General features: G+C 43.9%; 4 protein-coding genes across 5 annotated transcripts; 3 read left to right on the plus strand and 1 right to left on the minus strand.

Moving 5' to 3' along the window:
* The first annotated feature begins 10,314 nt into the window (after positions 1-10,314).
* On the plus strand, positions 10,315-15,981 carry RAD51AP1 (RAD51 associated protein 1). The gene is made up of 7 exons (XM_026701815.2): positions 10,315-10,406; positions 10,525-10,580; positions 10,678-10,726; positions 11,844-11,944; positions 13,273-13,368; positions 13,987-14,103; positions 15,164-15,981. Exons 1-7 carry the CDS (start codon positions 10,396-10,398, stop codon positions 15,289-15,291), a joined length of 558 nt encoding a protein of 185 aa, XP_026557600.1. The 5' UTR covers positions 10,315-10,395; the 3' UTR covers positions 15,292-15,981.
* Positions 15,982-21,373: 5,392 nt separating this feature from the next.
* On the plus strand, positions 21,374-68,874 carry DYRK4 (dual specificity tyrosine phosphorylation regulated kinase 4). Its single transcript, XM_087935514.1, has 18 exons — positions 21,374-21,645; positions 24,717-24,819; positions 28,577-28,661; positions 31,058-31,149; positions 33,008-33,130; positions 35,014-35,088; positions 37,055-37,204; positions 39,261-39,384; positions 43,237-43,400; positions 45,333-45,469; positions 45,920-46,060; positions 46,706-46,844; positions 48,587-48,674; positions 57,780-57,952; positions 59,866-59,926; positions 62,438-62,567; positions 64,937-65,118; positions 68,585-68,874. Exons 1-18 carry the CDS (start codon positions 21,374-21,376, stop codon positions 68,842-68,844), a joined length of 2,499 nt encoding a protein of 832 aa, XP_087791640.1. The 3' UTR covers positions 68,845-68,874.
* Positions 68,875-73,317: 4,443 nt separating this feature from the next.
* Positions 73,318-80,620, minus strand: AKAP3 (A-kinase anchoring protein 3). The gene is made up of 4 exons (XM_087934306.1): positions 80,583-80,620; positions 80,290-80,397; positions 74,798-76,885; positions 73,318-73,599 (listed from the first exon to the last, which is right to left on the minus strand). The coding sequence occupies exons 2-4, from the start codon at positions 80,395-80,397 to the stop codon at positions 73,444-73,446; spliced, it is 2,352 nt and encodes a 783-aa protein (XP_087790432.1). The 5' UTR covers positions 80,583-80,620; the 3' UTR covers positions 73,318-73,443.
* Positions 80,621-87,294: 6,674 nt separating this feature from the next.
* Positions 87,295-112,481, plus strand: NDUFA9 (NADH:ubiquinone oxidoreductase subunit A9). 2 transcript variants are annotated; one of them, XM_087934289.1, is made up of 11 exons: positions 87,295-88,231; positions 89,555-89,719; positions 91,406-91,503; positions 92,591-92,682; positions 94,351-94,492; positions 95,289-95,391; positions 96,210-96,277; positions 97,594-97,670; positions 105,341-105,436; positions 110,324-110,390; positions 112,213-112,481. In XM_087934289.1, the coding sequence occupies exons 2-11, from the start codon at positions 89,620-89,622 to the stop codon at positions 112,384-112,386; spliced, it is 1,017 nt and encodes a 338-aa protein (XP_087790415.1). In that variant the 5' UTR covers positions 87,295-88,231; positions 89,555-89,619; the 3' UTR covers positions 112,387-112,481. The 2 variants fall into 2 exon arrangements, with proteins under 2 accessions (XP_087790415.1, XP_026557578.2); XM_026701793.2 differs by having other exon boundaries at positions 87,295-87,382.
* The last annotated feature ends 6,403 nt before the right edge of the window (positions 112,482-118,884 follow it).

Consider the following 118,884-nt stretch of genomic DNA (forward strand, 5'->3'; position numbering starts at 1 on the left):
TGTTGCAAACAATGTTCCAGAAAGGCAGCAGATCTTGGCTGAACAAGTGGCTTGCAAATTTATTTAATTAGTTATTTCTTTCCCGTTTTTATTCTATTTATAAATAACTCAGGGTGGTGTACATAACTAATATTCTTTGTGCCCCCCCCCCCCCAATAACTCCCCTGTGAGTTGGGCTGGATTGAGAGAGATTGACTGGCTCAAAGGCACCCAACTTCCTGTCCTGCCTAAAGTGGGACTAGAATTTCTCTAGGACCTGGTGATTGGCCTATAGTCACCCAGTTAGCTTTCATGCCTAAGGGAGAACTAGAACTCGCCATCTCCTGGAGATTGGGCCAAAATCACCCAGTCAGCTTTCATGCCTAAGGCGGCCCTAGAACTCACCGTCTCCTGGTGATTGGTCCAAAGTCACCTAATTGGCTTTCATGCCCACAGAGGGACTAGAACTTGCGATCTTCTGGTGATTGGCCCAAAATCACCCAGTCAATTTCATGCCTAAGGGAGAACTAGAATTTGCCATCTCCTGGTGATTGGCCCTCTCTTTCTCTCCCCTTCTCTTTCTCTCCCTCTCTTTTTCCCCCTTCTTTTCCCCTCCACCCTCTCTCTCTTTCTCTCTCTTTCTCTCTCCCCCTCTTTCTCTCTCTCTTTCCCCCTTCTCGCTTTCTCCCTCTTTCTTTCCCCCCTTTCTTTCCACCCTCTCTCTTTCTCTTTCCCTCTTTCTCACTCCGTTTCTCTCTCTCTCTTTCCCTTTCCCGCTCTTTCTCTCTTCCCCTCTCTCGTTCCTTCCGCCTCTTTCTTTCTTTCCCCCCTCTTTCTCTCTATTTCCCTCCATCCTCTCTCTTTCTTTCCCTCTCTCTCTCTTTCTCTCTTTCCCCACTTTCTCTCTCTTTCCTGCCTCTCTCTTCCCCCACCCTCTCTCTCTCTTTCTCTTTCCCTCTCCCTCTATTTCTCTCTCTCTCTTCCCCCTCTCTTCCCCCTGCTCTCTCTCTCTTTCTCTTTCCCTCTTTCTCTCTCTCTCTTTCCCCTCTCTTTCCCTCCACCCTCTCTCTCTTTCTTTCTCTTTCACATGCACACACAAAATGTAGTCACCGAACTGGTAGTAATATCGGTTGAATCCCATCCCTGCTTATGACGGTGTTTCACACTAATGACCGTTGCAGCCTCGCCATGGTCACGTAATCAAAATTCAAACACTTGGCAACTGGTTCACATTTATGACCGTTGCTGTATCCTGAGGTCATGGGATCTCCTTTTGCAACCTTCTGACAAGCAAAGTCAACAGGGAAGCCAGATTCACTTAACAACCGTACGACCAACTTAACAACTGCAACATTTGGGGCTCAATTGCAGTTGTTAGTTGAGGACTTTGTAGTGCAATTTTAACAGATGTAAGATTTCAGAAGATATACCAGACTCTCGAAACTGGAGCATTTGGGAGATGAAGGATAGAAGGAAAGAGAAAACAGTGGGCAAAATTAGGATAAACGCAGAGGTGGGATTCAGCCGGTTTGGGCCGGTTCATGTTAAATTTGCATCTGGTTTGCTGAACTGGTATTTGAACTTACTGGCTGGCCCCGCCCATCCAACCCCACCCCTCCCAGGAGTCTCCACACGGCCCATTTTCGGTGCAGGGTCTGCGTGGAGGCTCTGGGAGGAGGAAAAACAGGCCTTCCGGAAGTCCAGAAGCAGGCTTGTTTCCGGCTTCCAGAAGGCGTCCAGATCCCAGGGGTGGCTGTTTTCGCCCTCCCAGAGGTTCAAGGGAAGCCCCCAGACCCTGGGGAAGGCACAAAAACAGCTCTCCCAGAATTTCCGGTAGGCCACACTGACCATGGCCACGCCCACCCAGCAACTGGGCAGCGAACCGGTTGCTGGGATTTTTGAATCCCACCCCTGCATCTGACTAACTTAACAATATTGCAACACTTGGGGCTCAATTACAGTTGTTAGTTGAGGACTTTGTAGTGCAGTTTTAGCAGATAAGGTAAGATTTCAGAAGATATACCAGTCTCTCAAAACTGGAGCATTTAGGAGATGAAGGGTAGAGGAAGAGAAAACAGCGGGCAAAATTAGGATAAATGCAATTCTGACGCCAACCCCAAATTCTTGCTTTGAGCTCCATGCTCAGAAGACTATGAAACAGGAAGAAGAAGCAGAATATTATCAAACGTGGAATCTATTTGATCAGTGGTTAGAAAATAGGGGTGGTGATTAAGAATGGGATATGTATTGTTAAGCAATTTAAATATCCAGGCAATACGATGTTTATTAAGCACTAAGATATGTAATTAATTTTTAAAAATTAATACTAAAAGAAAAAAAAAGAAACCTAACCTCTCCTAACAATCTACTTCAATAATTCCAGGTTTGTCCCGAACTTTATCCTTATTCTTTTTTTTATAAAGTTTTTTATTTTTTTCAAAGACAAACACTAACAAACATAAACATAAAACATCAACATAAAACCATCTTCCAAAATACAGGTTGGTATATTTCTTTCGTGCAATGTCACAATATCAACAGTCTTACCCTTCCAAACATACATTCATATTACATAAGTCAACTATACATATTATATTATGTTGTGTTATTATTGCATCATTATTAGACCCAACTAAAAATGTATATATTTCTCATCGAGCAAATCTCTATTTTAACAAACCTGGGATCATACAATTCAGTTCCTTATGTTCAATTATATAACATAATTGCATCATATTATCTTACATATTATACTATTCCTTTCCATAACATAGTTTACTTCTCTATTTTCTTGTCTAGCCATTGATAAAATAAATCCCAAATTTTATAACATTCTTTATCTTCTTGCTCTCTGATTGCTAATGTCAATTTACTCATTTCTGCACATTCCATCATTTTCTTAATCACTTCTTCCTCTATTGGAATTTCTTCACTCTTCCAATTTCTAGCAAATACAATTCTAGCCGCTGTTAACACATTTATAATCAAATACGTCAATTCTCTATTGTATCCTTCAGACAAGATACCCAATAAAAATATATCTGGTTTCAAGTCTATATGCTGTTTTATCATTTCTTCAAGCCATGTATGAATCTTAGTCCAGTAACTCTTTGCTTCCACACACGTCCACCACATATGATAATATGATCCAGGTATCTGATGATACTTCCAACATCTCTCTGATTTGTTTTTGGACATCCTTCCTATTCGTGCTGGGGGTAAGTGCCACCTGTAAAGCATCCTATACAAATTCTCTTTATATGCTACCGACATTGTCAATTTATAATTTCGAGACCATAGTTTTTGTCATTTATCTAAATCTATCCCATGTCCAAAATTCCTCCCCCAGGCAATCATTGCTTGTTTAACTTGTTCTTCCTCCAATTTAATTCCGAGTAAGTAACCATAAAACTTTTAAATCAATTTCTCATCAGTACCTGTTAAGATTTCATCCAGTTCTGTAAGTTCATTATAAAATCCCTCTGTTTTACAATCTTTGTCATACCTAGAATGTATTTGCATATATGTATACCAACTCATCTTAATTTCTTGCTCCTCTAGTTCTTGTTTAGATTTCAGTTCACCCTTTTCATTTAAAATTTCACCATATCTAACCATGTGTTCCATTTTATAAACAACTGGGTATGCAAATGCTTCTGTAGTTGACAGCCAGACTGGAATTTTCATATAATGTTGTTTTCTTATTTTTTCCCATATCAACAATAAAGAATCTCGTATATAATGTCTCTTGCAATAACCATGAGTTTTACTTTCTTTATATCATAAAAAGCATGCCATCCCAGTAATATAGATCATGAACTTTATCCTTATTCTGAAGGATCTACTTGTTCAAACAAGACCGGAAGTTAAAACAAACAGAAACGAGCTGAATTCCAAATCTGACCAACCCGGAAATGGTGACTATTCATGAAAGCTGCTAACGACATGTTCTAAAAATATAAAAAGATAAGCAGAACTGTTTCGTACACCAATGGACCGCAGGTTAATATATTTGCCGGGGGAAGGATGGCAAATATTTCCTGAGGTTCCCCTTTGACAGAATGTGCTATCCAAACAAACACTATCTGTACACTTTCTTTTTAGCATGGACGTAAACAGAGGATCTAGGAAGTCCGTGTGTTAGTAAGTGAAGATGTGAAGGTGGGCCCTTTCTATAGCTGGTATATTCTAGGCATAATTACATGTGGGAGTCAACCGCATGTACTCTGGGGTGATTGTTCCCTAGCCCAAGAGTTGTTAAATCTCACATCCTGGAGTGACTGTATTTGGGGAGTTTGTCTCTGTCACACAACCCACACACAGCAGACTTCCTGGTTCTGCTAACCAACATGAAACAGATGAAGCCATCACTGAATATCAGCCTGCAATACAGGTGTTGCCAAATTCACAGTCTGACTGTATGTGGATCTTCGACATTATGGTTACCTTAAAATTCCTGGAATACTCATTGCTCCTCTTTTTTGTGGGGGGAGGAAAACCCCAAACACGGACAATAACTCAGTGGGATAGTATAACAAATGAGTGAATCTCTGTCTGAGACATTTTAGAACAAGCACCATACACCACAAGCCACCTATTTTCCTAATTGTAATTTCAATTGAACAACCACAGGTGCAGAGTTTGGGCTATACTACAGGAATCTCCCCAGTCCACTAGCCTTCCCTTGGCACCAATTAGATCCAAGGGAATTGTGTCACCTCTTGCCCTTTGTGCAGTTACGCATTGACTCCAGGCTAGCTTTGCTCCTGATCCCTCTACCCTGCCAGGCTGGGTGCTTCCCAACAGATATTTTAACTTGCCTTCTTTGCCTTATTCCCTCCGCACAACCCCTATTTTCTGGGGGCCGCTCCTGCTAAAACACGTTAGAAGCTTCCCGAAGGTGCTTTTTTGAGAGGCAATTGGACTTGCTGATTTTTCTTCAAAGACGTTTCACTTCTCATCCAAGAAGTTTCTTCGGCTCTGACTGGATGACCTCAATCTGTTGTGGTTAGCCGGCAGCAGGTGTGGATGGCTGAGGAGAGCGAGGACTCAGATGAGGGGCCAGGACCATTAGGGAGTAGACTGCTGCCTTCAGAGATTGTGGGGGCTGGCAGCAGTGATGAGGAGGTTCCCAAGAAGCCTGTGCCAAATGTGCATGCGTGCAGGGTTGCTTGGAGGAAAGAGCAGCTACAACAGCACGGGCGACTCGGGAGTAAGGCTGCAAGGTAATGGCCCCTCCTTCAAGAAGATAAAAGCTAGCTGTGAACGAACGTACTTTGCAGGAGGCAAAGACATTTTGAAACTCCAACCTCGTGGACATTCCAGTATCCCAAGTTTGTATTTGAAAATTCTTGTATTGCACATTAATTCTTGTCTGTTATTTTTTGGCAAGTTTTGCACAGTTTGGCAAGGCTTGTACTTATCACAGCTAATTATTTTGCAAAAGCATTACAAGGTTTCTGTTTTATGTAGATGGTGTTTGATTTGTTGGAAAAGGGCGTGGGTCAAAACATGATACTTCTATTCCCCACCATCTAGTCAGAGCTGAAGAAGCTTCTTGAATGAGAAGTGAAACATCTTCAATGAAAAACACAGAAAGTCCAGTTGCCTTTCGAAAAAGCACTTTTGGGACAACCATGACCTGGATGATCGAGAATCTCTATAGTGTTAATGTAATGTTAACAAGAATTGTTGAGAATGTGTTAACTAAAACACATACATTAGAAGTAATGGTGCTCATTAAATGGAAATGGCCTACTTCAGCCCAAAGCTGAAAGTCTGTCAAAATAGGTTGAAAGGTTGAAAAATATTTAATTTATCACTGCAATCACTACCAGAGCCTAAAACCTTAATCCACCAACAGAAGGAGGTGCCAACTCTAATTTCCTAAGAAAATACATCTCTAAGTCACAAATTCAAGAAAGGAATCAGGGCTGTCAAATTCTAAGGTGAGAATTGAGATTAAACTACCTTCCTATTCTCTCCATAGACATTTACTATACAGAAGCTAGTACATATTAATTCAGCCATTTTATTTTCAGATAGACACATTCCCGATCAGTGGTGGAAGATGCATGTCATTAGCCTTAGCACCAAGACATTGGAGTCTGACTGACCCAGAATGTTAAGATTTCAAGGGAAGGCTTTTGGGGTACAACTTCTGCAGAAGCTCATCCCGTCTGTTGAAAATAATTTATTTTCCAGCTCTCCCAATTCTCATTTTATGCAACTGGATGAAAAAAGTAGATATAAAATTCACAAAATGTTTATTTCACATTGGGAGTATATTTGGAATATATGGAATATAAAGAGAGGAGGGGGTCAACTTATTTTCCAAAGCACCGGGAGGCCAGACAAGGAATAATGGATGGAAACTGAACAAGGAAGAGATTCAACCTAGAAATAAGGAGAAATTTTCTGACAGTGAGAACAATCAACACATGGAACAGAAGTTGCCTTTGGGAGTTGTGGGAGTTTCATCACTGGAAACTTTCAAGAAAAGACTGGACTGCCATATGTCAGAAATGGTATAGGGTCTCCTGCTTGGGAAGGGGATTGGATTAGATGTCCTACAAGGTCCCTTCCAACTCTGTTATGTTCTTTATCCCATTTGAGACAAATGGTTGTCCAGTCTCATTTTAAAAACCTCCAGAAATGGAGCACACAGAACTTCTGAAGGCAAATCATTCCAATTGCTTAATTGTTCTAACAGTCGGGGAATTTCTCCTTATTCCCAGGTTGAATCTCTCCCTGATCATTTCCATCCATTATTCCTTGTCTGGTGCTTTGGAAAACAGCTTGACCCTTCCTCTCTTTGCATTTGATATAAAGATGGGCTAGATGACCTACAAGTTCCCTTCAAACTCTGTTACTCTGCTCTGTTCTGTCTCTTCTACCCATGTTTAACCAGGGCGATTTATTGTTTGGCTACGGCAGGACAAACAAGTTTAGCAACCATTAAAATCTCTCCCTTCTGTGGATTAAGCGAATTAGTAGCAGTGAATCGGTATGAAAGATCAAACCGCAAAACATCTTGTAAGCTGGAAACATTTAAAAGCAATTTTCTCGTGATGCAAATCCTCAGTGTCTATTTACTTTTACCCTGAGGTTTGGACATCGTATGAATCAGACCGAAGAAAGCTAGACAGCCCAATACAGACGTAGTATTTTTTTTTCTTCTTCCAGACTCAGCGGAAGAAATGTGGGATTTCCATTATAATTTACCTGCCTACATGTCCTCTGGCTCACATGTTAAGTGGGTGTTTCAATCTGCGAGTAGCCAAAAGGAAACACACTCTCTTTCTCCCTCAAAAAAAGGAAGATCCTGATGGTTGAAGAACAAGACATTTTGCAATCAGGGAGATCAACAGCCAATGCCATAAAAGGACTTTCTGGACGTAAGAGGATGCAGCACCTGGACAACCGAGTTTGCGGGATATTCTTGGCTACGTCATAAATAAAAATAACCCTCTTTGACAAATGACAGCAGACAGAACATAAACCTCCAGAGGTAATCCGGGGAGGAAAATATATATATAATCTTTTGGAACATTTACATTTTAAAATATTGACAGAGGTATCATAACAGGAAATGGATTTTTCCCCCCCTTAAGTTGACTTACATAAGAATGTTGAGAGAAAGTTTTGTTTCTTGCCCATTGAATTATACAGAGGAGAGAATGGAATGATATCTAAGAACAATTTAATGGGCTTAAACCACATTCCAGCCACTTCTAACGTCATGGTGCTGGCTGTGAAGAGAATGCTAGACACTCTTGGCTCAAATGGCCTCTCAAGTGGATACAGGTGGACATGAGGCTGAACCAGTGAAGGGTTAGGGTTAGGGTCAGAAATACCCTGAAGGCCTTTTTTTTTTTGGCCCCAACCATTTAAATAAAGAAGCACTAACCTCTTTGCAAGGAGGGAGATTGTCCATTTTAGTCCAGAGAAAAAGACTTGAGGGAAGCAGGAATGGAGAACTCCCATTGCTGATTAGGATATAGCAGAACAGTATAACAAAGCTGGAAGGGACCTTTGAGGTCTTCTAATCCAACCCCCTGCTCAAGTAGGAGACCCTATACCATTTGAAACAAGTGGATGTCTGGTCTCTTCTTTAAACCCACCGGTGATGGAATACCTACACCTTCTGAAGTCAAGTCATTCCATTGATTGATTGATTGTTCTGACAGGAAATTTTTCCTTAGTTCTAGGTTGCTTCTCTCCTTGATTAGTTTCCATCCATTGTTTCTTGTCCTGCCTTCAGGTGCTTTGGAGAATAGCTTGACTCCCTCTTCTTTGTGGCAGCCCTCAAATACTGGAACACTGCTATCATGTCACCCCTAGTCCTTCTTTTCACTAGACTAGCCATACTCAATTCCTACAACTGATCATCATATGTTTTAGTTTCCAAGCTCTTAATAATCTTTGTTGCTCTTCTCAGCCCTCTTTCCAGAGTCTCAACATCTTTTATTTACAATCTGGTGACCTAAACTGGATGCAGTATTCCAGGTGTGGTCTTGTTTGCTAATTACTATATGCAGCTTGTTCTGCCTTCTGGGTCCCTGTACCTCAAATATGAGAATGCTCAAAAAATGTTTGATATGTAGGAGCCAAACTACATCAGCCCTATAAATCTCTGCAAGATGAAGGGAAGTGGGCAGGATTCCAGCTGGCCCACCTCCAGATGTTTCCTCTCTCTGGAGCATCATGAAAACCCTGAGATAATTGATGAACAACAATTTGCAGACAGTTGGAGTTGCACTCTCTTCTCTAAAAAGAAGAGGCAGAAGATCCTCATGAATCAAACTCCTTACTGTTGATCTCAGAACTCTGAGAGAGAATTTGTGGCATCTCCAGTTTTCCTAAACTAGATTTCAAGTTTCCATCCATCATTTCTTGTCCTGCCTTATGATGCTTTGGACACTAGTAATTGTTACTAGCTAGTAACAATTACTACCAACCTGCCACAATTACTACCAACTTGCCTTCCATCGAGGACCTGTATACTGCATGAGTCAAAAAGAGAGCTGTGAAAATATCTACAGATCTCTCACATCCCGGACATAAACTGTTTCAATTTCTTCCCTCAAAATGACGCTATAGAGCCCTGCACATCAGAACAACTAGACACAAGGACAGATTTTTCCCTAATGCCATCACTCTGCTAAACAAATAATTCCCTCAACAGTGTCCAACTATTTACAAAGTCTGCACTACTTATACTATTAATCTTCTCATCACTCCTTATCACCCATCCCCTCCCACTTGTGACTGTATGACTGTAACTTTGTCACTTGTATCCTTACAATCTATATTGACTGTTTCCTAGTATGATTTGATTGCTTATTTGTACATTATGACTATCATTAAGTGTCGTACCTTATGATTCTTGACGAATGTACACTAAGAGCATTTGCACCCAGACAAATTCCTTGTGTGTCCAATCACACTTGGCCAACAAAAAATTCTATTTTAGCTTGACTCCCCTCTTCTTTGTGACAGCCCCTTAGATATTGGAACAGTGCTATCATGTCCCCTTATTCCTTTTCTCCAGACTGATCATACTGCAACTGTTTTTCATGTTTTAGCCTCTAGTTCCCTAATCATCTTTATTGATCTTTTCTGCATTTTTCCAGTGTCTCAATATATTCTTAATAATACGGCGACCAAAACTAGAAGACAGCTGTCATGTCACCTCTAGTCCTTCTTTTCACTACTGTTAGACGCACCCAATTCCTGAAAATGGAGTATGAACTCGGAAGTCCCATCTTTTAAAAACCAAGGTTCACATAGACCTTGGAGTGAAAGAGCCACCACCCGCCTCAAAAAAACCCTTCCCCAACCTGAATTGGTAATAATAATTTATTTATTTTTCTTTATGTATTGGATTTGTCAATCGCACAAGATAATAGGTATAAGTATAAACATGAGTAAGAATACAGGAAATAGGTACAAATGGGGACAATAGGACAGGGATAATAGGCACGATGGTGCACTTATGCATGCCCCTTAATAATAATAATTATTATTATTTATTATTTATTTTATTATTTATTAATATTATTATTTGTAATTAATTATATAATATTTATATATTTATATAATTAATTAATATTATTTATAATTAATCAATTAATAACATTATTTAATAATAACAATAATAAACCACATCTAATTCTATTTATTGTTATTGTTATTATTCTCCATGTTTAATGAATAAAGCATAGAATTAGAATTAAGATGTGAAGGTTTCCCCCAGGAGATTCTGGAGCCAGAAAAAACAAGAGGGAAAAGGGGCGGGGCCGAGGGGAGTGACGTAACCAGAAACGGCGCCCGGTGGAGTCTCCCGCCACTTTCCATAGCCGGAAGTCCCCGCGGAGGTCCGTTCCCCCACTTCCGTTTCCGCCGGCGGTGGCTATGGCGCGAAGGTGGGCTCCGGGGAAACCTGGGGTGGGGGGTGGGGGAATGGTGGGGCAGGTGGGATCGGGAAAGGAAGGGAAGCGGGCGGCCGAGGCCTCCCCTGTGACCGCTGCGCTTCCCCGACAGGAGCGGCCGGAGCGGGAGGGCGGCCCCTGCAGACCTGTTCCAGGAGAGCGACGGGGGTGAGTCGGGGAGCGAGGAAGGAGGGGAGCGGTGGGGGGAGGGCGGGGGTCTCGGCGACGGCCTGACGAGCCCCCCCACCTCTCTCCCCGCCCGCAGACGAGGACTTCGCCGCGCCGCCGAAGAAGGCTCGCCCCGCCGGGAAGAGGTGAGGCAGAGAGAGAATGTGAAGAAGGCTGTGTGAAGTTTAGGGAGAGGTTTCTATATTGTATATGATTTTATATGTGTGTGTGTCTGTTAAGTGTGTTCATCTAGGTATAGATAGATGCATATATGTGTGTGTGTGTGTGTGTGTTTACATATATGTATGTTCATATATATATAGATATAGGTTTGATATATACATATATATGTATATATAGATATGTGAGTATTGTATATAAGTATTGAATATACATATATGTGTATATATATGTGTGTGTGTGTATGTGGGTGTATATACATATATGTGTATATTGTATGTGAATATGTGTATGAATATACGTATATTGTGTGCATATTATATTTGTATATTGTATATGAACACACACACACGCATACATGAATATGTATGAATATAAAGCGATATACAACCAAGTGCTATTGGTAATATACATATGTATGTGTGTGTATTGTATATGAATGTGTGTGTGTGAATTTATAGTGTGTGATTATATGTATGTATTGTATATGAAAATATGTGTGTGTGTGTATATATGTGAAAATATGTGTGAAAATATGTGTGAATATACATATGTGCATTATATATGTATATATATATATATATGTAAATGAATATAGATAGATAGATATAGGTAGGTATAGATAGAGGGGGGAGAGGTAGGTGTGTGTGTATGTGTGTATTTATATCTACATTATTTATGATATTTGATGGAGTTGATTGCAAACAGCTGTTGAAAAGGAATTGCAGCATTAGGATCCATCAGTCGAAATGTGGTTTCTAAATCATAAGAAATTGTGATGTTGTCTTCCCTTCAAAAGTGTGAAAAATACTGCAAAATTCTAATTGTAGCAGTAATCCCTTTATTACCAGCTACTCTACAAGATCGCTCATTATGTTATCAAAGAATAGCGAAGATGTGCTGTTTACTTTATTGGGCCAGCTGGTTTAGCAAAAGCTATTCTGTTGTTGTGACTGAACTTGAATGACATCATTTGTTTCCAATATCTGTAGAATTTTGGGATGGGCAATGGCTGAACATTGGAATGTCCTTTGTCCAACTGTAAAAAGAAATAAAAAAATTCTGCCTTGTTTTTTGTTTTAGAGTTCCCCTTGGTGAGAAACTTTTCCAGAGAGACTTGGAAGTTACCTTAGCTCTATCTTTGAATGAATATTTGGGAAACAAAGATAAAGTTCAGAAAAAAGGTGATTCTTAAACTCTCGAGATAAAAATACCATTTTTATTTACATCTTTTGGAGTAGCAATATGTTATTTCTTGAAATAGTTTATTTCTTGCCTTACTTTGAGCTAATAGAATAGTCAAGTTATACAGAAAGTAGCACGTTTCAGGATTGCTACTTCTGCCAGTCAGGGGCAGCATCCCTTGAAGTGAAGGTGCCAGGAACTCAAATCTGATACTTTACAGGTAATCCTCAACTTATGACCCCAGTTGAACCCAAAATTTCTGTTGCTAAGTGAGATGATCAAATGAGTTTTGTCCCATTGTATGACTTTTCTTGCTACAGTTGTTAAGTGAATCACTGCAGTTAAATTAGTTACACAGTTGTTAAGGGAATCTGGCTTCCCCATTTTCTGAAAGTCTCAAAAGGGGATCACATGACCCCAGGAAAAAAATCCTGATGATAATAAGCCTGAGTGAGAAGTCATGGTTTACTTGCAAGCAGCTGTGGTATATTATGGAAATGAATATATGTATGTGCAAATACCTCTTATTTGCAAGTGCCTAAGACATCCAGCATTCTTCATTATCTTCTTTCCACATTGACAATAACTTTTATATGAGATAAATTCATTTTGAGTGGCCCACAACTCTAATCTAGTGATGGCAAAACTTTCTGTTGTGTTGTGCTGAAATGCAATGCGCATCCCCTCCCTGCACATGCGCGCGCAACACCCCCGCCCTGTCCCCTTACCTGCACTGCACATGCGTGCGTCTCCCAGCTGATTTTTGGCCCGTTTGATGCCGTTTTCGCCCTTCTGGAGCCGTGAGGGAAGCCTTTGCAGACTCAGGAGGCTGACAAACAGGCCCGTTTTGGCACTTCCGGTATTTCCCTCGAGCCTCCAGGAGGGCAAAAGCGGCCTCAAACGGGCTGAAAATCAGCTGGGAGGCCCGTGTATGCGCAGTGCAGATAAGTTTGGCTGGGGCTTGCGTGCCCACACAAATGGCTCTACGTGCCACCTGTGGCACGCGAGCCATATGTTCGCCATCATAGCTCTAGTCTCTGGGCCCATGAGCATGATGGTTTATTTCCTTCATCTAAATTCTCAATGTTGTTTAGCGAAAACATGTCCAGTTTGGTTTACTGTCCGAGTGGTAGTGATTTCTCAGTGAATGGAAGGTGGGTTAGACCCTTTGAGCCCTTGTTGTTGCAGGGGGTGTAGGGTTCTCTGTTTAGAACGAGGGCAAGGAAAGCTCAATAGAAGCCACCGAGTCTTCTTTGTCGGAGGACGTAGCCTTTGACTCTCTCTTTTATTCTGAAGCATCGTCTTCACCGTTTGTTTTCAATTCTAGATGATCGTGCTGAAACTAAGGCAGCCGTAGAGGATTTCAAACAAGAAACTGTGTTATGCACACCAGAGACGGACAACGATGAAAATCTATGTGCCAGTAAGATTGACCTGAGGGTAGCATGCAGCATTCTTTCCCTAATATTGTGCCCGAAGTTTGCTCCTTGGGGTTTTCTCCCTTTTTTAAGTTGCATTTTATACCTAGAAGCTTGATTGTAACTATGCATGTGACCCTTTTATTTCACCACATTTTTAAACCCAGTAATTTCATACGGACGCACACAATATCTTCCTCCGAAAATTTTTAAGCTGGCACAGTGAATAGAACTATATTCTAGAAAAGGATTTCGTTGCAAACAGAATAAAACAAGTGTAGCATTAAAATATTTAGTGTGTTACAATGAAGCTGTGTATTAAAATAATCTCTTCTCAGTTCCTTATTGTCAATATAACAAACAGAAGTGCAACCTGGGCAAATCCCAAGGTGGGTTTTTTTTTTTCCAGAAGGCAATTGGGCTTTGTTGTTATTTTCTTTGAAAATGTTTTGCTTCTCATCCAAGAAGCTTCTTCTGTTCTGGGGAAATGTTGCATGCAATTAATCTGCATTACTTTTTGTTTTTTAAATTATTTTTTAAATTTCTTAAAGGTGAGAGTTATTTGGTAACCATCCGTATGTTTATCAAATTTCATCTTTTTCATCTTTCAATCTCACAATTAGATCAGGAAAACTCTCAGCCACTTTTAGAAATTGAATTAGGTTCTTCAGAATCAGTTGGGAAGCCTTTGAAGACCTCAAGCCCTTCGGTGCCCAAGAAGCCCAGCTGGACACCCCCAGGTATGTTCCCACTGGTTCAGGATGACCCTGTCTCTTGTCTGCCCGGGCGTTTGGGTTCAGAAAGAAAACATCTCAGGGACATAGCGATGAGGCATTTCTCATTGCAGACGATGTAGCACAGCTGGAAACCAAGGCTGTTGGCCGTGTCCCCTCTACCTTTGAATCGGGAAGCTCTGGGAACTTGGGGTATTTGGGGGAGAAAAAATAGGTAAACTCTGTGGGCTTTGAGGAATTAATCCTGAAAATGAGCTTATTTATTTTTGTTTGTTTGTGTCTCACTTTTATTATTTTTACAAATAACATGGTGAACATATCCAACACACTTTCCTCCTCTTTTTTTCTCCACAACCACCACCCTGGGAGGTGGACTGGGCTGAGAGAGAAAGAGAGCCTGGCTCAAAGTCACCCAGCTGGCTTTTATGGCTAAGTCAGGATTAGAACTCACCATTTCCCACTTTCTAGCCTGGTGCCTTAGCCACTGGACCAAACTGGCCCATATTGTTGGGGTTGTTGTGTTTTTTTTGCTAGGAACTGGTGTTTCCTTGTGGTTTCTGGCAAAAAAAAGGCATCCACAACAGACAACAGTGGTGTTTGCTTGACCACTGTGGTGTGTGCTTTTTGATTCTCACGTTTGATTAACAGCGGCTACAAAACAACAGGGTGAGGTCACGTGATGGCTCCACTTAATGACCCGCATGATTTGTGACCCTAATTACAGACTCAATTTCAGTTGTGAGTCAAGGACTACCTGTAAAGTATGGCAGCAAGTGTGTGTGTGTGTCTATGAAAGTACCCCAGAATCTGTTGTGATGTACAGTTAGTCCTCGACGTACTACCACAGTTGACTCCAACATTTCCGTTGGTAAGCGAGACCTTTGTTGAGTGAGTTTCGCCCCATATTATGACATTTCTTGCCACAGTTGTTAAGTGAATCACTGCAGTCATTTTGTTATTCAGTACTGTTGTAACTTTAAATGGTTACTAAATGAACTGTTTTAAGTTGAGGATTACCTGTAGTGTTTTGTGGGGTTGTTTGTTTGTTTTTTTGCATTTGTTTCAGGTGCATCTGGAAGCAAAACCAGCCTGATGGGGAGAACTCCTGTTAGATCACCAGTTCACAGCCTCCGGCTTGGCCTCTCCAGACTCGCCAGAGTGAAACCTTTGCACCCACCTTGTGCTGGTACCTAAGAAGGTCTTAGGCTGACACGAGAAGGCTGCAGATTGAAGTGGAAGAGGAGAAACCCGTTTTTTAAAAAATATAAAGGCATCCCAATTTGGAAAAAAAAAAAGCTTTGCCTTTTAAAAATGAGTCCTGTGAAATGGGACTATTGTCCCTTAAAATACCCAGCAATATTGTCCCTCAACATATCGAAGTGATAACGCCCTGGGTTCCATCTTCTTTCCCTCAATGAGTTGGCCAACAACGCAACCCATTCAGTCTAGTTTTATCCCAGTTTTGGCCAATTCTGGCTTTTGAGGATTGCCTAACCAGCAACAGTGGTTCAGACTGTCGAATTTCTCAACCTTGGCAACTTTTAAGAAGTGTGGACTCCAACTCCCAGAGTTCCCCAGCCAAACCTTGGGGAATTCTGGGAGTTCTAACTCCACACATGTTAAGGTTGCCATGGTTGGGAATGTGTTTTAAAACCACTGTGAAGACAGCATGTCAGGAGTTAGCTAGTTGCTCCCTCCTTGATTTTACTTCTAATAGAAAACACAGTCATTGCCATCAGTTTACAACTGTTGTTTTCCTGACCAATCAAATGCGTGTTCAGATTTTAGTCCTTGCAAGCATTACTTGCTCTTTGAATGAGATACTGTAGTGATCAAATATTGTGACTTTAGACAATGAAATAAATTTGTTTTTAGAAAAAATAAGCTGCTTGTGCTAGGTGGTTTCTATTTGTGTTTACAGTCAACTGTACTATAAGTTACAAAGAGAGAGAAAAATAAACATTGGGATGGGGAGGGATTCAAAAATGGGGAAAGGTTATGTGACGGGAAAAAGAAATGGATGGATGACAGAGATGATAGATGACAGATAGAAATACATATATATTTCTAGGTGCTCACTAAGAAAGAATTTCTCAAAATGACCATCAGCATTAGTATTTCCTATCATATTATTATTATTATTATTACGCTCTGATGCTAAGGAGTTCTACTGTCCCTCCCCACCTGAAAAGAAATCTGTTCCAAATGCAAAACACAAGCAGAGGAGAGGAGTGTCAGTTTCAGTTTCAGAGCACCAAGCAGCCTTAGTACAGAACAGTTGAGCTAAGCCGTGCCCAGGCTCTTTGCTGTCTCCTCCTTGCTCACACAGCAAATACTGTTTCAATTGCCAAACAGCCCTCAACTCTCACACACTGACAGGACGCTAGCCAGATGAATACCAAAGGATGCTGGTCAGCAGAGGCCAAATCCCCCCCCCATTATTTTCCTCCCCCAAAACTAAGACCGATCACATAGTTTCGTAGCGAAGGATGGGTATTGAGCTAGTATACTATAAAACCCAATTTGCAAAAAATACACGTGTCCCAACAGACCACAAGATGGAGACAGTGCTCTGCTGTACTGTAATCTTTACAAATTGGATTTCAGTTCAGAACTTAACTGAAGAAAAAAATCTTTGGCAAATAGTCTGCGTGGGCAAAGAAAGGTTAGAGGTAGTAAGTCTTCATGAGAGACAGTATGTTTAGTTTCTTATTATGGCATGTGCTGTATGTGATGTTGACATAGTGAAGACGCTGGACCAGGATCACAGCCCCCAACTCCTGTTCTGACCCAAACCTTGTTCCAAGGAAACACACGAAAGGGAGGTAACAGCAAAACCTTTTAATGATTCTTTATGAATTCCGTTCCTTCACGGTTAAAAGGCTGTTTCAAACTAATTGTCTCTGATAAGAACAAGGTTGTGCAAGGCTGCCAAGAACACGAGATAAAGTTGCCAAGAAATATTTCAAACACAAAGAGTTTCCAAACACAAACTAAGAGAGTCCGAATGTTCACAAGACTTGAGTGCAAAAACTTTGCTTCCTGCAAAGAACTCCGGTTTCTCAGCTAGCTTTTATCTCTTAAGGGAGGGGCTATTACTTTGCAGCTTTACTCCTGAGTTGCCCGTGCTGCTGCAGCTGCTCTTTCCTTCGGGTAGCCCTGCGCGGACTGGGCACAGGCTCCTCAGGGACCTCTTCATCACTGCTGCCAGCCTCCACAATCTCCAAAGGCAGCGCTCCACTCCCTGATGGTCCCGGCCCCATCCCTGCATCACACGCAGGCCCCTCATCTGAGTCCTCACTTTCTGAGACCTCAGCCGTCCACAGGCTGGCAAACCACAACACCCCCCACCCCTACCATGGAAGCACCTTAGAGGTTTTGGCTCAGACCCTCATTCTCTGCCTGGCTCACCACTCAGGCATCTACTTCTCAACCTCCCTGTATCAAAGAGGACTAGAAACCTAGTTAAAAAATAAACAAATAGTGTGTGTGGGAAAATAGTCCCTGCTTAAAGGCAAACTCCTGAATAAAAGAACTTCCTTCTTAGGGATGCCCTGACTTCTGAAGTAAAGTCCCTGCTGTGGGAATTCCAGCGATTTTTCATGGATAGCCCTGCCACTTTTTCTTCTCTGACACAACATTTCTGCAGTGAGGTTCTCCCTCTGCCTTTGTTTTTCCTTCTTCTGAGGGCTGGCCTGGCCCAGGACCGATTGTTCTGACCCGCACCCTTTTCTGACAAATCAAACACAATTCAAAAAGAACAGAAACCTTGTAATGCTTTTACAAAATAATTAGCTGTGATAAGTACAAGCCTTGCCAAACTGTGCGAGACTTGCCAAAAGATAACAGACAAGAAATAATTTGCAAAACAAGAATCTTCAAATACAAACTTAGGATACTGGAATGTCCACGAGGCTGGAGTTTCAAAATGTCTTTGCCTTCTGCAAAGAAGGTTAGTTTCACAGCTGGCTTTTATCTTCTTGAAGGAGGGGCCATTACCTTGCAACCTTACTCCTGAGTTGCCCGTGCTTTTGTAAGTGCTCTCTCCTACAAGGAATCCTGCGCGCACACTCACTTGGCACAGGCTCCTCAGGAACCTCCTCATTGCTGCTGCCAGCCCCCGCAATCTCTGAAGGCAGCAGTCCACTCCCTAATGGTCCTGGCCCCTCATCTGAGTCCTCGCTCTCCTCAGCCCTCCGCACCTGCTGCTGGCTAACCACAACACTGATTCCCCAAGTCGGAGAAAGTGAAAAATCAAATTTAAGCTCTACTACTGGTACACCTATGGGCCTCTCAGAGTTGCTTTGAACCGTGAAAGGGATGGCAAATAAATTTGATAAAAAGTTAGTAACAATTGTAACAGGCACCTCCAGAAGCCTCCGGAACACCATTTGAACATCATTCGGCATTGACAAATTCACCAGCAGTCAATTGCAAAAGGCAGCTTTCCTCAGAACAGCTTACATCTTGAGATGGTGTTTTTTAAGACCATCCAAAATCTGCTTATCCTAGGTCCTTTGGAAGGACTCAACAGGAAGTTAAAAATGCCAAGCCCAGTTTGAACACCTGGCTGACTGTGTGACAAACCACAATAATAAAAGTCTAGCTTCACAAGCGCTTCCCTTCTTTCCTTCCACCAGACCAAAACTGCAATTCATTCTGTCTGATTCATTTTCAATAGCAAACAAAAACCCCCAATATGGTGGTGGTGTTGTGGGATGGTAAGATTTTTTTTGGTGTAGATGACCACATTTATTTCTGCCAGGATGTCTTCCTGCACCAGAAAAGGGCATGTCAGATAGGCAAGATCATTTGCAAAGATCCTGCCGACTCCATTAGCTGAGTCCTCGCAACCTTTTCCTTCAAAAGCCCTACAGCCCTTAGAATAAATTATTCCTTTCCTCCAAGTTCAAGGAAGGCTGCAGCATCCAGATTGCCAGCAGATGGCACCAAACCCTGATACTTTCTCTCTTTGCTGCCATCTAGTGGTTGTTCGGTGCTCTGCATCCCAGAAAGGTAGCCTTCATTCAGAGAATTCTCTCTCTCTTTTCTATTGTGAGATCATATGTTCGCTTAGAGAACAAAGCTTCTCCAATTCTTTCAATCCACATATTTAAAGAAAGGAGTGCTAGACAAATCACCTTTGCTCCACCTCCCTCCTCCTCCCCTCGGCTTCCATAACCCTGGCCTATCTGATCAGGTGATTTTTATTTCTTTTAAAGGGAGCAAACATAGGAAGAATTCTTCAGACAGGACATGCTGTCTAAATATAATTCTTTCCATCAGCTTAGTCGACAGATTTGCCTGGCTAGACAAGCTGCTAAGCTAGAAAAGAGATTCCCGGTCAGGTGTAAAGAATACAGAATAACAGAGAAGGAAGGGACTTTGGAGGTCTTCTAGTCCAGCCCCTGCTCAAGCAGGAGACCCTATACCATTTCAGAAAAGTGGCTATCGAGTCTCTTCTTAAAATCCTCCAGTGTTTGCAGTGCCCACAATTTCTGGAGGCAAGCTGTTGATCAACCCCGTGTTAATTCTTCTCATTGCCATGAAATTTCGCCTTCATTCTTGGTTGGATTTCTCCTTAATAAGTTTCCACCTGTTACTTCTTGTCTTGCTTTGGTGAATAGGTCAACCCTCTCTTCTCTGTGACAGCCCCTCAAATATTGGCTATCTTTTCATCCTAGTCCTTCTCTTCATTAGACAAGACATTCCCAGTTCTTGCAGCCTTCATCGTGAGGTTTATCTTCCAAGAGTCCTAATTAACTTGGTTGCTCTTCTCTGCCCTCTTTCCAGACTCGTCATCTTTTTTTATATCGTGTTGACCGAAACCAGACAGAGTAGTGGCCTTACTCCTGCAACATAAAATGGTGCTAAAACTTTACATGATCTTGATACTATCGCACTGAATCACACTGCAGCTTTGTCCCTTTGTCCATTACGGGGGCTGGATCCCTCTGGGAAAGGCCTACAGCTTAGGCAAGAAAGAAAATAGAATAACAGAATTGGGACCTTGGAGGTCTTCTAGTCCAACCCCATGCTCAGGCAGGAAACCCTACATCACTTCAGACAAATGCTTATTCAATGTCTTCTTTAAAACTTCCAGTGTTGGAGCATTCACAACCTCTGGAGGCAAATTGTTCCACTGATTAATTGTTCTAATTATCAGGAAATTTATCCTTAGTTCTAAATTGCTTCTCTCTGTGATTAGTTTCCACCCATTGCTTCTTGTCCTGCCTTCAGGTGCTTTGGAGAATAGATTGACTCCCTCTTCTTTGGGGCAGCCCCAGAGATATTGGAACATTGCTTTCATGTCACCCCATGTCATTATTTTCATTAAACTAGACATACCCAATTCCAGCAACTGTTATTTATATGTTTTAGCTTCCAGTCCCCTAATCATCTTACTTGCTCTTCTCAGCATTCTTTCTAGAGTCTCAACATCTTTTTTTACATCGTGGCGACCAAAATTGGATGCAGTATTCCAAGCGTGGCCTTCCCAAGGCATTATAAAGTGGCATTAACACTTCACGTGATCTTGAAATTTAGAAAACGTGGCTCTTCCGAATAGCAGATGGAAAAGAGCTCAGCAGGGCCCTTCAAGCAATGGTGGGATTCAAAAAAATTTTACTACTGGTTCTGTGGGCATGGTTTGGTGGGCATGGTTTGGCTTGGTGGGCGTGGCTTGGTGGGCATGGCAGGGGAAGGATACTATAAAATCTCCATTCCTTCCCCACTCCAGGGGAAAGGATACTGCAAAATCCTCATTCCCTCCCCACCCCACTAACCTGCTTTCCAGCTCCGTTCTCCTGTGCAGGGCAACCAAAGAAGACCCAGCCAATCAGCTGGGACTCAATGGGAGGCAGAAAATAGATGGGGGCGGGGCCAGTCAGAGGTGGTGTTTGCCGGTTCTCCGAATGACTCAAAATTTCCACTTACCGGTTCTCCAGAACTGGTCAGAAACTTCTGAATACCAACCTCTGGCTTTCGAGGCTGTGTGACAACACAGCCTTTTAAGGCAGCTGCATCGTCCGCAACCAGGCATTCCTATCCTACCCTGGAGGGTTACATCACAGACCCTGCCATCTACAAAACTCCATTGGCCACCTCCCATTGTCTCCCATTGTTATCTCAGAATGCAGCCAATATTAGGGGGGTGGGGGCAGTTTCACAACCGGGAAAGGCTGCAATGGGAGGCCACCGTTTTGATTGGTGTCTGTGGTAGCTGAGCTACGTCTGCTTCTGGTGGAGCCGGATGCCTCTGTGAATACCCGAGCCCATGGGAAAGCCCCCCAAAAAGAAATTGCCAGCCCCCGAGCAAAAGATCCAGAGATCCGCTGTGGAGCACAAGTTGGAAACCGGGGACTATCAGGAGCCGAGTGCCGTGGCTTGCCCTAATCCTTCTGGGGCTCCCCCTGTGGAAGTTGGTGATCCCGTTGAGATCTCATGGAAGACTTTACTCTCGGTCCTGAGGTCCATGGAAGAATGCTCAGAAAATATGAGGAACTCGTTGGTGCCGCAGTTCATCCCTTCTCAGCCAGTCCTGCCCAGGTGGGTGGACTGTCTTCCAACTCTGTAGATTTCAACTACAGTCCACGAATAACCGAGGGGACCTTTCCCCCCACTTTACCTGAGCAATAAGTTCACAGTGGTTGGCCGTGTGGTGGGTTGTAGCCCTCTTCAAGGGCGATTAAGCCTTGGTGGCGCAGTGGTTAGAATGCACTACTGCAGGGCTACTTCTGCTGCCTGCTGGCTGCCTGCAATTTGGCAGTTCGAATTTCACCAGGGTCAAGGTTGGCTCAGCCTTCCATCCTTCCGAGGTGGGTAAAATAAGGACCCAAATTGTTGGGGGCAATAAGTTGACTCCAGTGGTGGGATTCAAAATATTTTACTACCGGTTCTGTGGGTGTGGCTTGGTGGGCATGGCGGAGGAAGGTTACTGCAAAATCCCCATTCCCTCCCCACCCCACTAACCTGCTTTGCAGCTCCGTTCTCCTGTGCAGGGCAACCAAAGGAGACCCAGCTGATCAGCTGCAACTCAATGGGAGGCAGAGAATAGATGGTTCTCCAGAACTGGTCAGAACCTGCTGAAGACCACCTCTGACTGACTCAGTAAATCTCTTAGAGAGGGCTGTTAAAGCATTGTAAAGCAGTATATAAGTCTAAGTACTATTGCTATTGCTAAGAGCTTACCATTGGAGGTTTGCTTTCATTGTTTGTTTGTTTTCTTATGAGATGCATCCCACAGCTGGCGAGGTTTAGGAGTAGGACAGTTGGTTTCCTTATAAGGCAGGAGTAGAATTCAAACTCCTTACAGGGCAGGAGTAGCATTCAAACATAGTTTGGAGAAATGGACTGAAATAACAGGACGGAATGGAAAAGAAGTGAGTTGAAAAATGCTTTTCAGAAAACCAAGGCACAGGTCGATAGTGGATAGACTGGGTGCTGCCTGCCTTGGTAATGGTATGTTTGAAAGACAGAGAAATAGTAGCATGCAAATTGTTTATGAGCCAATTGTTTGTTGGGGTTGCAGAAATGGTAACTATAATGTATTTTATTTTATTTTTAATTAGAATGTATTTTATTTATTTTTCTTTATGTACATTGAGAGCATACGCACCAAAGACAATCCATTTCACGAATTCATCCACAAATTCCAATCACACTTGGCCAATAAAGAATTCTATTCTGTTCTGTTCTGTTCTGTTCTGTTCTGTTCTATTCTTTTTCTATTTTCTGTTTTCTGTTTTCTATTCTATTTCTATTTTCTATTCTATTCCATTTCTATTCTATTCTATTCTATTTCTGATTCTATTTCTATTTTTGATTCTATTCTATTCTATTTTTATTTTTTATTCTATTTCTACTTTCGATTCTTTCTATTTTCTATTCTATTCTATTTCTATTCTATTCTATTCTATTTCTATTCTATTACTATTTTCTATTCTATTCTATTTCTATTTTCTATTCTATTTTCTATTCTATTTCTATTTCTATTCTATTCTATTCTATTCTATTCTATTCTTTAAAGCAGGTTTTGTAGGTGCTCCATCAACTGGAGGTTGGACTGGACAGCCATTTGTCTGCAATGGTATAGACCAGAGGTGGTATTCAGCAGGTTCTGACCAGTTCTGGAGAACCGGTAACAGAAATTTTGAGTAGTTTGGAGAACCAGCAAATATCACCTCTGCCTAGAGATTTTACAGTATCCTTCCCCTGCCACGCCCACCAAGCCACGCCCATAGAACTGGTGGTAAAAAAAATTTGAATCCCACCACTGGTATAGACTCTCCTGCTTCAGCAAGGGGCTGGACTAGAAGACCTCCAAGCTCCCTTCCAACCCCCCTTGTTCTGTGTTCTAAAAGGAAACACAATCAGGCGGCCTTGGGAGAAATCACATTTCCGAATAATTCGATGGGATCATTTCTCTTTGTTCTATTTTTGCCTGACCCATGTTGAGGCATCCTGGATGTTCTCTGAGCTTGCTCGTTTTCTTGCAGGCGTTTCATGACCCAAACTAGGTAACGTCATCAGTGCACCCATGTATTGGAATGCAAGTGGGCAGACCTGAGCTATGACCCCAAAAAAACAGTGGTAAAGCTTAGTATTCATTTATTTGATTTATTGCCAGCCTTTTCAAAATTATGCAAAATTCAAGGCAGCTCACAGCAATTCACACGACGGGTCAGAACGCTTTTATATCATCCCGCTACGAAGCACTCTACCTGTCGTCCTGCTAGAAAGTCCAGCCTCTTCAGAACTTCAGACGCATTCTGGAATTCTTGATCTTCGCAGCAGAATCTTGGGATCACCTGGGATGTCATAGTCTAATGGTGGCTAACCTTTTTGGGCTCCTGTGCCAAAAATTGCACACACACCAGTGCGCATGCACTAGCACGCCATCACCCAGAATGCAATGTGTGCCCCCCACCCCACGCCCCCAAGCATGCATGCGCAATCCCCCCCTCCCTCCACCCCCTTACCTGCACTGTGCCTCACAGGTGATTTTTCGGCTGGTTTGAAGCCTTTTTTGGCCTCCCAGAAGCTTGGGAAAAGCCTCTGTAAGCTTTTCAGGATGAATTATAGGCCCGTTTTGTCACTTCCGGTATTACAGGAAGTGACAAAATGGGCCTATAATTTTTCCTGAAAAGCCTTGCAGAGGCTTTTTCCAAGCCTCTGGGAGGCCAAAAAGGCCTCAAACCAACTGAAAAAAATCACCTGTGAGGCATGCGCATGCGCAGTGAAGTAAGTTTGCATGCGCCTCGCGTGCCAGCACAAATGGCTCTGCATGCCACTTGTGGCACACATGCTATAGGTTCACCATCAAAAGCCAGTCTGAGACTCAGCATGTCTGTGGCTTTTCAGAGATTCTTCAAATTATTTTTAATGTGTTTCTGTGGAGAGCACATCTCACAGTACCCAAGCCCTCATTCAATTTTATTTTATAAATGATGTTTTAATGTTGCTCCTTGATGCGTTAAATTTTTTTTTTAACATGACAAGACATCTCATCTGCTACAGCCAAAGGAAATAATACCCTAACACTGTATTTTGAAAAATAAGATTTTCTTCAATGTTTGTAATCCAATTACGTTTCCTTCTCTACTGTGGTTTTTCTCCAGAAAGAAGATTACTGCCAAGTCTGAAAAAATTAGGAAAGGACGATCAAGTGCTCTCCCAGTTATACTGAAATCTGGTGAAAAACCCAACCTTCTAATCCAAAAGGTGAGCAAAGGTAGTTTTAAACAGCTGTGTTGTGGCCTGTTGGCCGCCAGCCCCTGCAGCAGCCTGGGAACTCCAAGGGGGAAGAGGGAATGGAGCTGGGAGATAGAGGTGGGGGGAGGGAGGGGAGGGAGGGAGGGAGGGAGAGAGAGAGAGAGAGGGTGCCTGGGCCGTCTATCAGCCCTCACAGGGACAGTCAACAGCCCCCAGGTCTGGAGGTGGCTGATGAGGAAGAGGAGGAACAGCTGGGTCCAGTGCCTGACATGTGGATGTGCAGAAGGCAGAGGAGAGGAGAGGAGAGCAGTGGAAATCTATGAGCCAGTCTTTGGGATGGAATAGCTACCGCTGCTAGCGAAGCCCCACTCTACCTCTGGAAATAAAAGGCAGGGAGTGGAGATGAATGGATGTGGCAGACAACTATTCATCTCCCTGCTGGACAGATTTGTTAGCCTGCTGTGTGTGTGTGTGTGTGTGTGTGTGTGTGTGTGTGTGTGTGTCAGAGAGAGAGAGAGAGAGAGAGAGAGAGACTTTTTGTCGGTGCTGCTGGTGCTCCTAATAAAGGGAATATTTGTTTAACTACAGTGAGTTTGTCATTTTTGGGAGCTGGGTCAGAACAAGCTATGTCTCTAGAATGACCCATTGATGGGACAGGATGGTAATGGCTACAGGTAGTCCTCAACTTGCTACCATAACCGGGGGCAGAATTTCCATTGCTAAGCAAGGCCGTTACTAAGTGAGTCACGCCTGGAATTTTTTGTTTTTTGTTTTTGCTATGCTTATGAAAAGAATCTCTGCAATTGTTCAATGAGTCTTTAAGCAAATCCAGCTTCCTCCATTGACTTTGCTTGTTGAAAGCTGGCTGGGACATCACAAATGACCCCGGGATGTAGCACATGTTATAAAAACACTCCGGCCTGTTTGCCGAGTATCTGAAGTTTGATTGTGGGAATGTTGCAAGGGTAGTTAAGTGTAAGGGTCAGTCATTAGTCCCTTTTTTCGGGGTCATTGTTAACTTTGAGCAGTTACTAAACTCAAGGATCACCTGTAATTGGTGCAACGATGGACTTGTTTCTTCTGGGAAGTCTTTAAACCAGTGTTTGTCAATCTTGAGAACTTTAAGGTGTGTGGACTTCAACTCCCAGAATTCCTGAGCCAGCCATGGGAATTCTGAGAGTTGAAGTCCACATGTCGTAAAAGAGGCCATAATTCCCCACCTCTGGACTAGAAGGATGGAGGATTTGAATTGGAATGAGATGCGGGGAAAGGTGGGGAAAGCAGAATAGATATGAAGATACAGGATACAGGTAAGAAAATTTATAAATACTTAATCAATTGACAATTATAATGTGTTTAAAAATCCATGGTGTATGTTGACACTTTTGGAGGCAGCCTGAAACTTCTTGATGTATACCTGTAGTCGTATCACATTAGCATCTTCATTAAAAAGAAATGCATGTGATCTAATACTGAAAATTGCTCACACAACCGAGGTTCCTGCCTCCCCTACTTGATTTTGCCAAACCTTTACACCTACCTTCCCCAGGCAGGAACTCTTACCTGTTCAGGGCCTTATAGTTGCTGAAGAGATCATCAGCACCTTGGACAGTTCAAGGCAGGAAATGCAGGCTAGTTGGCTTCTTGGGTGCTCTCTGAGGTTGGTGATTTTCTTGCAGATGTTTCATTACTCATACTAGGTAACATCATCAGACCAGCACTGATGATGTTACCTAGTTTGGGAAATGAAACATCTGCAAGGAAACTACCAAGCTCAGGCAGCACTAAGGACTTATCATTTCAACCCTGAGCTACAAATATCCTCCTTGACTGGATGGCTTCATCAGAGAGGAGATCTGTGGTTGTTTGAGAAGGTTGGTAGGACTTGACTTGATTTCCTGGTGGTGGGATCATGCTTGCTCCTCTTTTCCTGTTACATTTCAGTCAGATATGTATTTGATAAGTCTTTTCTAAGCAAGCTCTTTGGTATAAGAGTGTCATGTGGGCTCAGTGGTTGGAATGCAGTATTGCAGGCTAATTCTGCCAACTGCCAACAGTTTGATTCTCACCAGCTCAAGGTTGACTCAGCTTTCCATCCTTCCGAGGTTGGTAAAATGAGGACCCAGATTGTTGGGGGCAAGAGGCTGGTTCTGTAAACTGCTTAGAGTGGGCTGTAAAGCATTGTAAAGCAGTATAGCTTTACAGCTATTGCAATAGCTATTGCTATTGTCTACATGTCTATTAAGAGCCATGGTGGCTCAGGAGTTAGAATGCAGCACTGCAGGCTACTTCTTCTGACTTCCAGCTGCCAGCAGTTTGGCAGTTTGATCCTGACTTGCTCAGGGTTGACTCAGCCTTCCATCCTTCTGAGGTCAGTAAAATGAGGACCCAGATTGTTGAGGACAATATGCTTAGAGAGACTTGCTTAGAGAGGGCTGGAAAGCACTGTGAAGCGGTATACAAGTTATGTGCTATTGCTATTGTATCCTATGTATTCTGCCCTCAACTATCTGATGTACTTGAAGTCTACAAGTATCTCTCAACCTACAACCATTCGTATAATGCTCTTTGAAGTTACAACAACACTGAAAAAGTAGCTTATAACCGATCCTCACACTTATGACCATCATAGCATCCCCACAGTCCTGAGATCAAAATTCGGGGGCTTGACAATTTGCATTTTACAACCTTGTTCAGAGAATTGCTACATTTGTGAGCTATTTTTCCCCCAGTGCCATTGTAGCATACAGACTAACCCAGTGGTTGCCAACCAGTGGGTCGGGGACCACTGGTGGTCCGTGAGAAAATTTTGGTGGTCCGCAGAGAAATGTCACCCCCAAAAGCAATTAATCCAGGCTGTGCGGGAACACAAGGCTGCACCCCCCACATGGCCCACGGGAACACAAGGCTTGCATCGCTTGCATTGCAAACAACACAAGGTAGTGAAGGGAGGAGGGAAAGGGCAGAGGGGGGAACTTGCCCCACTCGCCCCACATGCCTGGCCTGGCTACCGGGCTGCTTCTTTCCGCTTCTTTCTTCTGTTTTTGGCTGCACACAAGGAAAGCAGTCTTTCTTTCTCTTCCCCAAACTCTGCCAGAAATGAGTCTTTGGGACCCTGAAAGGCATCCTGCTCCAAGAGGCTGCACCGGCATGACAAGTCTCACAAAGACTCTTTTCTGGTGGAGTTTGGGGGGAGAGAAAGAAAGACTTCTGCTGCTTCTGCTGCTTTCCTTGCATGAAGCCAAAACTTTCTCTCTCTCTCTCTTTCTCCTCCTGGAGAGGGTATCCTGCAATCCCAAATAAAGAATGATTGATCGGTAGGAAAACAGGTTGGGGAATTTTCTGCAGACTTTTTTGGGGATTTCCCCAGGGTCTCTGGTCTGCAGGATTTAAAATTATGAGTTTGGTGGTCCCTGAGGTCCAAAAGGTTGGCGACCTCTGGACTAACCAACATAGAAACATGGCCTTCTTAATTCAGGGCAGCACATGGCCAGCATGCTTGACAGGTCTACATATTTCTTTGCCAGATTTGGCCAAGGAATTCTTGGTTCAAACTTCCAAAGGAAGAGAACAAAATGGTGGCACATTCTCATGAGGTAGGAAGGAAAAATGAAGGAAGACACGATGAAGTCCCATGGAAAGTTTGTAACGGAAAGACACCTCAAAGTAGGCAAGGAGACAACACAACACAACAGTTCCTTTGAACAAACTTTTGAAAATGTTATGGGTCAGTCGTTTTGATGCACTGCACTGTCCCTTCTTCTAGGAAAGGGAGCTAAGTGCCACTGTTCACAATCCCAATCAAGATGGAGGAAAAAGTAGAATCGGATCAGGACACGTTGAGCCCTGCGGTGAGGCAATTTTGAATCCCAAACGCATCGAGATGACATGGTTTCATTTTCAACCTTCCCTAAACATTTTGAATCACTGAAGGCTTTGGGTCCCACCAGTGTTTATTTTTTGTTCCATGGGGAACAAAATGGGGATCCCACAGGTGGCATCAGTTCTAAGCATAATTAGTATTTGCCTTTGGCTCTGTATGATATCCCTGAGGCCTTTTGTCTTAGTAATGCCTCAGGACATTGCATAGAGCCAGAATCTCCTTTTCTGTCAAGGCAAGAGAGATAATTCCTTAACTGAACACCAAAAGTTAATATATTAGTAGAGCACCAATTCATTCATTCATTCATTTGTTCATTCAGTCATTCATTTGTTCACCCATACTGGTTAAAGCACCAGAATAGAAAGCAGGAGGCCATGAGGTCTCATCCTAAGCCATGAAAGCCAACTGAGTGACTTTGGACCGGTCATCCTCTCTCAGCCCAACCCACCTCACAGGGTTGTTATTGTGGGGAAAACAGGAGGAGGAAGGTAGGTTCGATATGTTCACTACTTTGAGTTATAATAAATAATAAAGGCAGGAAAAAGATGATAGATAGATAGAGATATAGATAGATAGATAGATAGATAGATAGATAGATAGATAGATAGATAGATATAGATAGAGAGAGAGAGATAGCGAGTTAGATAGATACAGAGACACAGAGAAACAGAAAGGCAGATAGATAAATGATATAAATAGATGATATAGATAGACAGACAGACAGAAATAAATTATATAGATAGATGATATAGATAGATGGATGGATAGAGAAAGAGCGGGGGAGGGAGAAAGAGAGATTCAGAGGTGGGATTCAGCCGGTTTGGGTGAGCTGGATGTTAAATTTATATCTAGTTTGCCCAACTGGTAGTTGAACTGACTGTCTGGCCCTGCTCACCCCACCCCTCGCCTCCCAGGAGTCCCCATGTGGCCCATTTTGGATGCAGGGCCCGTTTGGGGTCTGTGCGAAGGCTCTGGGAGGGCAAAAAATGCCCCTCCCAGAAATTCCGGAAGTCCAGAAACAGGCCTTTTTTCCAGCTTCTGGAGGGCCTCTGGAGCCTGGGGGAGGCTGTTTTGGCAGACCCAGCGGCCGAAGGGAATCCTCTGGATTCTGGGGAAGACAAAAAATGGCCCTCCTGGAAGTTCAGGTAGGCCACGCTCACCATGGCCATACCCACGCCACCCAGCAACCGGGCTGAGAACCGGTTGTTGGGATTTTTGAATCCCACCCCTGGATGGATAGATAGATGGATGGATGGATGGATGGATAGATAGATAGATGATAGAGATGAGAAAGAGCACCACTTGCAAATGCCAGCCTACCTTAACCTTAACCTTAACCTTAGCCTTAGCCTTAGCCTTAGCCCTAACCCTAACCCTAACCCTAACCGTAACCTTAATCTACCAAAATAAAATAATGAGTGGCTGCAGCCTAAACTTTATTCAACTTTATTCAAAGATGTCTTCAGTTACTGAAAAAAACAGGGTTAGAAAGAAGAGGTCAAGCAGCTTGCCCTATGGGGTTCTCCTTTTTTGTCAAGGCAAAAGTCATTTCCTTAACTGCACCCCAAAAGTTAATATATTAGTAGAACCCCGATTCATTCATTCAGACATTCATTTGTTCATTCATTCATTCATTCAGAAAAACAAGTGTCTTTTTTTAATATGTCACAAAAGGACAATATCTTAGGTAAGAAATATTAAAATAACATCTGGAACTCCCTGGTGTATAACATTTAAACCTCACAGAATTATGAAGCTTGGTCTGAGTTTGAAATAGGACTTGAGTTTGGAAAAATCCATAACTTGGTCCAGCAAAGTGGAAGATTTTTTTAAAAAAAAAATCTAATCTTGAAAAAATATTTAATGTACATGTAAAAAAAAAAAAAAGAACGTTGTCTGGATTTGCAATGTAGAAAATATCAAATATCTATTCATTTGAATTTCAACATAGATGCTTGTAATACGTTTCAACAGGGGTCCCCAAACTTGGCAACTTTAAGACTTTTGGACTTCAACTCCCAGAATTCTGGGAGTGCTGTCTGGAGAATTCTGGGAGTTGAAGTCCACAAGTCTTAAAGTTGCCAAGTTTGGAGACCTCTGCCTTCCAATTTTGAGAAAAAATTAAAAAATTAAGGGTGTTTTGAAGGGCTTCCAGCTACATAAAAATAATAATCTTGAATTAGATTGAAATCTTCAGCAGAGAAACAATGATGAAATATTTCAGGGCTTTTTTTTTAATGGGGGCAATAAAAATTAATCAGTTCAGATGGCAGTCCTATCCAAATGTATGGAATTTATTTTCAAACAAACCTGTGTAACATTTAATGAAGCAGCTACCGGTTCTCTTTCTCTCTTTAAAAACAGGAAAGACTCCTAAAGGAGACACGTGTTATACAGCAAGCAAAACCAAGTTAGAATCAACAGCATGCGAGACAAATTACACCCAAATAGGTCTGGTAAGCAGTTAGATTTATCAGTTACGTACTTGACCAACTTTAAGTGCTTTTTAAACACTTAATTTTACAAATTAAGCACTTAATTTTACAAATTACACTTTACAAATTTTCATGAAGACAAAATAATGCAAACTGCAAAGAACAGGGGTCTTCAAACTTGACTTTAAGACTTGTGGACTTCAACTCCCAGAATTCCTCCTCCGGTCCTGTTAGCTCAGGAATTCTGGGAGTTGAAGTCCACAAGTCTTAAAGCTATCAAGTTTGAAAGACCCCTCTCCCTCTTCCTATCTATCTATCTATCTATCTATCTATCTATCTATCTATCTATCTATCTATCTATCTATCTATCTATCTATCTATCATCTAAAGGTTCTTCAAACTTGGCAAGTTTAAGACTTGTGAACTTTTTATTAACCAAGCCCACATTGCTTTTCCACCAAATCCAGCTTTCAAGAAACGTGTATTTGTAAATGTATTAATGTAATCTCAAAAGGTGCATTTTCAAGAGGCAACTGGACTTTTTGGTTTTTCTCTCAAGATGTTTCACTTCTCATCCAAGAAGTTTCTTCAGAAGGATGGATTTAGAGCTGAAGAAGCTTTGTCAGGCCTCCGGTAGTTACCCCCATTTAAATCATGACTCTCTAGCTGGATTTTCAAAGCTTAAAGAAGATTTATTAGGAGTAGACATGCCGGCGCTGCCTGGGTGTAGCCAACTCTGAGACACATCATTCATTGTCACCCTTGACCCTGGTTTTCTTCCACCCCTCTGGGTGGATATTCATATTCTCCAATGGGACACATTCATAGCCAAGAGTCATTCATACTCTCCAGTTATAATTTTGCACGGCAGAAACTTCGCTCACCTGGAAACTATCTATGAAAACATTTATGGATATGCAGTTTTGGTTTGCAAGTTGCTGCACTGCTCCCCCTTCCTTTTCTGTTGGCAACTCTAAAAGAACAGAGAAATATTTTATGAGTTGACAAGCTTCTTGGATGAAAAGTGAAATGTCTTCAAAAGAAAAAACAAGAAGGTCCAGTTGTGTCATGCCCTTGGTAGAGTTGGACTCTGAGGGAGAGGAGGAACAGCCAACAGGGAGTGGAAGTGTGGCTCTGGAGGTTGTGGAGAAGGCTGGGGAAGGGCAGGGGCTATCTGGGTAGTCAGAGGAAGAACCAGGCCCATCCCCTCTGCATCCTAGGGCACACAAGGAGGAACGGAGAAGGAAACAACTTGGCTTACGAGAGAGGAAGTGGCCATGATCCTTCTTATTAGTTGCAGCTGGGGAGAATAGTATATAAGAGTGATGATTACAACACAGTGTTGCCAGAAGCAAAGTGTGTTTTATTTTGGGCTGAAGTTATCTTGGTTGGCGTCCTTCCAACAGACTGTGCCTTGTTATCTCCTTGAAGTTGGTAATTACTTATCCTGGTCCGTTGTGGAATTTCCTTCATTGTAGTTTGCTTTGGGCTTTTTATTTCACCTCTATCTGCTCATTAAGTTCGGACTGTATTGTTTTCTTTTAAAGACTATTTTCGAGTAAGTTTTACCTCCAGCTGAGAATTATTGAACAGTGGGGCCACGTTGGAGGCATTAAAGGACATTTATGTACGTTTTGGATTTTGTTACGTTTGTTATACTCCAGGTCATTACAAGTTGCTTCTTGAAAAAGCACCTTTGGGACAACCATGACCTGGATAACTGAGAATCTCCATAATGTTAATGTAATATTAATAAGTATTGTTTAGAATGTATTAATTAAAACATATATTAGAAGTAATGGTGTTCATAAAATTGGTCTACTTCAGCCAAAAGCTGAAAGTCTATAACGGTTGAAATATATTTGGTTTATCACTGCAGTCTCTACCAGAGCCTAAAACCTTAGTCCAAAAACAGAGGGAGGTGCCAACTGTAATTTCTCAAGAAAATACATCTCTGACTCACAAATTCAAGAAAGGAAACATAGGACTGCCAAATTCTAAGGTGAGAATTCAGATTAAACTATCCTCCTATTCTTTAAATGAGAAATATTCAGGAAACCGGTAGTTTTCATGTGATGGTTTTCTTTTTCTCCATAAATACAATATTTCAATTTAGAGAAATCTGTATCATTGTCAGAACAAGAGCCTCTCTTCTGCATACAAAAATTACTTTTGTTTAGATACAGGTAGTTCTTAGATACAGGTAGTTTGTACAGGTTGTATTCGTTGCTGTTCATTTAGCGACCATTTGAAATTACAGCAGCACTGAAAAAGGCGATTTTATGACTTTTCTTGCCTCTGTTATTAATTGAATCACTGCAGCGGACAAGTTGACCTCCTAGTTGTTAAGTGAATCTGGCTTACCCATTGACTTCACTTGTCAGAAGGTCACAAAAAGGGATCAGATGACGAGGGGGACGCTGTCACCGTCATAAACATGAGTCAGTTGCCAAGCGTCTGAATTTTGATTAGGTGACCAGGGGTATGTTGTAACGGTTGTAAGTGTGGAAAAAATGGTCATACATTACTTTTTTCAGTGCTGTTGTAATTTCCCAATGGTCAATCAATGGATGTTGTAAGTCAGAGTGTAATAGATTCCTGTAATAGATTTGAGATACAATAATCCAGGGTTACATCCAGGGGTGGGCTTCAAAAATTTTAGCAATAGGTTCTCTGCCCAGTTGCTGAGTGGGCATAGCCATGGTGGGCGTGGCCTAATCGGCCTCCTACATCACAGTGGGGAGTATGTTTTTGCCCTCCCCGGGCTCCGGAGGCTTTCCTCTAGCTTCTAGGAGGGCAAAAATGGCCTCCCCGGACTCCGGAGGCTCTCTGGAAGCTAGAAACGGGTCCATTTCCAGCCTTCCCGAACTTCTGGGAGGCCCGTTTTTCATCCTCCCCGAGCCTTGGCATGTGCACTCACTTACCTGCATCCAAAACGGACTCCTGGGAGGGGAGAGGAAGGGAGGGGTGGGCGGGGCCAGCCAGGAGTGGTATTTGGGGGTTCTCCAAACTGCACAGAATCTTAGCTAGGGGCTCTCCCAAACCCCTGCAAACCCCAGCAGCCCACTTCTGGTTATATCCTTTGCATGTGGAATCCAACAAGCCTTCCAGTGAGCCGCTTCAAGAATAATTTTGGGCCTGAGGTAACTTTCCCTGTTTTCTTTCTCTTCTTTTGCAAATTTGGATGACAACTCCTTAGTTGGTTCCTTCCATTTTTTAGTATTTATTTGATTTGTCAATCGTTTACAAGATACAGGTATAAGAATAAATATAGTTTTGAATACATGAAATGGATACATGTAAGAAAAATAAAAAGAAACAATAGGACAGGGACGGTAGGCACATTGATACACTTATGCACGCCCCCTGCAGACCTCTTAGAAAAGGGGTAACATCAATAGTAGACAGTCTGAGGTTAAAGTTTTTGGGGTTTGGGGAAGAAACCACAGAGTCAAGTAGAGTATTCCAAACATTGACCGCTCTGTTGCTGAAGTCGTATTTTCTGCAGTCAAGTTTGGTGCGGTTAACCTTGAGTTTGTATCTATTGTTTGCTCTTGTATTGTTATGGTTGAAGCTGAAGTATTCATTTGCAGGTAGGACATTGCAATGCATGATTTTATATACTATCTTGACACTTTTGAACAGCAAACATCCCGCCTCCTGTTGGGATAGGAATTTCGATCCCTCCCTTCAGACCTACGTCGAAGCTCTTACGCAAGAAACGTTGAATTGGATTTCTTAGGAGTATTTTTTTTTTAAATCATAAAACACAAAAAATCTATTACTAATTTGGGTGCCTCTCATGAGCATAACTGTACTAGGCGCCGAAGTCATGAGGGTATAATTTTCCGTGCTAACTTTGCCGTTGTTCTCCATTTTTCCTAGATAGAAGCACTGACTCGGCCTAAATTGCCATCTCAAGAGAGTAGCCGCCGTGGAGCCAATAGAATTTTCCGACAGGTATTCTTTGCAGGAAGGAGTGTGTTGGCAACAGAAGCCTCCCTGTGACGGCTTCCAATGAAGATCATCTTAATGGGGTATTTCAAGCAGAGTGTCTTCAAACTTGGCCCCCTTGAGGACTTGTGGACTTCAGCTCCCAGAATCCCTCAGCCAGCTGGCTGAGGGATTCTGGGAGTTGAAGTCCACAAGTCTTCAAGGGCTCAGGTTAGCAGACATCCTGCTTTAAAGCCAGTGGTGGGATTCAAAAATGTTTATTACCGATTCTGTGGGCGTGGCTTGGTGGGCGTGGTGTGGCTTGTGGGCATGGTGTTTCTTGGTGGGTGTGGCTTGGTGGGCGTGGCAGAAGAAGGATACTGCACAATCCCCATTCCCTCCCCATTCCTGGGGGAAGGTTACTGCAAAATCCCCATTCCCTTCCCACCCCACTAACCTGCTTTCCAGCTCCGTTCTTCTGTGCAGGGCAACCAAAGAAAATCCAGCCCGTCAGCTGGGACTCAATGGGAGGCAGAGAATAGATGGGGGCAGGGCCAGTCAGAGGTGGGATTTTTCGGTTCTCCGAACTACTCAGAATTTACCGGTTCTCCAGAACTGATCAGAACCTTCTGAATACCACAGTGTTTAAAGCAGTTTTAGTTTGGAGACGCCTGCTTTAAAGCAATAGTTTGAAGCTTCTCAACTATTAAGCTGTATGGACTTCAATTCCCAGAATTCACCTTTTGCCCATCTCACCGATAAAGCGAGATGGCTGTCAGGACTCCAACATGCACCCCCATTCAAATCATAAGTCTCTAGCCACATCTCTCAGAGTAAAAAAGTTTGATTTATTAGGAGTTGATATGTCGGCATTTCCCGGTTGCAGCCAACTCTGACACATCATTCATTTCACCCTTGACCCTGGTCTTCCCCCCACCCTCTGGATGTATGTTCTCCAATGAGACACATCCGTAGCCAAGAGTCATCAATCATGCTCTCCAGTAATAATTTTGTGCGCCAGAAGCTTCGGCTGCCAAGGCAATTATCTGAAGCATTTAAGGAATGCACTGCTTTCCCCCCTTCGTTTCTGCTGGCAACTAAAAAGACCAAAGAAGTATTTTTTAGTTGACAATGATTTTTTCTCAACCTTATGGAAAATCCAAGAGATGAAAGGCCATTGCTTCTTTTCCACCTCCAGCCTTGCTTGGCCATTTACAGGTAAGTCCTTGACTTCTAACCACAAAGGAGCCCAACATTCATGTGGTTGAGTGAAATGGTTGCTATAAGTGAGTTTTGCCTCCATTTTATGACCTTTCTTGCCACGGTTGCTAAGTGAATCACTGCAGTTTTTGAGTTAGTAACTCAGTTGTTAAATGGATCTGGATTCCCCGTTGACTTTGCTTGTCAGAAGGTCCCCAAAATGGATCCCATGACTCCGGGATATTGCAAGGGTCATAAACATGAGTCTGTGGCCCAACGTCTGAATTTTGATCACGTGACCACTGAGATGTTGCAAGTGTGAGAAACGGTCACACGTCACTTTTTTCAAGTTGCCGTTGTAACTTTGGTCACTAAATGAACTGTTGTAAATCGAGGACTATCTGCATAGGAGTCCAAAGAGATGGCCAACTGCTGGGACCATAGAAAACTGGCTGGTCTCTTGACCAGAGAACCTTTTGTGTGGTTTTCTAAACCTTCTACAAAAATGTGCATATAATATATTATGAAAGCCAACTGCTGGGATTAACTCTTTTAATGACCCCATAATCCCTCTGAGCAACTGAATGGAGCTAGCAGAGTGTTTTAATGGCCGGATATCCTTCCTGTCACCAATGCGGAGTTATATTCAGCAGATATATTCTCAGCGTGCCCAGAGAGAGAAATATCAGCCTCTACTTAGGATCGAACTCACAGCCTCCTGATTGTGAGACGAGAGCTGTACCTCTCTAGGCCATCGCACCACTCTGGAATTAACTCTGTATTTCTTCCTCAGAAATTAAATAGCAACATCAATGCCCTCCCTCATCTGGACTGTCCAGCCAAACCAAATTTGATGACAACTGCTTTGAAGTCTCTTCAGCAAAACGCACTTTTCCCACAAATAGCCACCAAGAACTTTCAGTCTGTGACAAATCTGCATTCGGTAAGTTTTTTCTGTGGTGAACCAAGGCCCTAAAAGTAAGGGAATAAAAATATCAAGCTCAGGAAAACAGGAGTCTGGGCAGTTGAAATGTACACAGGTTTATTGTTTTTTAATGCTCTCAATAATAATCTAAACCACTAACTGTCAACGCGAATCAAGGGTAGATAAAAGTCAATGGAATTCATGGTAGGCTGGACTTAGTTCTCTGGTGGGTGTGAAGGGATTTAAGACCAATTACATAATAAGAGGAAATTGGCATTGTCGAAAGCATGGGTTTAAAGGGATGTGGTGGCTCAGGGGCTAAGACTCTGAGCTTGTCCATCAGAAAGGTTGGCAATTCAGCGGTCTGAATCCCTAGTGCCACGTTATGGAATGAGCTCCCATTACTTGTCCCAGCTTCTGCCAACCTAGCAGTTTGAAAGCATGTAAAAAAAATGCAAGTAGAAAAATAGGGACCCCTTTGGTGGGAAAGTAACAGCGTTCTGTACGCCTTTGGTGTTTTGTTATGCCAGCCACCTGATCACGGAGACATCTTTAGACAGCGCTGGCTCTTCGGCTTTGTAACGGAGATGAGCAGCGCCCCCTAGAGCCAGAAATGACTAGCATGCATGTACGAGGGGAACTTTTACTTTTACCTTTAAAGCACGGGTGTCAAACTCATGGTGTCACATAGCCATCATGTGACATTTTGTGATGTTTTTCCCCTTCGCGGAGCTGTGGTGGACGTGGCCTGCATTATGACACATCCAGCCCGCAGGCCGCCAGTTTGACATCCCTGGTCTAAAGGGACAATATTTTGGCCATATCATAGGGAGGGGGGAATTCACTGGAGAAAGCCATTAAGCGGTAAAAGGCCACCAGAGAATATGGTGGCTGGATACCATCAAAGCGGATGCCAGCCAGATCATGGAGCAACTTGAAGATGTTGTACAAGATTGGAAGATGCGAAGAGATCTGGCCCACAGAATCGCCCAGAATCGGACACGACTGAATGGATAACATCATCATCATCATCTTCCTCATCATCGAAGGGACAAGTTGTGGTATGAGAAAGGAAGGTGAGCTGAGCTGATTCCCAGCATGGAAACTTGCACCCCTCCTTTTCTATTTCTATTAATGAACCCGATTATTGGTTAGCTTTGTTACAGAGAGTAACCTGGCCCAGCAGGAGAAAGGGGTTGCACTGGGGGGGGGGGCACCACACAACCATGGAGGTCTGGTCCCTTCTGGGCCATTTAGAAGATCTAAAGATAGCGCAGTTGGGAGGGTGAAGGAGAAACAGGGCATAAACTCTAAAACTTTAATGGTGAACCTATGGCACATGTGCCACAGGTGGCACGCAGAGCTATTTGTGCAGACACGTGAGCCCCAGTCAAACTTACCTGCACTGCGCATGCACACGCCTCCCAGCTGATTGTCACCCCATTTGAGACCTTTTTCACCCTCCCGGAGGCTCGAGGAAAGTGCTAGAAGTGCCGAAACAGGCCCATTTTCAGCCTCCTGAGGCTCCAAAGGCTTCCCTTGAGCCTTCAGGAGGGCGAAAACGGTCTCCCCTGGGCTCCAGAGACCCTCCAGAGGCTGAAAACAGGCACTTCTGGTATTTCTAGAAGGGCCGTTTTTTTGGCCTCCCGAGGCTGCACAGGCTTCCTTCGAGCCTCCAGAAGAGCGAAAACAGCCTCAAACGGGCCAAAAATCAGCTGGGAGGCGCATGCATGCACAGTTCAGGTAAGGGGGCAGGGGTGTTACACATACATGCGCGGGGGCCCCGGGGCGCATTGCATTATGCTTTTGGCACACCGCAACAAAAAGGTTCACCATCACTGCTCTAAAATGATAAAAGTACATTTTTAAAACTCCTGATTCTTGTCCAACTTTAATTTTGCAACAAAACAGGGAAGGCCCAGCAAATGCACCCTTTATTGATTTTGATGCTACGCTTTTTAATCCTGGCAATATTGTCCCCCTGAAAGTTGGTTTTGAGCAGAGTAATGAATAAATCACAGAAATCATGAAGGGGCTTTAAGGAAAAAGAAACAAACCTCTTGCAACTTTGCAGGATAACCGATCTCAAGTCCAACCGTTTCCTCCCACCGACTCTGAAAACATCCCCAGAGGGCTGAGCAGTAAATCTGGAGACACCGAGAAGACTCACAACCTCAAGTTCCCACTAACTTCAGCAGGTACGGTCCTGGTATAAATGCTAAAGGAAAAACAGCAGAGAAATCATCCAATTTCTGTACAACGCCACCTTTCTGTCCAAGTGGGATGATTATAATATTATCGTGGAAAACCAAGAAAATATCATTTAAAAGCAACTGGCTGTAGAGGGGAATCATATCTCCTTTCCTAAAAGCCCAGTTGGAGGTTTCCTTCAGTGCCCCTATAGAACCATCTTTCAAGTTTATTTAAGGCCTAAAAATACAGATTTTAAAGTTCAGAAAACTAACCTGAGAAACAGAAGTTTTGATAAGCAGGGTATTTAGGATTTCGAAGGCTAGAACCAACCACTTTAAATGCTGAAGGTCAGAACTAACAACTTTAAATCCTGAAGGTCAGAACCAACCACTTTAAATCTTGAAGGCTAGAACTAACCACTTTAAATAGCAATAGCACTTAGACTTATATACCCCTTCACAGTGCTTTACAGCCTTCTCAAAGCAGTTTACAGAGTCAGCCTCTTGCCCCCAACAATCTGGGTCCTCATTTGACCCACCTCGAAAGGATGGAAGGCTGAGTCAACCTTGAGCCTGGTGGGATTTGAAGTGCCAAATTGTAGGCAGCCAATAGTCAGCAGAAGTAGCCTGCAGTACTGCACTCTAACCACTGTGCCACAGAGGCTCATTACTTATTTATATAATTATTTATATTATTTATACCTTCAGTATAAATCCTGAAGGTCAGAACCAACCACTTTAAATCCTGAAGATCAGAACTGAAGGTCAGAACCAACCACTTTATAAACCCTGAAGGTCAGAACCAACCACTTTAAACCTCTGCAAAGTTCAAGCAGCATTAGTCTAAAACTGAGCAGAGACTCCATGACCATGAGGGTGGGGAACCATGGTCCTCCACTCTCAGAACACCCTTTTTATTCTAGCAGAGAACCAAATTAAAATGCGTTCTTCTGCAATATCTGGGGACGAAGATGAAATTAGGTAACTTCAGGGTTGCCAAGATACGTGCTGGAATCTCCAACCAATGACTTAGCAAACTCCTCAGGACGAGCTCTCCTCCCACCACAACCTTCCTAGAGTGACCCAACCCAACCTTATTCTGCCAATGGCAGATATAGGAATAGGAATAGGAACAAGAATAGGAGTAGAGTAGAGTAGGAGTAGGCGTAGGAATAGGAGTAGAGTAGAGTAGAGTAGGAATAGGAATAGGAATAGGAATATGAGTAGGGTAGGGTAGGGTAGAATAGAATAGAATAGAACAGAACAGAACAGAACAGAACAGAACAGAACAGAACAGCAGAGTTGGAAGGGACCTTGGAGATCTTCTAGTCCAACCCCCTGCTCAGGCAGGAAATCCTACACCACTTCAAACAAAGGGTTGTCCAATCTCTTCTTAAAAACTTCCAGTGTTGGAGGATTCACCACTTCTGGAGGCAAGACATTCCACTGGTTAATTGTTCTCACTGTCAGAAAATTTCTCCTTAGTTCCAGGTTGCTTCTCTCCTTGATTAGTTTCCATCCATGGTTTCTGGTTTCCATGTGTCAGGTTTCCAAGTGATGAAATCCATTTAAAAAGAAAAAAAAGTCCATCTTCCATATCAGTTTCTTTTATTTAGGAAAGCATCAAATTGGCAAAGTTTGTTGGAATTCCCAATCTGACACAACCCGAAATTACACCACATAATATTGGAAATTAGAAACAGCCCCCAAAAGTCACATTCTCCAACAGAAGTAAGTCAATGTTGCCTGGTGTCATCAATCTCCACCTCCAGGTCTGAGCAGGGTCAGCTTTTGTTCCCACGGGAAGGAGAGCCACCTAGCCTAAACAACACTCTCTATCTCCACTCCTCCCAGTTTAGGAATGTGGCAAGCCCGAAACCCTTCCCCCCATAACCAGCAAAGAAAAAGAAAGAAAAGGAATATATAATAAGGCTAAATAAAATAGCTATGCATATGTCAATTTCAGGCTTGACAGTCCTGCCCTCAGGTGTTTTGGAGAATAGCTTGACTCCCTCTTCTTTGGGGCATCCCCTGAGATATTGGAACACTGCTCTCATGTCACCCTGGTCCTTCTTTTCATCAGATTAGACATACTCAATTCCTGTAACCATTCTCCATATGTTTTATCCTCCAGTCCCCTAATCATCTTTGTTGCTCTTCTCTGCACTTTTTCTAGAATCTTGTGATGACCCGGGGCATGGCACAAAAGCAACCAAGTCACAAAAGTAGGTAAAGTTCCTTTAATTCCTCCAACTTGGCTCCCAATGTCCAGTTATCATCGGCTGGAGAAAAGAAAACTCTCCCAAGAACAGTCTTTAAAGGGAAGAAATTCAGTCCGAAACCAACGTACATATAAATTATAAATAAAAAAACAAAACAAACCACGCTGCAGCAATTAACCAGACAGGGCAGGATAAGGAATTGCAGAACTCAAAAGATAACAAAAACACACAGTTGGGAGGACACCAGAACCCAAATAAGACTTGTCAAACAAAGATAATTCACGCTTTGCTTCCAGCAAGGTGCTGTACACAAACACCCTTTTAAAATCCTGTGCTAATGAAGGGAATCAGGGCCCTTTTCTCCCGCATAACCCCTGTAACTCACATTGCTCCCTTCTCCATTCTTCCCTGCATGCCCTAGGATGAAGAGGAAGTGGGCCTGGATCTTCCTCCAAATTCCCTCTCTCTTGTGCTACCTCTCCATTGCTCTGCCCAGCCGGACTGTGCCCTTCCCCAGTTTCTTCCACAGCCACTCTACTGTTGTAAGTCAAGGACTACCTGTACAAGCTACGAAAAATACATAAAAGAACAAAAAGTGTGGGGGAATCTACATGTAGAATCTACATGTAGAAATTACTTCCTCTTCATCGAGACTAGTACAAACAATTTTAGTCATTTATCACATTCTCTCATATTTCAACTAAAAATCCCCTTATCCTAGGTCTCATCCCCATTTGTTATATAGGAAGCATCATTAACAGAATAATTCTGGAGTTATCCTGGAGATGGAAGGGAGTTCCAACCGAGTTGGACGGGACCTTAGAGGTCTTCTAGTCCAACCTCCTGCTCCAGGAGGAAACCTTAAACCATTTCAGAAACTGTGGTGATACGTTTGAGGGCAGGGGATGGGAAACAGGAACAGTTTACATGTTAAATATTATGTTATGCCCCTGTCGGAATCTAATTCTGAGGGGGAGGACAAGCAGCTGACAGGGAGGGGGAGTGTGGCTCCATTGGCTGTGGAGGAAACTGGGGAAGGGCAAAGTCCGGCTGGGCAGAGCAAGGGAGAGGTAGAGCAAGGGAGAGGGAATTCAGAGGAAGATCCAGGCCCACTCGCCTTCATCCTAGGGCACACAGGAAGGAATGGAGAAGGGAGCAACGTGGGTTGCATGGCTTATGGGGGAGGAAAGGGCCCTGATTCCCTGCAGCTGGAAACACAGGGTATAAAAAAGGAAGCTGCGCGCAGCAAACATGAATTTATCTTGTATCATTGTGGCTTATCTGTGTTCCCTTCCCAACTGTGTGAGTTTTGCCATGCTTTCAAGTCTGAAATTCCTGCTCCTGCCCTGTCAAGCTAATTACTTCAGTTTGGTTTGTTTGGATTTTAAGTTACAGTTTGTGCATACCTTGTTTTGGACTGAATTTTCTACAGTTAAAAGCTCTTCCTAGGAGAGTTTTTCTCCAGCTGAAGGTAACCTGGACATTGGGAGTAAAGTTAGAGATAATAAAGGGACTCTTCTTGCTTATTTGACTGTGTTGCCTTTCTGCCATTCCCTGGGTCATCACATATTGATTTAGATAAACTATGATGTCTTCTGGGTCTTTTAATATCCCTTTGACTTCCTTCACAAACCAGAAGCCTTGAAACATTTTAAAAACCAACTCACCCTCTATGAACAACGAGAAATCAAGGACTATAAAGAGCTGTGGTTTCTTGGCCTGGGCGCAAAGAAGATTGAGGGCTACATCGATGCACAGAACAGCAGCACTTACGATGATGACCACGGTTCCTATAAAAAGGTAAGAAGAGGCTGACGGGGCCAAATCTCTGCAGCTAGAATTGGGCAGGAGATGCCCAAGGAGGTCTGTGTGGTCTTAAGCCTCACAGGAACTGGGTATGTCTAGTTGCAATGTCTGTCTCCCATGGATGGTTTTCCAGATACCTCCTTAGAGGTCAGCTGGGAGGAGGAGGAGCCAATTCCTGGCATGTCAGGAATTGAGTTGATTGATGGCTCTGAATGGCCATCTGGAAGGGAGGCTGCACCTTGTTGTGATCTGCCAGCAGCCAGCAGAGCTGGCAGCAGATTTGGACACTTGAGGAGGTTGGAGTCTGGGGAAGGCTGTAATGGATGCTCTGCGTCGGAGGCAGAGATGGGGCCAGGGCTGTCTGACAGTTATCAGCTGCCTTCACAGTTGGAGATCAGTGAGGCAGAAGAACAGCTGGGGCCTGTTCCCAATGTGCACATGCACAGAGCTGCCAGGAGAAGGGAACAGTTAAGGAACAAGGGTCAACTCAGGGATAAAGGCACAAGTGGACGGTGAATGGCCTCTTCCATAGAGAATAAAGAGGAGGGAAAGGGGATTGGTGTTTGCAGGAGACAATTAGTTTGTTTAATTAGGGTGAAGATTTGTTCCTGACTTCTTGCCAAGTATTTTCTGCTACAGCTTTGTGCTTGGAAGCTATCGGCCTGGCAACTCTCCAAGCCTGATGTGATTGTAAATCACCCTTGAAAGACTGTTTGCCAGGACTTTTCTGGATGTGAATGAGAGAAATTCACATTAGCCTAAATAAAAGGGTTTTGTCAGGATGAGGAGTCTGCTTTATGGTTTTGTGAAGCCTAGGTCAGAACACGCCTGGGGAAAGCTTGAGTGGCAGACAGCCACCGAAGAGGTAGAGGAGCTGCCTTCTGTACTGATCTGAGAACATATAGGGCAGAGAAAAGGGAGCAGCAGAGAAGGTCAGCTAGACTACCCTAGAAGAGAAAGTCCCACTGATCTTGATGGGCTGCACCAGAAGCTGGCTATTTATCAAAGCAGAAGATGGAGACACAACGTGTTTGTTTTCTAGATGTGTGTTTTCCGGTTGTCACAATTCCTGCTTCACTCTGGATTGACCCTGTGTTTGGAATTGAATCGTGTGCTTTGAAAAGCTTCTGGACTTTTCTTGCCTGGTGGATTTAAGTTTTGTCTGGTGGACTTATTTTATCTGAGCAACTTTCAACATTTTTGTGGACTATTGGGCCCTTTTCTGTGGACTAACCTAGGTCTGCTTATGGCTGGACTTAATTGGGACAGTTCTGGGTTTTAGTGAAGGGAATTGCTGGGGATTATTAATAAATTCACTAAACCAGAGTTAGTGGGCAGTACACTAGTCTAACCAAGAAAAGAACTAGGGGTGACACGATAGCTGTCTTCCAATACAGTGGTACCTCGGTACTTAGTTGACTCTGGGAGGCATGATGAGCACCAAAAATGATGAATAGCAAACAATTTTCCCCCCACAAGGAATAATATAGTGAGTCCCAAGGCAGCCAACATTAACTTGTGCATTGAGTACTGAACAAACGGTGAGTAGTTCAGCGTCAAATGCGATAAGTACCAAATTCGGTGTGTTTCAAAACAATTGAGTACCAAGGTAGCACCTTGTCTGAGGGGCTGTCGCCAAGAGGAGTTCCACCTATTCCCCAAAGCACCTGTGGGCAGGATAAGAACTAACAGGTGGAAGATCATTAAAGAAGGCTGGCTCCAACTTAAAACTAAGGAGAAACTTCCTAACTGTGAGAACAATTAACCAGTGGGACAGTTTGCTTTTAAAAGTCGGGGTGCGGCTCCATCCTTGGGACCTAGAATGCCAAATGTAATTTTGCTTTGTGCTTGTTTTGTGAATATGGCATAAGAAGTAGCGGAAACCTATACGATGTTTACTTTGTACGTTGTTGTCACTCTGTGTAGGTTCTAAGCGATCATATTGCATATAGATACGAAATCCTGGCTGTAATTGGGAAAGGGTCCTTTGGGCATGTTGTGAAGTGTTTGGACCACAAGACCGGTGAAAAAGTAGCAGTGAAAATAATAAGGAACAAAAAGAGGTAGGGTTGTCTGTATTCTTTTTGTTTCATTTTACATTTTGTTAAATAAAATAAATATAATACCAGAAACTACTTGAATAGAGGATTGAGTCCTAATTTATTTTTATTTATTTTATTTGGTTTGTCAATTGCATACAAGATAATAGGTATAAGTAAAAACATAATTAGGAACCATAACTATGTTCAATTATGATTGATTATCTGTGGTGGGAGCATTAATTTATAACCAGAAGATTTTTTTTAAAAAAAAAATTGGCAGCAAACAAACCATGCGATGCTGCGACAGTTGTGAGTAGGAGAACCCCAGCTGCAAGTCATTTTTTTCAGTGCCGTTGTCATTTCAGAGTCACTAAACAAATGGTTGTAAGTCAAGGACTACCTGTATGTTAAGTAGGTTAAGGGGTCCAGATCAAAATCACAGTTGGTGTAATTTTCCCCTTTTATAATCAGGTTCCACAGTCAGGCTTTGGTTGAAGTTGACATCTTAAATTCGCTACGGGAAAAGGACCAAGATAACACATATAACGTCGTCCACATGAAAGAGCATTTTTGCTTCCGTAATCATTTCTGCATCTCCTTTGAATTATTAGGGTAAGGTACTGCTCTGCATCTCCAGTTAATACTTTATACAGGGATTAAATGTGAATTTGCTTGATCTTATTTTCTCAATCTTAGCAGTCCTTAATCTTAACAGGTAGGTACCCGTTTTTCCCCCAAAATATGGCCTAACCTGAAAGTAAGTCCTAGCTTGATTTTTACACATGTGCCCAATGTAAGCCCTACTCCCCCCAAAAGTTAGTTGCTTATTTGGAGTTTCTGATTGCTCTTTACTTATGAAATAGAGAGGCCCAATCTTTCTGAATGGATACAAAATCCCCATTCGTATGGACTATCCCCTTCATGCTTCTGTTTGAAGCTGTTTTCCTATGGCAAAAAGATTGGGGCTGATTTCTCCTTTAAGAAAATATCTTTCCTCTTCTCCTTTCAGGGGAAGTATTTTATACTGCCTCTTTTTAATATGAAGAATAAAGAATATTTTATTCTGCAGGGTGTGTGTGTGTGTGTGTGTGTGTGGCTGTGAGTGTGGCTGTGTGGCTTCCAACAATACGCTGAATGATCTCAGAGCCTTCGAACTGAATCACAGTTTTAAAATTCCAAATAATTGAATTTCAGCTGTTTTAGTGCAGGAGTCTCTCCATGTGCGTCTTGGTAAAACTGCTATTTCTCATCCCGCAGTTTAAATTTATACGAATTAATCAAGAAAAACAACTTCCAAGGTTTTACTTTGGGTTTGATTCGCCGTTTCACCCATTGCATCTTAAGATGTCTGCAACTCTTATACACGGAAAAAATTATCCACTGTGATCTGAAGCCTGTAAGTACCATCTTTTCAGTACCCGTGACGTTTTCAATCATTTTATGATTTTTATTTATTTTATTTTATTTATTTATTTGCTTTGTCAAAAGCTTACAATACAATAGAAATAAGAATAAATGTAAGTTTAAATACAAGAAATAGGAACTAATAATTGGGGACAATAGGACAGGGACGGTAGGCGTGATTGTGCGCTTATGCACGCCCCTTACAGACCTCTTAGGTATGGGGTGAGGTCAGTAGTGGATAGTTTTAGAAATTTAAAACATTTCCGTGTAAGGAAGCACTTTTCAAAACAGATAGGGACTCTAATTTTGTTAGGCATTGTCAATGCTTTGGATATGCATAATGAATTTAAAGCTCAAGATAAATGACTTTTTTTCCTAGTGCCGGTGCTTTGTATGTGTTATTTGTGTTGTGCTTTGTTGTTGTGTTGTGTTTTTGTGCATTGTTGTTACTTAGTTTATTAATGAAAGGTCTGTAGGAAACTACCAAGCTCAGAGAACACCAAGCACCCCACAATTTACAAAATTGTGTTCCTCTTGCTTATCTGAGTTATTCTATTGCTTTATACAAAAAATAACTCCCTAACTACGGTAATGTACTGCACAATTAATTTAATTCTTCCTTTAGGTCGTCCTATGTCCTAGAGCAGTGGCCCCTAATGTTTTGGGCACCAGGGATGATTCCATGGAGAGAGGTTTTTCCATGGACCGGAGAGGACGTGGTGTCACACGCTGTCTTGCATCCCACGGATGGGGCTTTGCTTGTTTGCGTGGCTTGGTTTCTAACATGCCACAGATTGGTGCCAGGCAACAAACCAGGGATTGGGGACCCCTCTCCTAGAGTTTTCTATTGTAGCTTATCAATCTTTGACCCTAGAAAGAGAGCATACATACCAGGGGTGGGCTTCAAAAATTTTAGCAAAAGGTTCTCTGCCCGGTGGCTGGGTGGGTGTGGCCATAGTGGCGTGGTCTAGTCAGCCTCCTGCACCATGGTGGGGAGGTGTTTTTGCCCTCCCCTGGGCTCCAGAGGCCCCTCAAGCTTCCGGGAGGACAAAAACGGCCTCCCCAGGCTCCGGAGCTTCTCTGGAAAATGGAAACAGGCCCATTTCTGGCCTTCCCGAACTTCCAGGAGGCCCGTTTTTCACCCCCCCCAAGCCTCTACGTGCACCCTGCACTTACCTGCATCCAACCAGGCGGTGTGGAGACTCCTGAAGGGGACGGGTGGGCAGAGCCAGCCAGGAGTGGGATTTGGGGGTTCTCCGAACTGCGAGCCCCCAGTAGCCCACCCCAGTACATACCCACAACTGCTTAGGGATGTAATATTTAGTACATATTTTAATTTAAAATGCTAGCGAATTCCCGGAAGCCTGGCACTCCGACAAATCGGCCATCGACAGACACATAGACATAAACGACATCTACCTACTGTGCAAAAGAGACCATCGACAAGCCCAAAAGTGAACAAAGAGGCCAAAACACTTCCCCAACAGCAATCAATACTCAGATGAGTGTAGATTAAGACCAAGATTAGCACCAAAACAACAATCAAGAAGGGGTTGGGGTCGGCGGCTCCAGAACCCAGAGATATGACCATGAGTCATACAGATCCTGTTCCCAGTTACAGTTTGGTGACCTGAACAGGAAAAAAAAAAGGAAAATCTCAACAGCTTGCTAACCTGATAGATGAAACATACTGATATTTTCTCCCTTTGTCTTATTTTTTTTTTAATTCTTTAGGAGAACATATTAATAAGCCAGTCTTCAGCTGGACAAATTGCATTCAAAGTTATTGATTTTGGATCCAGCTGCTACGAACATCAAAGAGGTTTGTGGAGTCAAGTAGATACAATTTTATTTAGTGATTTTTTTTTAAAATACATTGAATTGCATTTTTTTAATTCTATAGATATCAATGAGATGTCTCACAAAATGCTCACAGGACAATCTTGTAGCATTTCCCTCTCTGGGCCATTGTCTTGGAGCGTGTACAAGGGAGTCCACGCCCAAGTAGCTATTTTTTCTCACAAGTACAGGTAGTCCTTGACCTACGACCACAATTGAGCCCCAAATTTACGTTGTTAAGTGAAACATTTGTTAAGCAGGTTTTGCCCCATTTTACGACCTATCTTATTAAGTGAATCATTGCAGTTGTTCAGTTAATAACACGGTCGTTAAGTGAATCTGGCTTCCCCATTGACTTTGCTCGTCAGAATGGTTGCAAAAGGGAATCATATGACACCCCCCCGTGGACACAGCGACCGTCATAAATATGAATCCGTTGCCAAGCATCCAAATTTTGATCATGTGACTACGGAGAAGGCTGCAACTGTCGTAAGGGTGAAAAGCAGTCCTAAGACACTTTTTTCCAGGGCTGTTGTAACTTTGAATGGTCGCAATAGGAACTGTTGTAAGTCGAGGAGCAGCTGTATATGGATGAAGGAAAAATAAGTGTCTATCCTGGGTTTTTTTTTTAGTGTCTCAGAATCTACATCCTAGATCCTATCTCAGTTGATACGTAACCTTTTCAGTACCGGCTACCCAAATTGGAATGCGCGTGTATGCCTGTCTTTTGGGCATTTGGGGTGTCATTTTCAGACTGTTTTTCGGGCTGTTTTCAGGCCAAAAAACAGTCTGAAAATGGCCCGAAAAACAGCCTGAAAACAATCCAGAAAATAGCCTGGAAAACAGCCAGAAAATGGCCCAGAAAGCAGCCTGAAAATGGCCCCCAAAATGGCCTGAAAATGCCTGAAAAATGGCTTGGTTTTTTGTGGTCTCTCGGGCCTTTTTCGGGCACTCCATTGCCCACAAAGACCAGCTGGCGAGCGTGACAGATACCAGAAGAGCAGCTGGCAATGGCACGTGCCCACAGAGAGGGCTGTGTGTGCCACCTCTGGCACGCGGGCTATAGACTCGACATCATGGTCCTATCTAAATCTTAGCAGATCTTATCAGAGCTCACTCAGTACATTCCAGATAGGTATAGGTAGTCCTCAACTTACAACCGTTCCTTTAGTGACCGTTCAATGTTACGACCATCGCAGCATCCCCAAGATCAAAATTCAGACGCTTGGCAACCGGCTCATATTTATGATGGCTGCAGTATCCTGGGGTCACGTGTTCCCCTTTTGCGACCTTCTGACAAGCAAAGTCAATGGGGAAACAAGATTCACTTAACAACTGGGTTACTCACTTATCAACTGCAGGGATTCACAACCACTGTGGCAAGAAAAGCCATAAGATGAAGCAAAACTCAGTTAGCAACAGAAATGTGGGGCCCAGTTGTGGTTGTAAGTACTCTGGGATTGAGTACTTGTGAATTCTGAATCCAAGGCCTCCTGGATCCGTTTCTGTGTTCAGACGGGTGTTTGGGGGAAGACGGCTGTTAAGTTTGAGCAATGAGAGGCTGAACCAGAGCATGAGTGCAACAGTACTTTATTTTACAAATAAAGGGCTGACCGTGCTTGCCAAGCCTGGAACTGGCTCGCAGCAATCAGCAGCCAGTTGGACCCCGCAGCCTGCTTTTATAGCTGGCTGCTGGGGAGAACCGACCAATGGGAATGGGGGAATAACGCCCACACAAAGTGAGTGGACCTGAGTGAGAACTCCTTGAGTCCTCAGGACATAACACCCCTTCCCCCAGATGCGAACACGCATAGTCCTTGAGGTAGATGGGGGTTTGTGTTGGCGCCGGAGCGGCGCAACTCGGGAACATTGTCTGACTGTTCGGTATCAGTCTGTGACGGTTGAGCTGGCATAGTGTCGCCAACACTCTCTCTGGACTGGGCATCCTCGGAAACCACCGGGTTGGTTTCTGGAGTCAAACTCTCGTGGGTTGGATCCGGTTGATCAACTCTCTGGGCGCTGTTGTCCGAGTTTGGGCTGACCGGGCGACCGCTGGCGCAGACTGGTCACTGGGTGCGATGTGGCTGGGTGGCGGATGGGACGGTTCCCCTTCGACTGGAGACTCTGGATTCTTGTTTGCAAGGTTGCTGAGGCGCCTTCTGAGTTGGTCTATGTGTCTCCTCCAGGCGCGACCATCCTCCAGCCTGACTCTATATGATCTCGGCCCGGTGACGGCGATGACCTCGCCCGGAATCCAAAGTGGGTCCCCAGCGAAATTCCTTGCGAATATCGGCTCCTGTAACATAAAATGTCTAACCCCCGAAGTGGAAGCGAGGGAGAGTCAAGGCAGTATTGTGGGTGCAGTCTATCTAATACAGTCCTCAGGCGCCGGCCCATCAGAAGTTCCGCTGGGGACTTATTGGTGACTGCACAGGGGTTGAGTGCTGGCTCATCAGGAACCGTGAGAGTTTGTGGTGCCAGTCATCTCTGCCAAACCTAGCGAGGGCCTCTTTGGTGGTCCTGACGGCCCTTTCAGCCAACCCATTACTCGCAGGGTGAAATGGGGCTGTGAAAATGTGGCGAATGCCTAGGTTGGCTGCAAAACGGCTGAATTCTACTGATGCGAACTGTGGGCCATTATCAGAGACCAAGGAGTCGGGTAGTCCATGGGTAGCGAACAGGCGCGTTAACACGTTGGTGATTGCTAGTGTGGTGGTGTCGTGGATAGCTGCGCCACGTCTATCCACTTGGAATAAGCGTCCACGACCACTAGGAACATCTTTCCATGCACGGGCCGGCCAGATCGATATGGATTCTAGACCAAGGGCGCTGGTGCTCTCCCATCTGGTAGGGGTGGCGATGGGGGGAGCAGGACGGGATTCCTGGCAAATGCTGCAGGAACTTACCCAATTGACAATGTCCTCGTCTAGACCCGGCCACCACACGTAGCTGCGTGCCAGCGCCTTCATTCTCACAATGCCGGGGTGTCCCTGGTGCACGCTTCCAGGACTCGGGTGCAGCGAGGTCGGGATGACCACTCGAGTGCCCCACAGTAGACAACCCTGCAAACTGGACAGCTCCTGCATGCGCGTGTTAAAGGGTGCGAATTTGTTATCAACATTGCCTCCCGGCCACCCCCTCCTCACCCAGTCGAGCACCTGGGCGAGTGTTTGGTCTGCCTTGGTTTTGGCGGCGATGTCAAGGGCGGTGATGGGCAGGTCCAACTGGGTGATTTCAAAAATGGCATTGACAGGAGCTGGGTCTTCAGCCGGAGCGGGTAAGGGGCAGCGACTGAGTGCGTCAGCGTGGGATAGAGTTTTGCCCGGGCGGTGGATAAGTTTGTATGAGTAGGCCGCTAGGAAAAGCGTCCACCTTGTCATCCGAGGGGAGAGGACTTGAGGTGTCTGTTTGTCGCCGGCCAGTAGGCCCAGGAGGGGCTTATGGTCGGTGACCAGTTCGAAGAAGTGGCCAAAAAGGAATTCGTGAAACTTTTTCACGGCTGCAACAGCTGCTAGGGCTTCCTTGTCTATTTGGCTGTAATTTCGCTCCGTGGCCGAGAGCGTCCTGGAAAAAAGCGATGGGGGCCTCGGCGCCATTGGCGAGTCGGTGACTAAGGACCGCCCCAATTCCAAAAGGGGATGCGTCTGCTGCCAGTACTAAAGGAAGGTTGGGGTCGAATTGGATGAGCACTGCCTCTGACGTAAGTAGTGATTTGACAGCGTTAAACGCCTGGTCTTCTTTGTGCCCCCAGTGCCACGGTGACTTTTTGTCTAGTAATCTGTGTAGGGGTTCGGCTACTGAGGCTTTATGGGGCAAAAAGGATGCATAAAAGTTTAGGAGTCCCAAGAAAGCTTGTAGCTCCGTTTTGGAGGTCGGTGTGGGAGCTTCGTGGATCGCCCTGACCTTGGACTCCAGGGGATGAATGCCAGAGGCGTCAATTTTATAACCCAGAAAGTCCACCTGTCTAGTGGCAATGGCGCATTTTTCTTTTTTTAACTTGAGGCCATGCTGTCTGAACCTCTCTAACACTGCTCGCACTCTCTGGAAGAGTTGGGGTCTGTCCCTGGCCGAGACCAAGATGTCGTCGAAGTAGGGTACTACACCAGGGAGGCCCTGTAAAAATCCGCTCCATGAGGGATTGAAAAATACCCGGGGCAACACTTACGCCAAATTGGAGACGCTTGCATCGGAAGGCACCCTGTGAGTGACAATGGTCTGAAGTTCCGCTGTTTGGTTATCAACAGGGAACTGTTGATATGCTTGAGACATGTCCAATTTAGCAAAAATACTGCCCGGTTCGAATGTGTGCAATAAGTGCTGAATGACAGGCACGGGGTAGGCGCTAACTTGTAAATATTTATTGATTGTTGTCTTGTAGTCCGAGCAAATTCTCAGGCTACCATCTTTTTGAGGGTGTGACAATGGGCGTCTCCCACTTGGCGAAATCTGTTGGCTCAATGACCCCTTGTTTTAGTAGTTTATCCAATTCAGCGTCTAGTTTTGGTCGAATAGCAAATGGAACTCTACGTGGTTTTAATCTGATTGGGACTGCCTGGGGGTCAACGGTGAGCGAGATGGGGGTTCCATTATAACACCCCAGCTCCTCGCTGAACACATCTGCGTAGTCAGCGAATAAGGAGTCAGTGTCTGAGGTTGAGACAGCATGGACTCCTGTTAACCCTAGGCCGAGGTGGGGAAACCAATCGAGCCCCAATAAGGTGGGTAGATTGCCGTTAACTACCACTAGAGGTAGGTGGCCTTTAAAAGCTCTAAAACTGACAAAGAACTTGCCTCTGCCGATCACGGGAATGGCCTTCCCCTGGTAGTCCTTCAGACCGAACTGGCATCTCTGAAGCCGGGTAGTAGATAGGCTGGGGTGGAGTCTCTTGAGGGTGTTCCACGAGATTATTGAGAGCGCTGACCCTGTGTCAACCTCCATGTGGCACAGTTTACCTTCTAGGGAAACGGAGAGAGAAATTTTACTAACAGAGTGGCAAGTCGCCTGGCAAGGCGGTGCGTGCGACAGTTTAATACTTGCCTCTGTGGTCCCGAGTGCGAGGACGGGGGTCTTTGTGCAGCGCTTTGGGGGCTTGGCAGACTCTCGCAATGTGCCCCCTCTTATGGCAGTTGTTGCAAGCGGCTCCTTTAAACTTGCAGGTGGCCCTTTGATGTGATCCCCACAGGCTAGGCACAGGGTGATGTGCTTGGGTGGACGGTGTATTCTTGTTTGGCCCCTACCTGCGACCGTCTGTCATTGGTGAGGCGATGGACATCGTTCTCATCGTTGTGGCCTTCCTCCGCTTCCACCTCTTCGGAATGGACTGGGAACGCTGCTAGCTTGGCACTTGGGCCCTGAATTTCGGTGGCTGAGTTTGTTGCTAGCTCGGCTGCTAGGGCCTCCTCTACCGCTTGCGCGAGATTGAGGTCTTTTTAGCTAGCAGTCGCCTCTGTAGGTTGAGATCCTTGACCCCACAAACCAATTGATCGAGGAGCATGTCCTCCAGGTATGTTCCAAACCCGCAGTGCAGGGCTGCTGTTCTGAGGCGGCCATATATTGGTTGATGGTCTCCTTACTTGATTGCTTCCTCATTCGGAGCGTGAACCTCCTGGCGATTTGTGAAGGCCTGGGGCGTAGTGGTTTGTGAGGATCTCAAGCAACTCCGGACCACGGGCGTTTTTAATTCTCTCGGCGCCACGAGTGCTGCAGCGGTATCGTAAGCGGTGGCTCCGCAGTAGATTAGGAAATAGGATTTTTCGATGCTCTCCCGCATCCGACAGGCCGACCGCATCGATGTAATGATTGAAAGCGGTTCTTATACGATTCCCACTTCTCTTCGTCTGGTTTAAACGCCGGGAATACTGGATTGGAACCCATGGTGCTGGAACGGCTGGGCTACCTGCGGGAGAAATCTCTCTGGGACTACGAGCGCTCGTGAGTTACTAGTGATATCAGCTCTGGAGAGGTTTTTGCTACCCTCTCTTTCTCTCTCTCTGGGTTACCACGTTGGCTGCTAGCCGTTGGAGGTGTCTTGATTCGCGCCAAAAAAGTGGGCGTTAGTGACTCTCTACAGCGCTGTGCTGTGATTCCTACTGGCTCGAAATTCAAATGACACCCGTTTGAATTTCGCGCCAAATGCAGAGCGGCTGCGGCTCGCAGCGCTTCACTTTCCCCGTAGCGAGGCTAACAAGCGGCTACAGGCGCTTCTAACTATTTGACTCAGACCGCTTTCTCTGGCTGCGGATCTGCGTTTGCTCTTTTGATCGCTCGTTTCGTTAGCTGACCGCTCTCTCTGGCTGTGGATCAGCGTTTCCCTTGTTGCCAGCCGATCGCTCTCTCTGGGCTGTAGATCGGTGGCTAGTGACTCAGCGGTTGCAAGGTGCTTCTGGTAGCCATCCCATCCTCGTCGCCAGTGTTAAGTTTGAGCAATGAGAGGCTGAACCAGAGCATGAGTGCAACAGTACTTTATTTTACAAATAAAGGGCTGACCGTGCTTGCCAAGCCTGGAACTGGCTCGCAGCAATCAGCAGCCAGTTGGACCCCGCAGCCTGCTTTTATAGCTGGCTGCTGGGGAGAACCGACCAATGGGAATGGGGGAATAACGCCCACACAAAGTGAGTGGACCTGAGTGAGAACTCCTTGAGTCCTCAGGACATAACAACGGCTGTATCTTGGGATGGAGTTCAGACAAGGATTCCTATTCAAGGAGGACATTCTCCTTAGCAGACGGTTGCTGCAGGATAGGGCTTCTGGAATTCACTTGGATTTACTACTGGCGGGGTATTTGAAAGATCTCTTCAGGTTCTTTCACCCAGAAAGACAATGTAGAAGAGCCAGCAGAGCTGAGAGACAGAGTTAAGTGCACCATCAGTTTAGAATTGTTATGTTGCCACAAACGGTCCATGTGCGATTCCTTCTGAATTTAGCATTGAACATTAATTGATTATTCTCATTTTATAGGCTTGAGCAATAAATCCACTGAACTGCAACTTGATGCAGGGTCCGATCCTTTGTGCCTGACGTTAATTTAGCCAGTTGCAATTTAGAAGATGTATTGCTCAGGCCTCTACACAAGAATCTAGTCAACTAAAGATCAGCACTAAACTATTACCGGACAAGGATCAATGGAATTCAAGAAGGGATGGATTTGGACCATTTGTGGTGACATAGATTCTAAGTTGATGACACACTTAACTCCACCCCCAGCTCTGCCTTCCCTTCTCCTACAGATACGGGCTCATAGTCTGTGGCTTAGATCAGAGTTCCCCAAACTTTTCAGCTTCGAGAACTGCAGGGATGGGAGATGGGGTTGTTCCGAGTAAGCATGTGCAGTTTCATTTGCACAAGTGGCAGGCATGTGTGCCCGCTGTTAGGGATACACCCTAGCAGAATGTGCACGGAAGTCAGGCAGGCAGGCAAAATATGTGAGATAAACGTTTTTGTAGCTTACACTCAGTAAAACAGATACACTGTGCTAGTTAAATAGTTTATTCCAGTAAGAGTTTTAGCATAGTCAAACAGTCCATATATCATTCACTAGTTCAGTCCGTCCGGGGATTATTCAGTTGCAAAGTCCGGTGTCGAAAAAGAGGTCAGTAAACTTACAAATATCGGTCCAGTGATATATCTCCTCGCAGTAGAGATATGAATAAGTCAAAACTCCTTTCTTCCTTCGACGTTCAAAAATTCAGCAGCAGGGAACACGCAGTTAGCAAACCATCAATCCAGCAATCCAGCAGGTTCTCTTGCTCCCTCTTATGGCGGTTTCACAACTGCACCCAAAATTACATGCTTTGCAGTTTAAAGTGATACACACTTAAACTTAACTATCATAGTTTATATATATTATTTTACCCAAACTATGTTAGGTAACCTTGTTATTTCTAACACCCGCTGCTTGCACAAATGGAGCATATACGTACACACTCACATGCTGTTCATGCAAGTGGGGATGTGCGCACGCATTCATCTGCCACTTCTGCAGCCCGGTTCTGAAGGCTCAATGCCCAGAAGTAGATTGCGGCCTGGGGGAGTTAAGGATCTTTGGCTTCGATCAGCAGTTTGGGGCTCATAGGAAGGACTGGCTATTTGTAACAAGGTCAGGGATCTTTGTCAAGCGTCCTCCAAAGCAGTGGTCGCCAACCAGTGGGCTGGGGACCACTGGTAGTCTGTGAGAAAATTTTGGTGGTCCGCAAAGAAATGTTACCCCCAAAGCAATTAATCCAGGCTGCACAGGAACACAAGGCTGCATCACCCACATGGCCTGCAGAAACACAAGGCTTGCATCACTTGCATTGCGAACAACATGAGGTAGTTATGGGAGTGGGGAAAGGGTGAAGGGGAGAAACTTGCCCCACTCGCCCCACACAGCTCACCTGGCCACCTTCTGCCTGCTTCTTTCTGCTTCTTTCTTCTGCTTTTGGCTGCACTCAAGGAAAGCACAAAAGTCTTTCTTTTTCTCCCCCAAACTCCACCAGAAATGAGTCTTTGGGACCCTGCAAGGCATCCTGCTCCAAGAGGTTGCACTGGTTTGACAAGTCTCACAAAGACTCATTTTTGGCAGAATTTGGGGGAAAGAAAGAAAGACTTCTGCTGCTTCTGCTGTTTTCCTTGCATGAAGCCCAAAGTCTCTCTCTCTTTCTTTCTCCCCCCCTGAGAACGGAGCTGGAGATGGTATTCTGCGGTCCCAAATAAAGAATGATCGATCGGTAGGAAAACGGGGTGGGGAATTTTCCTGCAGACTTTTTGGGGGGATTTTCCCAGGGTCTCTGGTCAGCGGGATTTAAAATGATGAGTTTGGTGGTCTCTGAGGTCCTATTCCAGGGCAAATGAGGAGGTTTGCGAACCAGTTGAGACAGAGGTACAAGCACAGGTGGAGGATGGGGTGGAGGTTTGCACGATAGGAATAAGCCATGGAAGCAACTGCTTCAAAATAGCAAGCAGAACATTCGATCTATTGGCTTACTGAGTAAAGACTGTCAGGTGGCAGAGAAAATCAGAGAAATGGGAAGCATTTTTGGTGGGGACTGAGCTACCCTCTCTCACAATTTTTTCCTCCAATGTCCATCCTCCCTTTTTTGTTTGCTTTAGTGTACACCTATGTCCAAAGCCGGTTTTATCGTTCTCCAGAAGTCATTCTGGGCCACCCGTACACAACCTCAATCGATATGTGGAGCTTGGGTTGCATCATAGTTGAGCTCTACACGGGGTGCCCCCTTTTCCCAGGGGAAAATGAAGTGGAGCAGCTTGCCTGCATTATGGAGGTACCTTTTGTTACATCCCTAAAGTGGTCGGTAAAATGAGGAGCCAGATTGATGGGAGAAGTCTACCAACTCTTTGAACCGCTTAGAGAGGGCTGCAAAGTAGTAAGGTATGTAGTGGCATATAAGTCTAAGACAGTGCTACTGCTATTTAAGCCGTGAAGGCGAAGTACTTAGACTGCAGTATTGCAGGCTGACTCTGCCCACTGCCAGGAGTTCGATTCTGACCAGCTCAGCGTTGACTCAGCCTTCCATCTTTACAAGGTCAGTAAAATGAGGACCCGGTGTGATGACCCCGGGTGGGATACAAAATAAACACAGTCACAAAAAAACAGATGAAGCCCCTTTTATTCCTTCACTTTGCTTCCAAGCTCCAAATATCCTTGACTGGAGACAAAAAACGGAGTCAGTGCATAACTTTCAGATGGCTCTGGCCGAGTGGTGGTATTTTACCAGTTCGGTCCGGTTCTGCCAAGCCGGTAGCACTGATGAGCAGCGAAGACTGAACCAGTTCTCTCCAATGCTCTGCTGTTGGGCCCACCTGCTCGCCCGGTTTCCCATACTAACTTTTATTCCTGGCTTTTGAAGTGCAGCTGCTTTGCGCGGCAGCTGCTGAAATGAGAGGGAGAGCGCAGGATTGCAGGAGGTGAGTCAGAATGCTCAAAGTGCACATTTGGTGCGTGTGTGTAGGCAAAGTATGTGTGCGCACGTGCAAAGCTCACCCACCAAGCCACGCCTACCGAACCAGTGGCAAAAATATTTGAAGCGCACCACTGCCTTGGCCCCATCTCTGTTTCAGATGCAGATCCCTCGTCCGAGCCCTCCCCCACACTCCAGGACTGGCCCATGTTCTTCCCCACTGTCTGACTCTGCTGCCAGCTCTGCAGGCCGCCGGTGGACCATAACAGTAGCATTTGCTGATTTTCCCATCCTTGTTTGGGATGGTGTTTCTCCATCAAGCCTCTGGGTCTTTCAAAGAATGGTAGGGAGAAGCAATTAGGCCTTTCTTTTTCCACAGCCAGGACTGAAAGCTTCGGGAAGAATTTTCCGCTCTGAACTGGGACTCAGGACCTTTGCCCAAAGGCCCTGAGAGAATTGGAGGGCATAGTTGGCAGTAACACCCTGCATATAGGAAATGAGCGGGATGAGCCCGAGGGCAGGGTCAAATGCATCATCAGTATGGAATCATTGCATTCCCACAAAAGACTGAAGTCTAGCCACCTGTGAATTCCATTGACTCTTACCTAGTGTCAATGTAGCTTTGACCATTAATAGATCAGATTCTTGGTATATAGGTAGCATGGAATCAGTGCTTTGCATTAAACTCCTGTTCCTGGTTACTTGTGCCTGACAGGTGTCCTTGTACATCTTCCAGGGCTGTTCTCCTCAACCACGTAGTTTCACCTGGATTTATAGTAGTGCAATATCCCTTGTCACAACCTAGTGCAGAGTTAAACGGAGCAGGCTTAAATCCAGTCACTCACACTGAGCCAAGTCATGAAACGGTCACTCAATCCATGGCTCAGCTTTGGACTTCAACTGAATTAACTACTGGTTGCTTTACAGAGAAACTGTAAACTTTGTTTTCTCTCTCTCTCTCTCTCTCTCTCTCTCTCTCTCTCTCTCTCTCTCCCTCCCTCCCTCCCTCCCTCCCTCTCCCTCCCTCTCCCTCTCCCCCTCCGTCTCCGTCTCTGTCTCTGTCTCTCTCCCTCTTATCTCTCATCTCTCTGTCTCTCTCATCTCTCTCATCTCTGTCTCTCTCTGTCTCTCTGTCTCTGTCTCTCTGTCTGTCTCTCTCTCATCTCTCTGTCTCTGTCTCTCTCTGTGTATGTCTCTCTCTCTGTGTGTATGTGTGTCTGCCTCTCTATCTCTCTGTCTGTCTCTCATCTCTTGTTTTTTTTTCTTTCATTTTAAAGATCTTAGGACTTCCACCATCTGATTTCATTCAAACTGCATCAAGAAAACGAACGTTCTTTGGTAAGCATTGATCGTTACTGAACAATTCAATTAAGTGGCTATAATTATGATGGAAAAGTCTGTATTTTGAGGACTGCTTAAAGCAGAGAGAATGTGGCTCTGATTTAAGCATTTATCCACCTATCATTTAATAGGAGGATGAAATATACCCCTCCACACACACACACTTCATCATGGCCAAACCCGTGGTGATGAAGTAGTTGGAATGCAGTATTGCAGACTTCATTCTGCCCTCTGCCAGGAGTTTGATCCTGCCTGGCTCAAGGTTGACTCAGCCTTCTGTCCTTCTGAGGTTGGTAAAATGAGGAACCAGATTGTTGGGGGCAATAGGCTGATTCTGTAAATCGCTTAGAGCAGTAGTGGGATTCAAATTTTTTTACAATTGGTTCTGTGGGCGTGGTTTGGTGGGTGTGGCTTGGTGGGTGTGGCTTGGTGGGCGTGGCAGGGGAAAGATACTGCAAAATCTCCATTCCCACCCCACTCCTAGGGGAAGGATACTGCAAAATCCCCTCCCCACCCCACTAACCTGCTTTCCAGCTCCATTCTCCTGTGCAGGGCAACCAAAAGACCCAGCCAATCTGTGGAGACTCAATGGGAGGCAGAGACTAGATGGGGGCAGGGCCAGTCAGAGGTGGTAGTTGCTGGTTCTCTGAACTACTCAAAATTTCCACTACCGGTTCTTCAGAACTGGTCAGAACCTGCTGAATCCCACCTCTGGCTTAGAGAGGGCTGTAAATCATTATGAAGCGATATACTGTATAAGTCTAAGTCCTATTGCTATAAACATAATATAAAATATATAAAGTGTAAGAGCTATGGCGGCACAGTGATTAGAATGCACTACTGCAGACTAAGTTTTCCAACTGCCAGCAGTTCTATCCTAACCAGCTCAAGGTTGACTCAGCCTTCCATCCTTCCAAGGACAGTAAAATGAGGACCCAGATTGTTGGGGTCAATAGGCTGACGTTGTAAACTGCTTAGAGAGGGCTATGAAACATTGTGAAGTGGTATATCAGTTTAAGTGCTATTGCTATTGCTATGCTATCTAAGCCGTGCAGGTGCTGGGCTTAGAACGCAGTATTGCAGGCTCACTCTGCCCACTGCCAGGAGTTCGATTCTCACTGGCTCAAAGTTGACTCAACTTCCTTCCTTCCGAGGTTGGTAAAATGAGAACCCTGTTTGTTGGGGGCAATAGGCTGACTCTGTAAACTGCTTAGAGGGGGTTGTAAAGCATTATGAAGCAGTATATAAGTCTAAATGCTGGTGCTATTTTACACAGATGGGCTATTTTGAATCCTACATGTTCACCTATCACTGTCACACCGTGAAGTGCAACGGATGCACTGAACAACTGGCACAAGCCAGAAAGTCCTACTTTGGGCCTGAGGCAGAAAAATATGGGTGGATGCTGCCACAAGGGACATTGTGTTTGTAGAAAAAAATCTGATGCCCCTTTCAAATTTAGCATGCGCTGTGTAAAAATTGGTACCCACCCCTATGCCTACAACAAATTAATTTTGTAATTAAGAATTCCTACTTGGTTGCCTGGCCATCTAGCTGTACAGGCAATTTCAGACAAACAAGTAAGGTTTAAGACTACAACATTTGCCCTCTCTGAATATGTGTATTTTCTTCTGTAAAGACTGACAGTTTGTGCAAATGGCTCCCAGTTTCACAATCTCAGCTGAATGTGGAAATGTACCCACATACATAAGATCCAGGGGTGGGATTCAAATTTCTTAACAACTGGTTCTGTGGGCATGGCCTAATTTGTGGGTGTGGCTTGGTGGTCATGTGACTGGCTGGGCATGGCTTATATGTAAATATTGTAAATATTGAATTTTTTTATTAAAAAAGAGCAACTTTTACCCAAAATCAGGCAAAGTAGGCAGGCAGATTGAGTTGCTCACAGAATCATAGATTCACCCAGAGATCTATCTTTCTGCAATCTGCTACCTGAGTCTGTTACATAAAATTTGCTTGCAAGCAAACTCACAAAATTAACTCACAACACACCATGTATGTAAATATTGATTTTTTTTTGTATAAAAAGAGCAACTTGTACCCCAAATCAGGCAAATCAGGCAGGCAGATTGAGTTACTCACAGAATCACAGATTCATTCAGAGTTCTACCTTTCTGCAATCTGCTACCTGAGTCTGCACTGAAAAATAGAAGCTTCAGTCCTAAGGAAGGTTCAGCTCTGCTTTTAGATTAGCTAGAAAGCAAGAAATCTAACAATTTCCTGCTTTCTAGCTAATCTAAATCTCCAAGGCACAGCAGAACAGTTGATGGTTGGCGGGGGGGAGGAAAAATAGCAACTTAGCAGGCAAGTTTGATGGTGCACATGCCAGGTAAGGAGAAAGTGGGCAGGGTGGGGTGGGGCAGGTCTAGCCAGTGGCACAATTTGCCAGTTCTCCAAACTGCACAGAATCGGAACAACTGGTTCTATAGAACCGGTCCAACCAGGCAGAATCTCACCCCTGATAAAATCCGTTTTCCTCTTTTGTAGATTCCAACGGTGTTCCGAAAAGTGTCACAAACACAAGAGGGAAAATAAGGAACCCAAATTCTAAAGATCTGAGTGCCGTCTTGAAAACATACAATGGCACCTTTCTGGATTTTCTCAAGAAGTGCCTCGTGTGAGATTTTTTTTGAAAAAAGATTATTTTGCTAAATCCTGCTTTTATTTTCCCTTTTATGCTTTTAAAAAAAGAAATAACTGTAGAGAAACGGATCGTTGTAGAGGAGTTATTTTTGGATAGCTTAATTCCCCATTTGGTCAATTATCTTTGGAAATGGTTTGATAGGAAAATGCTATGGCAGTGATTTCCACGTTGCATTTGATGAGTGATTGGAAATTATATTAAATAGTCTTTCCTCTTTTGTAATAAAGCTACCCTGCTTGTCTTCCTGTGGATTTTGAAGAATTTTCTTGGAATATTCCATGTTCTTATATGGTCATATTGCTATTCCTTCCTTCCTTCCTTCCTTCCTTCCTTCCTTCCTTCCTTCCTTCCTTCCTTCCTTCCTTCCTTCCTTCCTTCCTTCCTTTATCTTTCCCATTCTTCTTCTCCAGTGGCCACAGTTATGACAAAAAAAGCAAAGAGGTCTGGCTAGGACTTTGCTTAAAGCAAAGTGTGTCCTTAAAAGGTAACGGTAAAGCTTCCCCTCGCACATACATACTAGTCGTTTCCAGCTCTAGGGGACGGTTCTCATCTCTGTTACAAAGCCAAAGAGCCAGCGCTGTCCGACGACGTCTCCCTGGTCATGGGACTGGCAGGATTAAATGCCGAAGGCGCATGGAACGCTGTTCCCTTCCCACCAAAGGGGTCCCTATTTTTCTACTTGCATTTTTTACATGCTTTCGAACTGCTATATTGGTCCAAGTTGGGACAAATGAGCGCTCACTCCATTGTGCAGTGCTAGGGATTCGAACAGCCGAATTGCCGACTTTTCTGATCGACAAGCTCAGCGTCTTAAGCCACTGAGCCACTGCGTCCCTATTAAGTTTGTCCTTAATTTTTAAATTATGAAATGTGTAATTAGATGCTTCCAAATGTTATGCAGGGTCGTTGCTGTTACGATTAAACATCTGTTAGCCACCACTGCAACTTCATTTGTGAGTCAAGCTCACGAAAGAGTTGTAAAATTTGGAAGGTGAAATCGAACTGACCAGAACAGAGAAATGGCACAAGGTTTCTTGCCTTAGAATTCCTTGTCACTTGAAATCAATAAAGTTTTTTTTTTTAAAAAAAAGAATTCCTTGTCACTTGAGGCTCTACTCTACCTTTTAGTAGGGATAGTTCTTGATTTACAACCATTCATTTAGTGACCGTTTGAAGTTATGACACTGAAAAATGTGACTGTGGATTGTACTTAATGACTATTGCAGCATTCCCCACAGTCTCATGATAGAAATTTGGGTGCTTAGTAACTAACATGGGCCAATGTAGCTTTAGGTCTAGTTTAATGAAACCTTCTTTTCATTAAACTAGACCTACCCAGTTCCAGCAACCGTTCTTCATATGTTTTAGCCTCCAGTCCCCTAATAATCCTGGTTGCTCTTCTCTGCACTCTTTCTAGAGTCTCAACATATTTTTTACATCATGGTGGCCAAAACTGGATGCAGTATTCCAAGTGTGGCCTTACCGAGGCATTAGAAAGTGGTATTAACACTTCATGTGATCCTGATTTTATTCCTCCGTTTATGCAGCCTAGAACTGTGTTGGCTTTTTTGACAGCTGCAGCACATGGCTGGCTCATATTTAAGTGATTGTCCACTAGGACTGCAAGATATGAGCTGCGGTGGCACAGTGGTCAGAGTGCAGTACTGCAGGCGACTTCTGCTGACTGCCGGCTGACTGCAATTTGGCAGTTCGAATCTCACTGGGTTCAAGGTTGGCTCAGCCTTCCATCCTTCCGAGGTGGGTAAAATGCGGACACAGATAGTCAAGGGAAAGAGGCTGACTCTGTAAACCACTTAGAGAGGGCTGTGAAGCACTGTAAAGTAGTATTTAAGTCTAAGTGCTATTGCTACCCTTCCTTCCTTCCTTCCTTCCTTCCTTCCTTCCTTCCTTCCTTCCTTCCTTCCTTCCTTCCTTCCTTTTCTTTCCCATTCTCCTTCCTGGTGGCACCATGGTTGGAATACCGTATTACAGGCTGACTCCGCTCAAGGCCAGGAATTCAATCCTGACTGGCTCAAGGTTGACTCAGCCTTCGTGAGGTGGGTAAAATGAGGACCCAGATTATTGGGGGAAACATGCTGACTCTGTTAACCACTTAGAGAGGGGCTGTAAAGCACTGTAAAGTGGTATATAAGTCTAAGTGCTATTGCTACTGCTATCTCTCTCACAGTTACTACTGTTCAGCAAGGGTAACATCTACATTCTACCTGAGCATTTGGTTTTTCTTGCCTAAATGTTTTTCTTGCCTAAATGAATTGCCCACGCCATGAATGATCAGCCTAGCCTTAATCTATTTTTTATATTTATCCTCTCTTTGTCTCAAGATGGAAACCTTCTTTGCGCATGATTCCGGAAGAAGCCATCCACCATGCATGGATGGAGGAGCCGTGGCCGCCCAGACTGAAACAGAAGCCCAAGATGGCGACGAAGCTGAGTGAGGCAACTTTCTACACCACGGAGAAGAAAAAGGAAAACACTCATAAAAATACACAGTTAGAAAAAGGAGGTTGTTTAGTTTTAATTCTTGCTTTCCTTTTAAAATGATAATGATAATGATAGTAATAATAATAATAGTAATTATAGTAAATGATAATAGAATAATAGTAAAAAAATAATAGTAAATGCAGACTCTGCAAAGAAGTGCATGAAACCATCGATCAGATACTGAGCTGTCGCAAGACAATTGCTCAGACTGACTACAAACAACGTCACAACACAGTCACTCAGATGGTCCACTGGAACTTGTGTCACAACTACCATCTGCCTTTAGCAAAGAACTGGTGGGATCATAAGCCTGAAAAAGTGGTCGAAAATGAGCATGCAAAACTACTGTGGGACTTCCGAATACAGACTGACAAAGTTTTGGAACACAATAGCCTAGATATCACGATTGTGGAGAAGAAAAAAGTGTGGATCATTGACATTGCCATACCTGGTGACAGCAGAATCGATGAGAAACAACTTGAAAAAGTTACCAGATATCAAGACTTGAGAATCGAACTGCAGAGACTCTGGCCTACACCAGTGCACGTGGTTCCAGTGGTACTCGGCACACTGGGTGCTGTGCCTAAAGACCTAGGCAAGCACTTGAAAACAATTGGTGCTGACAAGATCACCATTGGTCAGCTGCAGAAGGCCACCTTACTGGGATCTGCTCGCATAATCCGCTGATAAATCACGCAGTCCTAAACACTTGGGAAGTGTTCAACTAGTGATTTGTGATACGAAACTCACCATAGTTATCTCATTTGCTGTGTACACTGTCATTTTTGGTATATAATAATAGTAATAATAATAATAGTAATCAAGCTCTATATGTACTCCTCAACTTACAACTGTTCATTCAGGGACCGTACAAAGCTAGGACAGTGCTAAAAAAACCACCAAAAAAAGGTGACTGAGGGCTGGTCCTCACACTTACAACTGCCCCCAGGGTCATCTGGTCAAAATTTGGGCACTTGGCAACTACCTGTGTATTTTACAACAGATATATTCTCCCAGGGAGATCTCATAATCGCCATTTCCCAGGGGACTTCTGACAAGCTAAATCAATAGAGGGAAGCTGGATTTGCTTAAAGTCTGTGTGATTCATTGAACGACTGTGGCCAAAGACACAAAAGTCTGGCATGACTCGCTTAGGAGCTGTGACTTGGCATTGGTTAGAATGTAGCACAGGTAGCCTTCGGCTTGCAACAGTTCATTTTGCAGCCATTCGAAGTTACGACGCCACTGAAAAAAAGGGACTGATTATCTTGTTTCACACTTAATGACCTTTGCAGGCTCCCCGTGATCATGTATGATCCAAATTCAGAGGCTTGAACAAACGGTTCATATTTATGACTGTTGCTGCATCCCGCAAACCCGTCTTGCAACCTTCTCACAAACCAAATCAACGGGGAAGCCAGATTCTAGTAACACAAACCGGCTTGCTAACTTATCCCCGGCAGTCATTCGCTTAACAACGGTGGCGAGAAAGGTCATAAAGTGAGGCCAAACTCCCTTTAAAATGGTCTCGCTTAACAACAGACCTTTGGGGTTTGATTGTGGCCATAAGTTGAGGACTAGCTGTATAAAGAAAAAAAAATTCTACTGATGTGTACACAGCAGTGGGCACAATCGGTTAGTTTTTAAGAAGCAGCTGTCAACTAAAAAAAATACTTTTTTGGTCTTTTTAGTTGTCAGCAGAAAAGGGAGTGGGGAAAAGCAGTGCATTCCTTAAATGCTTCAGATAATTGCGAGGCGGCCGAAGCTGTTGGCACGCAAGATTATTACTGGAGAGCATGATTGATGACTCTTGACTATGGATGTGTCCCATTGGAGAATATACATTCAGGGGGTGGAGGGAAGACCAAGCTGAAGGGTGAAATGAATGATGTGTCTTAGTGTCAGCTGCACCCAGGTAACGCCGATATGGTCACTCCTAATAAATCATTTTTTTTTTACTCTGAGAGATGTGGCTAGAGATTTATGATTTGAATGGGGGTGTATTGTTGGAGCCCTGACAGCCAGCTGACACTAAGACACATCACTTTGGGGTGTGGTTTAATTGATTTTTTTTTTTGCACATTGCAGAGGGCTGGACTAGATGATCCCTTTGGTTCCTTCCAGCTCCACAGTTCTATGATTCTATGGCTTCTCTCTGTCAAGCTGAGTGGCAGGAAGCATAGCAGGTAGCCTTCATTAGATTTAAAAACAAAACAAAATAAACCAAAGGGGCCCACATTCCCTCTACACTCAAAGAAAAGAGAAAAGAAAAATGAATTCAAAAACAGTTCTCACAGGTTGGCTATAGACTGGAGTTTGTCACAATTCATTCCTGCTGCCTTCTTTTCATCGTCTTTCGATGGGCAGGCTAGTTGCCAGTAAAATAATATTACAGGTAGTCCTCGACTTACGACCGTTCAAAATTACAACGGCACTGAAAAAAAAGTGACTTAGGGCCATTTTTCACACATACGGCCATTGCTACCTCCCCAATGCCTTAAAGAACCTTGTGGTTCTCTCAACAACTGGGATGGTTCACTTAACAACCGTGGCAAAAAATATATATCATAAAATCAGGCCCTGCTCACTTAACAACTGCTTTGCTTAACAGTAGAAGTCATCCTCCCAATTGTAGTCATAACTTAGAGGATTACCTGTATCTGAAAATTTGTGACTGTATGATTGTAACTTTGTCACTTGTATCCTTGGCCAATAAATAATTCTGTTCTATTCTATTCTATTCTATTCTGTTCTGTTCTGTTCTGTTCTGTTCTGTTCTGTTCTGTTCTGTTCTGTTCTGTTCTATTCTATTCTATTTCTATTTCTATTTCCATTCCATTCTATTCTTCCTTATTTTATTCTATTCTTCCTTACTCCATCCCATTCCATTCCATTCCAATCCATTCCATTCCATTCCATTCCATTTCATTCCATTCCATTCCATTCCATTCCATTCCATTCCATTCCATTCTATTCTATTCTATTCTATTCTATTCTATTCTATTCTATTCTATTCTTATTTCTATTTCTGTTCCATTCCATTCTATTGTTCCTTATTCTATTCTATTCCATTCCATTCTATTCTTCCCTATTCTATTCTATTTCATTTCATTCCATTCCATTCCATTCCTCCTTATTCTATTCTATTCTATTCTATTCTATTCTATTCTATTCTATTCTATTCTTCCTTACTTTATTCTATTCTTCCTTATTCCATTCCATTCCTCCCTATTCTATTCTATTCTATTCTATTCTATTCTATTCTATTCTAATTCTAATTCTAACTCTATTCTATTCTATTCTTCCTTATTTTATTCTATTGTTCCTTATTCTCTTCTATTCTATTCTATTCTATTCTATTCTATTCTATTCTATTCTATTCTATTCTATTCTATTCAGATAGCGGCTGATAAACATGTCCATTTGCTGCTCTCTGGTTTTAGTGTCCAAACACAACAATAATATTTTATGTTTTTCCTCTTCCGCAGATGAAATCGCTCGGCAGCAGTCCGGCACAGAAGTAAAAACCGACTCACCTGAAAAATTACCTCTTTCGCATCAAAAACTTTCACCCGTTGCGTTGTCCGAAGAAATAAATAAAGAGGAAAACCAGAGCTCAGTTCAACAGGAAACTCCCACAAAGGAAGCAGAACCTCCAGTGGATAAAGTGACTAAAAGAGAACTCAGGCCTGGGAAGGTATTGCGGAAAAATACAAGCGTCTTACCACCCATCAAGTTCAAGCAGTGATTGGTTCTCTCTCTCTCTCTCTCCGTACAGTTCCTAGATAAATATTTTGCTGTAACGTGTTCAAGAACAGAAATTTAATGCATCTCTCTCTCTCTCTCTCTGTCTAACCGTGGTCTGTGCGCTTTTATTGGCAGTATTGGGATTTAGGTGGAACTAGATCTCACGGTCTCATGGTTTCAAGTAAACTGAATTCACACGTGCCAGATGTTGAATCATGGACTCGTAAGGAACTTGTCAGGCTTCAAAAAAAAAAAAAAGAAAGAAAGAAAGAAAGAAAAAGAAAAAAGAGATCATGCTATGAAATATAGTAATTTGTGTATTCAAGCAATAAATCGTGGTTTGTTCATTAAAGCGAACTGAAAATTTATCAGGGCACGAAAACGACATATTAAAGGCACGAATAGATTTGTAGATGAGTAGAATAAAGTTTAATAAACGTGAAGTAGAAATAATGCTACAGATTCAAGATAAATATCATCTGTAAGATGGTTTAACTAGAAAAACCAAATAACATTTCAAGCAAAATAATGTGTCTGGCTGTGTTTTTTTTTTGCAAAGGAGTCCCATATAAAGTTAAGGATTAGGACATATTTAAAGAAGTGGTGCGGTGGCCTAAAGGTGGAGTTCTCGCCTCATAATCAGAAGGCTGTGAGTTCAAACCTAGGTAGAGGAAGCTATTTCTCTCTCTCTGGACACGGTGAGAATATATCTGCTGAACAAAACTCCACAGTGGTGACAGGAAGGGTGACACCAGAAAAAGTTATCAAAGAGGCTAATTGATTTATGAGCATTCAGAAGAAACAGGAAAAGGAGTACAGTGGCTCAAGTGGTTGGGATCCTGGGCAGGAGGTTAGCAAGCCTGCATTCGAGATTTGAGATCTGCCGTTGGGTGGGGTTGAGCCAGTGGTGCAATTCAACCGATGTAACAGAGGTGGTATCCAGCAGATTCTGACTAATTCTGAAGAACTGGTAGCAGAAATTTTGAGTAGTTTGGAGAATTGGCAAATACCACCTCTGACTGGCCCTGCCCCCATCTATTCTCTACCTCCTGAATCCCAGATGATCGGCTGGGTCATTTTTTGTTGCCCTGCGCAAGAGAACGGTGCTGGAAAGCAGGTTTAGTGGCGTGCGGAGGGAATGGGGATTTTGCAGTATCCTTCCCCTGCCACGCCCACCAAGCCACACCCACAGAATTGGTAATAAACATTTATGAATCCCACCACTGGCTTTAAAGTTGAGAAGCTTCAAACTATTGCTTTAAAACAGGGGTCTTCAAAGAAACACTGCTTTAAACAGAGGCGGCATTCAACAGGATCTGACCAGTTCTGGAGAACCAGTAGCGGCCATTTTGAGTAGTTCAGCAAACTAGCAAATCCCACCTCTGTCTGGCTCTGCCCCCATCTCTTCTCGGCCTCCCATTGAGTCCCAGCTGATTGGCTGGGTCTTCTTTTGTTGCCCTGCAGAGAACGGAGCTGGAAAGCAGGTTAGTGAGGTGGGGAGGCCACGCCGACTAAGCCACACCCACAGAACCAGTAGTAAAAAAAATAAATGAATCCCACCACAGCGATGTAGCAACCAGTTCGGTGAGCATGCATGCACAGCATTTAGAAAGACCATTTTTAGCTCTAATACTAACCTTCTGCTGCAGCCCCGGTGAGTAAAACAGCTGCCACATGAATCAGCTGTGCTCAAAAACAAAGAAATAAAACACAGGAAAAGGGCAGGGATGGGTGGATGGAGGCCAGATGATCACCGCAACTCCCGGTTCGCCTGAACCAGTCCAAACCTGCAGAATCCCACCCCTGGGTTGAGTTCTCATCCTTCACTCCAGCTCCTGCCATGGACAAAGAAACCCCCAAGTGGGCATCATCATCCCCCAAACAATGGCTCATCCCTTCAACCCAGTAGCGCTTCGGTGCTTCTGTCATGAGCGCACAAGAAGAAATAGGAGCTGGTTGAGGGTTGAGGGCTATGGTGGAAGATAGCTTCTTCTGAAGAATGGAGGTGCACCATGTGAACTCATAAATTATTTCTATGGTCTTTTTTAGACTTACCAACAGAAAGGGAGGGGGGAGCAGTGCAGCCGCTTGCAAACTGAAACTGCATTCCATAAATGTTTTCCAAGATAGGAACTAGGTGACCGAAGTTTCTGCTGTGCAAAATTCTAACTGGAGAGCATGATTGATGACTCTTGGCTATGGATGTGTCCCATTGGAGAATATGAATTATGGTACACCCAGAGGGGTGGGAGAAAACCAGGGTCAAGGGGGACAATGAATGGTGTGTCTCAGAGTTGGCTACACCCAGGCAGCGCTGGCATGTCTACTCCTAATAAATCTTCTTTAAGCTTTGAAAATCCAGCTAGAGACTCATGATTTAAATGAGGGTTACTACCAGAGCCCTGACAAAGCTTCTTCAGCTCTTTATCCAGTCAGAGCTGAAGAAGCTTCTTGGATGAGAAGCGAAACATCTTCAGAGAAAAACCATGATGTGTCTCAGAGTTAGCTACACCCAGGCAGTGCCGGACATGTTAACTCCCAATAAATCCTGTTAAAGTTTTGGACGTTTGGCTCGAGACTCATGATTTAAATGGGGGTAACTGACGGAATCCTGACACACCAAGCCACAATCATCCTGAGGCAAAATATCTTAAAATGAAGATGGATTTATCTCCCTTCCTGATAGTTTATCAGCTCTGGATTTGGGGACATGGGTAGTCTGTTAAAATAATTCCCTAGTGAAAAAAAAATACCTGTGTTTGGGACATTCTGGCTGCTTGTTCTCTCAGACATATCACTATCTTTGGAGCTTCACAATGCAGACTATTAGTACACTTCTTATACCGTCTGTATGGCCACAAGTGAGCCCAACATTTGTGTTGTTAGGTGAGACATTCTTAAGTGCATTTTACCCCATTTTGTGACCTTTCTTGCCACAGTTATTAAGTGAATCTCTGCAGTTGTTCAGAGAGGCCCTGTCATGCCCCTGTTAGAATCTGACTCCAAGGGAGAGGAGGAACAGCTGACAGGGAGTGGGAGTTTGGCTCCGGAGGTTGTGGAGGAAACTGGGGAAGGGAAGAGCCTGGCTGGGCATTCAGAGGAAGACCCAGGCCCATCCCCTCTCCATCCTAGGGCACGCAGGGAGGAGTGGATAAGGGAGAAACGTGAATGGCGTGGTCTCCGGGGGAGGAAGGGGCCCTGATCCCCTTCATGGACTGCAGTTTTGAGGGTTGTTTAAAAGGACAAACTGCACATGGCCCAGTGCTGGAAGCAAAGTGTGAAATAATTCTAGTTTTTCAGTTCTTATCTGAGTTTTGGCATCCTTCCCAGTGTGTATATTTCAATATCTGTGGACAACTTCAAGCCCTTATCCTGCCTTGTCTCATTAATCGCTTCAGTTTGGTTTGTGTTGTTTTTTTTCCTATTTATAATTTATATGTATTTGGAGTTTCAAGGGCATTTCTTCCTTTTCACAACTGTTTGTGGGCGAGTTTTTTCTCCAGTCAATGATAATTGGACCTTTGAAGCCAAGTTGAAGGAATTAAAGGGACTTCACCTGTTTTTGTGACTTAGTTGCTTTTGTATTCCACCCTGTTTATAATTTATATGTATTTGGAGTTTCAAGGGCGTTTCTTCCTTTTCACAACTGTTTGTGGGGGAGTTTTTTCTCCAGTCAATGATAATTGGACCTTTGAAGCCAAGTTGAAGGAATTAAAGGGACTTCACCTGTTTTTGTGACTTAGTTGCTTTTGTATTCCACCCTGGGTCGGCACAGGCCCCTGGTATGTTCAAAACTGGTTTTAGCTAGAATTTGCCGACATGGGGATTGACTTAAGAGACAACCCCCAGAAACAAATAGTTATTATAGATAAATTGTAAATAAGGGGCAGGGAATAATGCAAAGCTGGGCTGCTGGGGTTCACAGGGGTTCAAGAGAGCCCCTCGCTAAGATTCTGTGCAGTTTGGAGAACCCCCCCCAAATCCCACTCAAGGCTGACCCCTCCCTGCCCGTCCCTGGAGTCCCCACATGGCCCATTTTGGAGGCAAATAAGTGCAGGGGGCACGCGGAGGCTCATGGAGGGCGAAAAACGTGCCTCCTAGATGTTCTGGAAGGCTGGAAATGGGCCCGTTTTCAGCTTCCAGAGAGCCTCCAGAGCCCAGGGAGGCCTTTTTCACAATCCCAGAGACTTGAGGAAAGCCTCCAGAGCATTGACAATACCCATCAGTCAATTGCAAAAGGCAACTCTGCTCAGAACAGCTTACATCCTACGACGATCTCTTCGACACGGTCAAATATCCACCTCTGCGTATCTCAGGTCCCTGGGAAGGACTTGATAAATGGACAAAAATGTCAAAATCACTTCTAAACATCTGGATGATTGCGTGATGAACCGCAATAATAATAACAATAACAATACGCCTGGAAATAATACTTCGCACTGACAGTAAGTATTTCCTTCCTTTATTCATTTCACTGCTCAGCAGGGGTTGGGGGAATCAGTAAAACTCATATCATCTTTGACCAATGAGTGCTGTATCAAGGAAAACTAATGGGGCAAGGAGAGGCCTGTGGTCCCGAAGAACCCGAGACATGCTGGGCTTACAGGTTCTGAAGCAGCCAATCCAGGACTGGCAACCGCACAAAATTGCCCAAGGCTTCTCCCAACTGCCTTTCCTTCTCATACTTCAGCACGGATTGCATGACGTCTCCCACGCTGTAGTTTCTCTCCACAGCCACCGTGGAGAGTTGCTGGAGCTGCAGGAGAAGACGAGGAGGTTGGAGGAAAAGGGAAATTGTCAAACAGATGCAGGTAGTCCTTGACTTACAACCACAACTGAGCCCAATATTTCTGTTGTTAATTGAGGCATTTGTTAAATGCTCTGGTGCCGTGCCAGTGCCGGAAGAAGTGGGCCGGTGGCCATGCAGGGTTTTGCTCGATGGGGCTGTTGAAGCTGCCGCCAGGAGGCGAGGCAGTTGTCAGGGTGTGGATGGCCTGGCTGTGGGAGCTCTGAGGTAAACTGGGCACATGGGACAGCTCAAAAAAAAAAAAGACACCCACCAAAAATAAGGCCTAGTGCCTATTTTGGAGCCCAAAAGAAAATAAGACCAGGTCTTATTTTCAGGGAAACACGATACTTGAGAGTGATTTCCACTTTCATCTACATTTAGCCTTCCCTCGCAGGTTGACAATAATACGGAGGGGGGTAGATTGAAAGCAGGGGCCGGGAGAATGGTATTCAACCATCCGTCGACTTCCATGAGACATTGCTGGCATCTTAAGGACACCCTGAGCAGACGTCACGGCATGTATGGTTGTTTCCCATAACAAAATAAATGGAAGAGATTTGTGGACATTTTGGACTGTGGGTGGCCAGTAGGGAAAAGGGGGGACTAACTATGCTTGCTTTTGTGTGGGAAACCCAGAGCTGGTTCCGCTTCTTCTATGCCAATGTGGTTTATTCAATAAAGTTTTATACTCTTGGTAAAATAATACACTGCGGTGCAGTGGCCTAGAGATGGAGCTCTCACCTCAAAATCAGGCTGTGAGTTCAATCCTAGGTAGAGGCAGATATTTCTCTCTCTGGGCACACTGAGAATGTATCTGCTGAACAAAACTCCACATTGGCAACATGAAAGGCATCCGGCCATGAAAACGCTCTACTAGCTCCATTCAGTTGCCCAGACTCCACCCCGCAAAGGATTATGGGATTGTTAAATGAAGGTGATGAGATGACTCCTGGTAAAATAATGTCCCAGGAGTTCCTTTTTCTGGATTCGCCAACTGGACAGTTGATGTATTTGCATACTTTCTTGGACTACCTGTCTACAATTATAAACAGGATCAGAAAAAGTATTCCTGCTCCTTCAAATAATGAGCAGAACCCCAATGCCATCCTAGCTTTATCTTCTCCTTGCACACTTCCCCACGCCCTCCCAGCATTTCCAATTGTACCTTGTTCAGGGTTTCTTCATCATCATCCATGAAGTACAACATTGGGACGTTCAACTGAGAGGCTGCCACCCATTGAAGAATGGCTTGGAGTTGCTTGTTGTGCATGTTTTCCGGAGCGCTCTGGTTAGCCACAACCACTTTATGTCCGGTAGGTGTGTCTTCTCCGGACTCTGGTCTGCTTTCCGCATTTCCTGAGCTCTTTGAATAGAAACCTCCACTCATCTCCTCTCCATCTCCAAGTTCTCCCAGTCCTGACTCAGGATTGCTGTATTTGGCAATCATCAGACACAACTTGGTCACAGTATCGACCAGTTTGTCAATGAAGGGTCCACTACTTCCTTCCTTCTTGTTGACATCGCACTGGTCCAGAATCATTTTGGTCAGTCCGGATATAGCATCTTCATAAGAATGGTCTGCATCGCAAGGTCCCAAAGGACCTAGGCCTGGGCCTTCAGGAGCCTTGAAAGCACCCTGGATTGCTTCGTCACCCATCAATGTCCCTGAATTTCCTCCTAATTTGTTGACGGTCTCATTGATGAGCTTCTGGATCAGCATTACGACCACGCTTGACATATCGTTTTCCGTGTTCGTCCCAAGCTGCTCATCCTCACATTGCTTCAAAGTGTCGGACAGTTTTAAAGAGCCGAGGCCTTTATCTTGGCCCATGAAGCCCAGGCTGCCACCTGCCTTGCTGGATCGGCCCCCATCCACTGCATCCTTCATGGCGTTCTCCTGCTGCACCAGATGATACTGTATCAGCAACAACGCTGTCACAATCAGATCTCTCGCCCAAGAATCGGTGGTAAGATTAGAAAGGTCTGGCATTTCTTGGGTTGGCATAGGCTTGGCGGGCATTGGGACTGTCCCTGTATTGTCCTGATGTTGCTTCTGATGCCACATGTTGAGACCTTCTTTGATGATGTGATTGCCAACCGTTTCCGCGCAAGTCATTTCCTTATCTTTCATGGTTTCCGTTTTCGCCGCCGAGAACCTCATGTTCTGAGTCTTGGTGTCGGTGCCCTGGCCGGTTTTGATGGTAGCAAAGGCCATACTCTGAGATTTGGCTTTCTCGCTGACCTGCTTTTGCACAATCAGAGCATTGTGCAGGCGGTTCAGCATGGCTTGCACGATCTCAGAGGCCTTTTGGCTGCCTTGCGTGAAGAGGCTTCGCTTCACGGCAGACACAAAGTCAGAATCGGTCATGAGGGTCCCGGTGACGTCATGTAAGTTCTTCATGCAGGAGTCAATCAGGTCGGACACCACCTCCTTGGAGTGCTTCAGCAGAACCTTCTTCAACACGGCGCACGCGATGTTGGAATCGTTGACTTTGACTTTCATCGTCTTCATCACGGAAACCATCATGTCCGAAACCACATTATTGGCATAAACTAGGATCCCTTTGCTCAGCTTGTTGTTGTTGTATTCATCAGGCCCAAAGCGCTTCCGGTGGTGGCAGCCTCTGACCTCGTCCCTTTGGGGCTCGCTTTTATTGGGCACTTCCGTGTTTTCCTCTTTGTAATAAATGGTGGTTTTCTTCTTAGTGGTGGGGCTTTCTTCGAATTTGCACTCGCACATCCTGGTAGGGATGTGTTTGCTATCCTCGGTCCCCACTCCAATGGACCGGTGGCTGTGGTCTCCAGCAGCGGCAAACAGTGTGTTGTGTATGCAGGTGGGGGTGCTTTCCGAGCGGTCGTTCATCTCCTTGCGTGCCATCGCGATGGCGAGGTTGGAAAGCCTGTTGCAATAAAAAGAGACTTCATCCGGGTCAGGATTGGGGTTCGGGGAAGAGGAACCCTCGCTCTCTTCATCCTTGGATTCCTTCTGACAACCGGCCTTCATGCTTAAGTGGAAGTTGGGAGACCCCCGGTTGGAGCTGACATTCAGACTGAATTCTTCATCGCAAGCATTGTAGGGGGCCGGAGAACGGACGTTGCGCTTGGGCATGGTTTGACGTCCCTCGGACGGGTCTCTTGGCCTTGCCCTTCTGGCATTGTTACTGGCATTCAAAGCATCCTGGGCACCAACATCGGACTTCTCCAGATCTTGCCGGAGTCTGCTCAGGACCTTGAGGGGATCAGAGGAAGTTTGCTGGAAAAGCTTAACACAGTCAGTTTAAGAAATGGAACAAAGGACATTTTTCATAACAAATCCCTCCCTGTCATCTCCTCATATGGAACTGGCACCCATAGGTGATTGGTAGGTGGGAAGTCATTCACTGTCTACCCTGGATAAAGTTTCAATGGCTGTCACTTTGGCCAGGAAAATGAGCAGCTATCTTAAACGGCTGTCCTAAGTAGACACAGAATTGAATATACTGTGCAACCAGCAGTACTAGGGAGCACAATTGTTCCTTGACTTTGGACAGTGGGCAAGAAATGACGTCTTGCATGCCTCCTATCAACAACGGGCCAAGAAAGCTAGCAACTTGGAAAGAAGAAGGAAGGAAGGAGGAGCAATTAATGCAATTAACCAGTGGTATTCTACTGGTTCGGGCGAACTGGTTGTAAAAAATGCTACCGTTTGGCCAAACTGGTAGTAAAAAAACAGCTACTGGTTTGGCCAAACTGTTTTTTTCTCTTTTTTTCCCAACGATCAGCTGTTCCAACAATCAGCCATGCCGGGATCCCTCTTGCTGTCTTTCTGATTTGCCAAAGAGAAGAATCCATGCCCACCCAGTCACATGTCCATGCCCACCTAGCCACTCCCACCTAGCCATGCCCACAGAACTAGTAGTACAAAATATTTGCATCCCACCCCTGAATTAATGGCATTGAACTTGAAGGAGAAGGAGAAATTCAACCCAAGATGAAACAAATATCAAGAGTTGAAACTTCAGATCCTGCTAACCCAAGATCAGGAACTCAAGGAACTGTGAATTGAACAAAGGGGAATTGAATCAATTATTTACACTATGCCTAAAAAGTTTCTCTTACCCAACAGAATGGAATAATGGAGTGGAACAAGAAGGTGGAGATTAGGACATGCACACACTGCTAATCATCCCTGAGCTGACTTTCTAATGCCCTAAGAATATTAAGGGCAAGATAAATTATTCTGCTCCCAAGTTGATTTGATAGAGATTTTTTGGCAAGAGTTGCGACTTCATTGCTGAAGCCGATATGGAGGAGGATGGGGGAAAGGAGGAGGAGAGGAAGAGGAGGGAGGGAGGGAGGGAGGAGGAGGAAGGAAGGAAGGAAGGAAGGAAGGAAGGAAGGAAGGAAGGAAGGAAGGAAGGAAGGAAGGAGGCTACTGTAGAGAAATAACCCCCCCCAAAAAAAAAACACTTGAGAAAGTGCTCCACCTACATTTCAGCACAATCAAAAATGCCCTAGAAGTATCTTTCTTTTCAGGTCATGCGTCTGTTTCTTCTTTCAAAATGTGAGGATGTCTGATTATGCAAACATGTCTCCTCTTTGCACACACACCCAACTCCCCAATCCCCAAGCACTCTCCAGAATTGCCATTATGTTTTCTCTTAACCTGCAAAATGTGACACCCATTCTATGCTACAGGCTTACAGAAGGCCAGTTTTGAAAAGGCAGTTCCATGAGATTTGACAGAGAGGGCACGTTAGATCCCCAGTGTCCTATTTTGGCTTTTACAGATCATGCCTTCAATCACTGTTTGCTGCCTTCCAAAGGCCACCAAGCAAATGACAGTTAGACTTATGGACCCGATGCAAAGACCCACACATTGTCTTTGATGCACTCAAGAAAATGAGATAACGGGATGAGTAACCTGTCAAAATTACCCCTTTCCCAAGTCACCATCATGAAATGGTGGACAGTTTCATGCTGAAGACTGATAGTGTGGTGTGCAAAACTGACTTCTGATCATCCACAAGGTTGATATTCCCCAAGCCAGTCTCCTCCTCCCACCCCAAGGACCACATCTGAAAACAAGAGCCGCCGGTGGGGCAGAAAAATATTTCTGAACAGAAAAGCTGCTATGCCAGGCAACATGCCAAGATACCTTGTCAAATCCCAAATGTGCCAACTGCGGCCAACCTACAGTAGTAGATATTAAAAATCCAGTGCCAGACACATCATCAGAGGTGGAATTCTGCCAGTTTGGATCAGTTCTGGCATATCAGTAGCGAAAATTTTGACTGGTTCAGAGAACTGGCAAACACCACCTCTGTCTAGCCCTGCCTACCCACCCCTGTTCTTACCTCTCACCTCTCCTATATTCTGTTGTTTATTACCTCAACTGATTTGAGCATCAAAACGGATTGCCGCGCCTCAGCTGAGCTAAGAAACAGCTGTAGGTTGGCCTCAGGCTCATTTGCACATGAGTGAATAGCACATTCAGCACGCCTCAGTGGCGGTAAGAAACAGCTGTAGATTGGTCTTAAGACCAGGGGTAGGATTCTACCGGTTCAGTCCGGCTCTGTAGAACCAGTAGCTCTGAAGAGCAGCAGACATAGAACCGGTTCTGTCTGCTGCTGTTTTGGCCCGCCCGCCCGGTTGGGCTCTTACCTGACCTTTATTTTGTGGTTTTTCAACTTCAGCTGCCTTGCGAGGCACAACTGCAGTTGAAAAAGCAGGAAAAAAGTGCTTTTTCAAAAGCTGCTTCCCTGCACACAGCGCTGCTCAGCTGTCCAGGCAGCAAGCTGACGGAGATTTCCATGCGCGCGCAGCGTGCAGGGAAGCAAATTGTAAATCACTGAACCAGTAGCTAAACCGGTCGGATCCCACCCCTGCTTAAGACTCATTTGCATTTGGCATACCTCAGCTGAACGTTCATAAAAGCATGTCTGTGCTAGGTCAGTCTTAGACTCATTTGCGTTTGGCACGTCTCAGCTGAGTCTGCGCTTTCAGGAAAGCATGTCTATTCTAGGTTGTCCTTAGACTCATTTGCATGCACACGAATCACACGTTTGGTGCGCCTCAGCTGAGTTGTCAACTAAAACAATACTTCTTTGGTCTTTTTAATTGCTGGCAGAAAGGGAGCGGGGAAAAGCAGTGCATTCCTTAAATGCTTCAGATAATCACCTTGGCAGCCAAAGCTGTTGGTGCACAAGACTATTTAACTGGAGAGCCTGATTGATGACTCTTGGCTATGGATGTGTCTCATTGGAGAATATACATCCAGGGGGTGGGGGGAAGACCAGGGTCAAGGGTGAAATGAATGATGTGTCAGTTGGCTACAACCAGGAAACGCCAACATGTTAACTCCTAATAAATCAATCTTTTTTACTCTGAGAGATGTGGCTAGAGACTTGTGATTTGAATAGGGGTGCATGTCGGGGCTTTGACATGACTTTTCAGAAAAACATGGCTGTGCTAGGTCAGCCTTAGACTCATTTGCATGTGCGCATAGAACCAGTAGGGAAAAAAAATGGAAACCCACCACTGCACATCATCTTCCACTCTAGACCCTTCTGACTGAAGAATTTATTTGCAGCCAGCAGAACAAGCTCGTATGGCTTCCTGGATCTCTCTATTTGTTGTGCCAACCAAGCCTGCTGCCAGAACAGGCTGTCTCCTTACCGTCCAGTTCTGTTGCTCCTTCTCCTCCTCCTTCTCCTCACCGGGTGCGTAACGCTCAACTTTACACAATCCACTCTGGCTCTGTAACCAGTCAATGTTCTCTGACATCTGAGAGGAGAAGAAATGACAGCTAATGTGAAGGTTGGCCATTTCACCTTGATCGTGTTGAGCCAGGAACCTTCTTTTCCCACGCTGGGTAGTGGATTTTTTTTCCAACCCCCAAGAAAACAATTGAAGGGAAAACTAAAAAAAAAAAAATTAAGGGAAAAAAAAATCAACCCTCTGCCACTTACCAGTTTTTTACGGCCACGAGTGGGGCTACCGGTGTCTTCAGCTTCTGCAAGACCACAGAAGGTGATACAGTATTAGCAGAAAACTTCAACTTTTGGGCAAGTTCGCATATTATAGAAGCTATTTCCTATATCTGTGTTGGCGAACCTATGCCACACGTGCCAGAAGTGGCATGCCAAGTCATTCTGCCAGCACGTGAGGGCTCTCCCGGAAGAGCCCCACTGCACACGCATGCGTGCCACTGTCGCCCGACAGCTGATTGTCGAGTAACTGGTGCGCATGAGTGGGGGGTTTACAGGGGTGCATGGGAGACACCACACATGCGCATAGATGTGCAGCGCAAGGGGAGTCATGCGTGTATCACAGAGATGTGCAATTTGCATGTGCCTGGGGGGATTGTGCATGCGTGCACAGAGATGTGTGGTGCACTGAAGGATTATCTAATAAAGGGTGGGATTCTACCAGTTCGCACCTATTTAGAACTGGTTGTTAACATTCTAAGCAGTTTGGAGAACCGGTTGTTATAAGAAATTACTGGCCTAATCCTGTAAGGAAGGCAGGAAGGAAACATTCTGGTGTTGCTTACAGAAACTGCCTTTCTGTTATCCCTTATTACATTCTTGGCAGGACTAGACTTCCTGTCCCTGGAACTTCTCTGGATTGTGCATACATGTGCAGAGAGGGTGGGGGGGGGGGTAGCATGCATTGCCTTCTGGGTGCTGGCACGCAAGTGTGAGTGCACGAGCACGCATGTAATTATCGGCACAGGAGCTGAAAAAGGTTTGCCACCACTATATGTTTCCATTTCTGCTGCTACAAAATGCGAGGTAGCTAAGCTGCCTTTGGGGTTTTCTCCACTGAGGAGCCTTCCAATGTTCAGAGTCGCAACAGTGAAGCCTCCTGGGGAGTGGGAGGGATATTCTCTTGCATGTCTATGGAAAGTCTCAGTCATCCAGCTCCCGGTTGTCCCAAAAGTAATTTTTCAGGTGGCAACTGGACTTTTTGGTTTTTCTTTGAAGAGGTTTTGATTCTTATCCAAGAAGCTTCTTCAGTTTTAACTTCTGATTTCTTCCAAACTGAAGAACCTTCTTGGATGAGAAGCGAAACCTCTTCAAAGAAAAACAAGAAAGTCCAGTTGCTTCCTGAAAAAAGCACCTTTGGGACATATTCTCTTGTTTGTTCTCCAGAAATTATCCCAGGAGGCCTAGGTGTTGCTGACTCATCTTTGTTTCAAGGCCATTGAGCCAGCACTGTCGGAAGACATTCCTGTGGTCATGTGGCCAGCATGATAGCATGAAACACTGTTAACTTCCCACTGAAGTGTGTTGTAGTTCGCCAGCAGCCTGTGCAGACAGCAGCAGAATCGGACAGTGGGGAAGAACGGGGATCAGTCTAGGAGTCTGGAGAGGACTCGAAGGTCCTGTGTTGGATGTAGAGATGAGACCAGGACTACCTGGAAGTTGTGGGCTGACTCCGGAGCCTCCGGAGTTTGGCAGCAGCGAGGCAGAGGACCCAGGGGAGCCTGTTCCCAGTGTGTGTGTGTGCAGAGCTGCTAGAAGGCAAGAGCAGCTGAAACAAAAGGGGTGACTCGAGAGTAAGGCTGGGAGGTGATTGCCCCTCCCATAAGGAATAAAAGTCAGTCCAAGATGACGAAACCTCTGCAGGAAGCAAAGTCATTCGTTCGGTTCGGATTCTTTCTTGAAGCTCTTTGTACTTTGGTTTGGTTTTTTTCTAGTTGATTGGGCACTTCTGTTATTGGCAGCACTTCACAGGACAGAAAGGTGGGTGCTTATCTTGAGGGACTGTTTGAGATTCATTACCAGCTGGGAATGAAAATAATTCCCAACGTTGCAATAAAACAAGTCTTGTTTTTAAAATAAGCATGTGCATAATTATGGTCTCAGAAGCCTTGGTCAGAGCAAAGTATACCTATTTATCTACTCACATTTTCATGCTTTTGAACTGCTAGATTGGCAGGAGCTCACCTTTTCACATGGCGCTCGGGACTTGAACCTGGGCTGCTGGCTTTCCAGCTGAGAAGTCCAGGGTCTTAAGCGCCAAGCCTTAAGAAGACAACCATCAGGGTATAGGGCAGGGATGTCAAACTTGATTTCTTTGAGGGCCGCATCAGGGTTGATGCAGGCTTTGGACCTCAGGGGGTCGGGGTCGGCGTAGCCAGGGTTGGCATGGCCAGCTTGCCGTCACACGTGTCAGGTGCGCCTGTGGGGGCCTGAGCACTCTGCTAGCAAAAAACGGGCTCCCAAACTCCGTTTTTGGCTGTGACGGCTTCCTGCAACTCTCTACCAGCGAAAACGGAGCTTGGGAGGGCCATGCAACATGGGCCAGTCCTTCATTGTTTCCAGGTCAGCTCCGCGGACCAGAACTAAGCCCCCCGTGGGCTATGAGTTTGACATCCCTGGTACAGGGCCTCCTGTACCAGGAATTGGACTAGAAGACCTTTAAGGTCGCTCCCCACTCTATTATTCTGCAGTCCGAACGGATAGTATCACTGTTAAGGGAAGAGCATTAAGGCTTAGCAAAAGTGAACCCTAGCTGCATTAAACACATCCATTTAGTGCAGTTCTGCTACGTATGCAACAATAGACCTTCCAAGAATTAATAACTGGTTCATTAAACAAGGTGGCTTGAAAGAAAGGTGTACTTGGGGAGACAATTATTTGAATCTGGAAGGAGGGAACCAACTGACGTCTTCTCTTCACTGATGGTCTGAAGGACGGGCTCACCTGCTACAATTTCCATCACTTCCTGCTGGTGAGGAGGCTGGTAAGGAAGGCCTACCCGCCTTCCTTCCCTGCGTACCAAAAACAAGGACATATTAAAACCAAGACTATCCAAAAATAACAGGACAATTAAAAAAAACAAACCAATCAGATTCTACAGGTTTACAACAGATGTGATGCAACAGAAGTTTACAACAGAGATTCTGACCAGTTCTGGAGAACCAGTGGCAGAAATTTGGAGTAGTTCAGAGAATTGGCAAATTCCACCTCTGACTGGCCCCACCCTCATCTCTTGTCTGCCTCCCATTGAGTCCCAGCTGATCGGCTGGGTCTTCTTTGGTTGCCCTGCACAGGAGAACGGAGCTGGAAAGCAGGTTAGTGGGGTGGAGAGGGAATGGGGATTTTACGGTATCCTTCCCCTGCCACACCCACCAAGCCACGCCCACCAAGCCACGCCTACAGAACCAGTCGTAAACAATTTTTGAATCCCACCACTGGTTTACAAGAGTTAGACTTCCTTTGCTGGCCCATCCCTTAAGGTAGAGATAGTTTGATCTCTGGAGCTTAACACGTCTCGGCCTGCGTTGACCTCAGAATGAAGAAACCCGGCCTACCTCCAGAACCTCAATGTGAGGATTTCACAAAGAGTTCCCCAAAAGCAGGCGTTTAGGCCAAGCTTCCAGGATGTTCCTCAAAGGCTCCCCACAGTGTGGCCTCCTCTCTCATCCTCTACTTGTCAGAATGGACCTTGGAGTCACAATGCCCAGGTTACTCTGCTGTTTCCATGGCAACCATCAACACCATCAGAAGGAGGTTCAGCAGTTAGTCCAGGCTGTGGGGAGGAGACTGGTGAAATGACCAAAATCCCGAGGATCGGTCCCTGGTGCATTTATGGTCGGGTTTATTTACGGGGATTAAATTAGGGACAGTGAAGCTTCTTCTTTCTTCAAAGATGAAATCCACCATAATACTGGATGTTTCTTCCTGTAAAACTGATAGTCAATTCCTCCCATTCCCCAATTCTTTCTTGTTTTTCTTTGGTACTGTACAAGTAAAGGACCCAAGAGGCTGAACTGTGCAGTAGATCCAGGATGGACACGGCTCCTTCATCCAATTATTTTCCAGATAGTGGGCAATAGGCCTTTTGGAGGCCTTTCTGATATAGGTGATAGATAGATAGATAGATAGATAGATAGATAGATAGATAGATAGATAGATAGATAGATAGATAGATAGATAGATAAGTAGATTGATTAGAGAGATGGGGGGATGATAGGTGGTAGGTGGATTGATGGATGAATAAATGGCTGGCTGGCTGGATGATACATGGATTGATAGATAGATGACAGATGGGTGGGTGGGAGGATGGATAGAGAGATATATAGAGAAATAGATAGCTAACTTAGCTAAGATAGACAGACAGACAGACAATACATAAATGATAGACAGATGTAGAGATCGAGAAATTAGATAGACAGATAATAGATGAGAGATAGATGATAGATGGATATGGAGATAGATGATAAATAGATGGAGAGAGATATATATTTTGATATATATTTTGATCCTTGCAAAATGGAAATTTCATTCTATTTATTATTACATATACAACCTGAAATCACAGCTTTGCTTTTCTTATTTTTTCTTTAGCTGACGTTGGCTCCCATTCACATCAAGTTCTTCCCTAGAACCTAGGATGTTGTTATGTATCGACACAGTATAGATGGGGATCCAAATAGTGTGGCTTTTTCTAATTTGACAGGTGGAAATTTTGTCCGTGTTCAGATTTGTCTAAGTGTTTAGACTGGATTTGGCATTTTTATCCACCCATCAAATCCTTCTCAAGGATCTGAGATAGGCAGAGGTGGATGTTTGGTGGTATCAAAGGTATCGTCGCAGGATATAAGCTGTTCCAAGTAAAGCTGTCTTTTGCAATTGATGAGGATTTTGTCAATTCCGATGGCGTTCAAGTGATGTTCCAGATATTTTGGGATTGCATCCAAGATACCTATTCTTATTGGTATCACTTTTGCTTTCCTTTGCCACAGTTATTCTACTTCTATTTTCAGGTCTTTTGTGACTTTCTCCAATTCTTTTTCTTTTCTTCTGCTGTCTCCAAATATTACTACAACCATATTATTAAATCTAGGGAAACAGAAGAAGCTCCCAGTACTGATTACTATTTTATTGATTTGTAGATGACTTTTTGCTCCTATATTGTTGGAAAATTTCAGTGATTAATTAAAAACGTTTTCCAGTCTCCTTGAATAGTGCTTTTGTAGCAGTGCCTTCTTATAGATCAAAGGTTTTGCTGGTTGTGCAAGCAATTGTATGATTTCAGTACTAAATGTTGACCAGATAGTATTATTTTCAATTGTCAACTCTTAGGAGTGACTTCTTCACAGCAGTTATACATTGCAAAACCTAATCTTTTTAAGCTTCCTGTTGCACTTGTTGGGAGTTTTTGTGTAATCTCATTTCATACCTTCTTTGGAAATTCCTCCAATTCCTCTTTAATTTTTTTTTTTAGAAATTTCCTCACTTTCTGGGCAGAATTCAGTCCAAACTCTACTGTTTAAAAGTAAAAACCATGCCTTCCCATTTATCTCGTCAAAACAGAATCTTTAAATCTGTCAAAAAAGAATAAATGCTTTTTTCCTTGTATACAAGCTTCTAATTGGAATTTATTTAAGAACAATTAAATGAGTTTTGTCAATCTTCAAACACAGGCACCCCAAGTTTGCATGCCTACTCAGTAAATCTGGGAGAGAAAATATTTACCTTTCCAAAGTGGCTTTTTTTTTTTTTGCCAACACAAAAATGTGACTCACACAAAATAATCCAGGCAAAGCAAAAGAACATTTATTAAGGGGGAGGTTAAATCTTTTTACATGGTGCAGAAACAAATTTGGTATATGTGATGTGTCAAAACAACAACAACAAATCAAACAGTAAGACATAAATTAGATGTGAAAATGAAATAACAGTGATCCTAGGTCCGTGATGGTGAATCTATGGCACGCATGCCGGAAGTGGCACGCAGAGCCATTTTCGCTGGCATGAGAGCCATCACCCCAGAGCAGGTCCACTGTGTATGCACGCATGCACACCTGCCACCCACCCACCAAGCTGATCATCGGGTAGCTGCCACGCATGTGCAGGTGGTACGTTGGAGATGCACGCGCATGCACAGAAAGGTGTCGCACACGTGGGGGTTGTGTACACATGGAAAGCAGGGGTGCGTGCATTGTCTTATGAGTGTTGGCACACAATGACGGAAAGGTTAGCCATCACTGTCCTAGATAACAATGATCCTAAATAACATTGCACAAGTGGCAAATTCATGGATTATATCACCCCCTTCCCTGTAGAATTTGCATTTTTCTTAATATAGATAGTCCTCAACTTAACAATGATTTGTTTAGTGACCACTTGAAGTTACAATAACACTGAAAAAATGTGATTTATGGTCATTTTTCACACTTATGACAGTTGCACTATTCTGGGCTCGTGTGATCATAATTTGTATTTGTATTTCTATTTGTATTATTTATATTAGTATTTATTTTGGTATTATTTGTATTTGTATTTATTTGTATTTGTAATATTTGTATTTGTTTTGGTATTATTTGTATTATTTGCATTAGTATTTATTTTGGTATTATTTATATTAGTATTTTGGTATTATTTGTATTTTTAATATTTGTATTTATTTTGGTATTATTTGTGTTTATATTTGTCAGAAAGTCGATTTCTGTCAAATAAAAAAAATGGGAGAAAGTACATTCGCTTCCCGACCGCATGGTTCCCTTAACAACCGAAACAGCTCTAAGTCACCGCTTGGTCGCCCGTCTAATTTCGCCTCCCTTTCCGCGTCTGAGAGCGCGCTCACCGCCTTTCGTCGCGAGAGCGCGCTCCCCGCAGGCGGACGTCGCCGGCCGCGGTTTGGTCTTCTGAGGCCGCCGTAGCGCGGGAGGGGCGGGGCTCTGCACCAAAGCCGGGGAAGATGGCGGCTTTCGTGCGCGTCCTTCCTCGCTCGGTGTTTTCCGCCCCCGGGAAGCGTAAGTCGGGGCCGGAGGGCGACTGAGGGGCTGCCCGGCTGCCACTGCTGGGGCTCAGCCCGGGCAAGGGAGCGGCGGGGCTTCACCCCAGGCCCGGCGACGCTGCCTGGGAAGGTCACCGGGAGGACGCCCGTAGGGGCAGCTTTATTTTTTCCGACGCTCCCCTTTCCCGGAGTGGCCTCGCTACAGCCCGTCAGGCGAGGAAGCGGCTCTCCGTGGCTTCTCCGCTCGGAAGCCACCCCGTTTCCTTCCCTGTCATGCAAAAAAGCCCCGCTCAATAGAGGAAGTCCTCGACTTACGACCGCAACGGAGCCCAAAATATTCGGTTGTTAAGCGAAACATCCGTTAAGCTGAGTTTTGCTCCCCCTCCCCCGTTTCGCACCTTTCACCGGCACGGTTGCTAAGGGAATCACTGTTGGTTGTTAAATGAATCTGGCTGCCCCCATTGACTTTGCTTGCGAGGAGGTTGCAAAAAGGGGAAATCGGACACTGCAACAGTCATAAGTATGAACCCGTTTGCCAGACAGCTGGATTTCGATCATGTGAGCGTGGGGAGAGGGGAATGCGGCGACTGTCCTTAAGTGGGGAAAAAAGTCATTGAGTCATGTTTTTTTCCAGTGCCGTTCCAACTTTGAACGGCCACTAAACGAACTGTTGTCCCCAATTCGGGTCTGAGCCTGGTGCCGAAGCCAATGATGAACGCCAGACGTGAGGTGCAGGTTTTCTGATATCTCTTTATTGGAATACTCCAAGGAAAAGGGGCTCCTGGTCAAAAGGCCAAGAGCCAAGAACAAAGGATTGAGCAAGTTTTATACATTGTCACTAAAAGAGAAAGTGGGACGAAGTGAGGTAATAAGAAATATCATCTAATAAACATTTTAATAATAATTCTACAATATGTTCTATTGGTCTCTAACTGTCCGTAATCCTAGGTCTTAGTTAATGAAATCCCTAGGAGTTATCTAATATAAATTTGATTTGCTGCAAGGAATTTTTAGCTAAGGTATGCAAGTTGGCTAACTTTTGTATTACTTTTATCAGCTTTCCAATTATCCAGGATTGTTACACGATTTACATCTGCATATCTTCTGTGGATAAGGATTCTTTGATCGTGCTAGGCAGACTCCACAATTGCAGGCTTCCTGTTTTACTTTGAAGTGTGTGCCATGATCTGGCTTTATTTCAGTGGCAACTCCGAAATGGCGCATTGTGGCCACTTTGAATGGCGCGCTGTCCCCAACCCCCCCCCCGGTCTGTGGACCGACACCGTGGTCCATGACATGCCAGAAAACGGGCTGGGCAAACAAGTGAAGCCCCCATCTGTGGGATGCAGGCACCACACAAACCCACATCCTCTCTGGTCCACGGAAAAAAACCCCTGTCCACGGAACCGGTCCCCGGTGCGTAAAAGTTTGGCAGACTGGCTGGATTAGATGACCTCCAAGGTCCCCTTCCAAGTCTTGTTATTCTAGGGCTGTGATTGCAAGCAAATTAGCGGAAAATCTGCTTCAGGATCTGAAAATCAGGAAGGGCAAAGCAAGAAGGTGACTGAGGGATGCATCACCAGAAAAAAGGGCTCAATTATTTATTTTTCATATTAATTTTCTGATACCAGGGGAGCTAAAGCTTTCAACGAGATGAGGTTGCCTAGAATAGATTTGTTGCTATATATTCAGGTTAAAGGGGAAGGTATTCAGAGAGTCCTTGACTTACAACGGTTCATTTACTGACCCAAGTTAGAACAGCGCTGAAAAAAGTGGCGTATAACCGTTTTTCACATGTACCGCCATTGCAGCATCCCCATGCTCACCAAATCAGAATTCAGACACTTGGCAACTGTCTCATATTTGTGACGGTTGTAGTGTCCCGGGGTGGGGGTGTCATGTAAGCCCCTTTGGCGACCCACCGACAAGCAAAATCAATGATTGAAACCAGATTCACTTCACAATCGTGCTACTAACTTCACCACGGCAGTGATTCACTTAATAGTAGTGGCAAGAGGTTGTAAAATGAGATAAACCTCACTTAACAACTGTCTTGCTTAGCGGTGGAAATTTTGCATCCAAAATTGGGGTCTTAAGTCAGGGACTTACTTACCTGTATTTCAGCAACAACTTACCTGGCGACGAGTGTGCATTCATATGTATCATGTTCAGTGTCCTTGTGTTTTAGGGTATGGCATTCATCCAGGAGTGTTGTCGCTTCTTCAACAAGACCGCTCGATTCATTATACGGTGATGCCACATGGTCGCAGTGGACGTTCTTCGGTTAGTGGTATTGTTGCCACAGTCTTTGGGGCCACAGGATTCATCGGCCGATATATTGTTAATCACTTAGGTAATATATGAGAAGGATAGACTTCATTTATTAAACGAATGTGTCAACTCATAAAATATTTCTATGGTCTTTTTAGACTTGCCAACAGAAAGGGAGGGGCAATCCAGCCGCTTGCAAACCGAAACTGCATTCCATAAATTTTTTAAAGATAATTTCTAGGTGACTGAGGTTTCTGCCATGCAAAATACTAATTGGAGAGTATAATTGATGATTCTTGGCTATGGATGTGTCCCGTTGGAGAATATGAATTATGACACACCGAGGGGGTGGGGGAAAATCAGGGTCAAGGGTGACAATGAATTATGTGTCTCAGAGTCGGCTACACCCAGGCAATGCCGCATCCTCTAACTCCCAATAAATCTTTTTGGAGTTTGGCTAGAGACTCATGATTTAAATGGTGTTAAGTGTTGGAATCTTGACAGGATGTTTATCAATGTATTGCTGATCCAGCTTAACATATCTGATAATACGCCATTCAATTATGATGGTAAAGGCTACAAATTTATCCTAGCAGTATTTTAAAATTTCTTTCAAATGAACAATCTGAAGGCTTTTTCATAAAATGGTCATACGTAGACATAAGTAACAAAAATATGAAGTTAATATAATTTAGTATTCGGGATGTTTAAACGAGAACAAAGCTATTTTCAAATGGGGCTGTCCTAAATTAGCAAGGAATTTTAGAAAAATGTGTTAATATACACATTGAATTTAAATTTCTTTAAATTTTTTTGCTTTTTTCATGGATCTTACAAAAAAAAGAGATACCTTTTGATAACTGCATACCATTGATACAATAAAATAGATTGTGGATAATACTGCAGATTTTGAATGATACTGAATAAATTTTAGATGGAACTAGAACTCACTGTCTCCCACTTTCTAGCCCGGTGCCTTCATTATAGACCAAACTGTCTCTAGATCAGGGGGCCCCAACCCCCAGCCTGTGGACTGACACCAGGCCGCAGCGTGCCAGAAACTGGGTGTCAACTCATAAAACATTTCGTATACACGTTTTATAGTTGACAGCAGAAAGAAGGGGGGAGTTTCAAAGAGCAGACAGCAGTATGGAATCGAAAGTACATTCCATTCATATTTTCTTCAAAGACTGATTGGATGACTGAAGCTTCTGCCTCGCAAAAATCTAATTGGAGAGCAGGATTGATGACTTTTGGCTATGGACGTTTGTCGTTGGATGATACACCCAGAGAGAGGGTGGTGGGGAAAGCAGGATCAAGGGTGACAGTGAATTACATATCTCAGAGTTGGCTTTGCCCAGGTAAATGTCAGATGTAGAATGTTACCTTCAAATAAATCTTTTTTAGTTTTGGGATTGTGGCTTGAGGCTCATGATTTAATTGGAGTAACTGCCGGAATCCTGACACTGGGCTGCACAAACAAGCTAAGCAGAGGTGGTTGCAGAAAATTTGAGTAGTTCAGAGAACTGGCAAATACCACCTCTGATTGGAGATTTTACAGTATCCTTCCCCTGCCACGCCCACCAACCCACACTCACAGAACTCGTAGTAAAAATTTTTGAATCCCACCACTGAAGCTAAGACCCATCTGTGGGATGCAAGCAGCACGTGAAACCGCATAGTTTTGTAGCGAAGCATGGGTATAGAGCTGGTGTTCAATATCCTGTAATTATAACATTCCAAATAAACTTATTTCTTATTCTTCTAGGCCGTATCGGTTCTCAAGTCATCATCCCATATCGCTGTGATGAGTACGATCTCCTCTACCTTCGGCCCATGGGTGACCTGGGCCAGCTCATTTTTCTGGTATGGAGTGAGTTTTCCTTAAATTCTTATGAAGGCAACAACAACAACAACAAAAACAAGTGGAAATATTCTAACTCAGACTTCCCCTTTCCTGTGATTCTTAGTCTCACAACTTGGTCTGTGCTAGGAAGAGGATAATGCAGGTAGTCCTTGACTTAAGACTGCAATTGAGCCCAAAATTTCCATTGCTAAACAAGACATTTGTTAAGTGAGCTTTGCCCCATTTTATGACTTTTCTTACCACAGTTGTTATGTGAATCATTGCAGTTGTTAAGTTAGCTTGTTAAATAAGTGGCAGTTGCTAAGCATCCAAATTTTGATCACATGACACACGGGGATGCTGCAACTGTCATAAGTGTGAAAAATGGTCATAAGTCACTTTTTCAGTGAAGTAACTTCGAACGGTCACTAAATAAGCTATTTTAAGTTGAGGACTACCTGTATGATCTCATTAAGACAAAAGTGTTAAGAGCTGTGGTGGCACAATGGTCAGAGTGTGGTATTGCAGGTTAATTCTGCTGACTGTCAACAGTTCAATTCTGACCATCTCAATGTTGACTCAGCCTTCTGTCCTTCCAAGGTGGGTCAAATGAGGACCCAGATTGTTGGGGGCAAGAGGCTGACTCTGTAAACCGCTTAGAAAGGGCTGTAAAAGCACTGTGAAGCAGTATATGAGTCTAAGTGCTATTGCTATTCCTTCCTTCCTTCCTTCCTTCCTTCCTTCCTTCCTTCCTTCCTTCCTTCCTTCCTTCCTTCCTTCCTTCCTTCCTTCCTTCTCTTATTCCTTTCTCATTCTCCTTCCTGGTGGTGCAGTGAGTATTATAGGCTGACTGCCAACTGCCAGCAGTTCGATCCTCACCAGCTCAATGTTGAGCCTTCCATCCTTCCAAGGTCATTAAAATGAGGATCCAGATTGTTGGGGGCAATAGGCTGACTCTGTAAACTGCTTAGAGAGGGCTGTAAAACACTATAAAGCGGTATATAAGTCTAGGTGCTGTTGCTGTTATGTGGGACACGAACTACTGGGCATACTTTATGAAAGGTCTGTAGACATCATTAAACAGTTTGTGTTTTTTGTGGTTACCAGGAATGGGATTCTCGTGACAAAGATTCTACCCGAAAAGCTCTTGAAAACAGCCATGTGGTAATCAACCTGATTGGAAGAGATTGGGAAACGAAGTAAGTTTTCCCCCTGCTGAAATAAATTGAGAATTGACCATCATGATACCAGAGAGGCTTTGTTGGCATCCTCCCTCAGTTCAACCCCACAGAGTTGTTGTTGTCATGCCCCTGTTGGAGACTGACTCCAAGGGAGAGGAGGAACAGCCAACAGGGAGTGGGAGTGTGGCTCCGGAGGTTGTGGAGGAAACTGGGGAAGGGCATAGGCTGGCTGGGCAGTCAGAGGAAGACCCAGGCCCATCCCCCCTCTTCATCCTAGGGCACGCAGGGAGGAGTGGATAAGGGAGAAACGTGAATGGCATGGTCTATGGGGGAGGAAGGGGCCCTGATCCCCTTCATGGACTACAGCTGTGAGGACTGTTTAAAAGGACAAACTGCGCATGGGCCAGTGCTCGAAGCAAAGCGTGTATTATTCTTGTCGGAGCTTATCTGTGTTTTGCTTTCTCCCAACTGGTTGCTGCCATTATCTGGTAGAAGTCTGCAATTAATCATCTTTGCCTGCCCTAGTAATTCCTTCAGTGTGGTTTCTGTTGAGTTTTTTTATTTCACATTAACTTTACTTTGGGTGCGGACTGCATTTACTCCCTCCCTAAACTGTTTTCTTTAAGAGTTTGATTTCCAGCTGAGGATAATTGGACATTGGGGCCAAGTTGGAGGCATTCAAGGGACTTTCTTCTATTTTGGTGACTTGGTTATTTTTGTGTCATGCCCTGGTCATCACAATTGTGGGGAAAATAGGCAAGGAACTTACGCCCACTGCCAAGAGTTGGACAAAATAAAAGAGAGAAATAAATCTAATGCAGGTTGCCCTCGGCTTACGACCACAATTGAACCTCAAATTTCTGTTGCTAAGTGAGACAGCTGTCAAATTAATTTTGCTCCATTTTACAACCTAAGTTAGTAGCACAGTTGTTAAGTGAACCTGGCTTCCCCATTGACTTTGCTTGTCAGAAGGTCACAAAAAAAAAGTGATCACACAATCCCTGGACACCACAACTGTCAGAAATAGGCAGGTGCCAATTGCCAAGCGTCTTTTGATCATGTGACCATGGGAATGCTGCAATGGTCGTAAGTGTGAAAAACAGCCATAAGACACCTTTTTCAGCGCTGAACTGTCACTCGGTGTATTGTTGTAAGTTAAGGATTACCCATAGTTCTGTGCAACGCCATCCTGGTGTGAAAAAAAAAAAACTTTTTCCATGAACACGAGTGATACAAATTCTTGGTTTTGGTCCTGTTTTTAGAAACTTCAAGTATCTTTTTTAAAAAAACAAAAACAACAACAAATAAAACAATCTTTCAGTTCAACAGTGTGTTGGTTGGGTACATATATCTGGTGCACATAATAATATACATTTCTTACGTACTGATATGTATAACCATTCTAATCAACATTTTATATCATTTTGCTCAATTATTATCAGTAACCTTATACTTATTATTTTTGAAGAACACTTTTCATCCTTATTAAATTATATTCATCTTCTTACACATTCAATATCAATTATAATATGTTATTACTATTCCCACATATTTCAGTTTCTTACTCTTCTGTCTAACCATTCATAAAATAAATTCCAAATCTTATAATACTCTCTTTCTTCCTGTTCTCTACTTGCCATTGTTAATCTACTCATTTCTGCACATTCCATTATTTTCTTGATTTAGAAACTTCAAGTATGAAGATGTGTTCGTTACCATCCCTAGAGACATCGCTCGCCTTTCAAAACAGTCTGGAGTAGAAAAATTGATTCACTTTTCTCACTTAAACTCAGACAGTAAAAGTCCTTCAAAATACCTTAGAACTAAAGTAAGTTATTCAGCAATGTTATATTATTATTTTTTTATTTTTACATTCTGCTGTTTTTTAATATTATGTTTTAAGGGCTATGGGCCGTGGGGGGATTCCACATTTTTTTCCTACGGAGAGTGCACTTTGCGCACATGAGAAGCACTCAAAAAACTCCCTGAGATACCCTGTTTTTTACCTCAGCTGAGGCACGGCGATCCGCTCTGCCACACAAATCAGGTGAGCTAAAAAACAAGGGAATATAGGACAAGAATGGGAGAGGCTGGGTGGGCGGGGCCAGCCAGAGGTGGTATTTGCCGATTCTCCGAACTACTCAAAAATTCTGCTACCGGTATTCCAGAACCGGTCCAGACCGGCTGAATGCTACCTCTGGTCGTGGGGAGAACTCTAATCCTGTCCTCCATGAATTTATCAAATCCCTTTGAAAGCAACTGCTCATCATTAAGTCTTTATGGATGAATTAACAGAGTTCTCAACTTACAACTTACCAAAATTGGTTTGCGCATCCTTACTGTCAAGTCTGTGTCTGGAAAAAAAATCCCATTTCCTATCATTTTCATTTTAAATCATTTTAAGTTTTCAACGCTGCCAGATTTTGGCTAAAAACCAAACCAGCTGCCAGTTTTCACTTTAAAGTTTGTCCTCATGGATGACATGTGTTCAGCTTGGTATCTTGGCCAGGGTATTGAAATGACCAAATGTACAATTGGGACTCTGTAAGATTTGGCTGTTGAAATTACTTCTCTCTTGCACCTTGCATGAGAAATTTGACAAACTTTCAATGACTTGATCATAGGCAGAAGGAGAAAAAGTTGTCAGAGAGGAATTTCCAGATGCCATCATTATGAAACCTGCTGATATATACGGGAGAGAAGATAGATTTATAAACACTTATGCAGGTAAATATTTATTGTAATACATAGATTTACTGAAGAGATGAGTATTTGACAAAATCTTCATACTCTACTGAAGTTGCTTTCCATTCTGTGGTTACATTATTGATATGAAAAAATTTAAATTTAAATAAGGTTCTTATTTAAATCTGTAGAGTGATAAACCTTTCAGATCTTGGTCTTAAAAAACCCTTTCTTGTGATTCTCGGAAATATTGTTAGTTTAACCTCAGTTGGGGAACATTTCCTATTTGATCATTTTAAAAAATACTGTAAATGTATGGTTACTGGACATATAATACTACAATTAGCCTTTTTATCTACAATTTTTGAAGGGTTTCCCATCTATATAACAGAGATCATGTAGTGAGTAGTGCAAATTTTATTAACGTTGGACTACACAAATATGTAATTGTTTAGTTCAGGGAATAATTTTAGCACAATTCAGCCTCATGGTATTTGTAGATGGATTTTGAAGAATTTGCTTTGTTACCAAATCTGAATAGAGTAGAGTAGAGTAGAGTAGAGTAGAGTAGAGTAGAGTAGAGTAGAATAGAATAGAATAGAATAGAATAGAATAGAATAGAATAGAATAGAATAGAATAGAATAGAATAGAATTCTTTATTGGCCAAGTGTGGTTGGACACACAAGGAATTTGCCTTGGTGCAAATACTCTCAGTATACATAAAAGAAAAGATACATTCATCAAGAGTCAAGTATCATAAGAATCATAAGGTATGATAGTCATAGGGCACAATAAGCAATCAAAACACATGAGGAAACAGTCAATATAAAGTCACAAACTTACCTATGTCTTCATATAGAAATGCGACGTTTTGGCGGAGTACCAATGATTGGCTTTGGCAAGAAAACCGTGAAGCAGCCGGTCTATGTAAGTACCAATTAAATGTATTTCATGCCTGGGTAGTGTTCTGATGTTGGTGGGTTGCCATCAAACTCACCAGGCACAGCCACTGGACACTTCCTTCAGGGAGGAGGTGGAGTAGTGTGAGCTTGGAGCTAGCCTAGTTGGTTTGGCAGCAGAGGTAGCTGTTGCTAAAGCTGAGCGTTCTCTGCACGAAGCTGCTCCATTTCTAATTAGAGGTTTGTTTTGTTTGGGCAGGAAGCAAACTGTTCTGACCAAGGCTTCCTGAGATTGTAATTAAGCACATGCGTAATCCAAACAACTCTTGTTTTATTTCAACGCTGGGAATTATTTTCATTCCCAGCCCGTAATGAGTCCCAAACAGTCCCTCAAGATAAGCACCCACCTTTATCTCCTTTGAATTGCTGCTAATAACTAAAGTGCCAAATTAACTGTAAAAAACCAACCAAAGTACAAAGTCCATACAGAACTTCAAGGTTTAATCCGAACAGAGTGAACGACTTTGCTTCCTGCAAAGGTTTCTCTTCCTTTGCCTGTCCTTTATACCTTATGAGAGGGGCAGTCACCTCCAAGCCTTACTCCCAAGTCACCCCTTTTGTTTCAGCTGCTCTCGCCTTCTAGCAGCTCTGTGCATACACGCACTGGGAACAGGCTCCCCTCGGGTCGTCTGCCTCGCTCCTTCCAGACTCTGGAGGCTCCGGAGTTAGCACCCCACTCCCAGATGGTCCTGGCCCCATCTCTGCATCAGACGCAGGACCCTCATCCGAGTTTTCTCCAGACTCCTGGACTGGTTCCCCGTTCTTCCCCACTGTCCGATTCCGCTGCCGTCTGCACAGGCTGCTGGTGAACCACAACAGGTAGTCCTTGAATTATTGCCAGTTGTCTAGTGACCAAAGTTACAACGGCACTGGGAAAAAAAGGTGGACTTATGACCGTTTTTCACACATACAACCATTGCAGCATCCCCAAGGTCACGTGATCAAAATTCGTCCGCTTGGCAACTGGCATGTACTTATGACAGTTGCACTGTCTCTGAGGTCACGTGATCCCCTTTTGCAAACTTCCCAGCTGAGCTTCGAACAAGCAAAGTCAATAGGGGAAGCTAGAATCGTTTTAACGACTGCATGATTCACTTAACAGCTGCAGTGATTCACTTAACAACAGTGGCAGAGAAGGTCACAAATGGGGCGCAACTCACTTGACAGCAGAAATCTTGGTCTCAATTGTGGTTGTAAGTTGAGGTTTACCTGTATATTTTGTTTAACCTCAAAAATTGTAATTAATCATATCAACATTTTTTTCTGTTGAATATTATTTGATAGGTGGGTGATGTAGCCCGGGCAATAATTAATACTATCAAGGATCCTGATTCTAAAGGAAAAACATACGCATTGGTTGGGTACGTATCCTGTTTTTACTTCTCTTATCTAAATAACTATCGTATATTTTCCATCTTTAACATTTTTGTGCTTCTTTTTTTTAAAAAACAAATACCCATCAAAACATCAAACAGAGAATTTGTTTCCTAGGTCCACCATTAGTGCCTCTTTGGGGCTAGACTGGGAAAGTGCAGCCGTTTGCTATAGAGTGGTTTTTCTCAAATGGTCGAAGAACATCATGCAAAAAATTGGATTCCCTATTCTGGACAGATCTGTTCTGGGGGGGGGGGTTGTCTGGATTTATTGATACATTAGCAAATTTCCCTATTTCATTTGGGAAAGAACCTTCAGTGTATGTGTTGTCTCAAGCGATCATGGTTCATCACAGCTACCTGTCATAAATAGATTCCGGTTGGGATGCTATACATGTTATACACAGGTGAGAGCATGGTTGACCACTTGAGGTGGTGGCGTGGCTGATCAACAACGCTGCCTGCTGAGTTTACTTCCCGCCTCTTCTCTAGCTTTCTAGAATGAACCAAAGGTGCTTTTACAATAGAATAGAATTCTTTATTGGCCAAGTGTGATTGGACACACAAGGAATTTACCTTCGGTGCATAGGCTCTCAGTGTACATAAAAGAAAAGATACATTCGTCAAGAGTCAAGAATTAGACTTTCCTTGGTTTTTTTTTTCTTGAAGAGTTTTCGCTTCTTATCCCAGAAGCTTCTTCAGTTCTGAGTGAATGGTGGAGGATGGCAGGATTTATATTCCTTGTAGTCATCTGGTTGTTAGCACTCTCTCTTGAGAGTCGTTGAGGCCACTGGGAGGTTTATTTGTGCCCTCGGGGTCACCTGAGAAGTGCAAATGGGTGAGGAGCCTCCTTGGAACTTCTGAAAGGACTGTGCTGCAAACAGGAGATAGGGGATATCATAAGAGCCTTGGTGGCACAGTGGTTAATGCAGTATTGCAGGCTACTTCTGCTGCAGCCAGCGGCCTGCAATTTGGCAGATCGAATCTCACCAGGCTCAAGGTTGACTCAGCCTTCCATCCTTCCAAGATGGGTAAAATGAGGACCCAAATTGTTGGGAGCAACATGCTGACCCTGTAAACTGCTTAGAGAGGACTGTAAAGCACTATAAAACGGTATATACATCTAAGTGCTGTTGCTATATCCCTTGCCCTCCGCTGAGAGAGGGCTATTCACTCTTAATGTAGATGGCACCTTTGGTGTAGGTGACCTCTTCGACCCCTCACTCAGATTTTTGGTTTTGATTTGAAAGAGGTGTCAAAGTGGCCATCTATATTAAAAATGAATTTCTGCCTAATGAAGAATAACTTGGAACTAATACTGATTGTGATTAGGAAAGTCTGATTCCATTAGATAATAGCTCATTGTTGGAAAAGATGCTTTCATACTCTTGGTTTTTTTGCTACTACACTAACATAACCCTCCTTCTATCTACAACATTATAATCAATTTGTGACCTATCACAGTTCCAAGCTTTTTTTCAAATCACCTGTGGTGGATGAAGAAATGTCTACCCTATGTTACCTGCCTCCAGTTTTTTTTGTAACTTTGCATTTCTCTCTTATTCAATTATTTGTCCAACAGATTTTAATTATATAAGAATGGTTTGAATATTCTTTTGGAACAGAGACATTAGTCACCTCATCCAGTTTTCTCCCATTTAAACATTTGAAAAAGTTCAAAATGTTTATGAAAACTCCCTTAGGAGTTTTCTACTCCTCCTACTTTTTACTGTTCCTTAGATATTTCTGCTCCCCTTGTTATTTTGTTGGTTGGTTTTAAAGCTAAACTGCACGCCGTTGCACTTGGTGAGCTGGATGAGACTAAGAAATTGAGGAAACAAATGAGTAAATATGGAATCACTTGTTCCCACTAAGCAGTGATTTAAATTTGTTTCAGATCTGATGACCCAAAAAATCAATGTTTATTGTGGCTTTGAGTCAATTTTGACTCTTGGGATGATTTCAAAAGTGGCTTGCCCTTTCTAGAGAGAGGGAGAGAGACAGACAGACAGATACAAGGAGGAAGGGAGAGTGTGTGTGTGTGTGTGTGTGAGAGAGAGAGAGAGAGAGAGTGTTGTGGTTCGCCAGCAGCCTGTGCAGACGACAGTGGAATCGAACAGTGGGGAAGAATGGGGATCAGTCTGGAGGGAACTTGGACCGGGGTCCTGCGTTCGATGCAGAGATGGGGCCAGGACCATCTGGGAGTGGGGTGCTGACTCCGGAGCCTCCAGGGTCTGGCAGCAGCGAGGCAGAGGACCCAGAGGAGCCTGTTCCCAGTGCGTGTGTGCACAGAGCTGCAAGAAGGCGGGAGCAGCTCAAACAGAAGGGGAGACTTCGGAGTAAGGCTGGGAGGTGATTGCCCCTCCCATAAGGTATAAAGGACAGGCAAAGATGACGAAACCTTTGCAGGAAGCAAAGTTGTTCGTTCGGTTCAGATTCATTCTTGAAGCTCTTCGGGTGGTTTTTGTTCTAGTTTATTTGGCACTTCTGTTATTGGCAGCACTTCACCGAAAAGAAAGGTGGGTGCTTATCTCAAGGGACCGTTTGAGATTCATTACTGGCTGGTAATGAAAACAATTCCCAGTGTTGCAATAAAACAAGTCTTGTTTTTAAAGTAAGCGTGTGTGTAATTACGGTCTCGGAAGCCTTGGTCAGAACAGAGTGAAAGATAGAAAAAGAGAAAAAGAGAGAGAGAGAATTGGCTTAAGGACAGCCAGATATCTTTGTACCTAAGGCAGAACTAAAGCTCACAGCCGCCAGCCTTCCAGCTTGATGCCTTAACTATGACACCAGTCGAGCTTTTCTAAAGCTTAGACAGCCATGCATTTCATACAGCTTGTTTCCAGAAATTTGGGGAGGGGGGAAGAATCAATGCTTAAATTCTATGCCTGCCTCTTTGTGTATGACTAACACAGACAGTCCTTGACTTATGACCACAACTGAGCCCGAGATTCCTGTGGTTAAGCAGAACATTTGTTAAGTGAGTTTTGCCCCATTTTACGACCTTTCTTTCAGCTGCAAAGTGAATCTTACTGCCGTTGATAAGGTAGTAGCCAGCTTTGTTAAGTGAACCTGGCTTCCCCACATTGACTTTACTTGTCAGATGGTCGCAAAAGGGGATTGCATGACCTTGGGACACAGCCACCGTCATAAATGTGAGTCAGCTGCCAAGCATCCCAATTTTGATCATGTTCTGACCAAGGCTTCCTGAGACCGTAGTTAATCACACATTTAGTCCAAATAACTCTTGTTTTATTTCAATGCTGGGAATTATGTTCATTCCCAGCCCGTAATGGGTCCCAAACAGTTCCTCGAGATAAGCACCCACCTTTCTCTCCTTTGAATGGCTGCCAACAACTAAAGTGCCAAATTAACTGTAAAAACCAACCAAAAGTCCACACAGAGCTTCAAGGTTTAATCCGAACAGAGCGAACAACTTTGCTTATCTTTGCTCCTCCTTTATGTCTTATGGGAGGGGCAATCACCTCCTAGCCTTACTCCCAAGTCTCCCCTTTTGTTTCAGCTGCTCTCGCCTTCTAGCAGCTCTGTGCACTCACACACTGGGAATAGGCTCCCCTTGTTCCTCTGCCTTGCTCCTTCCAGACTCCGGAGGCTCTAGAGTCAGGACATATCTCCCAGATAGTCCTGGCTCCATCTCTGCATCGGATGCAGGACCCTTGTCGGAGTCCTCCCCAGACTCCCTGACTGGTCCCCTTTCTTCCTCACTGTTCAATTCCGCTGCCGTCTGCACAGGCTACCAGCAAACCACAACAGATCATGAGGCTACTTCCACGGTCGTAAGTGTGAAAAACGGCCGTGTCCCTTTTTTCAGCGCCGTTGTAACATCAAATGGTCACTCAACGAAGTATTATAAGCTGAGAACTAAGCTCCTTAGAAGCTATTATACCATCTCCATTGTATTTTTGTGAGGTTGTGCGTCAGGCAAAAAAAAAAACCCCAAAACCAGAAACCCTTAAGGTAGAAATCAGTACTATTATATTGTGTTCAAACTAAATAAAAACTAGTGATATTTTTTTTAAAGCCAAGAAATCTATTGACGTTGGAAATAGGCCACAATTAGCCTCTCATCCCAATCTGCTTGTAGGGTAACCATAGTAGGGCAAAATGAAACGGGCTTATACTTTTTATTGGTTTACATTTTACCCAGTTTGACATTTTGATTTACAAAGATTCAGAGGTCTGATAACTTGGCTTGAAAGATTACATAGTTTTCATACTGGGAAAAAAGCTTTAAAATGAAGGCCCAGTCCTTCCACATTCCAGCCCCAATTGTGTTTAAAATGAGGGGTGGGTAAACTCTGCGGCTCCCAAATGTTTCCAGAAAAAATGATTTTTAAGGTCGCAGGAATAATGTATTTACTCTCGTGCACTTAATCATTCCCACGACCTTAAAAATTATTTTAAACTAGCTCAATACCTGTGCTTCGCTACGAAACTATGCGGTCAGGCTTAGTTTTTGGGGAGGAAAATAAGGGGCGGGATTCTGCCTCTTCCTACCAACATCATATCGGTATTCATCCAACTAGCATTCCTGTTGGTGTGTGAGAGAGTTGAGGGCTGTTTGGAAACGGAAGCTGTGTGAGCAAGGAGACAGCAAGGAGCCTGGGCGTGGCTTAGCTCAACTGTTCTATACTAAAGCTGCTTGGAGCTCTCAAAGTGAAACGGAAACTCTTCTCCTCTGCTTGTGTTTTGCCTTTGGAACAGATTTCTTTTCAGGTGGGGAGAGGGAGTAGAACTCCTTAGCATCAGAGCGTGTTAATAATAATAATAATATAGGAAATACTAATGGCTCTGATGGTCATTTCAAAAAATCCTTTCTTAGCACCAAGAAGCCAAGAGGAAGATCCGTGCCAAATTTCAAGATTGTAGGCTTTACGGTACTGGAGATTTTGTGGTGATGCGTGAACAGGGGTGGGGCTCTACCGGTTTGGACCAGTTTGGTACAACTGGTTGTTATGATTCTGCACAGTTTGTGCCTCTGGGTGGTCCCGCCCCTCTCCACCCGCTCCTCCCCACCCCACCCAGTCTTTATCGCGCATGCACGCCATCACTGACTGCATTATCCCCCGCCCACCCCGCCTGGTCACTCCTTACAGTATTTCTTTTTCCTCCCAACGATCAGCTGTGCCGGGATCTCCCTCACTGTCCTACCGCTTTGCCACGTGCCCCTCCTCCCCCATGCTCCGTTTTTTGCTTCCTGGGCCTCAGGGAAGCCTCCCGGGAGCAAAAACGGCTCCTTAGGAGTCTTCCCTGAGGCCCAGGAGGCAAAAACAATGAAAAGCCTTGCAGAGGTTTTTTCCAAGCCTCTGGGAGGCCAAAAAAAGGCCTCAAACCAACTGAAAAAAAATCAGCTGTGAGGCACAGTGCACACGTGCAGTGAAGTAAGTTTGCCTGCAGCTCGCGTGCCAGCACAAATGGCTCTGCGTGCCACTTATGACGTGTGCCGTAGGTTCACCATCCTTCACACTCCACACATTGAATTGAAAACCCCTGACACTGCGCCAACACTGCACTATACAGCAGAATTCAAAAGAGCTACTGCCCTGGGACAGAAGCTGTGTTTCAGCCTATTTGTCCTTGTTTTTAATTATCCTGTACCGTCTGCCAGATGGTAATAGTTAAAAAAAAAGGGTGCCCAGGATGAGATGGATCTTTGAGAATGTTTTGAACTTCTTTAAGGCAGCAGGAGCTATAAAGCTCTTCCAAAGGGGGGAGAGGGCAGCCAATGATCCTCTGGGCAATGACGTTAACCCTCTGGAGTGCTGTCCTATCTGCCACTATGCAACTGGCAAACCACACAGAGGTGCAAGTAAGTTAAGATATTCTCTATGGTGCAACAATAGAAGGCCACCAGCAGTTTTTCGTTCAGTTGTTGAAAGAGATGTAAACAATATGATGATGATTAATAAGATTGTTAAGATTATTATATCTATTAGAATATTGTATTTCCATTAGAAGATATGTTAAGAGGGAGAAATGAATCGAGTCATAATGCTGATTATTATTATAATCCTAATCAAGGAGAGAAGCAATTTAGAACTAAGGAGACATTTCCTGACAGAACAATTAGATCAGTGGAACAACTTGCCTCCAGAAGTTGTGAATGCTACAACACTGGAAATTTTTTAAAAGATGTTGGATAACCCTTTGTCTGAAGTGGTGTAAGGTTTCCTGCCTAAGCAGAGGGTTGGACTAGAAGACATTCAAGGTCCCTTCCAACTCTGTTATTCTAAATTCCAATCTAATTATTGTAAGATTAGAGAATTATTATCAATGTAACTTTTGATTGTAATAGCACCCAGATGACACACTGTTTAACGGAAGAGCCAAAGTTAAAAAAAATTAAAAACTTAATTTTTTTTAAAAAAGGAACAAAGGACTGCAAACACACGAGGGGAAAAACCCATCCAGACACAGGGAGATGGCCAATCACTCCCATGCAATTGCTGATTTACAGTTGTGTTTTTCTGGACTTTACTCTTCCCTATTCAGCACGGACCTCACCTTCCCTGTGGGAACGGAGAGCATCCCCCTGGGCCAGAAACCGCATGTCCCAATTTTCCACGAACTCCGTATTTCATGGGGATTTTTTTTTCCCCGCATCCTAAATCAAAGGTTCCCTGTTATTGCACATACATAATAAAAGTTAAATTTCAACACTTTGTTTTGCTTTGGCGTGTCCCTTTCTATAAAACATGGTGGGACTTTGTTACCCCATCATTCTGGGGTGACTCATGATGCTTGTTAAAAATGACCTTCCCTAAACTGAGAGGGTGTATTGCCAGCCAAACAGAGGTGGTCTTCACCTACCTTTGCCTACCTTTGATTTTTAGTGCACTCCCACCCATTTTAGGTCCTCATTTCTTTAACAGCTTCTCATCCAAGAAGCTTCCTCCGTCGTGACTGGACGGTGGGGAGATGGAATGAAGCTTCTTGGATGAGAAGTGAAAGGTCTTCTTTGTCATCAAGGAAGAACAGCCCACTTGGGTTTTTCAAAAAAGCACCTTTGATACAACTACAACCTGGACGAGTGAGAACCTTCACAGACACACACACACACAAGATTGGTGCTTTTGTAGCTGGGGATGCAAAGAAAAGTAGCTGTCTTTTATATTCACTAATCATACATCCCGGTTTAGATGCAAAACACAGGCAGTCCTTGACTTAACGACCAGAATTGGTCCCCCAAAATGTATATTGCTCAGGGAAACCACGTTGTTTTCATTCACTTCTTTTTACGACCTCTCGTACCGCCATGCTAAGTCAATCCCTGCAGCGGTTAAACTTTGTCACACAGTTGTTAAGTGAATCTGGCTTCCCCCGTTGATTTGGCTCATCAGAAAATAGCAAATGATGACCACGTTGGGACAGCTGTCCCAGCTGTCCCCAGGGACAGCGCAACCATCATAAATATGAGTCAGTTGCCAAACATCTGAATTTTGATCTTGAAGATATGGCAATGGTTGTATGTGTGAAAAATGGTCATAAGTCGCTTTTTAAGAGCCATTTTAACGGTCACTAAACGAACTTTTGTAAGCTGAGGACTATCTGTTTTCAGAAGTTCTTATCTCATTGTTATACTGCATGTTCCTCATTTCATGTCTATTATAAATTTTCTTTTCTTTTTCCTTTTGCAGCCCTCACAGATACATCTTGTATGACATGGTCAAGTACCTGTATTCGGTCATGCACAGACCATTCCGCACGTACCCCCTGCCTAGTCCCATCTACCAGTAAGTCCAATGGTTACTTGGTGGGTGGTGGGTTCCTTCATAGGCTGAACCTTAAGGATGGTTGAATCGCATGTGTGTATGTGTTTAGTTTAGTTTATTGTCATTGCACCTCGTACAATGAAATCAGACACCATCTTCAGTGCACATTGTGACCATGAAAATAAACACAAACACACATCCTTCACACTCCACACATTGAATTGAAAACCCCCGACACTGCACCAACACTGCACTATACAGTAGAATTCAACAGAGCTACTGCCCTGGGATAGAAGCTGTTTTTCAGCCTATTTGTCCTTGTTTTTATTATCCTGTACCATCTGCCAGAGGGTAATAGTTCAAAAAAAGGGGTGCCCAGGATGAGATGGATCTTTAATAAGAATGTTTTGAACTTTCTTAAGGCTGCGGGAGCTATAAAGCTGTCCCAAAGAGGGGAGAGGGCAACCAGTGATCCTCTGGGCCCTCTGGAGTGCTGTCCTATCTGCCCCTGTGCAATTGGCAAACCATACAGAGGCGTGTGTGTGTATGAGACAGAGAGAGAGGGGATGGTGGGGAAGAGGAGAAAAAAAAGAAAGAAGAAAGAAAGAAAGAAAGAAAGAAAGAAAGAAAGAAAGAAAGAAAGAAAGAAAGAAAGAAAGAAAGAAAGGAAGGAAAGAAGGGAGGAAGGAAGGAAAGAAAGAAAAGGAAGGAAGGAAGGAAGGAAAGGAAAGAAAAAAAAAGAAAGAAAGAAAGAAAGAAAGGAAGGAAGGAAAGAAAGGAAGGGAGGAAAGGAAAGGAAAGAAAGAAAGAAAGAAAGAAAGAAAGAAAGAAAGAAAGAAAGAAAGAAAGAAAGAGAGAAAGAAAGAGAGAAAGAAAGAAAGAAACTTACAGTCCCAACTATGGATTAACCCTGGGAATTCTAGTTCGGCTTGCAGTAGACCCAAAGCATCATGAGAACAGAGGGAGAAGGAATTAGTGGCATTAACGCACCCTCTCCTCCTCCTACCCCATATCTTGCTACAGGTGGTAGTTGCTACGTAGCTACTTTTTAAGACATTACAATAGAATACATTGGTACCTTGGTATTCGGCTGCTTTGAAACTCATCGAATTTTGTACTCGATACATTTTGAGGAGAAAAGTTTGTCCCCGTGCTTATTTCTTTGGTCCTCGACACGCGAGCTACAATTTGTCGATGCCAGTTGCCTTGTGAGTCGCTACTCTTTCCAGCCGAAACTCAGGGTCATGTGTTCGTCCTGTGGTCACTCTTGCCACTGTTTTCCCTGATAGGAAATGTTTACGAAGTTTTAGATAACGGAGGAGAGAAGCAACCTAGAACTAGGAAATTTACGAGAAAAATAAACCGGTGGAATCGCGTGTCTCCAGAACTTATGGGTGCGCCATCACTGGGGTCTTTTAAAAAGAAACCTGAACAACTATTTGCCTGAAATGATATAGCCTGACCCAGGCTGAACAGAATCACAAAACAGACTCCTTCTCCCAAAAAGCCCCTTTTTATTTGGTTAGTAATATGAATTCCTGGCATTCATACCCAGAAAACTCCCAACAATAATCCTTCCTAGATTTAAGTGCAACAACAGATCTTATCAGTCCTTGGATAGTTGCCAGACCAAGAGCTTCCGGTCCCAATACTGTAAAATGAAATACCTGGCAAGGATGTCTCTGCGAGGCACAAACTCAGATAAGCAAATCTTCCCAATAATAAGCAAACTAAATGTCTCCTGCAAGCCCCCCCCCCCCTTTTGCTCCTATTTATTCCCTATGAAAGGGACCATTCACCATCCACTTGTGCTTTTTCTTGTGAGTCGACCCCTGTTCCTTAGTTGTTCCCTTCTCCTGACAGCTCTGCGCATATGCGCATCTGGAACAGGTTCCAGCTGTTCTTCTTCCCCACTTATTTCCAATTCCGAAGGCATCTGATAAATGTCAGACGGCCCTGGCCTCATCTCTGCTTCTGACGCAGAGCATCCATCAAAGCCTTCCCCAGACTCCAGGACTGGCCCAGGTTCCTCCTCAACCTCCTCACTGTCCGATTCAGTTGCCAGCTCCACTGGCAGCATTAATCTCCTGCTTGAGCAGAGGGTTGGACTAGAAGATCACCAAGGTCCCTTCCAACTCTGTTGTTTTGTTAGTAGCACAGCTGCTGACCATTTGCAGGCAGCACCCCAAGACAATCAAAAATCTAGAGTGTGGCCCAATTAGTTTCTCTCAAGATATCATATAAGTGTTCCCTTGACATTGGAAGATCATATTGTTGAATGAGCAGCCAGGTCTCAAAACCTTTGTGAGTTGCCTGCCCCGGTGTACGTGTGCATAGATTACATCCTCCTTATTGATTACACCTGATGTAATATGTCATGTGCTGCTGTTGTGCATCTCAGGTTGTATTTATCCACTTTTAAGAACTGCTAAGGATCAGGTGACTTTTACTGTGTCCTGATACATAAAATCGTAAAACTCAAAGAGGATGTATTTTAGATGGCTACCCTGTTTCCCCCAAAATAAGATCCTGTCTAATTTTTTTTGCCACCACAAAAGGCACCAGGTCTTATTTTGGGGGGATGTCATCCACTGACTAACCTCACTTGTGCATGTCACCTCTGGCCTCCTTTTCGCTATCAGAGGCCTTCAGAAACTACTACTTCTGCAGCCGACAAGGTTTTCCTGAAGGCCTCTGCAGCCAATAACAGAGCTTTTGATCGATCCAGAGCTTTGTTATCAGCTCCAGAGGCCTTCAGGAAAGCCTTGACGGCTGCAGAAGAAGTGAGCCAGCAAGGCAGGTGCTGGGGTGTGTGAGGCCTGGCTACAACTGTCCAAAGGTAAGTAGTAAGACAGCTCTATCCTCCCCCCATCCCCACCCTAGCTTAATTTTTACCCGTCCACTCTGGAGTGGGCAGGATCTTAATTAGGGCTTATTTTGGGGGGTAGGGCTTATATTGGGCTCGTGTAAAATTCAAGGTAGGACTTACTTTCAGGGTAGGTCGTATTTTGGGGAAAACAGTATATATTGCAAAGGTGTTTCCTTTAATAAGTCAAGCACTGTTTTTATATCGTTGCTTCCAAAATACGCCTTTCACAAATACGCCTTTATTGTGGGATCTTTTTTTTTTCCTCCTCCTGAGCCGAAGTTAAACTCACGTTGAACCTCACACCCACAGTTTCAGATGCATAACTTTAACCCTCATTTCGCCTGATTATATCTGACAGTATTTTATCACTTAGATGGCTTTATAATGGCAATATTATTTTGCTTTCAGGATTTACGGTTGGCATACAATAATAATGCAAGACTTTATCTAGACACCCCGGTCCGTGAAAAAAACCTCTCTCCATGGAACAGGTCCCTAGGCCCCCCAAAATTGGGGGCTTTTGATCTAGACCTGTGTTGTGAAATCAGTTTGACTGAGAGAGCAAGATCACAACATATCCAAAGGGTCTTTTTCATGGAGTAGAGAAGGGCAGGTTTTTCCCTCTTTCCAAAAAGAGGAGAAAAGAAGACTAGGAAAATTGCAGATTGATCATCTAACGAGGATACATGGCGTTTGTTTTTGAGTGGACTGGTGTGGTTGCAGTTGTGCTGTCTTGGATCAGTAAATGGAGAGAGAAAAGGATAGGAGCCCTGATGGCCACTGGTGACAATGCATTATTGTAAGCAGACTCTATCCACTGCCAGCAGTTCGATCCTAAACAGCTCAAGGTTGACTCTGCCTTCCCTCCTTCTGAGATCAGTAAAATGAGGACCCAGATTCCTGGGGGCAATAAGTTGGCTAACTAGACCACTTAGGCCTGTAAAGAACATGAAGCAGTATATAAGTCCAAGTGCTATTGCTATTATTTAAATTGTAGTGGTGCACTGGATACAATGCAGTATTGCAGGCAGATTCTGCCCAAATCTAGGAGTTCAATCCTTTACAGACTCAAGGTTGACTCAGCCTTCCATCCTTTCGAGGACAGTAAAATGAGGACCCAGATTGTGTGGGGCAATAAATAGGTTGACTCTGTAAACCGCTTAGAGAGGTGCGTAAAGCACTTGAAGTGGTGTCTAAGTGCTATTGCTACGCTATCTGAGCCGTGCAGGCGCAGTGCTTAGAATGCAGTATTGCAGGTTCACTCTGCCCACTGCCCGGAATTCAATTCTCACCGGCTCAGGGTTGACTCAGCCTTCCATCCTTCTGAGGTGGGTAAAATGAGGACCCAGATTGTTGGGGGAAATGTGCTGACTCTGTAAAACCGCTTAGAGAGATTTGTAAAGCACTGTGAAGCGGTATATAAGTCTAAGGGCTATTGCTAGGGGAAACTCAGTTCTGCCATTGAAGGGCAGCTGTGTAGAACAGGGGTGTCCAACCCTGGCAACTTTAAGGCTTGTGGACTTCAACTCCCAGAATTCCTCAGCCAGCTTTGCTGGCTGAGGAATTCTGGGAGTTGAAGTCCACAAGCCTTAAAGTTGCCAAGGTTGGACACCCCTGGTGTAGAAGATTGTCGGTAACCAGGCTGCTGTGGGAGAGGTAACAACAGCATTCCCCTTGGTTCAGTCTGGGGGATAGATCCCACACTCGATAGAATACAGGTAGTCCTCAACTTAGCAACAGCTCATTTAGTGACTGAAGTTGACAATAGCCCTGGAAATAGTGACTTATGGCCATTTTTCACATTCGCGTCCATAGCAGCATCCTCAAGGTCACATGATTTACATTGAGATGCTTGACAGCCGACTCACATGGACGTCAGTCGCAGCGTCCCTGGGGGGTCATGTGATCCCCTTTTGCAACCTTCTGACAAAGCCAGCTCAATGGGGAAGCCAAATTTACTTAACGACTGTATTGTTCATTTAACCACTGCAATGACAACTTGAATTTACTTTGGTGTTCCTCTTCCTCTTTAATTGAAGCTTAATTGCGAGACTTTTTGAGATGAATCCGTTTGAGCCATCGATAACAAGAGACAAAGTCGATCGGGTGAGTGCGGAATCTGCAATCGTTTATAACTTTTTCAGTTTTAATTTTGTTCTTGTTGATAGGGTGTTTTTCCCTTTAGCCACAAACAGATAACACAGTAATGAGTACACCAAAAATACGTTGTGACAAAATACAGAACAGGGTAACCTGACCGAGAAGAGATGATTAAAGGCCCGGAGACTAAAACATATGAAGAAGGAACTTGGTATGGCTAATCTAGAGAAAAGAAGAACTAGGGGTGACATGATAGCAGTGTTCTAATATCTCAGGGGCTGCCCCAAAGAAGAGGGAGTCCAGCTATTCTCCAAAGCACCTGAGGGCAGGACAAGAAGCAATGGGTGGAAACTAATCAAGGAGAGAAGCAACCTGGAATTAAGGACCTGGATGACTGAGAATCTCTACAGACTTTTAGCTATACAATTTGAGATGGCCACTCTTGGAATGGCGTGGGAGTAGGAATGGATTTCTGGAGGGGGGGGCGGGAATTGCAGACTACGGGAACCATTTTCTCTCACGCCCCCTTATACAAACAGCAATTGAATAATGCATGAATCAGAACCAGGACATCTTTCTTCCCATCATACTCTTTCAAATGTAAAAAAACATGTTGCTTCACCCACTAAGGAACAAAACCGACCAATTTTCTAACGACTGTGGAATCTTTTCAATAGCAGATTAGTGATTTGTGCAAGGGCGGGGGGGATTGAATTGAATTGGCATCCTTCAGTCTCCATAGACTATGGTATCGTGCTGTGAAACCGGTCACTGCCACTTCCTGTGTTGTTTCAATGCTCTATGCAAAGCTGGAGGGTCCTCTCCAGAGCACGAGGCCTGGGTGATTTAATATGGAGGATAAACTGTTACCCAAGCAGCAGATTCCCCCCTCTCCACGTCACTGAAATAGTCTAATGGAACGGCAGAACCGATATGATTAATTCCAGTTGGGTCTCAGGAGTTACCAGAACGTGATTGTACACAGTCACAAACTGCTTCTGGGACTCCGGCTCCGGATTTTGCCTCAGGGTTGACTCCTGAAGCCATTTCCAAGAATAGATAGAGCCACAAGGCAGTAGAAGTTTGAAATCAGAGCTTCCCTTCTCCTAGAACCATGAGGTCAACCTATGGCATGCGTGCCACAAGCGGCTTGCAGAGCCATTTGTGCCGGCACGCGAGCCGCAGGCAAACTTACCTCACTGCGCATGCGCGTGCCTCACAGCTGATTTTGCAGCAAGGCTTTTCAGACCGAATAGGCCCGTTTTGTCACTTCCTGTAATACCGGAAGTGACGAAATGGGCCTATTATTCATCCTGAAAAGCCTTGTAGAGGCTTTTTCCAAGCCTCTGAGAAGCCGAAAAAGGCCTGAAACCAGCCGAAAAATCAGCTGTGTGGCGCAGTGCAGTTAAGGGGATGGTGGGAGGAATTGCGCATGCATGCGCAGGGGACATGAGAGGGCATGAGAGGACGCATTGTGTTCTGGGTGCTGGCATGTGAGTGTGCGTGCACTAACATGCGCACAATTTTTGACACGGGAGCCCAAAAAGGTTAGCCACCACTATTCTAGAAGATGGTTCTCCCGTTTTACCTGCCGTTGGGGCATAAACCCCTCTTCCTCCTTCAAAACTGTTGACCATCTTCTCCAGGGAGACAAAAAAACCCCTCCTTTTTTAATACCGTAAGCATGAGACATCTTAAGCAAATGGCCTTTCCCTCTCCCTTAAATCTACCGTGGGTTGCTATTTAATTGCCCTATTTAATTATTTGCAGAGTTTAAACGCATCACTGTAGATGGAACCATTGTTGTCTTTTCTTATCTCTTTTAAAGTTCCACATCACTGATAAGAGGTTTCCTGATCTCCCTGGATTGGAAGACCTGGGTATCAACCCAACTCCGCTTGAAATGAAGGCCATCGAAGTTATACGGCGTCACCGTCAATCCTTCTGGGTAAACGCTGAACTTGAAGATGCAAAACCGGCCACCCCTGTCACTCATATGTAACATATGAATCTCTTTAAGACTTCTGGGCTGAAGATTATGTTGGCTTCATTGGGTTTGAAAAATTCTGTACAAAGCACATTAAAATCTTAGATAAATCTTAGATAAACCACCTTTGTGTTATTTTCCTATCCTCTTTTGCTTTGTTTTGCGATCACGAGAGCCCATCACGATTGTTACCTTCTTGTATGGTAGTTATTTCATATTTGCTCAGCAACTGAGTAACTCCAACACCAGGTCTCAAATAGAGCACAGGAATAATACAAAGATCTGGGGCGGGGGGGAAATAAATACATTGAAAGGACCTTAGAAAATATTACTAAAACAAGAGGGGCACCATTTGCTAAAACACCAGCAGGATTGTGAAAACCTTAAATTGTTAAAAGGGATGCTTGTTTTGAAAGCTGGCATGGAAAACAGTACCAGGGACACGTCTAGTAAAGCTCAACTGGTTTTATGAAGTCTAAAACATTATTATTATTATTACTCATCGCACAGTCAGCCAGATGTTGAGACTGGGTTTGCCATTTTTGTTTACCTATCGTGTCCTTACTAAGGACCTGGGATAGGAAAATTATTATTACTATTATTATACACAAAGAACAGTGTACACAGCAAACAAGATAACTGCTGGGTTTCGTATCACAAATCACTAGTTGAACACTTCCCAACCGCTTAGGACTACATGATGTATGGGCGGATTATGTGAGCAGATCCCAGTAAGGTGGCCTTCTGCAGCTGACCAATGGTGATTTTGTCAGTGCCAATTGTTCTTAAGTGCTTGCCTAGGTCTTTAGGCACAGCACCCAGTGTGCTGAGTACCACTGGAACCACCTGCACTGGTTTATGCCAGAGTCTCTGCAGTTCGATTCTCAAGTCCTGATATCAGGTGACTTTTTCAAGTTGTTTCTCGTTGATTCTGCTGTCACCAGGCATGGCAATGTCAACGATCCACACTTTTTTCTTCTCCACAATCCTGATATCCGGGCTATTGTGTTCCAAAACTTTGTCAGTCTGTATTCAGAAGTCCCACAGTAGTTTTGCATGCTCATTTTCGACCACTTTTTCAGGCTTATGATGCTACCAGTTCTTTGCTACAGGCAGACGGTAGTTGTGACACAAGTTCCAGTGGACCATCTGAGTGTTGTTGTTATTGTTGGTTGTTGCTGCTGCTGCTGCTGTTATTGCTATTGCTACTACTAATACTACACAGGTAGTCCTCAACTTACAACCACAATTGAGCCCATCATTTCTGTTGCTAAGCAAGACATTGGTTCAGCGAGTTTTGCCTCATCTTAAAACCTTTCTTGCCAGAGTTGTTAAGGGAATCATTTCAGATGCTAAGTTAGTAACACAGTTGTTAAGCAAATCTGGCTTCTCAACTGACTTTGCCTGTCAGATCCCGGGACACTGCAACCGTCACAAAGATGAGTCGGTTGCCAAATTTTTGACCACATAGCCACGGGGATGGCTGCAACGGTCGTAAGTGTGAAAAATGGTCCTTAAGTCACTTTTTTTTCCAGTGCTGTTGTAACTTGAAATGGTCACTAAACAAACTGTTGCAGGTCAAGGACTACCTGTACTGAATCTTTGGATTATCCCTGCTTAACTACGCTCTAGTCCAGGGATCGGCAGCCTTAAACACTCAAAAGTGCCATTTGGACCCATTTCCCACAGAAAAGAAAACATTGGGAACCACAAAAACCCTTTTGACATATAAAATGAAGATAACACTGCATATTTTTTTTTTTAACCTTTATGCCAGTAGTGGCTAACCTTTTTGGGCTCTTGTGCCAAAAATTTTGCATGCGTATGCACGCACACGCTCACATTCCAGCATCCAGAAGGCAATGCACACACACCACCGTACCCCCTGTGCATACACGCGCAATCCACACCACACCGCCACCGCCCCCTTACCTGCACTGTGCCTTCCAGCTGATTTTTGGCCTCCAAGAGGCTTGAGGAAAGCCTTTGCAGGCCAAAAAATGGGTCCATTTCATGACTTCCAGTATTTCTGGAAATACCAGAAGTGACAAAACGGGCCCATTTTTCAGCCTGCAAAGGCTTTCCTCAAGCTTCTTGGACGCTGAAAAAGGCCTCAAACAAGCCAAAAATCATCTGGGAGGCGCGCACATGTGCAGTGAGGTAAGTTTGCCTGCGGCTCGTGTGCCGGCACAAATGGCTCTGTGTGCCACCGGTGGCACACGTGCCATAGGTTCGCCATCATAACTTTATGCTATGTATTAGAAAAACCATAGTTGTTGAATTTATGAAATCAATGAACTTCACAATTTTTTATTTCTGCATGCAACAAAAACATTTTGAATCTGAAAAAGACCAGTCTCACCAGCAAATGAATCTGCCTATGTACCATTAAATGTTCTGTTTCCTTCTGAAACTTTCCTTGGATTTATCCATGGTTGGTCTATCGGGGGCCCGAAAAGCTCAATAAATGAGTCCAGCGGGTGTCACACATTGGCAGTTGTGACGTATATTTTGAGTGCCGGAGCTGCAGCAAAGGGATAAAAGAGCCACACATGGCTCCAGAGCTGCGGGTTGCCTAGTTTTGTCCTAAATTCACCTGATTTTGGAATGGTTGTGGTGTTGCCTCTGTTTGTTCCTGGAACAGATTTCCTGGTGCCTCTCTTTTTGACTTGTTGATTCTTACTTGGCTTGGCCTGATTTGTTTGCTGGTCTCAAAACATTTTAGAACTGGATGTAACACTATGATCTGCATTATTCCTCCGGGCTCTGCTCCTTATGTACCATTTGACCTGTCTTTCCCTCCAAGAGCGAAAGTCAACGTTGATTACATCAATATATGTATTACAGAAACCTTCAGTCATCTCTTATCTTCCCAGGCTTGGTCTTAAAAATTTTATGTTTTACGAGGCAGCAGAGGGAACTGTAACTGCCAAAGCCTGTTAGGCCGATGCAGAGCATAAAAATAAAAATTACTTGTGAAAGTCCACCATTGCAAAATGGTTTTAAGCTTCAGGATTTCCAAACCGAACACCATTAAAGCTGCAGGAACTTTATCGCACAAGGAAGTTGACGGGCCTCCTCTGAGATGATTTTTTTTTAAAGAATCCCGTCCTGATGAAATAATAATACTTCTGGCTGGAGAAATTGAAGAACAGGCTGCCGTTTATTGGAGGAGCAAAAAGGCTGCAGCCCAATGTTGTGTGGTGTTCTTAATCCTGAAGAGGATTAAGATGATTAAGAATCTACTCAGAGCTTGGATAAATGATTTATAGTAGAAAGATCTGCGTTTTTCCTCAGACCATTAAAGGGAGCCACACGGTTCCAATTTCTTCCCTTCCCTTCCCTTCCCTTCCCTTCCCTTCCCTTCCTTCCTCTCCCCTCCCCTCATTCTTCTCTGCTCTCCTCTTCCTTCTCTCTTTTCCTCTCCCCTCTCCTCTTCCTCCTCTCCCCTCTCCTCTGCTCGCCCCGTCCTCTTCCTCCTCTTCTCACTTCTCTCTCCTCTCTTCTTCCTCCTCTCCTCTCCCCTTTCCTCTGCTCTCTCCTCTTCCTCCTCTCTTCTTTCCCCTCTCCTCTTCCTCCTCCCTACCCCTCTCCTCTTTCTTCTCTCCTCTTCTCTCCTCTTTCTCATCTGCTCTCCCCTCCCCCTTCCTCCCCTCTCTCCTTCCTTCTTTCCTCCCTCCCTCCTTCCCTTTAAACTTTTCTCTTAATTTACCAATTCCTGTGTAGTTTATGAGTTACTGTGCACACATTACTTTTTATCAGTGTCACTTTCCCACCTATTCTACAGCCTTTCAGTTTACCATCTGAGGAAATTAACGTATTAAACTCCTTAAATATAATCAAATACTATGACTTGAGGCTCTCCAGACTATTTTCTCCTAAAACTCAGCATTTCCCAATAGAACGGTCAGCAGTCACAATATTCGTCACCCTACTGGCCCAGATTCCCTAATGGCACTCAAGCTGGTTGGCTCCCAGGAGACAAGAAGGAGAGAAACGAATCACTTTCGCACCCTATTTCCAGGCTAATTATTTTGGGAAGGCTTTACAATACTTGCTGGATTCCCCAAATCATCGTGCCAGAGGTGTTTTTCCAAAAGGCAGTGGACTTCCTTGTTTTGTTTGTTTTTCCCTTGAAAATGTTACATACTTCTCATCTGAGAAGCTTCAGAACTAAGTCAAGGAGTGCACAAGTATAAGGTCCATCTAAGCCAAGAATATTCTATGCCATCTGAAGCACATTTGCCTACCTTTGATTTTTAGTGCACTCCCACCCATTTTAGGTCCTCATTTCTTTAACAACTTCTCATCCGAGAAGCTTCCTCCGTCGTGACTGGACGGTGGGGAGATGGAATGAAGCTTCTTGGATGAGAAGTGAAAGGTCTTCTTCGTCATCAAGGAAGAACAGCCCACTTGAGTTTTTCACAAAAGCACCTTTGATACAACTACAACCTGGTCGAGTGAGAACCTTCACAGACACACAAGATTGGTGTTTTTGTAGCTGGGGATGCGAAGAAAAGTAGCTGTCTTTTATATTCACTAATCGTACATCGCGGTTTAGATGCAAAACACAGGCAGTCCTTGACTTAACAACAAGAATCGGTCCCCAAAAATGTATATTGCTCAGGGAAACCACGTTGTTTTCATTCGCTTCTTTTTACGACCTCTCGTGCCGCTGTTGCTAAGTCAATCCCTAACTCCACCACTGCAGTGATCGCAACTGGGGCAGGAAAAGGTAAAATGGGACAAAATTCACTTAACAGACATCTCGCTTAACCACAGGAATGTTGGGCTCGATTGCATACGTATGTCGAGGACCGCCTGTACTGTTTAACCTGCTCCTCTCAAGACCGATTTGTAGATAGTGTGTGTGTGTGTGTGTTTTCCCCTTGGACGCTTAGTAAACCTGGCAAGGGGGAAATGGGATTGTGGTAAACAACATCTGCTGAATGGCCGTATCAACCAGGATGTCCTGTTTGGGTGGAGCATCCTTAGAGGTGACCAGAGAGAAATCCAGGAAAGGAGAGCTTGCTTCTCTGAGCTTCTGTGTGTGGATTAACCCAAAAGTTTGTTTGCCTGTAGCTGGGAAGTATATTTATTTTACTCCACGTAGTTTGCATTTGGCAAGAAAGAACCTTTGTACTTTCCACCGTTACCTTGCTAACCATCGCAATATGTCTTCCAAGATTGCTAACCTCATTCATCTTCAGGCTGCCTTATTAAAATCTGAATTTATCCTGTGCTGGAGGCTCAAAACTCTCCAAAACCATAAAGAGGGAACAGAATATTACTCAACATGGGACGTATTGTACAAAGGGCTAAATAACAGGTGCAGAGATTAGTAACTTAATAAAAGAAGATTAACAAAACCGAAATAAATACAGGTACAATATATAGATATATGTAAGAATATATACTGTAAGCAATATCACCATCGGACTGTACGCGACTATAGACTAAAATGTATTGAACGACAAATGTAGAAAGTGTTATGGCACAACTATGAAAACAATACCGTTTCCCTGAAAAATATGACCTACCCTGAAAGTAAGTCCTAGCTTGATTTTTCCACATGAGCCCAACATAAGCCCTACCCCCCAAAATAAGCCCTAATTAAGACCCCGCCCATCCAGAGTGCACGGGTAAAAATTAAGCTAGGGTAGGGATGGGGGAACCTTTGGATAGTTGTAGCCAGGCCTCGCACACCCCGACACCTGCCTTGCCGGCCCGTTTCTTCTGCAGCCAGCAAGGCTGGCAAGGCTTTCCTGAAGGCCTTTGTAGCTAAAAACAAAGCTCAGGATTGATCCAGAGTTCTGTTATCGGCTGCACAGGCCTTCAGGAAAGCCTTGCCAGCCTCAGAAGAGGTTCTTGAAGGCCTCTGATAGGTAAAAGGAGGCTGGGGGGTGACGTGCACAAATGAGGTTAGTCAGTGGATGACATCCCCTGAAAATAAGAACTGGTGCCTTTTGTGGTGGCAAAAAATATATATAAGACCTGGATGACTGAGAAGCTCTACACACACACTGTTCAATCACACACACGCACACACAGACACACACCCTTCATAAAATATCTTTCTTCTTCTTCTTCTTCTTCTTCTTCTTCTTCTTCTTCTTCTTCTTCTTCTTCTTCTTCTTCTTCTTCTTCTTCTTCTTCTTCTTCTTCTTCTTCTTCTTCTTCTTCTTCTCCTTCTCCTTCTCCTTCTCCTTCTCCTCCTTCTTCTTCTTCTTAGGCCAGGGCTGATTGCTGTGCCCTTCTTCACATTCAAAATTGCATGGCTGCGTCTAAAATATTATTGGAATGTCAAGAGAGTGTTTGCTTTTCAGGTATCAAGAATTGATTAGCAGAAAAAACCACAGACATAACAAAGAATGCCTGATGGATATTGAAAAGGCAAATAGTAAAATTGACTTAACATGTTTGCAACTTTTGTTTATAGCTGTCCATCTTATACTAAATCCCAGGCAACTCCCAATCTAAGTCAAAATGAAAATTCACGTTTTTAGCCAGCAG

The sequence above is a fragment of the Pseudonaja textilis genome, chromosome 5, assembly GCF_049901715.1.
Source record: "Pseudonaja textilis isolate UNSWEBS1 chromosome 5, rPseTex1.2, whole genome shotgun sequence".
Taxonomy (NCBI): domain Eukaryota; kingdom Metazoa; phylum Chordata; class Lepidosauria; order Squamata; family Elapidae; genus Pseudonaja; species Pseudonaja textilis.

What these genes read in the sequence shown, in the direction of transcription:
- RAD51AP1 (XM_026701815.2), top strand. An exon ending in GTTCCAGGAGAGCGACGGGG is followed by an intron (nt 10,581 to 10,677) that starts GTGAGTCGGGGA and finishes CCCCGCCCGCAG; the next exon opens with ACGAGGACTTCGCCGCGCCG. An exon ending in GCTCGCCCCGCCGGGAAGAG is followed by an intron (nt 10,727 to 11,843) that starts GTGAGGCAGAGA and finishes TTTTTGTTTTAG; the next exon opens with AGTTCCCCTTGGTGAGAAAC.
- DYRK4 (XM_087935514.1), top strand. Translation starts at nt 21,374, where the DNA reads ATGGGAAAGCCCCCCAAAAAGAAATTGCCAGCCCCCGAGCAAAAGATC. An exon ending in GTTCCCACTAACTTCAGCAG is followed by an intron (nt 39,385 to 43,236) that starts GTACGGTCCTGG and finishes TTCACAAACCAG; the next exon opens with AAGCCTTGAAACATTTTAAA. An exon ending in ACCACGGTTCCTATAAAAAG is followed by an intron (nt 43,401 to 45,332) that starts GTAAGAAGAGGC and finishes CACTCTGTGTAG; the next exon opens with GTTCTAAGCGATCATATTGC.
- AKAP3 (XM_087934306.1), bottom strand. Translation starts at nt 80,397, where the DNA reads ATGTCAGAGAACATTGACTGGTTACAGAGCCAGAGTGGATTGTGTAAA. An exon ending in AGGAGCAACAGAACTGGACG is followed by an intron (nt 76,886 to 80,289) that starts GTAAGGAGACAG and finishes AAGCTTTTCCAG; the next exon opens with CAAACTTCCTCTGATCCCCT. An exon ending in ATGAAGAAACCCTGAACAAG is followed by an intron (nt 73,600 to 74,797) that starts GTACAATTGGAA and finishes CTTCTCCTGCAG; the next exon opens with CTCCAGCAACTCTCCACGGT.
- NDUFA9 (XM_026701793.2), top strand. Translation starts at nt 87,328, where the DNA reads ATGGCGGCTTTCGTGCGCGTCCTTCCTCGCTCGGTGTTTTCCGCCCCC. An exon ending in GTTTTCCGCCCCCGGGAAGC is followed by an intron (nt 87,383 to 89,554) that starts GTAAGTCGGGGC and finishes CTTGTGTTTTAG; the next exon opens with GGTATGGCATTCATCCAGGA. An exon ending in CAAGAGACAAAGTCGATCGG is followed by an intron (nt 110,391 to 112,212) that starts GTGAGTGCGGAA and finishes TCTCTTTTAAAG; the next exon opens with TTCCACATCACTGATAAGAG.